At 36.5% G+C, this 139,059-nt stretch overlaps 11 protein-coding genes across 12 annotated transcripts; 5 read left to right on the top strand and 6 right to left on the bottom strand.

Annotated features, from left to right (window-relative positions):
* Window positions 1–477: 477 nt before the first annotated feature.
* LOC125229558 (probable phospholipid hydroperoxide glutathione peroxidase) lies at window positions 478–2,878 on the bottom strand. 2 transcript variants are annotated; one of them, XM_048134433.1, is made up of 5 exons: window positions 2,726–2,878; window positions 2,312–2,517; window positions 2,068–2,231; window positions 1,392–1,531; window positions 478–1,111 (listed from the first exon to the last, which is right to left on the bottom strand). In XM_048134433.1, coding segments are annotated over exons 1-5 (648 nt in total). In that variant the 5' UTR covers window positions 2,863–2,878; the 3' UTR covers window positions 478–1,110. The 2 variants fall into 2 exon arrangements, with proteins under 2 accessions (XP_047990390.1, XP_047990389.1); XM_048134432.1 differs by having other exon boundaries at window positions 478–1,531.
* Window positions 2,879–3,350: 472 nt separating this feature from the next.
* Window positions 3,351–4,478, top strand: LOC125229559 (iron-sulfur cluster assembly scaffold protein IscU). Its single transcript, XM_048134434.1, has 3 exons — window positions 3,351–3,534; window positions 3,626–3,929; window positions 4,195–4,478. The coding sequence occupies exons 1-3, from the start codon at window positions 3,433–3,435 to the stop codon at window positions 4,260–4,262; spliced, it is 474 nt and encodes a 157-aa protein (XP_047990391.1). The 5' UTR covers window positions 3,351–3,432; the 3' UTR covers window positions 4,263–4,478.
* A 3,514-nt stretch (window positions 4,479–7,992) lies between these two features.
* LOC125229836 (protein Son) lies at window positions 7,993–27,389 on the bottom strand. The gene is made up of 15 exons (XM_048134778.1): window positions 26,513–27,389; window positions 25,504–25,590; window positions 21,127–21,312; window positions 19,867–20,030; window positions 19,367–19,542; window positions 17,927–18,073; window positions 17,250–17,326; window positions 15,982–16,103; window positions 15,381–15,466; window positions 15,014–15,094; window positions 14,368–14,494; window positions 13,698–13,726; window positions 11,078–11,269; window positions 9,430–9,603; window positions 7,993–8,762 (listed from the first exon to the last, which is right to left on the bottom strand). Exons 1-15 carry the CDS (start codon window positions 27,349–27,351, stop codon window positions 8,649–8,651), a joined length of 2,601 nt encoding a protein of 866 aa, XP_047990735.1. The 5' UTR covers window positions 27,352–27,389; the 3' UTR covers window positions 7,993–8,648.
* A 233-nt stretch (window positions 27,390–27,622) lies between these two features.
* On the top strand, window positions 27,623–29,940 carry LOC125229612 (prefoldin subunit 3). The gene is made up of 4 exons (XM_048134495.1): window positions 27,623–27,862; window positions 28,130–28,372; window positions 28,680–28,834; window positions 29,274–29,940. The coding sequence occupies exons 1-4, from the start codon at window positions 27,794–27,796 to the stop codon at window positions 29,359–29,361; spliced, it is 555 nt and encodes a 184-aa protein (XP_047990452.1). The 5' UTR covers window positions 27,623–27,793; the 3' UTR covers window positions 29,362–29,940.
* A 128-nt stretch (window positions 29,941–30,068) lies between these two features.
* On the bottom strand, window positions 30,069–34,252 carry LOC125229611 (E3 UFM1-protein ligase 1 homolog). Its single transcript, XM_048134494.1, has 7 exons — window positions 34,154–34,252; window positions 33,954–34,050; window positions 32,854–33,839; window positions 32,290–32,728; window positions 31,614–32,072; window positions 30,736–30,947; window positions 30,069–30,243 (listed from the first exon to the last, which is right to left on the bottom strand). The coding sequence occupies exons 2-7, from the start codon at window positions 34,031–34,033 to the stop codon at window positions 30,125–30,127; spliced, it is 2,295 nt and encodes a 764-aa protein (XP_047990451.1). The 5' UTR covers window positions 34,034–34,050; window positions 34,154–34,252; the 3' UTR covers window positions 30,069–30,124.
* Window positions 34,253–34,532: 280 nt separating this feature from the next.
* Window positions 34,533–47,228, top strand: LOC125229766 (monocarboxylate transporter 10). The gene is made up of 3 exons (XM_048134703.1): window positions 34,533–35,122; window positions 44,041–45,165; window positions 45,250–47,228. Exons 1-3 carry the CDS (start codon window positions 34,834–34,836, stop codon window positions 45,321–45,323), a joined length of 1,488 nt encoding a protein of 495 aa, XP_047990660.1. The 5' UTR covers window positions 34,533–34,833; the 3' UTR covers window positions 45,324–47,228.
* Window positions 47,229–53,534: 6,306 nt separating this feature from the next.
* On the bottom strand, window positions 53,535–80,495 carry LOC125229835 (solute carrier family 22 member 4-like). The gene is made up of 9 exons (XM_048134777.1): window positions 80,376–80,495; window positions 67,926–68,214; window positions 67,479–67,582; window positions 67,035–67,189; window positions 66,423–66,591; window positions 65,352–65,487; window positions 64,948–65,256; window positions 64,405–64,718; window positions 53,535–53,733 (listed from the first exon to the last, which is right to left on the bottom strand). The coding sequence occupies exons 1-9, from the start codon at window positions 80,423–80,425 to the stop codon at window positions 53,535–53,537; spliced, it is 1,725 nt and encodes a 574-aa protein (XP_047990734.1). The 5' UTR covers window positions 80,426–80,495.
* Window positions 80,496–80,655: 160 nt separating this feature from the next.
* LOC125229934 (organic cation transporter protein) lies at window positions 80,656–108,463 on the top strand. The gene is made up of 3 exons (XM_048134883.1): window positions 80,656–80,917; window positions 92,479–92,590; window positions 106,946–108,463. Exons 1-3 carry the CDS (start codon window positions 80,875–80,877, stop codon window positions 108,444–108,446), a joined length of 1,656 nt encoding a protein of 551 aa, XP_047990840.1. The 5' UTR covers window positions 80,656–80,874; the 3' UTR covers window positions 108,447–108,463.
* A 6,485-nt stretch (window positions 108,464–114,948) lies between these two features.
* Window positions 114,949–116,408, bottom strand: LOC125229682 (protein sarah). The gene has a single exon (XM_048134585.1). The coding sequence runs from the start codon at window positions 116,224–116,226 to the stop codon at window positions 115,558–115,560; it is 669 nt and encodes a 222-aa protein (XP_047990542.1). The 5' UTR covers window positions 116,227–116,408; the 3' UTR covers window positions 114,949–115,557.
* Window positions 116,409–117,168: 760 nt separating this feature from the next.
* On the top strand, window positions 117,169–118,330 carry LOC125229288 (histone deacetylase complex subunit SAP18). Its single transcript, XM_048134082.1, has 2 exons — window positions 117,169–117,362; window positions 117,448–118,330. Exons 1-2 carry the CDS (start codon window positions 117,300–117,302, stop codon window positions 117,850–117,852), a joined length of 468 nt encoding a protein of 155 aa, XP_047990039.1. The 5' UTR covers window positions 117,169–117,299; the 3' UTR covers window positions 117,853–118,330.
* On the bottom strand, window positions 118,322–136,986 carry LOC125229287 (extensin). Its single transcript, XM_048134081.1, has 2 exons — window positions 136,874–136,986; window positions 118,322–119,579 (listed from the first exon to the last, which is right to left on the bottom strand). The coding sequence occupies exons 1-2, from the start codon at window positions 136,886–136,888 to the stop codon at window positions 118,524–118,526; spliced, it is 1,071 nt and encodes a 356-aa protein (XP_047990038.1). The 5' UTR covers window positions 136,889–136,986; the 3' UTR covers window positions 118,322–118,523.
* Between the last annotated feature and the right edge of the window lie 2,073 nt (window positions 136,987–139,059).

Genomic DNA, 139,059 nt, shown 5'->3' with positions numbered 1-139,059 from the left:
GTCCGTCGTGAATCGACCGCGGACGGGAATCTGGACAATGACATTAAACATAACCGTGCAAACTATCGGTCGACGGACGCGGACGTGGCCTTGAGCGCACGGACGTCCGATCGAAATCTGGCTCTCTGGATGTTTTGTTCCGTGCACACTGATAGGTCGCGGTCGCGGTCGTTTTACGACGGACGTCCGCGTAGTATGTTCCTAGCTTTATATGTAATTTCCGCCGCCGACCGCGGACGGGAATCTGGACAATGGAAAAACACATAACCGTGCAAACTATCGGTCGACGGACGTGGACGTGGCCTTGAGCGCATGGACGTCCGTTCGAAATCTGGCTCGCTGGATGTTTTGTTCCGTGCACACTGATAGGTCGCGGTCGTTTTACGACGGACGTCCGCGTAGTATGTTCCTAGCTTTATACGTGTGGCATCACAATTAGGTTAGGTACTGAAGGGATGTTACATCAAAACAATGGTCTCAACAAAAAAATATATTTAATAAAAACATTTGATTTCACAGCACTAGAAAAATATTACAAACAGTGATCTCATGGCATGCCAATCACAGACAATAAAAAATGCAAGTCATTCAAGGTGTAGTGTAGTACAACAAATCCGTAATAATATGAATAAACTAATTTCAGACAATTTTCTTTATCTGTGCCATGATAGTATCTTAGATAAAGATAATTATTGATTATACAAAATGCTAAGCCCCTTAACTCTATTTTATAAGTATACCGTGTTTATATATTATTTCACTCAAAACAAAGCATGTTTATAAGAAATTCATTGTATGGGTTGTTAGGCACTTTAATGATTACACTTTCAAGGTGAGAAGATATTGACTGATAACATTGACGGGTGAACATGTTTCACATCATGTATCAAAATGAACATGCCACTTTAACCAACATGACAAACATAAGTAGAATGATGTAGTAAGACTTAACGAGAATAATGATTTGCTCCATAATTTATTGAAAAAAAAAAAGTAGCATTTATGTTATCCTCTCATATGCTTAGGAGCAGGTGCTCTATAATATTTTCAATTATAACATGTATTTATTATGATGATTGACATATAAATGACAAATTCTTGACAGGTGCATCTGAAATGTTAAACAATCTTTAATCTTAGAGTCAAGAAGGCCCAAAATAAATAATCCTGTTCAGATTAACTTGAAACATGTCATAAAAACATCCAGTGGACATGTTGTTGAACCTTAGAACCCGATTCATCCTAGAGTTTACCTTATTTAAGACAATGGGACACATTACAGAACAAGTCCCAAAGAAAAAGTAATAAAATTCCCTCTCCTTGCTATCATTTTTATTATAAACTTTCTTATTATGGATCATTTTATCTTAGCTACATTAGTTCCAAGTTACCAGTACTTCTCCAGGGATTTCACAAGGTCAAGAGGGTCCGTGTTGGGGCCGTGGCGCTCAACGGGAATGCCATTCTTGTCAACGATGAACTTGGTGAAGTTCCATTTGATGAAGCTGCCGAGGGTGCCTCCTTGCTTATACTGAAAACAAAAGTCACTATTAGCTTTTTTAAAGCATGATTCTCAGACATTTTTGCTGAATACAAAATTGTAAAGTCACTTTATGACACTTGAAATTTAATTTAGTTTTTTCTGGATTTGACAGAGCTAATAATTATTTTGACATGTTATGGGCAGTAGGGCAGGGGTCTGCTTCTCCCTAGCGACACCAATGACATAAATATCTTCTTATTGCGGATGTAAAGTATGATTCACATCTAACATACATAGTGCTGAAAATAATAAATCAATAACAATTTTAAACTTAGTCCTACATTTCCTACCAATAAAAATAGCTTTAACTTGAACAAGGTCATGGGAAGCTATTTGATATTGATTTTTATTCAACTATGCTGACTCATACCCATTAATGGAAAAATAATTTGACTATGGGAATGTCAAGATAATTTATAGCATTATCTATTAAATATTTAATTGAAATGATAAGCAAGTATTTCTAGGTCAATTGCTATAGTATAATTATAACTATTACTTATTCAAATTAAAATAAGACTAACCTTCAGGAACTTCCACAGAGGATCGGCATTGTCACCATTGACATCAATTTTTTCGAATAAATCAAATTTTACTTTACGATCTTTAGCAAAGCACACAATAGCCTCTGGGTCTCCCGGCTCCTGGCCGGCGAACTGGTTGCAAGGGAACGCCAAAATACGCAGACCTTGAAAAAACAATTTTTGAAATCATGCTCATGTTTTTAATCTAATCCTTGTATATTCAATCGAACCAAATTGAACTTACCTTTGCTTTCCGCGTATTGTTCGTAAAGTTCGTTGAGTTGTTTGTAATTGTTAGCGGTCAAACCGCACTGCGATGCAACATTTACTATCACGCAAACATGGCCCTTGTAAACATCCAGTTTTACATCTTCCCCCTTTATGTTTTTCACCGTAAAGTCGTGAATGGAAGTTGCGCTTTTATAATCCGGATTACTAGCTGCCATTTTCCTAAAAAGAAAATGATACCGTATAGAATCAACCAAACAAATTACTTTTACAAAATCTTAATTGAGTGTCGTCACAGAATTTGACACTTTGAGCTTGAGTCACTTGACAAATTAGTTGTTTATTTTAGGAACCGGCAAAATGAGGATTTCACTTGCTGCGTATTGCGTAACACTAACATTATTTTCACTATTAAATTTTAATTACTTACACACTGCTTAATTGAGCCCTTGATAAACAAACTACGTTGCCAACAATAGGCACGACAAGCTTAGAAAATGCTCTAATTCCGAATGTCATGATATTAAGTATGTAACTCCTATATATGTATAGATAGAGCAAGAGCATAGAGCGTTTATGCCAGTTCAAGTGTTTAAAAGTTTGATAATAACTCCACTACTAACTTGCTCTGGACAAAGATAAATCTAATAATACATCATTAAACCTCATTTCAATATTGTAAACTGATATAAATATACCAGGGGAAGAATATTTATGATTTCATTGGTCGTACTCGTTACTCAGAAGACATGAGTATATATTTTTTTAAATCACACCATACTTTATAAACGCTTGCATAAAGTCATTTTGACATTAGCGAATTCCGTTCGAAAACCATATTAATTTTAATGTTCATAACATAAATGTAACACTAGTCTAATTTTTATTATTATTTAAAAATCATTCTATATATATATTTAAAATTTTAGTTTAAATATACTCTAAAAATATATTGCAATCTATTTTCAGTATCAATTATTCTGTGTTGACATATCGCTCAGCAATATTTTACGGGTTAGTTTTCGAACATCGGTTGCTAATATAAATTTAAATCGTACTGTCGACTACGTCGCACTCAGCCCAGGCAGCCCTACTCATTGGTCGCACTGCATAAAATATTCGATATTATTTGCTAAAATGGCTCACCTCGTTTCGTGTTTACGCCGCTGCGTTAGTCTTACTAATCTAAACCTGTTTAACGGTGTCCAGGCTATCCAGACAGCGTCTTATCACGAGCGGGTAAGTTTGTTATTTCTTGTGCAATGCGTAGCAATGTCAAGGTTCATCGATTTCACCGCCGTAATGTTTACCAATTTACCATTTTTTTCAGGTTATCGATCACTATGAGAATCCGCGCAACGTGGGCTCGCTAGACAAGAAGGATAAGAATGTTGGGACGGGTTTGGTGGGGGCACCAGCGTGTGGCGACGTAATGAAATTGCAGATAAGAGTTGATGATAATGGGAAGATCATTGATGCTAAGTTTAAGACCTTCGGCTGCGGCTCAGCTATCGCCTCCAGCTCTCTGGCTACCGAGTGGGTGAAAGGCAAGACTGTAGATGAGGCATTGAAACTGAAGAACACAGACATTGCTAAGGAGCTCTCTTTGCCGCCTGTCAAGCTACATTGCTCTAGTAAGTATGCATTAAGCAGGTGTAAACTAGTTAGCATCATGAAGATAGTGTTTATTGTTGCTATAATATGATAGTCTAAACAAACATATTGTTTGAAATTTGGACTTAAGTTGATTGACATTGGTTGATAAAAGTTGTGCTCAATAAACTTACAAACAAGATAATAGTTAACAGCCACTTATGAGTAATTAATTGCAAATTTTTTTGGCTTGGGTATGTAAAACTTTCAGTTTGACATCACATCTTTAAAAACTATTTTTTACAGTGCTTGCTGAAGATGCCATTAAAGCAGCTCTTTCAGACTACAGGATCAAGCAACAGGACAAAAAGTAAAGAATTTTGATGTAAGGCTCGGAACAGATCTGTGATTGTAAAAAAAAAAGTAGGCAAGAAGGATTGGACATGTCTATGATAAATTATCTTTAGTCTTAGAACATAGTCATAGTCATTTTGATTTAATAGTGTTGTCAACAGCATCGTGTATAGATATTATGTTAACAGTTAGGCTGAAGCAAGATGTTTGTTTTCAATAAAGTTTATGCTGAATTATAATGTCTTTATTTTATTCTAGTAGGTAAAGGGAAACAAGTACCATGGATACAGTTTTTATAGTAAATACACGAATTAATTAATATATTTGAATGATTCATGGTTAGTTGAGCAATTCCCGAAAAGTTTGTACATTTGGATCACGTCGCCGATTTATAAAAATTAGTAGGCTGATAAGAGTCCATGACGCTGAGCAAACTCCGCTAGGTTCTATACAAACTATCTAGGACATTTTGGATAACCTAGTAGATCTTGCTCAGCGTCATGGACTCTATCAGCCTACCAATTTTTATCAAAATCGGAGACTTGATCCAAATGTACAAACTTTTCAGGAATTGCTGAGTTTATCTAGGCTTTATTGACCCATAAGAAACTATTCTCATTCAGTAAGAAACTATTCTCGAATATAATTTCTCCTCTACTTTTAAATCTGAATGTTGGACGTCAGATAGGTCTAATGACACTAATTCTATTACATTCAACTTCTCTTCGAAAACTCTTCTTTAGCAAATTTCATAAAAATCAATAATGCCATATACACTCAGCGTCAAAAACGCAACTCAATCGGTTTCGTTCAAGCGGTTATAACCCTTATATTGTTGTTATATTATATAAGGAAAAGTATGACTTTGTGGCCTTATTTGAAAGGTAATCTAACGCTCTATTGGAAAATGCCATAAAATTAATAACATTTTTCAGAAAAAATGAAAATTTTCAGGAAAAAGGAATCAACGTGCATTCAGGTTAAAATAAAAAAAACAATAAAATCAACAAATATCGCAAAAAATGTCTTAAAACTAAACCTAAAACCTAGTGTTTCCTCCTTCTGGCCCTTCGTGTAGCTTCCAGGCAATCAGTTATGGACCTGATCAGTGTTACGATCCGTTTTTGAGGAATGTTGTCCCACTCCTCAATAACTGCGGCTTCCAGCTCGTCGAGGGTGGCTGGAGCAGGATCCCGCGACCAAACAAGCCGTTTTAACTCATCCCAGAGATGCTTGATGGGGTTCAGGTCGGGGCTCGTTGCTGGCCACTCCATCACGCTGCATTCCGACCTCATGCAGGGATTCCCGCACTGTCAAGGCAGTATGGCAACGGGCGTTAACGTGCATAAATTGGAATTCAGGTCCAACAAACTCAGCGTATGGGACCTCATGTTCTTCCAAGATCTCCATAATGTATCTGCCAGCAGTTAAGGACCCCTCAAAACGACCACAGCCAGTGCGGGAAACGCAGACGAGATCCGTTTTGCCGTCGATGGAAATGCCGCCCCAGAACATGCACGAACCCCTCCCGTAACATACTGTTTCTTCGGTGCAGACTGGCGTAAACTGCTCTCCTTGACTCCTGTACATCCTCTTACGTCTGTCGTTTGTGTAAATAAACCCCCTCGTCTCATCGGGGAACAGAACTTTCCTCCATTGCTGCAACGTCCAATCCTGGTGCACTCGGGAAAATTGCTTCTGGCAATTCGATGCTCTGGCTTTAATTGGGGGCCCCTGCCAGCTCTTCGGGATAACATTTTCTTCTCCAATCTTCTTCTGATCGTGGAGACACTCACTGCAGTTCTTCGAGTTGTTCTAAGTAGTATCTGCAGCTCAGCAGCGGTTCCGATACAATGTACCGGTCCTCTCATACGGTGGTGCAGCGTCTTCTCCCAGACCCAGGCCTCCTGATGTAGCCACTGATCTCCAGGAACCGCAGCAAGCCTCGTCGCACCCGGAAACGGCTTATGCTTAGGCGTTCAGCAACTTGCTACTGCCGTAGTTCGTTTAGGAGCAGTGCCACCACTTGAGCTGCTGGGATACGATCAAATTCAGCATAGTCGAAGTCAAATAAAACTACCAGGATAAAAGAAAACAATTTTTATATAAATCATTGCTTTATTTTCAATTGCTTCAGTAAACAAGATGTGTAAACATTTTTCTCACATGAATGTGGATTTGAATCAATGAAACAAAATAGCAGTTTAGAAGTAAACTGTCTACTACCTATCTTTTAACTAAAACTATAAAATAGTATTATTTACATGTAGATCAGATTTACTGAAACATAAATTGACGAAGGCGAAAAAAAAACATTTTTATTTTAAGCTTTATTGTAAAATGCTTTCTTTGAATTTTTAAGATAAGAATCGCGGTGTGCAAACATGTAAGCACCAAACTAATCCTATGTGTGCTTAAAGCCAAATGGCGTAAAAATAATCCTTCACTTAGTCAACCTTCCCTTTGCTCAATTCATCTTTTCATATATTTTTTTGGTGTACATTTTATACCAATTATAAAACTTGTATCTACCATGAAACAGTAGTACAGTTAGCATCGAATATATTGTGATAGCTAAAGTTCCAAATATTTCGTAACACACCTTTGTTCCCATAAAAATAAAGATTGTTTTTTATGCGACAGGAGGCAAACAAGCAAACAGGTGTCGATCACTGCCGCCCATGGACACCTGAAACACCAGAAGGGTTGGAGGTGCGTTGCCGGCACTTAAGATGGATGTACGTTCTTTTTTTGAATGTGTTCTGGGATATTTGATGCTTTGTCACAATATTTAATGCTAACTATACCATATAGTGATAATCTAAGTCGACAGCCATTTTCATAGCTCAAAACATCATAATTTCATAGAAGCTTGACACGATCATGATGATGACGATGATGGCACATAGTATAACAACTGTCTATGGGGCTGTCAACTTAGTTTGGAAATATACTCTACCCAATCAATTCATCTTCAGTTTCTGTGTGAAATCTGCGTTTATAGATATTACATTTTCCGACTGCACAGTCGCCATCCGATATATCGGAGAAGACGAAGCTCTTCTTAAAAATATCGGAAGAAGCACTCAAACGTTGACGTACCTAGGCGTGTTCCGATATCTATGATATATTTGATAGCGACTGTACTGTACCTACTACTATTTAATCATTATACATCGGTAACTCGTGGCATTTTGGTGGCACTTGACAGTTGTTAACAAACGAGAGATGTGACAATGTTTTTCCTGTATGTACGAGTCGGGAAAAAAAGCCAATTATAACCTAACAACAAAATTAAAATTTTTGAAAAAACCCCTGACCGCGACATAGTGGACCGATTTTCATGAAATATGGCTAAGAACACTCCCGACTAACTTAGCTTTCAAACAAAAAAAACTAAATCGAAATCGGTTCATCCGTTCGGGAGCTACGATGCCACAGACAGACAAACAGCAGAGACAGACACGTCAAACTTATAACACCCTGTCGTTTTTGCGTCGGGGGTTAAAAATAAGGAATGTTCAGTTCAGTTTTTAAAATTAAATGGCTTCAGTCCATTGGGACTATTTCGCCAGTGTCAAGGTGATATGAGCTAATATTAGTAATTTTTGTACGGTAAGTACGACATTGTACGGTGACTTAGCACTTGTAAATTGATAGCTAGATTTTACAAGAGCACGTGGACTACCGGCCGTTTACGACAAAAAAGAGGCTAAACGCGTTTCGAGAACAATTCTTCATCAGCTTCTCACTACACCATTAGTTTACTGCATAATACGCTATCAATATTACACTTTAAACAACATTAATGAGTAAAAGAAAAATAAATTATTCACGACACGAAACCGCTATGATGGCGTCCCAACCGGAAGTCCATAAGGAATGTTAATCATTTAATATATTATGACATTCGTCATAAATAATTAAATTGTTCTAAATGTTCACAAGTCTGCCTACGTCTTCAAATTGAGATAAACCACTTTGTGTTTAAGAAAACGATTTGTTTCAACACTTTCAACCTCCACTGACGTAATGGTAAAAAAGCTCTGAATTGAAGTTCTGAATGCTCTCTTAATGTAGTAGGGCTTGTAATTATCCGCCCAATTTTGTATCCAGATAATTCGAATACATGAAAATCGACTAAACGGATATTTCGAATATTTTTTATTTTATTTAATAAAGCCCCTTCATATAGGGAATAATTATTTATTATTTTAACTTTTCTGATAAAACACCTAGAAAACTTGTCACATCACTATTCTGTCGAGTGCCACCTAAATGCCACGAGTTACCGATGTGTTTTAATAACTAAAACTCCTTCGGATATTGTATCCAGCCAGGGTTCGTTATCTACTCCTTACGCTATCTGTGACAGTAGTTTCCATACAGTCTATGGCTTGGCAGTGCTAAGGGGTGACGATGCCTAGTTTCTGTAGCGCTAACTGTGCGGCATCTGCTTTGGCCTGTTTTTTGTTGGCACTCGCCACCGCCGGCTGATATTCCACTCCTGCTACTCTTACCTGACGACAGAACATAATATTAAAGACAAATGTAAAAGAAAAAAATCGTAGAATATCTACTGAAGAATTTTGAACGAAGTGAGAATCGTAGTGACCTCACCCTATAGCCTGAATCGTATAGAATGACTTACTACGAAATGAGCTAACAAACGAGGCACGATCACGCATTAGTAGAGAACAGACAATATTTTTAAAGTTCAGTTTCATTGGTTGATAACAGTAGTGAAACTCAAGTCTATAAGTCGGTTAAGCAGCGTGAGATGACCCCTCTTCTTTAGTACGACTAGTAAAACTCATAAACTCTACGTAGAATGACTTGTGAAACTCACAACTCGACGTACAACGACTTGTGAAACTCAGAACTCGACGTACAACGATTAGTGAAAATCATAACTCGACATACAACAACGTTAAACTCAATGACTCGGTCAATATACAGAGTGTGGTGGAGGTATAACGACTAATGAAACTCGTGTCGATTAGTTAGTATGAATGTTTTACAAGTCGCCATACCGCCAGAAACCGCACGTTGTATATCGACGGAGTTCAGGCTCAGTTTCATTGCTCTTCATGTTTATTTAACCACTTTGGTGTTAAATTTATGGCTACAATAATGTGTTTGTCGTAGTACTCGTACTCGTGGTCTATTTATAAATCTGAGCCTTACCTTAAACAAGAAGTTTTTCTTATGATCAGGTCCACATTCGAAGCACAGGTTATATTCGGGCGGGCCCAGTTTCTGTTTAGAACAGTACTCTCCGAGTAAAGATACAGGATGTTTTCCCCCTGCTACTAACGCAGGCGCTGCGCCGCCTCTCCGCGGCTGGCGTTGGACTTTCATCTAAAAAATTAGTTAAATTTATAGCCGCATATACACTGTATGAGAGTAAGATTATGGACTAATATAGCATGATATTCAGTATATTTGAAAAGCGCTAAGCACGAAAGAGGCACGAGCACGTGAAGTTTGAGAATTAGATATTAGAACGTGAATTTAACATTAGTTGCTAAAGATGAACTTACAAGATTCAATAATAAATATAAGCAATTATTTATATATATAATGTTACGTATGTATATTTATGTGTATTTGTAAGTAGGTATCTATATTATTTTAAGTATGTATATTTTTTTAATATATATAATAGTAAGCTGTACGATATATATAATCATTTATGGTTATTTAGTAGGTATTCCATTTCTCGTCATTGCGACATTTCCTGCACCTATTAAGCTCTTATAGATCTCTGTTTGGCCCAATTAGTAATGATTTTTTTTCCGAAGGTTAGCACAGATTTGGTAGAGAATGCCTTCTGGCATTAAGTTCGATCATTTCTCCGAAAATCTTGTACATTTTTTACTGTTATCCATTTGTCGTTATAAATAAAGTTTAAATAAATAAATAATTATATTTAAAACTTGTTTTGTCATAGAATTTGTATCGAAACGACGTTTTGGAGAAAATTACAATTGTGATAAGGGTTCTTGTCAAAGACTCATAAACAACGTCACTAAAATATTCTCGACGAATTCAGGCTCGTTGGGTTCGTCTTTAGCTTAGTTTGACATCACCTTCGACAAGAGGTGGTACTCAGGGTCTGATGATGGACCCAGATGGTGGTTACCAGTACCAATGAACCATATGACTAAACCACATCGTCTTTAGGCTCATTGGGATCGTCTCAATAAGACCTTTGACAAGAGGTGGTACTCAGGGTCTGAGGATGGAGCCAGATGGTGGTCACCAGTACCAGTGATCCATGTAACTAAACCATTTAACGACCGGTCTGGCGCAGTCGGTAGTGAATATAAGTCTCATCATCAGACCCTGAGTACCACCTCTTTCAAAGGTCTTGTTGAGCCGAAAATGAGCCCAAATACGAAATATGGTTCATTGGTACTGGTGACCACCATCTGGTCATAGGTTCGAAACGACAATTTGGAGTTTGTGGGGTTCTTGTCAAAGACTCATCAACGTCACTAAAATATTTCGACGAATTCATTTAGCTTAGTTTAAGACATCAGAATATAAGTCTCTTAAATAAATAAATAATTATATTTAAAACTTGTCATAGGTATCGAAACGACTTTGGAGTTTGTGGGGTTCTTGTCAAAGACTCATCAACGTCACTAAAATATTTCGACGAATTCATTTAGCTTAGTTTGACATCAGAATATAAGTCTCAATTTTTAATTTTTATAAGTTACAAATAGACCCGAATTGTTGACAAGTAAAAAAATTAAAACCAAGTTTGTATGCCATCTAATACCCAAAGGCTTACATTAAACATGCTTAAACGTAAAACGTTACTTACTCCTTTGTTGTTCCTCGTATTGACCTCTTCTTTAGCCTGCAGACCTCTTGTGTCCAGTTTGACTTCTAACAGTAACGGTTGGAGGGTCCCCGTGCCTTCTTTCCCGAGCCCTTGGCCCGGGGTCCAACCCATTTTCTGGAGGAGGTGCATGCCCATACCCCCTCCTACTGGCGCTGCCCTCATGAGTTGATCCTAAATGTTATCAATATGTTAGTTTAAAAAAATAAGAGGCGTTTATCAGACAGGTTCGTACAATTTAATATTTTGTTTTAGCTTCAAACGCCAACGTTCCAATGCACCCAAGTACATTGGAGCAACTGCCGCATTTAACGGTTGATTCAATGTAGATAATCTCATGAGGTAAACGTTTTATGTTAGCCATAAATCCTATTGTACTCTCTGTAGGTATAATGGTATGACAGTTGCGTTCGAGAAACTTAAAAATCCATGTTAGTTGAAAATTTCAAATCTTCGGAAGGATACAAATAATGCATAGAGTCTGGCTAATGAAAGTTGATCCCGAAAAAACGTGGCAATTTCAAAAAAAATTGAGCTGGCAACACATTAATAACATAGTTTCTTTTTTATTATTTCTAATTTATTTACAGCACTTACTTTACTAATTTTTATGGTGTTATTCATTATTATTTATAGATTTCGCTGTTAACTTTTACTAAAATTCGTTAAAGTGACAGTCACACTGACAATCGATGATATGACATCCAGAGTTGCTGTTTTAAAAAAATACTGGGTTCAACTTTCATTAGCCAGACTCTATTACAAGTACAATAAAGAATGCTTTCTAAAACACAACTCTCGTACTTATCACACATACCAACCATGTAATTACAAATTTAAATAAATTATATTCGACACAGTTCATAAAATAATGGTAGGTTATAAGACAGTTCTATAAAAAAGTGAGTCAATTTGATGTAAATACAGAACCACATTAATTTTCCAGTTTCCCCTGTGTAGGAAACTTACCTGGTGTGTCGCACCTATTGCTCGCTCGCTCGCTAACGCAGTGCGCGGTTCTCCTTATCACTTAAAAGCTGCAACAAATATTCGCGGATTCCCCATTTTAGCCACATTTTTCTAATGAGCCAAATATGCCAAACTCTAGTAACGAATATCGGCAAGATTAGTATCCAATTTTACGAAAGATTGTAATTTGTAAAATAAGCGACGTCGCTTTCTTCCGCTTTTATTACATGTTACAAACTTTTCAGAAAATGAGTCTATGCTTGCGATAGTGATCACATAAATTTAGATAGTTCAGTTACTTGCAATATTTTGCTAAAATGAAAATATTGCTTAGTAACAATCAAATTATGCAATCAACTCATTTTCAAAGCTCATTGAAAAATCGGCTCAAATTTTCAAGACTGACTTCTAACGTATGTTTACGTTTAGCTATTTATATGGCAACTAATAAATGCGTGAGAAATTATGTGCGTGATGAGTATTATATTATGTGTAAATCGTCCAAGATTATAAAATGTATAAATAATAAATATACGGAATCCTTTTTTGTACAAAGAACTACAAACAGCAAAATTTACAGATACTGACTTTATTAATACGAGTATAATGATTTCACTCGGGTTACAGTCCACGAATACCATTAATTAAAATTATAAATTGTAACTTTAAAAAATCGTCCCAGTCATACAGAAAAACATTCTAAGGCTCTCGAAATAAATAGAAATAAGAGCATTGACACCCAAGCGTCTCTTGTTGGCAAAATGGCAGCGAAACGGCGAAGTTGATGACGCGAAACGCTCGTGTGCCAAGGCCCTTACTTACATTTCTATTTTTGAAGCATCAGAACCTCGATACACAAAGAAATATATACGCGACACGTAAAAAATAACTAATTCTATAAAATAATCCAAAATAAGTATATACATATATACTCAAAAGTAGAAATAAAGTAAAAAATTAGAAAATAGGACAACGTTAGTGTCAGTCTTAGCAGTGGGGGAAAACTGAATATTTGTTTGCAAAATACTGGCAATGATAGTAAGCATGCCATTGGTAATGGCATAAGAACTATCATTGCGTTGGACCCAGGATTATAGTGTAAGGAGCGAACTAATCAGTTCTCTCTTTACACATGACGAAAAAATGCAATTCAAAGGTGATGGTTGCAAAAACATTTCAAGAAAGGTTTTGATTTAAGGTCAACTAAGGGTTCACTCTCGATAGGAGCAAACAGTTGTATGATCATTGTCAGTTAGGATAGATGTCGTATGCAGATAGAAGCGATTTCTAAATCTGAATGTCAGTCAGGACGACCAACCTAGACTAGAAGGCGTCAAATATGTTTGTTGTTGGGGGATTTAATTTGCAAATTAGAAAAGTTTCATGTAACCAAGGACTTAGATTATCATATTTATAATTTTAATACAATAATGATTAGTCTATGGGCATCAAAACATTTATTACTTGGCTATATCACGATAAATAGACAACTAATGGGTCTAAATGCCTCACTGAAATGGAATTTGTCGATTCTCAATAGTACTCCGAAATAAAATATTAGAGCATGTTATTGCAACCATCATGTAAACAATTTGGTCGGAAGGAATAATACACTCGTATTATAAGTTCTGACCACAGCAGCGGGCGGCGACGGCGGCGGAACTGAAAGAAGATTAGTCCTCAGGCTTAAAGTTTCAAACAAAACCGTTATACACTTATACATATTCTTACACATTTTAAGTATTTATTTATTACAATTTTTAATGGATTATTTAGGATATGTATATGAAATATAGCTCTTTTAGCCAGGTTTTGTTTGACACTTTAAAACAAAATGCTGACTGATGTAAAATGTTTAATCCCCACAAATGTTCTTAACACAATTAGGGAACCTTAAAATGTATTATTTTAAAATATAAACTTTAGAAACGGTACTAATAATGATATATATTAAACATTATGTAGGTACAAATACTATTTAAATAAAAAGGTTCTACTTGTATATATTTATGTTGTTCGTTTGATTAACTATCTATTGCTTCTCGATGATCAGATACTTAATTTTTATTTGGTAAGGCTTAGCGAATCAGGCTTAGCACAAAAGCGCCTCCGTGTCAGTAGATATCACCGCCAAAGAGACTATCTGTCTTATTCCAACTGTAGTTAATTAGAGAAAGACAGGGATAAACTGTCGGTCTGTCGGTACAAATATAAACCAAAAAAGTTCCTCCATTGTCGAACATTTGTGAAGGTTAAACCTGGAAAGTGCGGTGGGATAAGATGATTAAAATATTGGACGGTACTAGTCGTTTTTCTTGAGGCCCAGGCTTTCGTGCCGCTGGCGAGTTCCTTGGGAGTGAGGATCTGCGCGCCCGTGGATCCGGTGAACTGGCCCGCCTTGCTCGACCACCCGAACTGGTGGAGAGACGACTGTTCAAGTCGCGGAATGTTTCAATTATTAAACAAAAAATTGCAAACGAAATAGCGTTAAAAACTAAAAACAAACAAAAACTAGTTCTTCTTTAGTAAGAGGTATTTTACTTTTTTAATTGTTTATATGAATGAACTTCATTTTCGTGGCAGTAGACATAGAAATACATTTTGCATTGGTGCTTTATGAAAACCTTAACTGTTTACGCATATACCTTTTACATAAGAAAAAAAAACATATAACTATAAAATTAGTGTTGAAATAATTAATTGATCACGAAATCAAAATATGGTTTAAGTTCTAGTTTTTTTACGCGATGTTTATTTTATTAACCTTTGATCATCGTATCATCATCATTCTCTTGCCCTTATCCCATTGTATCAAGTATGACTTAATATAATTATAAACCTACAAAAACTACAAACAATTCTACAGCAATAGCATAGTGTTGCTTATAAATGCTAGGTGTTTGATTGTTACAGATTGTTGCAAGAAAATAAAATAAGAGCTGTACTTACGCCACGTGTGGTAGACAACTCGTTCTGTTCTTGCTCTTTTCTTATCATTAGCAGCTTCTGTGAGACGATCGACGCGACATCCTAAAACAATAGGTACATTAAATACTGAATCACTTTTTTTAGTATTTTTTTTAAGTCTTTGAAAGCTTTAGCTTGTCTGTTTGACTCAGTCTGTCTTTTTTGTTATTTGAGTTATTTAAGGCAGGTATACGAGTATAACTTGGCTGTCATTTTATTGTTAGTTTTTTTAAATGTTTTTGTTTGGAGGCTCACATTTAAAAAAGTGAAATTATGAAATTACCATACTAATTGTGATTTAAAAAAACAGTTTTTTTATTTGGAACTGGCAGTTTACGGTCATACTTACAATAACTTTCGGAGGTTCAATTCCTGGTGGATAGGCTTGGGGTCCGGGCGCTGGCAATGCCGGTGCAGTAGGAACTGAAGCTAGTTCTGAATTGGTAAAAAAGTGTAAATTTGAAAAAATAAGTTACAAAATAGTAAACATTACAATTTAGGTCTAAAATGCACATTAAAATTTTGTTTCGATTTATGCAAAAGAGCTAAAAAAAAAGGATATGAGAAAGAAATCACAATGTTGTTTCGATTGACCCCGTTAAAAATATAGAACATGAGAATTATATTCGACGCTAAGGGCCATTTGCACCAACGAAAATGGAGGGCTAACGCCTAATTTAAAAGGAATTCGGCAGCTGACAGCCCACTAACCCTGAGTTAAGTGGTTGGTGCAAGTGCGCCTAAAAGCTAGTTTTGGAACGACCAAGGAGGAGACAGGTCTTAAATTAAATGATCATGTAAGTATAATTATTAAGTGATCCCGGGCATTTTCAGTGTGACCTGATAGCCAAATAAATAAGCGCTATGTAGAATTCACCGCGTCGCGTACAACGACATCTGCCAGCTTATTACGTAAACTTTCAAACATAACAGGCAGTAGGTATACTCACGCGTGCCGGTGGTGAAGCCCTTCATGTAAGGCGGTGGCGCCACCACGGGCGTCGCGGGCGCGGGCGCGGGCACGGGCGCGGGCGCGGGCGTGGGCGGCGCCGGCAGCGCGAGCGGCGCCGCTCTGTACACAACACACTTGTGTTAGGGCCAGAGTGACCACCATATCCCCAATCACCGTTAATTACACTGGGTGAATCCACGTAAAAGTAACGTGAGTCACGACTACATTTGCACTCTTGTATAACAAATAACTATTATCGGCTTGATAACTTTAGTGAACGTTTATGAATAAGGGGGTTAGAACACCCACACGATAACCTTTATAGGATACCAATCTAAAAAAGACCACCCTTTAACATTATTTTTAGTAGGTACAGATGGTGCTTTTTTACACACTAGTGCGACAATTGGTTCATTTAATTCTTGTCAGGTCGAAAGTTCGGAAGGCCATCTTCTGTACTGAAAAACGTCGTACGATACACGTGTGAAAAGGAAATTCGTAACTCGCGTCGATTTAAAAGACTCCAAACAAGTCATGTTTTAATTTATCGCTACTCGTTTGAAACTTCCTCTTTTCCGCACGTGTATCGTAATGTACTATTACATCGTGTATTGTGCAACACAAAACGGTCTAAAAAAATACTTTTTGAGCCTCGCCCTGCCCCATGTCAGACATATCACACTGTATTTTTGCTTCCCTCCCTCCCCTGAATGTTTGACCCAATAAAAAATATTGGATGGTGGAGCACCAGTGTGGAGACTAAACATACTGGGTGTTATCATGTCGATTCCCACACTGGTGGCGCACTGTAGATCGCGCATCAGTACAGATGGTATTTTTTTTACGCACTAGTGCGAGAAGTGGTTCATTATAATATGTCAGGTCGAGACTTCGGAGGGCCATCTGTTCTGGAAAACGTCGTACGATACACGTCTTCTTTTCCTTCTTTCGAACTTCTTCTTTTTCGCACTTGTATCGTAATTTAGATATTTTTTTATTGTACAGAATTTTTTTGTAATGTTTGAGGACCAAAAACATAAAAATCTGAAACTTGTTGGGAATCAACGTGTCTGATTTAGGATAACTTTATTTATTATTTATTATTTTTTATTATTTAATAAGCAGGCAGGCAGTTAAAGAACTGATACAGCCTGTATCCAGTGATCATTGTGACAGTAATCATAGCCGAGTTGTAGATGTGATGTGCTTGTCTAGTCTATTTTTAAACTTTAGGTTAAATAAACGGAAATATAATAGTTGGCTTACTTAGTGGCAGTAGTTTCCGCTGGAGCGATGGCAGCAGGTTTGGAGGCCGTTGTTTTCGAGTTCAGTTTTGCAACTTGCTGTGGCACAAAATTTGCAAAAATTAATAATAAATAAAAAGTTTATAAATAGATTAAAAAGCAACATACTAAGTTTAACTCTTGGCAAAAAAAAGAAATCCAAATTGTGACATTGCAGTGACAGGTTGCCAGCCTCTCGCCTACGCCACAATCTAACCCATATCCCACAGTCGACTAAAGCAACATACTTAATTAAAAAGAAACTATAAGTGATATTCCACGGTAAAAGGTATCTTATGGCGGTTGGGTACGTCACGTATCAGTATTGAAGATCTCTATTGAAGATCTCTGACTGAAGACCGCTATTGAAGTCGCCTTTCGTTGTGGAATATCATATATTATATGTCTAAAGTTTTCCACTGATATTAAACCTAATACTACACATGTTACTTTTTAATTTTATCAAAAGATAACATACAATACAGTATACCGTCCATTGTAGTTTCATAAAACTTTGTTTAAAATAATTAACCCCATTTGTACGAATCATGCTTACAATTTACTGGACTTGGTATTTGTAAGATCTATTGTAAACCCACAAAAGCAATAAATAAATGAAATGAAATGACTGTTAGGAGTTCTATGATCTAAGAAACTTACCATATCCTTCTTAGGTGGTGAGACAGGTACCCATTCGGAAGCCTTTTCCCTGTGCTGCGACCCCGAGGACACGGGGAACTGCAGCCGCAGCTCCTCCTTGTTGGCTATCGGCAGCGGATTGGTCTTGATAGGGAGGGGCGCTCCACCCTGCATGAACAAGTGAAATATTAACTACATAATAGGGGTCCGTCGAAAATGAGCTTCAAGCGGTCGGTTTGAGCTGGAGCGAGGCTATGAAGATAGCTGAAGATAGGAAACCGTAATGCGAGCTGGTGAAGCCCTTTGCATCTCTGGCACACCTCGGACACTGGCGATGAAATATATGAAAGAAGCGCGTTCCTAGCACACAGTCTAAGCTCATGTAGGTGAACGCGTACCATGCTTGTATGAGTGAGATATGAAAGGTCGACTGCTCGCGTTTTTGACAGGCGGTAAGTGTGAGGTAACCGAGAGGGGATGGGCGGCACTTCTAGCGGGGAGCGGGAGTGGCCATACTGTACGATAGTACTCTTTTTGTACTGTGCCTCTGGGGTGCCTTAGGGCTACAACAACATAGTACAGTCATCTGCAATAATATGTTACTATTTGAAGGTCTAAAAATATTTGACACACTCTTATAGCCCTACAAACAAGATCGTGTCAGACATTTCAGTGGCCGTATTGATGAGGGCGTGTTGAGAGCGAGAGGCCGGCGTGATCCGCGCGCGCCCTGTTTGAACAGATCGCGTCGGCATCACGCGGCGCAGACGCCACGCTGCGTCGCGCCGTGTGTTTGGTCAAGCCTTTAAGGCCTATACAGAGAGTACAAGCTACTACAATTTGTATGGGATCTGCATGCCAATTGCAACGTCGTCTGCGTCCAGTTCCCATATAGGTTGCACTTGTATAGTCTCTTAGGTACCTTGAGGTAACAGCAGAGTAAAGGGCCTGGCCGGACTGCCATGGTAAAATCGCCCCTGGCTAAATATGAAATATTGATTTTTTTTTTTTTTTTTAATTAGCCTCTTTTGTGTCCCACTGCTGGGCAAAGGCCTCCCCTCGCTTTCTCCACTCGACCCTGTTGTTGGCATTTTCCCACCATTTCGGGTAGAATGCGTCCAGGTCGTCCCGCCATCTCCTTTTTGGTCTGCCTGCACCCCGGCCTGCCCCGTCTATATGCAGGATTATTCGTATTGTTATGTTATGATATATGATATGATATATGATGCAGGATTGTTCGTTTAAGAAAAAAATAAAAAACAAAATTTCTTTTTTTTAATTTTTTTCGTAAACGGAAACAGTTTGAGGCATAATATCCAGTAGTAGTACATGTAGTAACAATACGAATAATCTTGCATATCAATATTTCATATTTAGCCAGGGGCGATTTTACCATGGCAGTCCGGCCAGGCCCTTTAAAAAGTTTAAGCGTGTTTTAATTTACGTGTGCATGAGACTCACCCTAATATTCATAACAATAGGAGCCTTCTCTTTGACTAGGAACGGATGATGGAACGCGAGCGTGTCTTCATTCTCGCTCATGTCTTCGTCGTGAGATGAGACGGAAGACAGTTCTCCGAGCGCCTCTTTCTTTGATAAATGCTTGCAGAAGTCTGTTAGCTCGTCCACTGATTTACCTGTTCAACAAAATAAAATTTTGTAATAAGAATGTTTGTAATATAATTTGATATATTCCTGAATTACTAAATAGAGAGACTAGACTATTCAGCACACAATCAAAGAATTTTAGGTTGATACTAAGACTTAGCAATATTTATCGTTCTCGCTAATTCTAGAATACTACTCCTTTTGACAAATTCTATCTTAAAAAGGTGTGGTATTCTGGCCGCCCGATTTTATCACGGCAAGGTGATTGATGAAGATGATGATCTTTCTTGCTACTTCTAGAAGACACCTCTTTCCATAGTTTACTACTACAGTCTATCGTATTCTGTACTTACCGCCGGATTGTATGGCGGCCATGACTTGGTTCCTGGTGTGTGGTGGTAACGCGGCGGCGCCGGCAGGTACGGCGCCATTCTTGAGCATGTTGATCGCGTTCCTTCTCGCTACTTCTAGAAGACGCTTCTTCTCACTGTCTGCCAACTTCACCCCGGTTGGTGATCTGAAAATTATGACATGTTGAGGCATTGTTTTTGTTTACTATGAAATCTAACAGTAACCCTTTTGACTTGAGAGGTTTTGACAGTGAAATGGTTAATTTGACTAAAAGCCGGTTGCACCAAATCGCCTGTCACCGAATTTAGCGTTCGTAAATTCTTTTGCATGTGAATTTCAATAAAGTTCTTCTGCGTGACTTTGACGAGTCTGTTAACTGTGGTTGTGGTTGTTGCAACTGGCCCTAAGTCTAGGTTTTTTCAAGTAGACAACATAACTAAAACAGAAGCAGAAGAGTATAAAAGTCAGGAAATAGGTTCAGCTACTAGTTTGCTTGAAGTTGAAGGTTCTAGTTTAATAAGGAAAATGTGCCTTTACTTTGACAGCCATATTTTTGTACGATTTATTATTTTTGGAAAATGTATTACATTTAATGAAATGAAATGAATTTTGAAATGAATTTATTTGCGGAATACGGGTTACATAGGGTTGGTATAATATAATGACATGTTCTCCATATTCTACTTAAACAAGCATGCAAATTTTATGTATTTCTGGCGGATTGATGTTAATCAGTCCACCAAATACAAAGACCTAGCCTATTTACAAGTTTTAGCCAAACATGCATAATTATTATTAATAATTACATTAAAGATTTAAAAATTCATTAATGGAATAAATATTGTGATCGCATAACCAGTTATACAGAGCAGTTTTGAACTGATTGAGATGTAGATTTTTTATGTTCATAGGAAGCTTATTATATATTTTTACACACATAAAATATGGACTAAGCATTGTTTGTTTCAAGCGGGCTTTAGGTACACTCAATAGGTCTTTTTGTCTGGATATCCGGTCGTTGTAGGTTATAACCTCATAGTTTTTATTAAAATAATTTTGATTGCTGTGCACAAATACAGCTGTTTCGTATATATATAACGAAGGCAAAGACAAAAGTTTGTGATGTTCGAATATGGGTTTACAAGAGTCAAGTGGCTTAAGTGAAAATATAGCTCTGATACATTTTTTTTGTTTAACAAAAGCTTTTTGAATATCAGGGGAGTTATTATTACCACATAATAGATAAACATGATGATTATTACCTGGACCTCCTCCCCCTGTGTCTCGGCGACACATGCCTCGGCCGGTGCCTGTCCCGCTCGTGGCGGTCCCGGTCCCGGGACCGCGACCGCGAGCGGCGGCGGGACCGCTCGTGGCCGCGGGACCGCGAGCGGCGGCGGCGGCGGGACGCGGACCGAGAGCGCGAGCGGCGGGACTTGCTGACTGACCTGTGGACATTTTAATGTCAAATATAAATAAATATTGGGGACACCGTACACAGATCAACTTAGCTCCAAACTAAGCAAAGCTTGTACTATGGGTGCTAAGTGACGATATACAATTATACATACTTAAATAGATAAATACATACTTATATACATATGAGACCGTACATACTTATTAATACTTTCACTCTCTGTAATTATGTAATATTGGGTATCTTTGGTTGACAATATGTGTATGAAGGGCTAAAACAAAAATATTGTGTCATGTAATAAAATTGATAAAGTATACATGTGTGTTGAATTGTTTTCTTTGAATTTATGTAATGTATTATCAGAGTAATTAATATTTGTTGCTGTGAATATCACTGTGAGGAAACCTGATTAATGATTAATCAATATAACCTGTTTTTATTGATTATCATCAGTGATCTACACTATGGGTGCAAAACTTTAACATAACTTGTGCTATATTGATGGCGAATTGCCATGAACTCCTAACTAAGTACGAAAACCTAATACTGGGGACGCTATTGCTATGTCTTGTATGGGAACCCTGCATTTTATGATTAAGCACTGAGACTTGGCACAGTTGTTCATTGGGTGGCCCTGAGTAGATAAAGATCGGGAGGCATCGAGAGCCCCCCTTAATTTAGGAGGGAGGAGGGGGGGAAGGCTGGCGCCTCCGCGCTTCCTTTGAAACCATATTTCTCTAAAACTATACAAAATAGGGCATGCAATATATCATTTTCGGATAAATGAAGGACGAGGAATTCATTTTTGGAACAAAAAAAAATGTATTTTAGAACAAAAATACAAAATGGGAAAATCTGAAAACGAGATTTTTTTTATACATATTATTGCACATTTTATGAAAACTGTAATGGTTTTTTCTAAATAAAAAATATTATTTAATAGCTACATTTATCTAGTTTTAGAAAATGTATAATTTGTTATAGAAATATATTATAGGATGAGTGATAAAAAATAATTTACATCGCCCGATAGGGTGATTTGAATGCTCATTTCAATAAGTTTTGTCAATGATTTCAGGTATAATCACTATTTTTAACACACGAAAGCCGTAATCATTGTAGTTTATGGCTATTTTAGTGATTAATGTACTTAAAATAAAAAAAAATACAAAAATTTTAAAAAATATTAAAAATGTGATAATTTTTTTTTAACATTATCCTATTTTGTTCTTTCTACACAATATATATCTAAAATCAATAAATATCAATAAAAAGCCACATTTATACAGTTTATAAAAATATATAGTTTGTTACATAAATATATTACGAAACGCGAGATAAAAAATAATGAAAGTGACGTGGCAGGGCGATCTTGATGTACGGTACGGGTCAGCTTGTATGATTCGATAAGGTGAGGTAAAGATACTCAAAGCTCTCAAAAAGTGTAGTTATTTAGAGTACTTCAAATTAAACAACATACTCCTATATAGTCTGAATTTAACTATTTATATTACATGAAATGATCGATTGATATGATAGGTCAGATATATACATCTGATCCTAATACATACATCTTGTGAAATAGTAGTTATCTATATGATTTGCATAATTTATGGATAATTCTTACTTGACATATTTATTATTCCAGATCTGCGTCCTGTACTTTGGTTAACGAGTGCCGAAAATAGTTATTAACCAAAAAAGACCGCCAAATTAACAGCATTTCACCGACAAAAGCTGCCTTGCACCATTTTTGTAAGGGTTATAGGTATATCAAGGTGTCCATGTATGGGGTCAACTAAACCCAATTCAAAATTTGCCATTATTTTCTACTTGTGGCTGGACGAAAGTCTGTAACAATTGGGATTTGGGAGCCTACTTGCCCGCAACGTTGCCTGTTGCTGCAGAAACATGCCTCGAAATTGTCGGATGCAGCTGTAAAAACCGGCCAAGAGCGTGTCGGGCCACGCTCAGTGTAGGGTTCCGTAGTTTTCCGTATTTTTCTCAAAAACTACTGAACCTATCAAGTTCAAAACAATTTTCCTAGAAAGTATTTATAAAGTTCTACTTTTGTGATTTTTTTCATATTTTTTAAACATATGGTTCAAAAGTTAGAGGGGGGGGACGCAATTTTTTTTCCTTTAGGAGCGATTATTTCCAAAAATATTAATATTATCAAAAAACGATCTTAGTAAACCCTTATTCATTTTTTAATACCTATCCAACGATATATCACACGTTGGGGTTGGAATGAAAAAAAAAATATCAGCCCCCACTTTACATGTAGGGGGGGTGCCCTAATGAAACATTTTTTTCCACTTTTTATTTTTGCACTTTGTTGGCGTAATTGATATACATATTGGTACCAAATTTCAGCTTTCTAGTGCTTACGGTTACTGAGATTATCCGCGGACGGACGGACGGACGGACGGACGGACGGACGGACAGACAGACATGGCGAAACTATAAGGGTTCCTAGTTGACTACGGAACCCTAATAAAAAACAGTGCCGCGTAAGGTGCAACCGTAAAAAAATACTTTTTAAATTAAATGTTCGGAGCTGATGTGCTTATGCAGTGGATGTTGTGATATATACATAATTAAATTCAGACTATTCATGTTGTTTTATTTGAATAACTCAAAATACCTACACTTTTTGAGAGCCTTGAGTACTAGCCCCGATACACATGTTTTCGTCTAGTCAGACCATTTTTTGAGGTTCTCCTTTGTACAAAAGCAATGTCTTAGTTCAAAAATCATTAATGTTTAATGCTAATACGAATCTAGTTTATTTTTTATGGCACTATTGCGCAATAACTAACTATCATTGATACTGAAAGGAAGAATATGACGATTTTTATTTTATCTTTTATGGATGGGTAAAACCGATTTAAGGAGGCCCAAAGGAAGTAACTAAATTCTGCTAGTAAACTAAAAAATCTTCAAGCCTATGCATGCAGAACTGCTTTAGGAGAAAAGAACGTGATTAAGACATTTTTTTGCAATATAAGTCACATGCAATTTTATTTTACAATCAAAATAAACTATATTATAGGACTTACAATTTTCTGTACTGGGTCGTGATATACCTACATGTGTAAACGTTATTAGAATAAGTATATTTCTGTATTACTAGACGAACTCCACTGCATAGCGGGTAGTACCTTTACCTCACCTCATCGAATAATGCAACGTAAGATGTACATTAAAATTTTCATTTTCATTATTTTTTATCTCGCGTTTCGTAATATATTTATATAACAAACTATATATTTTTATAAACTGTATAAATGTGGCTTTTTATTGATATTTATTGCTTTTAGATATATATTGTGTAGAAAGAACAAAATAGGATAATGTTAAAAAAAAATATCACATTTTTAATATTTTTTAAAAATTTTGTATTTTTTTTTTAATTTTAAGTACATTAATCACTAAAATAGCCATAAACTACAATGATTACGGCTTTCGTGTGTTAAAAATAGTGATTATACCTGAAATCATTGACAAAACTTATTGAAATGAGCATTCAAATCACCCTATCGGGCGATGTAAATTATTTTTTATCACTCGTCCTATAATATATTTCTATAACAAATTATACATTTTCTAAAACTAGATAAATGTAGCTATTAAATAATATTTTTTATTTAGAAAAAACCATTACAGTTTTCATAAAATGTGCAATAATATGTATAAAAAAAAATCTCGTTTTCAGATTTTCCCATTTCATTTTGTATTTTTGTTCTAAAATACATTTTTTTTGTTCCAAAAATGAATTCCTCGTCCTTCATTTATCCGAAAATGATATATCGCATGCCCTATTTTGTATAGTTTTAGAGAAATATGGTTTCAAAGGAAGCGCGGCGGCGCCAGCCTTCCCCCCCTCTTCCCTCCTAAATTAAGGGGGGCTCTCAATGCCTCCCGATCTTTATCTACTCAGGGCCACCCAAGGAACAACCTGTGCCAAGTCTCAGTGCTTAATCATAAAATGCAGGGTGTTGTGCAATAGCGTCCCCAGTATAAGTAGTTGGGAGTTCATAGTACTTCACCGTCGATATGCTACAGCCATGGAAATATTAATATCAGAAATTTCAATAAAAAAAGGAAAATCTGAGATTTCAATATATGTAAATCCAAGTCAGTAATGTATGTATAAGGTTTAGCCCATGAGAGCCCATGAAAATGAAGTGAAGATAAGCCTAATATAAAAACTGCCTACCTTCTCCTGGATCTGCTTTTGTCCCTTCTTGAAGACTTGTGGGAGCTTTCTTTGGACCTCTTAGAATGGCTCCTATCTTCATCTGACCTGTTAGAAAAAAAAATAGTTAATCTAAAACTACCTAAAACAGAATAGTAGCCAGTACTAAAATTCAGCCTGACATTCTAACAAATGTTAATATAAAAGGGAAATATTTGAATATTGGGGGCCACCAATCAATCAAGTACTAGCTTATAATTTATTAAAAAAAAATTGTGTGTACAATTTATTTAAAAAAAAAAATGATTTATCCTCCTAAGTGTGAGCATACTTGTACAAGTACCAGGGAGCGTACTTTTCATGCCGATGACATTAATCTGACGTCACGCTTCGTATAGGGTGATCCCAAATAGTTTTATTGTAAATTATTAATCATTAGTCGTCAATCATTTTAATTGTATACAAATTACTTCAAATACAGTAGTCCATTTACATGTGGCATAAATAATACCTACTTGAAATGTGAAACGTGAATAAAATTATTTAATTTGTTTTTATAAATAAATTTAATAACAACACATTACAATAAATACGTAGAAAAGAGAATTTTTCTCTAACGTAAATCACACCATCCTTCTTGTATTCATTACCATGCAAAGAAATTCATAACTTAAAATGATTGATGACTAATGATTAATAATTAACAATAAAACAATTTGTGATCACCCTATATGGAGCGTGACGTCAAATTGATGTCATCGGCATGAAAAGTACGCTCCCTGACAAGTACAAATTAAATTCGTAGAAATAAAAGGAAGTTCCAAATTCAAAACCGCAAAGATTGGCCTGGGACTTGTTCGATGTCCTAAGGCACCCCATAGGTGCACAGGGCCTCCACAAGATCCTTCCACGCCTTTCTATCTTGAGCCACCACCTTGGCCTCGTTACAGCACAATCCATATTCCCTCAACTGATACTAGATAAATTTAATGTTACTTGGGATAAATTGTACTAAATTCAAAACACTTACACTTTAGACTCCTCTGCAGCTTGCTTCTTAAGTATACCTCCAGGATCCGAGGATTTGGGGAATTCTGCATTGGGAACTTCTGGTTTGTCACTACTGCTCGACGAATCTGTGTATTCACCTTCTTCAAACTTCTCCGCTTTCTTCCTTGCTTCTTCCTCGGCTTTCTTTACAGTCTCCTCAAAGACTGCACTGAACTTCAAATTTTTTATTTGAATTTTACTCTTGGACTTGTCTTCGGCTTCTTGTTTTTTACTGTCTAGCTTTTGACGTAAGTCTTCATGTTTAGGAGAATCTGGCATAGGAATGAGACTAGCATCGAAGTTTGAAACGTCGACGCTGTAGTTTTGCGGCTCTTCTGTTTTGATAGAAACTCTACGGTGTTGTATTTCTTTAGGTTCTGTTTTAAGTTTTATTTCGTGACGAAAATCATCACAAATGGTGCGGCCGGACTCATTTTTTATTCTTATTGCCTCTAAATCAGCCTTAATTTTAGGCGGTATATTGCTTTTACTAGGGGTGCTAGATCGCGATCTATCGCGTTTTTTCTTCGATTTGCTCTTTTTCCGTTTCTTGTGCTTATGAGAGTAGTCGCTATCATCAGAATTGCTGCTGCTACTGCTTCGACTCCGTTTCTTTTTCTCTTTCTTGTGTTTCTTTTTGCTTTTCTTTGATTTCTTCAGAGAAGCTTCATCGATTTTGGGAGGATCGGCGTTGAAGGCACTGAATAGCTCTGAAAGAATTTCACTGGAGGATTTCGAAGTTTCTTCTTTTTTCTTTCGTTCTGGTGTAGTCTTCTCCCTCTTGATTAGCAGCTCTATTTTGTCAATTAAGCTCGTCATTTTAATATAATAAACCAAACTCACATGAAAACAACCACCATCTTATCGAGTGTTGACGTTTAGATTGACATTTAATTTTTCTGATGTTGGCGACTTGAAATCACAGGGTAGGCAACATGATGAACAAGTGGCCTCTACAAACCTCATGATAATCGAATGGCGACCAAACCGGTCCGGTCCTGTTTAACAACTGTTACATTAGTGTGTAACTAACCTAAAATAAAAAATGATATTCTCTGTGGTTAAAATAAAAAAAAAAATAACTGTCAAATTCGCTCCGTTGTGTCCTCTCCTCACTTGTAGAAATTATAAATTTCCTCGGCGAATAAGAAAATGATTGCGGCATCTTGTAGTAAAAAGTGTTATATGTCTTGATTTATACCGTCGATGCTGCTGTGATCTTAACGGATAATTATTACAAAAGATAACATTTATAAACAAAATGGAAGGTGATGCAGCGGAGTCCGCAAATGCGAAATCTTATTCGGGAATTCCTGAAGCTGTATTTGTAGTAAGTGCATATTTATTATCGCTATTATTGCATAAAGTTATTGGAAACAAGTAATTGATTTTATAATTAATATACTACGATAATTCACAACATTCTTGTGAACATTTTATAGGTTAGTCTTATGAATGCCTAAGCACCTGTTACTTGAACTGAGTTTTTCAGATCTGTACTGCATTTTTATTACAAATGGAAGCTGTAGATATAATTCTAATATTAAAAACTATTTTTTGATTAAGATTGGGTAAACACTTTTTTATTTGTTAACAGGATAATGTTGATGAGTTCATGAGTTTACCAGAAAACTCTGAAGGAGTAGATAAAGTATTACGGAAACTCGACGAACAGCATGGCAAGTACAAGTTTATGGAATACACCCTAGCAACCAAAAGGAGGCGCTTGAGGCAACAAATCCCTGACCTAGCTAGATCACTTGAAATGATAGAGAAATTGAAAGCACAGAAAGAAGACATGGATACTCAATTTTTATTAAGTGACCAAGTTTTTGTTAAGGTACCATATTTTTTAATATATGTAATTTTTGAGACAGTCTTACAGACTAGTACTAATCACTCAAAAAATATTAATTAAAGCATAATTATTATATCATACTTTTGATTGAAGTTTCACTTGCATTTTTTTATTTTTTTTTAAGTCAGAACTTTTTGATTTGACTTGCAAACCTATTTAGTAGTTACACGCCTATTTCTATGAAATCTTCGTGTATGAGTTACTCTTTGTATGCTATACAATAAAACTGCCACCATTTAGTAGTTTTATTCTTCATAATTGTAAGTGATATATTTAAATATTTTTTCAGGCTAATGTACCACCAACTGAGAAGGTATATCTCTGGCTTGGAGCTAATGTGATGCTGGAGTACTCTTTAGAAGGTGCAGAGAAGTTACTCTCTTCTAACATGGCCACTGCTAAAAAGAACTTGGCTTGTGTAGAACATGATTTGGACTTCTTACGGTAAGTATCAATTATATTTTTTTTCTAGAGAATATCCCTAATATGCTGTATTTTAAGGACTTTCTTTGCAACTTTACTCTTTGTCACACAAACAATATGAAAGCTATTAGGGATTCTTTCCTGACTTTCCTTATTGAGATCACTGTTGAACAGAGAAAAAAAAATATTATACTTTTTTCTTAACATATTGGCCCACTTTCTCAAAAACTGCGCTTCTATAAAGTGAGAAGGAAGTATTGTGAAGCAAATCACGCTCAAACCTGCGAAATGGCCATGACAAGAGTGTGCTGATGAAAAGAGAGGAAGACCTGACCCTCTAGGCAGTTTCTCTGATCACTAATCCAATGCACAAACCCTCTTTAGGCTATGAATAATGAACTCTCATAATATATGAATATAAAAAAAATTTAAGCAAGAATTTTTTTTTTATCTTTTTCAGTGATCAATGGACAACTACTGAAGTGAATATGGCAAGAGTGTACAACTGGGATGTGAAAAAACGTCAGGCTGCTAAAGCTAGCTCATAAACTATACTAACCATCACTATAGCAATTATTGGAAAGAAGATAGATTTAGTCATAATATTTTATATGAACTAATGGAACAAAGTATCTTTGGCAAGTTATTATACTATGATTATTTAATATTACCATGTGTTTTCATGTCACAAGTTGCCAGAAGAGATTGCATTTAAGGGTATTTTTCTGCACTAAGTGCAATTACAGATTTTGCTAGAATATGTATTTATTCAGCTTCACATTGAATAAATAAACTTTCAAATGTTCCAGTAACTATCCAATTCTGATACAATGTTTGATGTGTTCTAAACTAACAAGTTTTGTTTTTTCCATAATGAACTATGATGATACTCTGGTGCTTTTATTAACTTACTGAATTTAGTTATACTATCCATTTTCAAATGTTTGTACTGTGTACATGATGTTTAAAGGTATGTCAACTTTTTACTCTGAGAACCCACTCCAGTTGGCCAGTTCAATAAATGTTACTAAATATTGCAAATTTGCATACATATAATTTTATTTACAATACAAATGTTGTGTTCTTTTCTGTTGTTCACAGGATTCTATAATAAATGCTTGCTTTTATATTGGAATCTTATTAATACCCTTTTATAAAATAAAAGCTAATCTAAATTATAGATATTTAACAGATGCTACTTGGAAAAAATGCAAAACAAATAGTGGTTGGATTAAATAATTAAACGAATTAAACATTTTAACTGATAAAATATATATTTCAATTAATTTGAAACTGAAAATTTAAAACAATTCATTTGTTTTTCTTTATATCATAAACAATATTTTTAATAGTCGACATTTCCTCTTTCAATTTGTCTTCAATCTCTGGTTTGTCTTCGTCATTTGAAGTCAGGTACTTAGTAACCAACTCTGTAACAAAAAAAAATAGTATTCAGAATTAATTCAGGGAAACGCAAGTTTTCAAATAGAATACGTCTTAAAGTTGAATTTACACCTGCAAGTTTTGAGACGCAAGTGACGCAACTATGTGTAAGAGTGAGTGGCAAATATCTCTTTCTTGCATTTCAAAACTTGTAGGTGTAAATTTATAAACTGCTTGGAACTTTATATTGCACCAGCAAGAGATAAATCTCGTAAGCTTGAAACATATGTGTTACTATGATATATGACTTAATTATAATTAAACTTTGTCATTTCTGACCATGAATTCTGTAAGTCTGTACCCATAGATTTATCTATTTTTAAATTTTAGGACATACTTTTGGTGCATTTCATGCACTACTATGGATGCTGACTGCACCTCTGCAGGAATTGGGTAAAGCACATTTTTACCTCAATGGTGGGATCCAATGAAATAAATTTATGGATAAGATGACTGTCAAATAATGAAAAGAAATATACCATGGTACTGTTGCAGTTCAACAAAGTGCTCCTCTTTCAACTGAGTTTTCAAAAATTCAATAATGACAGGCACCAGCCTCCCAGACGCGTGTAGCATGTTCTGTGTAAGTATTGTGAATATCGCCAATACTGCCAAATGCAGTGTCAGAGCCGGGTCATCACAATTCTCCAACTCAGATATCAGCTTTTCTCTGTGATTGGTTATCACAAGCCTGAAATAAAAATAAATGAACATTTAGTTCTGACTACAATCAGGCCTGTCCCACTCGCGCGTGTAGGTATCGAACTGTAAGTACCCCTCGCGAGGGGCAAATTAATAGGGCCTCACGGGCGAGCGGTGACGCACGCGCGAGAGGTGTTCGTCGCATACCTATGTAAGACTTGAATATAATAGTATCACATTTTATCTGAGTATTAATTCGTTTTAATCCATAGGCAACCATATCGTCCGACGCTGCGCACGTGCGGCTCGTTTCTTTGTTAGAATTTTGAACATCAAAGCAGTGGGCCCTCTGTACTTGTACTATTATATTATTCTGTGCTACAAAGGGGAAAGTCAGTTGTCAAAAGTTTGTATAGATGGTGCCAGTTAGGTTTTGCTTGTTTTTTAATCCTTTTCTATGAGATTTCCAAAGCTGCAAAAATATCTGACATTGTCTTATGTGTAGAGACATAAGAACGTGTCACATATATATTTGTGGCCTCCGAAGGCTAACATGTTATCTCTGGTGATTATACCACGCGTGCGTATGTACCATAAAAATAAACATGAAGAAGATACTTTTGATAGCGTCATTGTGAAAGGAAAAAATCTACGTAGACGACAGCTACAAAAAAAACCCTACTGTGAAATGCTTGTTAACTAAAGAAAATCATACTTGTCCTTCTTCTTATCAATCTTCTTCAAAATCATACCACATTGCGCAAGACACAAGTCAACAGCTTGATAAAACAACTCTAAATTCTGATCCGAGAGTGTGGCATTCAGAGCTTTAAACGGTTTTGTGTATTCCTCTGTCAAGTCATTAATAATCTTATTTCTCTGGTCAGGAGTTAATACATCCATTTGAACGGAAAGATTGCATTGGTTTGCTGCATATTTGCAGAATTCCGATAAAACGTCACCTCCTAAAGACTTGAGAAGGTATTTTATCAACTGTGGCTGTTTCTCAGCTTGGAATGACTTCAGACCCTTCTCGTAAAGTTTGATATCATTGATCAAAATGTTTATCTTGTCTTGTGTGGAGGAGTGGGTTTGTTTCCTGGTCTGAGTGGCGTCTTGCATCAGTTTTTCAGCTGTTTCCTTTGCTAGTGCCAAAGCTGTTTGGTTCAACCCTCTGAAAAATAAGTATTTAATATTATTATTTTTGCATAAAAACTTTTCTGTATGTTACTTGAATGACTTTTCTTGAAACTGGCTATTACTTACGTTTTCTGTAGTATTATCTAAATGAAATTTTAAAAACTTCAATAAAGAGAATGCTAGAGGAATTTGTTTTATCAGGTTATGGGCCCAGCTCTATTTGTACAGAAGTAAAAGGATTGAAAACATACCCATGCAAATATTCAGCTATTTGCGTAAAAAGGTCTTCAAGTCCCTCATTTTCAAGAACATCCTTGATGATTTTCTTAACATCTTCAATGTTTACAATTTCCAATTGGGATGAGACTTTCTTACTGACAGCAGAGGCATCATCAGAGTCAGAGTCGTGAGCGGCCTGTTTACCCCTTGGATGTTTTTTGACAGCCTTAGTTTTAGTTTCGCGGCCTTGGGTGCCTCCACCCCCTTTACCTGAAGCTGCCTTCCTCCGTCTTTCATCTCGCCTTTCAGCTTTGTGGTCAACATGACCCTGTTGTAAATCATTAGCTTTGGACAGCTGCTTCTCTAAATAAAACTGCTGATATTTGCCTGATTTGACAACTGCATCTACTTTGCTTTGCATCATTGGTGTGCAAGCCTGTTTTAGAGTGTCAATATAGTGGTTGCTGAAAACTGAAAATTATATGTCAAAAAGCGTGTATTGTACTATTAACTAGAATATATATTTAAAAAACATAACTTGGACTTGGAACTTAGGATTAATGAGTAGTATTAACCAGTATAGAAAATATGATTACCAGTGTTTTCAAAGACAATTGTAGCCTTAGAGTTATTTTTTAACAATTCATCTAGAACATTTTCAATATCTGTATCTGACAATACAGAAGGCAGCAGGGATACAACATCTAAGTAACTCTTAGATGCTATACACTCCTCTAGAGCTGTCTCAAGCTGCTGTTTAATCTGTGACCCGAGCGCACAGCTGCTGAGAAACGTAAGGTCTTCATTGGGTAGAGTCCTCTTCACATAGCCTTTGGGGTCTGAGATGCCCAAGCGAGATAATGTGTCATACTCTAGATAGTTGTTTTGTTTGTAAAAGCTCATCACCCAGTCATTCTGCGACTTAGTGTAACAAGAAGGTACATAGAGAGCTCCAGTTTGTCTCCCAGTCAGCATTCCAGGGGCATACACCTGGTCAAACAAGGACAGGAACAGCCGCTCCACAACATTACAGTGATTCACTATAACAGTTACAGGAGTCGGCTTCAAAAGGCCCATCAATGCTCCTTTGATTTTTGCTTTTGTCCTCATGATATACTCTTCAGTATAAAAAGTTCTGGGTTCTGAAGCATCTTGTTTACCAAAAATGAGTTTGCCCAAATATTTTTCTAGTACACTGTGTAGTAATAAGTCAGCTGGCAAGTCATACTGCAGGGTCAGCTCTCCAACTGATATTTGTCCTTGAAGTTGAAGTTTCTCATTGATTTCTTTTGCAATTTTTTCCAAATAGTATGAAGCTATTAAATAGCCAGACACAAGTTGTACTTCTTTTCCTTTCACAATCTCGGTGATGCTGGTATTGATCTGACTGAGGTCAACATTGAGCTCCTTAGCCAACTCAACTGTGTTAATCCTGCCACCATGTACATAGAGTTCATCTTTTATTTCCCTGATTAGTTGTTGAGTAGTTAAGTATTCCTTGCCATCAGTAGTGAATATTACATCAATCAATTTAAGTTCTATCAATTTTGTGACAATTTCAATGCAATTTCTCTCTGAAAGCCTGTAAAAAAAAACATAAATAAGAACATCTGTTTGTAACTTGGGTATAGTTGGCGTTAGTTGCCGGAATATACCTACTGTAACAGGGCCAAAGTATAAGTAACTAATAACTTACCTTTGAGCAGTAGAACTAAGCTGAGCTTTTTGGAAATCTGCTGCTAGGCGCTTTATTTCATCCCAGTCAGATGATGCCATGTTTAGGGGAACAAATTCTGAAAAGGTAAGGTAGGCAATTAATTATTCATGAAACAAGTTTAACTGGTTAGCTACATTATTTTGAGTTTAATAAACAAAAATAAAGAAATATTTCCGCACCACGTATTTTTTCACGAAATTGGACTGAGGAGCATGACAGTAAACAGCTGTGTTGTAATATTTTTGACACGTAGAACGCGTTCAGATACTCATACCACGGATAAAAGATTTTCCTGAGACACGGTTGTTTTCTTAATTTCTTTGTAATACCCTTAATCGTTAATAATTACTACGATCAGAGTTCAAAAAATAAGACTTTTCACCATCTTGCATGTTAAAGAAACTAACTATTCAAATACTGACGGAAATTTTCGTATCAAGGTCGTATCGTTTCGTTCCAGACGTTTTTGACCTGGCAATATTTCTTATCAAATGTCAAGTGTATCCTGTGAACTGTCATTGTAAATCCATTCAGTTTCAGTCACAGACTCACAGACAGTCAGTAGTTCACTATCAGCGAGGATGTGGAGAATAATTTTAAAAGAGGACTCGACCGCGTGCCTGGTTTATTCGCGTCGTAGATTATGTTAGTAAATCGAAAATGAACTATAAATTTGACGCGTGTTATGAAGTTACGATCATGGTATATTCTCTCTAAATACGTGATAAAGTTTGCTTTGTGTAACATTTTATTTTATACGTAGATAGTCAAGATCAAATTACAGTTTTAATAGAATTGATGTTCAAAAGCCTTTCATCAGATTTCTATTGTATAAGAGAATCAAACAATATTTTCGAAGATGGATTTGGAACCGAAGGAAAACTCAGAACTACTGACTAAAGTACGTAATATAGAAGTGAGAAGTGCCGAGGTCCCGAAGCCCGAAACAAATGGAAATGTGCGTGGAAATAATGACGAGTTCGCAAGAGGTCCCCCTGATGGGGGGTTTAGAGCATATTCTGTGCTGGTGGGCTCATTCCTCACAAATGGTCTTCTCTTTGGTGTGATAAATTCATATAGTGTGATATATACAGTGATGTCAGAACAATTGAAGCAACAGAATGTACCAAACTTTGAGAGCAAAGCATGTAAGTATGTTAGGTTAGTTTACCTCCTTGGCAAAATTTAGGTGATGCAATGTGTTTAAAAATTTCAAACTTGTAACAATGTTCCTTGTTTGTGTTGTCAAATGGGCACAGACGAAACTTTTATACTTACCTGTTCTGGTATTATAATAAAAATAAAATACAATATGTATTTAAAATTGCAAAAATAAAAAAAAAACTAATATGTTAGGTTGGTATCAAAGTTTCACCAAGTTCATTGTTATATTATTACATATATTCATGCAATTACTACTTTAGACTAAGTTAATCTAAAATTATACAGGTAAAATTTGATTTATGGAAACCCTTTATCCATAAATCAAATTTAGCATGGTTATTAAAAAATCACAACAGCAAAGGGGTACTTCTGTTTTATTCTTTACTCCTGAAATGTATGTTGGCATCATAGAGTATATTTAATTTAAAATAATTGATTTTTATTAAATTCTATGCCTACATCTCTTGTATCTCACTACTCACCTCACCTGTATTTCCAAAAGGGGTAGAGAGACCACATGAAACTGCTCAAATTTCAGTACCACTCTTAACAATTAAGGGATTTAAAGATAAGCACACCCATTACACATATTTATTATGTTAATCTTAGTGTATTATTGAAAACATTAAACTATACAAGTCAATAACTGAAATCAACCATTTTATTTATAAGTAAGTATGTGAGTTTTTAAGAATATTGATGTGTCTGTTTCATATAAAATAATCTCTTATTGACTTCAACCATGTCAACAATGAGAAATAAATAAATAATGAATACGAAAAAATATGGATGATTTCAGTTGTACAACTTCTACATTAAAGGTACAGTTTTATTGGGAAGTAGTTTTATCATAATTGGCGCCAAAGGCACTTGATAAATTGTTAAATAATAATCTCACGCAAATGCCAAATATACTCGTAACCCATGTTATTTTATGAATGATTTACGAAAAATAATATATCGACGTTTCGAGATTTAAGAGGCATAGTTTAATCATAATAATAAATTGTAACCGATGGTTTTCGATAAAGAATAAATAAATAATGAATAATAATAGCACGAATAATAATCATATACGAAAACGGAAAAATAAGATATCGACGTTTCGAGATTTACGACTGCTTCACAAAGACATAGTTTTATTGGTAAGAAGTTTTATCATAATTGGCGCCAGTGGTACTTGATAAGTAATTGAATAATAATAGTGCGAAAATATAACCAATGTTTCGATTTACGAAAAATTACATCCGACGTTTCGAGATGTACTATTGAGTCACAAAGGCATAGTTTTATTAGGAAGCAGTGTTTATTGGCGCCGATGGCACTCGATAAAAAATAAATAAATAGGTAATGATTAATAATAGCACGAACATATAAAAAAATTACGAATAATAATATATCGAAGTTTCGAGATTTACGACTGGTACAAAGGCATAGTTTTATTGGTAAGTAGTTTTATCATAATTGGCGCCGATGGCACTCGATACGGCGCGCGTGCCGGCGGCGTGGCGCCCTCGTTGAAGGCCACAATCGGATTCAATTTCAGACCATTGAGCTGATGAAAACAACTTTCGTTGCTCATGTTTCTACCCAGCGCGTTTCAAATTGAAATTCCGTAGGTATGGAAATGCGATGCGTGGCTGTGTTGCAGATTGCATAGTGCACGCTTAATTTATGACGCTACCGCGACGCGACGTTACTATTAACACGTTGTTGAAATGTTCATGTATGTGAACATAGATGAATGTCTATTTTCGGCAAGCTAGGGTGTCCGCAAAGGATACTTCTCTTTAAAAGCCGGCCAAGTGCGAGTTGTACTCGCGTTTAGGGATTGCAATCCGGTCTGATTACCAATCCGGCCGGATCCGGCCGGATTTCGGCCCCAATCCGGCGGATCCGGCCGGATCCGGCCGGATTGGCCTTGAGGACTAAAACTACCGAAATAGTGACTTTTTTTGCATGTTTTCACCATAATATGACAAGTACGATGGTATTTTGCATCACGAATAATAAACCAACGGTTTAAAGGCTTAGAAATCAACTTGTTTACCAGTTAACAAGTAAATTTTACTATAATAATCAGTCGCAAATCAAATTATTTCGTTCTTTTGAAACTTTGATAGGTTAAAAAAATTATTATTAGTGTAACGTTTTACAGTAATACCTATAGAGCTTTTAAGATACGATAAAGGGCGCACATTATAACATACCTACAAACATACATGCATTATGAGATCAGTATTAAAAAAAAACCTGTATTGTGTTATTTTACAGTTAACTTTACTCACATGAAAAGAAGAACAAAAAAAAGTATCCCAATCATATTATAAGCATAATTATTAAAAGTCAGCGTTAACCTTTTCTCAGTCTGTATAAAAATATCCAGTATCGGTTAAGAAAAACTACAGTAACTAAATGAAAGCCAGCAAGAGTAATTGGCCTTAGTATTATTTGCTATTGCTGAATCAACAATCTTACTGGTTAGGTACCTTAAAATGTTCATTTTTAAGCTTTGAATTTTATTATTCTCGTAGCAATATGCTCTCATACTTCTCATATTATGCTGAAAACATGTTGTTGTTCTTGAAGTCCTACGTCACCACAGAGGTGCAAAGGGCCTTCACGAGCTCGGGCCACGACTTCCTATCTTCAGCTACCCTCGTGGTCTCACTCCAGCTCGACCCGGTCGCTCATAGTCCATCCTCAACGGACCGCTTCCATGGGTTTCCAGGGCGCTCGGAGCCACGACTTGCATTTTGCGGTTTTCAGCCGAAAGCAATCGTTGCGTTATTTCCTTCCCCTATTTGAATAGTGTGCCATCCATGTTCCTTTTTGTGTCGCGGTTAGCTGCTATATACTCCATAGGTCTCGATTTCGGATAGTGTCTGGCCAGAAAACGCGAAGGATCGACCTCAAACCATGGCTCTTTGTCACTCTCCACCACTTCACATTATGCATCCCAACAAACAATCCCACAGATTTCACTACGGATTCCAAAACGGAAAGTGTAACGCGTTGCTTGAGCACATTATTTGACTTCCAAACGGCCTTCTAATGCAAAGAACATACATACTAACATATTTTTTGATTGGAAATCAGACCGGATTGCAATCACCTGTTGAGCGACGTTCAAATGTTGCCGTAAAATTATTTTTTTTTGCACTATTTTAACATATCGTGTTACATTACCGGATCCGGTACCGGATCCGGCGATTTTCACCGGATCCGGTGGCATGAAAAAAGCACCGGATCCGGCCGGATTACCGGATCCGCCGGACCGGATTACAATCCCTACTCGCGTTGCAAGAGTTCCGTACACTACAAGAAGGGCTTAAGCGCCTCTTTTTTAGTAGGAACTTAATTCATTTTTGCGAATAATCGATATTTTGAACAAAATGAAACAGAAATGAGTTTATATGTAATATTCAAACGCGCTCACACAATTTCAAAAGATTTGGTAACTCCTTGCAGCGGCAGTGAGTGAAATTCGTAATTTGAGTTTTTTCTTTTAAGTCCGATTTACGCTTTACTGTAGATTTCTAATAGGTTTTCCTATAATCTTTAGATTGAAAACTATCTCGTGTATTTTTTTGAAAATTTTACGCTTAGTAGTTTTGGAGATAAGGGGGGGATGGTAATTTTTTGCCTATTTCTTAAATTACTTTACTAACAAATATTTTTGAAATACTTATAAAATGCCTTTTCATTTGATATGTAACACAATATAGTTCTAGAAACTTTGATTTTTAATTTTCACTTTTACCACTATTTTCTTAATTTAAATTACACGTCCGCCTTTGGGTCACAGGTTTACATATGTGTGCCAAAATTCAAGTTAATCGGTTCGGTAGTTTCGGAGAAAATTGACTGTGACAACAGACAGACAGACACACGAGTGATCCTATAAGGGTTCCGTTTTCCTTTTTGAGGTACGGAACCCTAAAAAATAAAGGAAAAAATGGTAGTGGACTGGTGGGATAACAATGAGACTTGAACAATTAAACCGATTTTCATTGCGAATGATAAACAGGAGGAGTTGACTTGAAAAATAAAACTCCCTAGCGCATATGCGCGCTATATTTTCAAATTATGTATCAAACTTAAGAGCGCTTTCAAAAAATCTGCTTGCTCGCATTTCGACGCCGGCGGCGCTGGCGTGCGCCTGTGTGCAGACGCACACTATAACCAGAAGCATAACGATTGTAGCCTGCGGTACAGACATAGCGTGCGATCCTCTTCGAACCAACCTTACGTGCGGCTAGAGCGAAAGGGATAGCATTCATGGTCGGTACCGCCACGCCGTCAGTAGCGTTGCGGACTAACCATTATTGATACTTGCGTAAAAACACCACCATATATATATTACATATTTGCATACATGATTTCGTGCATAAATACTTGACCTTTTAGTTTAATTATTAAACTTATCACAGTTTTTTTATTAAAACGTGTGTAGCCTTGGAAGAAATAAATTAAAAAACTTTTATAATATAATAAATTGTGTATATAATATTGTCTTCTGTCACCGCGATAGTTACTCATGAAATAAATTTATGGAATCAGATTATATCGCGTATAATGAATATAATCCGTTTTCTTAGTTTTATTTCATTTTGTATATGATATGTTTTCTAGGTTCTTTTCGGTGAAGGAAAACATCGTGAGGAAACCGGACTTATTCCAATAAGGTCTAGTTTACCCTTTGGGTTGAAAGGTCAGATGGCAGTCGCTTTCGTAAAAACTAGTGCCTACGCCAAATCTTGGGATTAGTTGTCAAAGTGGACCGCAGGCTCCCATGAGCCGTGGCAAGTGCCGGGATAACGCAAGGAAGATGATGATGTTTTCTAGGTACATATATATAATGGAACTAAGATCGGTTTTCTTTAATTTTAAGTAGTTTTTTTTTATATTTAAAATGTGTTTTTAGGGTTTCGTAGTCAACTAGGAACCCTTATAGTTTCGCCATGTCTGTCTGTCTGTCCCTCCGTCCGTCCGTCCGTCCGCGGATAATCTCAGTGACCGTTAGAACTAGAGAGCTGAAATTTGGTACCAATATGTATATCAGTCACGCCGACAAAGTGCAAAAATAAAAAGTGGAAAAAATGTTTTATTAGGGTACCCCCTACACGTAAAGTAGGGAGTGATTTTTTTTTTCATTTCAACCCTAACGTATGATTTATTGTTGGATAGGTATTTAAAAATGAATTACTGAAATCGTTTTTTGATAATATTAATATTTTCGGGAATAATCGCTCCTAAAGGAAAAAAAAAGTGTGTCCCCCCTCTAACTTTTTAACCATATATTTAAAAAATATTTAAAAATCACAAAAGTAGAACTTTATAAACTTTCTAGGAAAACTGTTTTGAACTTGATAGGTTCTGTAGTTTTTGAAAAATATGGAAAACTACGGAAGAGCCGAGCGGCTATTTACCAACGCGGCTTTAAAAACCGGCCGAGAGCGTGTCGGGCCACGCTCAGTGTAGGCACTGAGCGTGACCTGACACGCTCTCGGCCGGTTTTTAAATATTATGTTGTTTTAATTGCATGGAGCACAGGAAGGTCCACATATAGGTATTAGTTTTTTGTAAGGAAATACAACTCTACGCTACGCCTACCTGCTTTAGTTGACTGTTGACACACTGAGACAGTGGATGCGCCAGAGTATAAAAGAGTGATTACCATCTCTTGTCAAAGATCTTGTTGAGACGAATCAAACGAGCCCAACCACAGAAGAGTTTCAAGACCTGGTTGTTGAATACTCTTGACTACCTTCCAGCTTCATCATCAGATCCTGGGTACCATCTCTTGTCAAAGATCTTGTTGAGACGAACCAAACGAGCCCAAACACGAAATGGTTTCAAGACCTGGTTGATGAGAACTCATGACTACCTTCCGGCTTCATCATCAGATCCTGGGTACCATCACCTCTTGTCAAAGATCTTGTTGAGACGAACCAAACGAGCCCAAACACGGAATGGTTTCAAGACCTGGTTGATGAATTCTCTTGACTACCTTCCAGCTTCATCATCAGATCCTGGGTACCATCTCTTGTCAAAGATCTTGTTGAGACGAACCAAACGAGCCCAAACACGAAATGGTTTCAAGACCTGGTTGATGAGAACTCATGACTACCTTCCGGCTTCATCATCAGATCCTGGGTACCATCACCTCTTGTCAAAGATCTTGTTGAGGTGAATCAAACGAGCCCAAACACGAAATGGTTTCAAGACCTGGTTGATGAGAACTCATGACTACCATCTGACTTCATCATCAGATCCTGAGTACCATCTATTGTCAAAGATTTTGTTGAGACGAGTCAGTAACCTAAAATGATAATCAATAATAAATAATACTTACTAAAAATATTAGTCAAGTTAATTAGTTAGTTACCAAAGTCGTCAACCCAAGGATCAAAGTTTTCGGTCGCAGTATACATGCAACAGTACAGCCAAACACGCACACAAGTGCGGTTTTGGACACGGCGGGTGCCGCACACAATGACAAAATAACTTCGCGATCGTCGAGCCGCGTGCGGAGCGGACTAACATACGTCCTGCCTCTACAAGCTCTGCCGCGGTACTGACATCGCAAGCGCGCGTAACCGGTAATAAGGAGGCATTTTTAAAAAATCGTCAAAAATATTAAATTGCAATTAATAGAAAACTTTTGCATAAAATCTGTTTGAGTAAGCGTTGCAGATTATTTTTATATTAAAACTACTTCAAAAACACGTAAGTTTTCGAAGAAATTGACACTTATTCTGAGGTGATTTCTGAAACAAATTGGATTCATCATATCCTCATTTACTCTATTCTAAAGCCTTATAACAAAGAAGTAGTCTCAGAAGATTGTAGTACAGGATATACATAAGTAATACAAATTTACCACTTGAAGCATTCAAAACTATCCAAATTTTACAAATTAGACGGACTAAGTCAGCACTTTTCGCGGGTTTTCCTAAACATGCACCAGAAAAAAAATCATAATTAATTAAGTGAGTTAGTTTTAAAAAATCCAGTCTCACAACATGTAAGTTAAGAAATATAATCGAATCCTGAACTTAATAAGTCTTTTAGATGACGGAAAGTGTAGCATTTTGCCGACTAAAACTATCAATTTTACATTATTACGACGTTTTCGTTGAATGCCCTCTTAAAAAACTAGCAAAGAGTCACTTTCAGAAAACAATAGCAAGGAATGTTTGACACTCGCCAAAACCATATATTAGATCTGAAAACTATAAGTCCACATTTTTCCCCCTAGATTTAACTCGAGACCTTGTTTTTTATAGTTATGTCTACGTTCGCGTCTTCATCTTCACCCAATAAATAATATAATCCGCCGAAAAAAATAACTTCTCATCGCATAATAAATACGAGCAGTTTTTCTACACAAACTGCTTTTAAATACTGTACCGTTATCGTGCCTCGCTTTTTTGCTATTTTATCTAAATTACCCGTGTAGTTAAGAATGATTAAGTAGCGAAGTTTACTTAAAGTAACGGTACACAAGAAAATATTATTTTTTTAAATCTGTATACCTACTTAATAGTTATTTGTTATACAAGGGGGCAAAGTTGTATTTTAACACACGAGAAGTAAAATATATTTGCACCCGAGTGTAACACAAAACTTTTCCCCTCACTATAGCGAGGAAAGTACAACGCAAAAAACGCGTTTATCACTGCTTCCAGTAGTTCCACAGGTGGTAAATCATCGTCATCACTAGATTCACTTCACTTTTATCAATTTTAAAGCAGAAAAAATGACTATATTCAAGGTCAAATTACTTTATCCACTAGTGGATAAAATGCGTTTTTACCCGCTGGTATTAAAGGACAAAACACGTGTTACCGAGCTAGTGAGGGGAAAAATATTACAGTAAATAAAAATAGATTTGCACACAATGTGTAGGAACCTAGTCTATCTGAATTTACCAGACTGTCTCCGTTCCGCAAACACCAGTTTAGCCTCATTCTCATTACCTATCTTCGGGCACAAGTCCTCACACTCAATTGACAGACGTAGAAAACATACATATATCTTGATGGTTTTAGGTAGATAGGTAGATAGGTACCTCCTGTCTGGTGACCCGATTAGATTACGAGACATTGTGTGGCACTTGGCAACTTAACTGAGTGCATTGCATAGGCGACAAATTTGATACTTAGGTATTCTTCTGTGTCTGGGATAGTTTCATATGGAAAATATGTAATTATATCAAAATTTATCTTGGTTTTATTTATGCTGACCATGTTCCTATTCATGTATTGACCCAATTCCATCATCATGATATGTTTTTATTTCTTTGATGAAATGTGTATTTTTTATCTGACAGCAATATGTCATGATAACATAATAAATACGCAGAAGATCAAATGGAGTTCGCTGAAATATTATTGTTTTTTATTAAGTAATAAACTTCAGATAATATGTAAAATATGATACCGTATCAATGATGTTTTGTTATTATTAAGAGAAACGGTTTGTTTTTATTTCCATCTCACGCGACAAACTTCGCCCAATCGTTATTGTATATAATGTTAGTACAGACTATAGAAACTGATAGAAGGAATAGGTTGCATCATATTGTTCTTTAGTAACCCGTGTGGTGGCTGGGTAAGAATTTAACCACCCGTTTTGGGGAGGCCCATGGGTGTTGTAGAAATCAACTGTTGGTTTAATTGTGGTGTGGCTGTGGGCGATAGGCTAGGAACTTGTCACTGCAATATCACATTTTTTGTTTTGTTTCAACCCCAAAAGGGGCACTGAAATTGACTACCCCTTTAGGGAATACAGGCGTGAGACGTATGTATACTTGAAAATGAGAAGCTTCTTGAAGCTAGAATGTATGCATCTTATGAAAACGCTTCAGTTTTTAATTAAGAATTTTTTGTTTCAGCTCTGGTGGGCAGCCTGGCGATGGGAACGACGTTCCTACTATCGCCGCTGTCGGGCGTGCTGACCGCGCTGATGGGGCTGCGCCGCACCGCCGTGCTCGGCGGCACCATCGCCACCTCTGGCCTGCTTCTGTCCTCTTTCTTCACCAACCACGTCGATATTCTATGCTTCACCTACGGTGTCTTATACGGACTGGGCGCCTCTCTTGCCTACACGCCCTCCCTCGCCATTCTCGGCCACTACTTCAAAAGATATCTCGGCCGCGTCAATGGCTTTGTTACCATAGGCAGTTCCATATTCACGGTCATGATGCCTCCTCTTATGAAACATCTTATCGAAGTCTACGGGCTCGACTGGATGTTCAGAGTTCTAGCTATATTTACATTTGGAATAGCGCTTTGTGGTCTATTATTTAAACCAATCCCTTTATTGGTTATAGAAAAACCATTAAAGGAAGATAACTGTACTTCACTAATTAAAACTATAGTGAGTGTTGAAATTTGGAGAAATAAGAAGTATAGATTGTGGGCGCTGTCGATGCCTGTGGCACTGTTCGGATATTTCGTACCTTACGTGCATATAGGCAAATTTGTTGAAACTTTCGATAAAGTATACAATAATGTACCCATACAATGCATAGCGGCCACTTCTGGGGTAGGAAGACTAGTTTTCGGATTCCTCGCGGATAAGCCTGGTATCGATCGAATTCTGTTACAGCAGATATCCTTTTATGTAATAGGAATTCTCACTATTATTTTGCCATTTGTGAATTCGTTTGCATTTATAATTGTTATTTCACTAGGAATGGGCGTGTTCGATGGCGCATTTATTGCCCTAATTGGGCCTATAGCGTTTGAGTTAGTTGGCGGTGCCCACGCGGCGCAGGCTATAGGCTGCATGCTGGGTCTAGCCGCGGTTCCTTTGTCCATCGGGCCGCCGTTCGCAGCCTATCTGCACGGTTTATATGATTCCTATACCTTGCCGTTTGTTCTCGCCGGCATTTCTCCACTGGTTGGCGCCACTCTCATGTTTACCATACGTCTTTATCGCAAGCCAGGAAATCAAAGACGCCAGAATCTAGATAAGGGCGGTAGCATTAATGGAAAATTATCTTCAAATGACATTGGTAAGTACTTTGAACAGGTGTTCCAAAAAATATGAAACTTTTTTATAAGTCAAATCGTCTAAACCAATTTCTTTTTTTTTTCAGAAAAGCTTTCCGGATCTGGCCCTCTTCAAAACGGTGATAGTATCCATGATCGATCGATCAATACTTCGTTATAACCAGACAAATTTTGGCTCTGAAGAGCCTTTAACAACGCAACTGCCGAAAACATTTCAGTAAACGCGAATGTCAGGTACATAGATGTAAGTTATATTTATATAAATCGGTATACAATACCGTATTTGTACAAACTCAAGTTTTGTGCCAGTAGTTGTAAATTATTTCAGTGATAAAAATGTGAAAGTAACAATCGTAGATAGGTTTTAAAAATGCGGGCCGTAATGGTTCAGCCGTTTGTTAAAAATATAAAAAAACGTTGTTCATTGAACTTAAGTACTTATGTCCGTATGAAACCGGCGCGGGCGCCGGCATGCCGCAACATCGCGGCCGGAGGCAGCATATTTCTGCCTCGCTTACCATACAACTATGTTTGTATATGTATACAGGTTACAACAAAAATAGTGGGGATCCGTTGAAGGATATGTCGTGATATAAACAGAAAAAAGATATGAGAAACAATTTTTTTTGCCCCGAATCTTTATGGCTTTTGTTAGGGGGGTTAGTCGGGTGTTGGCTAAGATGACCTGTCCTATAAATGAAAGAATATCAGACCTACCGAAAAACTTTTTTGCGTGTAATTTTTTCTTCTAGTTTTTTTTAATCAGAGAACATGATACCGAATACATATGCCCAGATATGCCCTGAAACCGATCCCCTCTATTTTTATTACTATGTATTAGTTCAAATGTGGTTTTGCACATACGCTATGCCGAGGCAGATTTAGCTAACACCTCACGTACTTCAATATTTTCCACTTTGTATGTTAGCATTTTAAACTATTCTTTAAACTCCTATTTTATTGTATAATAAGACTTTGTTTATTGATAATACAGTCGAGCTCATAAGTTATATTAACCTCACTTTTTTTTATTTTGTTCGTGGGTTGATGTGCATTTGTGCAATAAATTAATATTTATGAGGTCGACAGTACTTTTTTATGCATTTTATATTTTACTTTTATTGTAAAACATTTACCATTTAAACGTTCCTAGACCGATTAGTTATATTATTTTGTCATAGTTTATGTAATTAGGAATAAGATAGAACTATAGAAATAAGTTAAAGTTGACAATAACATATAGTTATTTAAAAAATTTAAGTACATTGAAATTATTTATGACAGTTAAATGACATAATAGTATAACAAAAATAGGTGATATAAGTATGTATTTTAAAATGGTACGGTTTAAAGTATAGTCAACCAATTGGAACCCTAGGCCACTGTAGAACTATGTCATAGTAACGTTATAAATTAGATTGTAAGAAATTTCTTATTGCTTGTCCTTTTGACATGGTTGTAGAGTGGCCTAGGATTCCAATTGGTTGACTGTAAATATATTTAAAAAGTTGCGATGAAGTTGTTTTTCGACGTTGAAATTGAAAAGTATATTTTATGATATTAACAAAGATTTATTTTTATAGAATCTCTAAAGTCAATGTTTTGTAAGGACTAAAATTATGTTGTAACTAGTTGTTGCTCCTGACTTCTTTCGCATAGGTTTACATTATCCAAAAAAAATACAAGTAAATCCGACAACGCGTGATAATTTAGTTGTTCGCTTGGCACAATGTATTTCTATGAAGTTTCAAATCCCTCACTCGAAGAATTATTTACATTTGATTAGGTAACTAGTCGTAATGTCGGCACAAAAATAATGGGATACAATAGGTAGGTAACACTAACTAAGACAGTTATAAATCCAAATGATAAAAGTTTCCTCATTTCGGGCTTATGTCCGTTCTTATTTGATTTTCCTGTTTTAATGTGAGTTACCACCCGGTAAGATTTATTTGTGTAAAAAGCACAAATATTTGTTTCTGAGTCATGGGTGTTTTCTATGTATTTAAGTATTTGTATAAGTAAGTATATCGTTATAAACTGAAATAGATACCATACACTAAAGAAAAAGCGATCAAGCCCACTGGTGGCGAAGCCGGAATCCACCAGTGCCACCAGTGGGCTTGATCGCTTTTTCTTTAGTGTATGGTATCTATTTCAGTTTATAATTTATATATAGTAGTGTTACTACTTAAAAAAACAAATCAAAAAATATTTCATAAAATAATTTGATTTGTTCCCTACATCGGTAAGTATATCGTTGTTGAGTACCCACAACACAAACCTTCTTGAGCTTACCGTGGGACTCAGTTAATCTGTGTAAAAAAATCCTTTTAGATTTATTTATTTACATTTATTTTTCTTTATTTACCTAATACCTATTATTTCAACGTAATATTAAATAAATATAATTATGATACCGGCTCTACTGGCAACTTGTTCAACTACTTTTTAAGATAATTTTCGAGTAATACAATATGAATTCATCTGTTAATAGATATCCTGTGAACTGTAGACCTTGCAAGCCCCTATGGATCCCATTTTAAACATTATCGATAATTATTAATTATCAAATCGGCTCACCAACTTTCATGAGAACCGGTTGATAAATGTGATTTCTAGACGAGGACACACGAAATGAAATTCCTTAGAAGGTGTAGAGTTTTTGAAGTTACGGCTTGTGGAGTTGAAGCTTGGCTCTACATGAGTTCTGATAATTTTTAACAGGAGAGCCTTATGGTCTCGTCTTGGCAAATTGTTACAAAAAAATACATCCCATTATCCAGTTTTAGTAAGACATCGAATAATAAGACAATTTCGGAAATCTCCGTCCGGTCCAAATACAGAGCTTGATCTTATTCCAATGACATAAAGCCGGCCACAATCACAACAACGACAATGACCGTGACTGTACGGCGACATAATACAGAAACTGACCATAGCAACAGGATGCCTCCATGCTAATATTAGAATAGGATGATTGAACCGTCTAGTTTAACTCGAAATTGTAACAATGAACGTATTTTTTTTCACTCGGTGAGAATAACAACTTAAATATTTCTGAGCTACATTTTTAGGATACTAATTATAAAGTTTTAATCATAAACCGAGCAGAAGTTTAGTCTGTGATATTGAATCATAATCAATTATTACAAATTTACCTACGTAGTGACAGAGTAAGTGGATTGGAATCAAATCTATTAACATCGAACCACACATTATTATGTATAAGAAATGGTTTGCTAGTATGACGCATAGGAGCCTTTTTAGGGTTCCGTAGTCAACTAGGAACCCTTATAGTTTCGCCATGTCTGTCTGTCCGTCCGTCCGTCCGTCCGTCCGTCCGTCCGTCCGCGGATAATATCAATAACCGTTAGCACTAGAAAGCTGAAATTTGGTACCAATATGTATATCAATCACGCCAACAAAGTGCAAAAATAAAAAATGGAAAAAAATGTTTTATTAGGGTACCCCCCCTACATGTAAAGTGGGGGCTGATATTGTTTTTCATTCTAACCCCAACGTGTGATATATTGTTGGATAGGTATTTAAAAATGAATAAGGGTTTACTAAGATCGTTTTTTGATAATATTAATATTTTCGGAAATAATCACTCCTAAAGGAAAAAAAAGTGCGTCCCCCCCCCTCTAACTTTTGAACCATATGTTTAAAAAATATGAAAAAAATCATAAAAGTAGAACTTTATAAAGACTTTCTAGGAAAATTGTTTTGAACTTGATAGGTTCAGTAGTTTTTGAGAAAAATACGGAAACTACGGAACCCTACACTGAGCGTGGCCCGACACGCCCTTGGCCGGTTTTAGAATTTGGGACCCCCAATTGCCGTAAGTTGTTAACAAACATTAACTAGCTGTCAGTTTTGTGACGACAATTAAGCATAAAATCTGTCTAAAAATGTACTTTTTTCACATTCTGAATGTAGATTATCGCCTAAAGTTTATGTAATTAACACAAAAACAATATTTTTATAGAAATTTCATGCTTAATTATCGTCACAAAACGGACAGTGAGTTAATTTTTGTTAACAACTTACGTTAATTGGGGGCCCAAATTCTGAAAATGCCCATAGGTACGTCTGCTTTCAGCTTACAGATGTTTGAGCGTCTTGATAGGTACTAACGAGAGAATTTCTCATATCACTCGTAGAACTGTTCGATAGTGATAGATGTAACTGCAGTCTAATGTTGCACAAATATAGTTATATGTATATGTATATATTTATTTATGAGATGTTGATTCAAACACAAAATTACCTTTTAATTTAGGTTTTTTCTTTATGCATTGCCAGAGAAAAAAGTAGTAATAAAATAGTGTTAAATATAGTCTTTTCGACTCGTATAGTTCGGTACGTGTACAATACGTACAAATCGTACAATATTATTTTTATGAAAATGTGGTGTACAATCAAATTATTTTAAGGGTCTGGTAACTAAGAAACAATCTAAATTATTTGATTTTACAATATTTTAGATAGGTACAATATTTTAGTAAACCTTTTGAAATAGATTCGTATATAATTAAATATTTTAAATTATATTTGTGTAGGAACAGGGACTTAGGAAGTCAACTACGCGCTACGTACAGTACAGTACGGAGGAATAACACATTGGGGGGAAATATAACAGTCTGTTTTTTTATCTATCTCGATAAATTCAGCCGATGCCTTTGGTAATAATTATAATTTGATAGCTATACTATCCAGAATAAAAAGTTTTTGTACAAAAATTGCAAGTATGATTTAAACAAAACTTACAGGTCCAATACATAAAATATAGACACTGCTTGAATGTAGTATTACCTAATGATACCTAAATATTATAATATATGGTATGCAAAAATAAAGCAACGTTTATTTAGCATCTCTGGTAGGGACCACAAATAATATCCCCAATGATTAACCTCCGACGCAAAAACGACGGGATGTTACAAGTTTGACGTGTCTGTTTGTCTGTGTGTGTGTGTCTGTCTGTGGCATCGCAGCTCCCGAACGGATGAACCGATTTAGATTTAGTTTTTTTTTTGTTTGAAAGCTGAGTTAGTCGGGAGTGTTCTTAGCCATGTTTCATGAAAATATGTTGTGAAAATATGTCACTATGTTGGGGGTTTTTCAAAAATTTAAATTTGTGGTTATTATTACATGGAAGCTCATGCAGCACACTTTTTATTCAGATATGTTGAATAGGTACATATTTAATGGCCCGTTAACGAAAATAGATATAATGTTATATGCCATCAGAATAGCTACATATACGTATATTACAATTACAAGTGATGTAGCGAGTTAGTTAACATATTAATTATGTTAAAAAAAATACTTGGTATCCTTAAACGTTTTTTTTTATATTTACTCCGTTCGCCAATGTATGTATATTGCTCTTATAGTCCGTCTAAATAAAAATCAAACTAGACGCATTTCGCAAATGTGAATTTACCAATTTAAAATTAAGTTCTAATTTTATAATGCAATGCCATGTATATGTATGTCATAGGACAAATAAAATAATACAAGACGCATTTCGCAAATGCGAATTTATCAATTTAAAATAAATAGTAAATTAGTAAAAGCCTTGAATGCAATTTAGCTATCGCAAAAACCATTGAATTTTACCGCGATTACGGCATGTGAAACCTATCTAATAAAATTTGTAGGTATTTCATCTGTCGTATGGATACAAAGCATTAATCATAATCAAATGCCATATGTAGGCACCAGTTACTATGTGTTAGTAATGTGAATTATAAGTTCCTATATTGCTGTAATCACAATACTGCAATCATCCATTGTTCCAGTCCATAACACCAAACTACAATAATTAAGTTAATCATATACGCCTATAAAGATTATGTTTTGGAATATTAGTGAAAATAGAATTAGGTTCCTACCTCATGAGTCATGAATGTCATGATATCTGATAAACATATATTTTTACTTAATTAATTAAGAATAATGCTGTGTGCTAAAGTGTCCTGCGCCAACAATTATTTGTCGAATGTAGGTATATGTAATTTCTCATCGTAGATGATATAACGGTATACAAAGGTTATCGTTCTCTAGCAAAACTGGGACATGTTCTCGAACATGCAATTGATGTATTGAAATAATACGGAAGATACATTTGTATGTTCGCTCTTAAAATAAGCCGCATAAATGTGTGGTGCAGAAATATTTTTTATTGAATTGTATATAATTCTATGTTAGTTTCTGAATATGGCCCCTGTCATGCTATTTATCATGTTTGACTCACCCTACATTCTACATCGTTTATAAAATTTATTGTAGTTGTTACTGTTGTTTAATGTTTATTAAGTTTGTAAACAATGGTTATAATTTTACGGATATTTTGTATACGTTTTTTTTTTAAATTAAATACATGAAATAGGCTAACTACCAAAACAATGCAAGGTTATATTTAAACATAGTTATGCAGCACGGGAAGCATGGTCGCGCGATAGACGATAAAATAGCAGGCCGTCCCTATCGCACTATTTTTAAGTGCGATAGGGACGGCCTGATATTTTATCGTCTATCGCGCGACCATGCTTCCCGTGCAGAATACATCAGACAAATACATAATATTTTGGATAACAACTAAGTGATGGAGCGTATTTTATTATTGTTAATATTATCACTACGTTAAATAAGTTAAGTAGGTAGCACAATGTGTAGTAAATTATATCGAATTGTCAATTAAACCTTATATTTTTAGAACTATCAAACGCAATAAAATATTTTCAAGAATAAAAAGGTTTTTTGATACCGCACTAGACGTGCCTGCACTTTAAAACGTTGCCCCCTCTCACACTAATCACACTATTAATTTACCACAGGGTTAGCCTTATACTTGCTTAATAAAATGAATAGGTAGTTCTGGAGATAATTCCATTTGTGTCACAGACGGACAGAGTCCGCACCATAAAGGATGCTGTTGAATCTAGTGATGGTGTCAAATATGGTTGAAGCTTATGGGCATTGTATATAGGTACATATGTATCTCTAGATACAAACTCAAAGTACGGATTATTAAGTATATAGGATTTACAATCTTCATACTAAGAATCGTACCTCGATTTTTTAGCGCTACCTATTAAATACTATCATAACTACATTGATGATGCCTACAGATTTATAAAAAATAAAAACACGCAAACTAATTTGGGAAAAATATGATTTTTACCACTTCCAGGCTGCGAGACAGCGCCATCTAGTTTTAAGCCTAAAAAGCCCATATATTTCAGGGGTACGCCTTTTTGTATAGGCTTTGTCAGTCCCTTAATTATTATGTCGTTCTCGCTCAAACCAAAGCAGACACAAGTAAGTAGGTATGTGACATAATTATGTGTCGGCCGATCGTATGACCCTTTAGATAGTTACTGCAATAAATACTACAATATTGCAGCAAGTATGTACGTACTATGTACTTGTACGTGTCCACAAAAGTGTCAGTCAGATGATGAAAATATTCAATGGAGAACGGGTTCTATAAATTCGCGAAACATAACAATGGACAGTCAGTGGACGTAACGAAAAGAGGACAGATACACCTACGTAAGTGTCCAAGAAACAGTTTACTTAAGTAGGTCGGCTAATCTACTGTTCGTTAGCTATGCTATTTTCAGTCTTCCCTAATCCATGGTATGGCGGAACTCACAAGCATTGCGAAGACAGCGAAGTATGCGCTCTACTTGAGACGAGACGTGCAAAGTGACATAGTTGACTTGTGTTGTTATATCTTAGTAGGGTAAACTAACCAATGATTGACGTTTATTAGGTGACTGGTCCCTATTTGTGTTACAATAATTGATCAATACGGGTCTAGACTTATTTATATAGGTAATTTAGCTAGAAATATTAACGTAACAGAGGACGTAAGAATGTAATAAGTACAATTCACAGTTTACTATAAAACTATTTGCTTTGGTACTACAAGCTCACAAGGAGTTGCCTTCGCGAACTTATCTATGTAAATACAATGTAACTGACATAATAATTATATATTATGTATGTGTAACATGATTACCTACATTAAAACTGATATTTAGAGTACCTAACCGAGACTAAGTGACCTGTAGGTACATATATAAACTCGCGTCGTGTCATATCATGGGCACTTATCAACACATACATACATGTGTCAAGGTTAGGTGGGTCAAATACCTTTGTCAGCAGTGTATTCGTTTGATTTGATTATTGAAATGAAAACACATCACAACATAAAGTGCGCAAAAAGAGAATAATCATTAAACTTATGGGATCATTCTACGATTCTACGACTCTGCGTGCCCTTTCCGCGCCTTATAAATAGAATTACTAATTTCGCGATGCGTAAATAAAGGATGCGGTTGTTTTTATATTATTTATTTCTACAAAACAAGCGATAGATGGCGCGCCACAGCGTCGCGCAGCCAATGGGCCGCGCAGGCGCATGCTCTGAAGTTGTGCTCGACGCGACACGGGCGCGAGTGCTGCCGAACGACAGGTTACGAAGCTCAATCTCTTCGCGAGACGGCGAGTGAGTCTTCTGCGTCGCCCAGCGCAGGGGCTTAGATAATCTGGAGGAGAAACAGGATGTGAAGTACTAAATATTGTTTTTCCCCTCACTAGCTCGTTAGCGTTTTGTCCTTTAATACCAGCGGGTGAAAACGCATTTTATCCACTAGTGGATAAAGTAATTTGACCTTGAATATAGCCAAATGTTCTGCTTTAAAATTGATAAAAGTGGATTAATCTAGTGATAATAGTTATTTGTTATACAAGGGGGCAAAATTGTATTTTAACGCCGAGTGTGGAATTGAAAAACGAGCAAGTGAAAGGATTATATAGTTGAACCACGAGCGAAGCGAGTGGTTCGAGAATAGAATCCTGAACTTGCGAGTTTTTTAACACACGAGAAGTAAAATACATTTGCACCCGAGTGTAACACAAAACTTTTCCCCTCGCTATAGCGAGGAAACTACAACGCAAAAAATGCGTTTATCACTGCTTCCAGTAGTTCCACAGGTGGTAAATCATCTTTATTACTGGATTCACCTACTTTCATCAATTTTAAAGCAAATTAACGACTTTATTCAAGGTCAAATTACTTTACCCACTAGTGGGTAAAATGCGTTTTTACCCGCTAGTATTAATGGACAAAACACGTGTTTCCGAGCTAGTGAGGGGAAAAGATGTTTTCCTACTCCCGTGTTATTCGTCATTTACAGTGTCGTGCATAGATCGTTAAAACCCTACATAAAAGATGCCCGCCCCCGCCCGGCGCCCCGCGCACCCACGCATACGATATAGCTCTTAAAGCATTGTTAGGAAGCCTTTAATGGATATAGCGTGGGTGCGCGGGGCGCCGGGGGCTGGCGACGTCGCGGGGGAGTGCGAGCGACAGGGTGAGTGCAGGAACAGAGGGGAGGCCGACGCATCAAAATACAGGAAATAGTGTGAATTTCACGAAAGTTATTCTAGAAAACTATTAAAAAGTAAGTGCATGGTCGTAGAAAAAGTATTGTATGCAACGGTGTTTAACTGAGTCAAAAAATACTCGTGGCGTCTTTATTAACATTTTTCGGCTTCGCCTCAAATTGTTACTCACGCCACTCGACTTTTTTGTCCTCACTTAAACGCCAGTTGCATAAAATACTATTTATTTACCACCTGTGGAACTACTGGAAGCAGTGATAAACGCGTTTTTTTTTGCGTTGTAATTTCCTCGCTGTAGTGTGTTACACACGGGTGTAACAAAAAACTCACCAAGTTCAGGATTGTATAGTTGAACCACTCGCTTCGCTCGTGGTTCAACTATAGAATCCTTTCACTTGCTCGTTTTTAAATTCCACACGCGGTTTTAAAATACAACTTTGCACCCTTGTATAACAATAGTTATTTGTTATACAAGGGGGCAAAGTTGTATTTTAACGCCGAGTGTGGAATTGAAAAACGAGCAAGTGAAAGGATTCTATAGTTGAACCACGAGCGAAGCGAGTGGTTCAAGAATAGAATCCTGAACTTGCGAGTTTTTTAACACACGAGAAGTAAAATACATTTGCACCCGAGTGTAACACAAAACTTTTCCTCTCACTATAGCGAGGAAACTACAACGCAAAAAATACGTTTATCACTGCTTCCAGTAGTTCCACAGGTGGTAAATACTACTACTTACTAGATTCACCTACTTTTATCCATTTTAAAACAGTTAATTTGACTTTATTCAAGGTCAAATTACTTTACCCACTAGTGGATAAAATGCGTTTTTACCCGCTGGTATTAAAGGACAAAACACGTGTTTCCGAGCTAGTGAGGGGAAAATACTTATAAAAGGGCGGGGCGCAATGTAGTTAACTGGAGCTATACATTGATGCCCGAGTAAGAGAGATCCGCAAATGAATGTTGCGTATCGAGTGTTTCAGGACTTTCAGGGCACAAATAAAAAAAAAACCGGTCAAGCGCGAGTCGGACTCGCTCACCGAGGGTTCCGTACAAACTTTCAATAGTTGAATCATCAAAATGTTATTCATAGAACTCTACAGATTTGACTAAATCCCTCAAGACTCAATTTCCCACATAACAAGTAATATTTTAATATACAATTTTATTGTTAGACAACGTCCAAATAAAATCAAGACTATTCGACTTCAATAGTTTACGACTTACGACATGTCGCAAGAACGCTCCTGAACCGACCTCATTATATCAGGAAAAACGCGATGAAGGAAATGAGCGTTCAACGTACAGCGACATCTATCGGCAAATTGAGTAAACTAATGCGCGCGAGCTAGTATGGAGGATGATTTTTATGGAATAATTGTTTATTGCGTGAACCGATTTTAACCATTTTGCCTCTATTTGAAAGCAGGTAATTTCATTGTTGTTTTGTTAAAAAATACAGGTACAATAAACACCCGCAAGGGTGTTGAAATTTAAAATGTAAATCTGAAAGGTTTTTTATAAATAAAAAAAAAAGTTTTCAAGATACGTATATGATTTTATTTTTCCTGTAATATTCATTATAATAGCCATGTTTGGTGAAAATTTCATATATTTATGTTGGTAAACTTCGGAGATAAGGGGGGGGGGGGGGGGGGGGGGGGACGGTTTTTTTTTACATTTTCCTTCTAAAAACATTTTTTTTCCACAACCAAAAAATTATAAAAAATAGTTTTGATATGTACAGTTTGAGCTCTTTCTAACGATACCCCACTTGACCTAGTTACTTGAAATTTTCAGTTTGCCCCCCTTTCATTTTGGCCATTTTCTATCATTTATATTAATTAATTAAAAAAAAATCTTTCACCTTGTACAGGTTCACAATGTTTATAACTATTCCAAATTTCATATCGATAGCATAAGTAGTTCTCGAGATATTTAAGACTCCTTATTCCTTAGAGCGCTCATCAATTTCACGAAACGGCCATCGATAGATGGCGTTGGCGCTCGGTACGCGAGCACCTGCAACTCGACGCGCGTTTCAACGCCGACACAAATAATCTTGATAGTTTTGAATTAAATTGGTAATAACATAATTTTCAATTTTATACGGGGAATTTCCTGTTCATGGTATGGTAGTAGTAAATAAGGTGTATGAATGTAGTAAAAGTATAGTAGTCTACATATACATATATAAATACAGGTTTCCTAATTGATTGATTCAACAACCAACACCGCTGAGCCGAAACTACGAAAGCTAGAAAGTCGAAATTTGTATAGATTGCATTAACAAAATTTCGAAGAGATAAGAATCGATTATGAAAATTTACACCCCTAGTAGAGGGAAAAAGGGGGTGAAAGTTTGTATCGGGATCAATTTGTTTTTTTTTATTAGGAAAATTTTAGTTAGGAACTTGAAATTAGAGAATAGTTTAATAGTGATTTCTGTTTTTTTATTGAATGTATATGCATACTGATTGGTCCCATTTTTATCAGAACCCAGTTCTGATGATGGGATCCTGGAGAAATCCAGGGAACTCCTCAAGTCTGAAAGGCATACATATAGCGATTTTTGTGTTTTTATATGAATAGCATGCATTTACGTACGGAACAATGACATTTGGTGCAGTGGAACTGTTGATGATGGTCAGACCGGAACTCCCTAAATCTAAACGGCACAGTTATAGTGACTTTCATATTTTTATAAGAACAGCATGCACTTACGTCCAGAATAGTGACATTTGGTGCAGTGGAACTGCTCATGATGTTGTGTCACTTTTTAACCATCGCCTCAAATCTCTCAAGGAAGGACGGTTCTCAATTCGTCTGTTTTTTTTTGTTTGTTCCTCGATATCTCCGTCGTTACTGGACCGATTTAAAAAATTTAATAATTAAAGCATTAAAAGCAGTTTTAAAAAATACCTACACATTTCTACATGTGCTCTGCCTACCCCTTTATGGGATACAGGCGTGATTGTATGTATGTATTTGTACATAATCCAACATTCGCAAGTAGCTTTCGTCAGAACCCAAAAGGCGGCGGTTTTTTTTTCTTAAAAATTATTAAACGTTTTTTTTATGGGATAGGAGGCAAACGAGCAGACAAGTTGCCTGATGGTAAGCGATCACTGCCGGCTATGGACACCCGAAGCACCAGAAGTGTTGGTGCGTTGCCGGCCTTTAAGATGGATGTACGTTGTTTTCTTGAAGGTTTGAAGGTCGCATCGGTCCGGAAATACCGCTGGCAACAATTCATTCCACAGTTTAACTGTGCATGACGTGAGAGTTTGCATTATCCGACGGATTTTTAATATTCGAATAATTCGGATAATACAATTTTTATTATTCGAATATTCGAATAATTCGGATAATTTCGGATAATTTATTAAATGGAACAAAATTAATGTTACAGGTGCGTATAAGCGTGGAATTGATAACGGCTGAGATAGATGAGCGCCATAATGCGAAATTTACCTACATTTTTATTTATTTTTTGCGTAAATCAGCAAACTGTAAAAAATTAAAACACACCTAGCTCTCTATCTTTACTTTTATGACTAGAATCTTGCAATCAGATAGTGAGCTGTTGATATAAGACAGTTAGTAGTAGTGATAAGTTAGGTGTTAGGTATAACGAGAAGTTTTTCTGACAACACCTTTACCTTGGAAATGGATGGTAGAAAGGATGGCTTGTGTAGAGTGGAACGTGAGACAACATCATTGGGCATGATGATGGTTATAGGGCCATACAGCGTTGTCATATTATCCGATCCGATATCGGATATAGGAAGGATGTCAAAGGCAGAAATCAAAGATTTCGAGAATGTATAGGAGTCGGTCCTCCGCTCGATCGGATCGGATACTCATCTTATCTTAAATCTACGGGGGCCCGTACGGATACACTTCGACCCATCGGGATCTTTTGTGCAATTACCCCCTTCGATTGTAAGATCCTTCAGCTATTCAGGAGCTTCTCGACTATCTCCACGTATCGGATGATGAGGCTCATGGGTAGCTCTCTGATGTCCTTTGATACTAGGTAGCCTGCTTCAAAGTTCTTCATTCTTTGTCTGGCGAGGGCGTGACATTCACACATTAGATGTCTGATGGTCTCTTCCTCTTTGCCGCACATGCGACAATCTGTGTAGTCAGCGTGTCCCATCTTGGCCAAAATTCCTTTGATCCCGTAATGGCCTGTGAACACCCCCGTTATAATTTGGAGTTGTCTTTTGCCTAGCTTTCCTAGCTTTTTGCTCCATCCAGATTCTACCCTCCGCATAAAGAGCTTTGAATGCTTCAGACCTACCAGGGCATCCTACTCTTGTTGGTGATTAGCCTTTGTATGGTATTTCATAGCCGTTTTAAAGGTTCCTTGTGACGTGGTCTTCAGACCTGGCCTTGGCAAGTTCATCAGCATTTTCATTGCCAATGAAGCCTTCGTGTCCCGGTATCTATACCAGTTGCAGCTTGTTTTGCCTTCCAAGCTTGTTAAGAGCTTGGATGCCGTTTAATACCAGTCTAGAGTCAACTCTGGGCGATGTGAAGGCTTTGAGTGCCGCCTGACTGTCGCTGAGTATATAGATATTCTTTTCTTGGGTTTGTTTAACTATATTCTTATGTACACAGGTAATTATTGCGTATGTCTCGGCTCGAAAGACAGTGGCATAATTGACCCATGCTGATACTACCACTGTAGTAATTGCCCATGCTGATACTAGTCATTTGCATAAATGCTTACGCCCGTACCAGATGCCATCTTGGTCCGGATCGGATACTTAATATAAAAAGTTGAAAACTCTTTTCGTAGGCTCTAAACAAAAGCGTCCTAGTTAGGGTCTTAGAACAGGAATGAGGAAAGATATAGGTACTCGTTCAAAACAGAATAACCAAAAAAAGAGAAGACCAATTAGTCGAAAACACTTCCTATCCAGTCCAGGTGTGGATCATTTTAGACCTTAGTTGCACAGTGGCTGGTACCAAAGTACCAATGGAAGGGGAGAGGTGATAAATAAGTGATTAAGTAAATTCTTTATTGGACCACCAACATAAAATATACAAGACATAAAATTTAAAAGAATGAAGAAGGAGGAGGTACAAAGGCGAACTTATTTAAATATTCAAATCCAAAACGCCTCAAATTGCTCGGCAGCGATTTTATGGGTTATAGTTTCCAAGCTGAGCAGTAGATCGACTAAGGTTTCAAAGTAAAAGTAGTAATTAGACCGATTTTTCTGTATGCATGTAACTAAGGACTTAAAAGGAAAATGCCTTATATTTCTTAGTGAAGTGGAGGGAATTCTGGCGTACTTAATTGCCATGGAACTGATAACAGCTAAATTCGGAGTGAGGCGCTAAATTTCAATTTCAAAAAAACAAGGGACCAGGAAATTTAGGTATAAATCTCCCTTATTAAGTACGGTTTTACAGATAACTTCACGTTAGCTATTAGTAGTAATGTAAGTAGGTTGGGGTAACGTTTTCGTTTCCCAACTGAGGGGGGACTGAAATCTTCTCGAGGCTAAGGCGTAGGGTTAGAGCCGGCGTAGCTTTATTTGACGTTCATATGCGCATTGTAATATGCCTACTTGAAAAATAAATATTTCATTTTCATTTTCATATTAAAAAATAATACTTGAACGTTTTTCTGTTTTTTTTTTAAATCATCCAATTAATAGAATATTTGATAAGAACTGAGTGCGTGGGGTGAGGCATTTTGCTTACTTCTTGTCCACGAAGGCTTTCTTTGTTTTGTAAATATTAGTTTGATTTTGAAGATAAATAGGTGTTAACTTGTTAGCAATAACATTGTCCGTATTAAGAATTGATCGAAATTGGTTTCAGTAACGTCTATCTATTAAATATATTACTTATAAATAAAAAATAATGTTTATAGAAATTATCCGTTTATCCGGATAATTTCACTTGGATTATTCGAATATTTTCGGATAAAAATATTGGCGGATATTCGAATAATTCGGATATTCGAATATCCGGATTGCAAACCCTACGTGACCTGTGCAAAACATTGCGTCTTAGAAACATTTGAAAGGGTGAAAATCAAATTATGTACATGTTCGTTCTAAAAGTAGCTGATCAAACATCGTCGATTTGGAAAGCCTGCGGTTAAATTTTTGCTCCTTCCTTACTATACATATTTTATTTAGAGGGTTTTGAGATTTAGGTAATAAAACAACGCTTCATTAGGTTTAATAGCATTATGTAAAGTATAATGTCAATGTAAGTGCAAGCAGTCTTATGAATAGAATAGCAGTTCTGTTGACCACCTCCTGACTCCATCATGAGACCTTGGACCTCATCTAGTTCGATGGTGCTCGTCGGCCCAAATCTAATGAGCCCAAACATGATGGGGTTATGATGAGGAGAATAGCAGTTCTGTTGACCACCTCCTGACTCCATCATGAGACCTTGGACTTCGTCTAGATCGATGGTGCTCGTCGGCCCAAATCTAATGAGCCCAAACATGATGTGGTTATGATGAGGAGAATAGCAGTTCTGTTGACCACCTCCTGACCCCGTCATGAGACCTTGGACCTCATCTAGTTCGATGGTGCTCGTCAGCCCAAATCTAATGAGCCCAAACATGATGGGGTTATGATGAGGAGAATAGCAGTTCTGTTGACCACCTCCTGACTCCATCATGAGACCCTGGACCTCATCTAGTTCGATGGTGCTCGTCAGCCCAAATCTAATGAGCCCAAACATGATGGGGTTATGATGAGGAGAATAGCAGTTCTGTTGACCACCTCCTGACTCCATCATGAGACCTTGGACCTCATCTAGTTCGATGGTGCTCGTCAGCCCAAATCTAATGAGCCCGAACATGATGGGGTTATGATGAGGAGAATAGCAGTTCTGTTGGCCACCTCCTGACCCCGTCATGAGACCTTGGACCTCATCTAGTTCGATGGTGCTCGTCAGCCCAAATCTAATGAGCCCAAATATGATGGGGTTATGATGAGGAGAATAGCAGTTCTGTTGACCACCTCCTGACTCCATCATGAGACCTTGGACCTCATCAGCCCAAATCTAATGAGCCCAAACATGGTGGAGTTATGATAAGTAGAATAGCAGTTCTGTTGAACATCTCCTGCCTGACTCCATCATCATGAGAACCAGAACCTCATCCTGGTCCCAAAATCCATACTAATATTATAAATGCGAAAGTAACTCTGTCTGTCTGTCTGTCTGTCTTTCTGTCTGTCTGTCTGTCTGTCTGTTACGCTTTCCCGCTTAAACCACGCAACCGATTTTGATGAAATTTGGAACAGACAATCTTTAGACCCTGAGACAGAACATAGGCTACTTTTTATTTCGAAAAAAAGGGATGAAGGGGTTGAAAAAGAGGTTGAAAGTTTGTATGGGATTTCTTAACTTTAAATGATAAAACCATGAAACTTTATATTTTAGCACTTGATAAGAAATCGTTAAACATATATTTAAAGTCACATACAGGTCGAACGCGATTAATTAACATTATTTTTACCTTTAAAATAAACATGGTGGGAAATAAACATTAACTAAAAGCGGGTAGATTATAATTATTTGTCTACCCCGAACATTTATATAAATTAATATCGGGTAGTTTTGTGTTGTTTACATCTCCGGTGACATTTTGCTGGGACGTCAGTCTTCCGCGACCACGGCCAGTGCAAACTGGCCGAAACGTTGGGAAAAAAGGTAAAAGTAATGTTAATTAATCGCGTTCGACCTGTATGTGACTTTAAATATGTGTATAGTTCGTCCGGCGGTGTAAGAGCCAAAAGCCATAAAGATAAGCTAATTATTCATCTATTGTTAACCATTGTATGCCATTGTAACAAGTTTTATGGCTTTTAGCTCTTAAACCGTCGGACAGACTATACAAAGCGCGAGAACTTAAAGTGTTATATCATTAAACATCTTGATAAGGGATAGGGATAGGGATAGGGATAGGGATAGCGATAGGGATAGCGATAGGGAAAGCGATAGGGATAGCGATAGGGATAGCGATAGGGATAGCGATAGGGATAGCGATAGCGATAGCGATAGCGATAGCGATAGCGATAGCGATACGGATACGGATACGGATAATATGGGTATCGTTAGAGGGATACGGATAATCGGTCGGCGGTCTCTTACAATCAATGTGCTCTAAGACGATCGTTGTTTGCTTGCTTGAAGATTACGTTTGCGATAAGTATAAGCAAAATGTAAAAAATTGTAAGGGATAATAGAAAAAAGTACTTTTTACCCACCGATCATAGTGTCGAAATACGGGCTATCTGGGATGTTTATAAAGGTTTCCCCAGCGTATATAGAATTACCTACGCTGTGGTCGATGTGTAATATTTCTACAATCATTGCAAGCAAAAGTATTATGTGCAATCGAAATAATCGCAGATAAATATACCTACAGAGAAACCTACGGTCCCTACGGATCCAAATGAAAATCTTAATGAATACTTTTATCACGCGGGCGAAGCCGCGGGTAAAAGCTAGTATAATAATAATTCAAACTCTCAACAAACTTCACGTATAACTTAAAATCCAAAATCATATGAAAAGCATGTCGAATGCTAAAATTGCATAAGGTGTAAAAAGGATCAAGATTTGTTTAGTCGCAGTTTACGGCACTTCTCGGAACTATCGCGCTGCTTACGAAAGCTAGGTGCGCCGGACGATCAAACGCAGGTCCGTTGTCTTCGAGCGCTCGGCGCAGACTGAGCGGGCTCGCGTTAGCACAGTGTCTTTTATTCGAATTTTAGGTGTTTTAAAAACATATCTATCGACAGAAAGGTATGTCTTATATGTATGATTTTTTTTTTATAGGTCAATAAGAAGTTCTAGTTTAGGATAATATTATTTAAGAGTTACAAAAAATGCAGGAATCGCAGGAAAAATACATAATGTAAACCTCTTTTTATCGAAAAAATGGGGAGGATACGGAAGGTTATTTATCCACCATTTCAAGTAAATCTTAAAATGTCAAAGTATTAGCTAACTCGTACAGGATATAACAAATAGGATTGTGATCATTTATTACCCCAAATAACATTTTTAACAGCACAATCACGATTCTAAACGAGCTATTCCACTACGAAATTTGAAAACGTCTTCCGAAAAAACTGATTTTTCGGAAGTATAAACATATTTTAAAGTAGTACCAATTGACTTTCTAGCTTAAGATATGTACTATCAGCAGCAAAAGTGCATGGCGAATTTATCAATGAATTCATTCATAATTTCTCCATGCACTTTTGCTGCTGATAGTACTTTTAGGAAAATTATCATTTTTTTAATAATCATTTATAGTTTCTTTATAATTTTGAATGAAAAAGGTTCTATTTTGCAAAAAACGCTCGTCTTTAGGAATAAGGCCTCTCGGACAGACAGACGGACAGAGTCGCACCATAAGGGTTCCTGTTGTACCTTTTTGGTACGGAACCCTAAAAATGAGTACAGATGATGCTTTTTGCCCGCACAAGTGGCTCATTTTTTGTCAGGTCTAAACTTCGAAGGGCCATCTGTACTGAAAAACGTGCGAAATCATCCACGTTAGGGAACACCAAGCATCTACCAGCATGGACACGGTATAGCTGCTACCTCTAGCAGGGCTAGAGTGATCTCATCTGCCAGCTTGAGGGTGGTGATGAGGTAGCCAATGATGGCACCCATCTGCCCGGCGGCGTGACAATACAGCAAAAACCTTTTAAAAACGCTAACTAGGTAAGTACCTTACGCTTTGTTTTCCTGGTCACTAACGCCATCTAGGAAGCAATATAAAAGAATAATAATGAAAATATTCATACTCTGAAAAATAATCCATGTCTTCAAGTACATCGGGCATCTCTCGGTCATCCACGTCAGGGAACACCAAGCACAGGACTAGCATAGCCACGGTAGCCGCTGCCTCTAGCAGGGCTAGAGTGATCTCATCAACTAGCTTGAGAGAAGTGATGAGATAGCCAATGATGGCACCCATTTGCCCGGCAGCGTGGCAGCAACCGAGAAGGGTCGCACGGATTTTGATGGCGAAGAGACGGGGCGTGATACTTAAAGTTATGGCGTGCGCGTTTAGACTGGTAGCTAGGGCGAATGGATATAGTATACTGCATATGGGCTCCTGAAATAAAGTGTTGATAATTTTTAAAATTAACGACTAGAGTTTTTTGTTTACCGACATTATACATTTAGACGAAATATCGAATCGAAAACTTCTTATAATGACAAGAAGGGAGCAATTCTGTCAAATTCGTCGTAAGTATGCTAGCCAAGTTTTTGTTGATATTGGAAATGTCAGCATTCAGTTTCAAGAAGTCCGACTATAATAAAAAGTATTCTGATAAACTTACACCGACTTCCTTACAAGTAAGAGCGGCCAGGCCGCTAACGCCTGCCAAGAATATATGTATCATGAGCAAATGTCGCAACGAGCACTTCAGCGACAAAACTACCGTCAGGCACCCAATTATCGCGACCAAACATAATATTTTAAGCAGGTAATAGTTGGTCTGCTCTCCACTATAATTAGTTGAGTAAATTATACTCCACGAGAAACAGTTTAGTGACCAAAATATTAAGGACACGAAGGTCAGCACTCTTGTATTATGGGTGCTTAGTATGGGGATGCAAGTCTGATCCTCGTCTAGACAAACATAAGCCTGCAAATTTAAAAAAATTGTAGGTTTGATACGGGAACATATAATAATTTATTTATTTTTAGAAATTAATGTTCTAATTAGACTTACAGACGTACTCTTTGATTGACGGGCCTTATTTTGAAATCACTGCATAGTGAAACGTGGTTTTGTTTCGCCCCTTTAAATATAGTTTTTTCTGCTTTTGTGATTTTGTTATTAAATAGCAGCCACTGCGGAGATTCTGGAGTCCATCTGAAATTTATTTTATAGTAGGCTCAGTGTACAATACAAGTGTTAGACAGGTACGTACGCAAAAGGGCTATGCCGATATAATAGTATTGCTGGCTGTATTCATATTCATATTTATTGATATTGCACATATAGATTACACGTCAGAAACATAAACATTCATTGTTATTGTTGTTGTTAGGAGCCTGCTGTGTCCCACTGCTGGGCAAAGGCCTCTCTCCTCTTTTTCCATTCGTCTCTGTTAAGTGATCAACCACTCAAAAATGAGTCGAGGTTATCCCGCCATCGCCGATGTGGTCTGCCGGATCCCCGGTTTGACTCGTGGGGCTCCCACTTCGTAGTTATCTTAGCCCACAAGTCGTCCGGCATTCGGCAGACATGACCAGCCCAGTCCCATTTCAACTTAGCAGCTTTCCGAGCTACGTCCATTATTTGAGTCTTAGAGCGCAGCGTGATGTTCCGGATCCGATCCCTTAATTTTACACCTAATATGCTGCGCTCCATAGCTCTCTGGCAAACCCCGAGTTTGGACTTCTGAGCTTTCGTCAAAGACCAGGTCTGAGCACCGTAGGTGAGAACTGGAAGTACGCACATGTCCATGAGCCTACGTTTGAGTGACATAGGTAGGTCTCCCTTCATTAGATGTTTCATTGACCAATAACTCTTCCAGGCGTTTTCAGTGCGTCTTTGGACCTCTTTGTCTTGTCGCGCCTGGAAAGAGACTATTTGGCCTAGGTAAAGGTACTCCTGGACATATGCGATGTGTTCTCCGTTTATCTCCATCCTACGTTCTGTGCTGTTCGTCATGACCTTAGTCTTTGACATATTCAATTATTCATCTTCAGTCCAACTTCGAGGTTTGCGTTGCTAAGGTCTTCTAGCATGTGAAACATTCATTAAACGAAGTAATTCTTATTACTCTAAGAATTAACTTATACCTCAAAATAACGATCAGCAGTAGATCATACAAGCAGGCGATGAAGGTGAAAGACTCCGAGTTGCTGAGGGCCCGGGCCAGCGGGACCATACACACGGCCGCGAGCAGCCGCGGCGTTGCCACTATCATACTTAGCCACGAGCGCCATTTGTTGCTCGCGATCTCGCAAACTGCAGAAACAAAAGAACTTAAATTTATACCCAATGTCATCCCACATCTTAAATGAGGATAGAAGAGTATCAGGGGGATGTATTGAGGACCACCGAAATGTTATAATCTCACGGGTTCTTTGGCTGTTAATCTCACCAATCTTACGATCATAACATACGTCGGTCTCTACTTTCGTCTCCTTATTAATTTCTGATGTGTCCACATTGGCTATTAGGCATACAGTAGATACAAAAAATAGATTAGGGAAATTCTGAGACAGGATATATTCTACCTATATCGCCAAGTCAATAAAAAACAAAAAAACTTTCGATACAACCATGGGTCATTATGGCTCTTAAATTGTAGGAGTAAATAATGATGTCGAGTTTCATGTAAAAAAAATTGTTAAAAATGAATCTTTTTACGAGCAGCACCTATAGTTATTTAAAGATTATTTACTTACTCAAAATTAGTCCCATGAAGTTATTAGCACTACCGAGTAAAGATCTTATGAAAACTAACAATCTGAACCAACTTTCAGAGTCGCAAACTATGATAGATATCCTCAATACTAAGTTCGTGTATACATCTAGTACCATTGCCTTTTTTCGCCCAAAGCTGAAAAAAAAACAGCCTTGAACTTGTATTCGGTTAACTATTATACTATAAAACATACCTAAACCACTAAGTATGTCAAAAAAACTTTTTTTGATGCCATTCGATTCCGATTCAGGATTAAAAGCATGTAATTATGGGTCGAAAAAATCCGGCTAGAATTTTCCGCCCGTAGATATTATTTATGTCCATTTGTTAACTCATAGCATGCGAATATTTCGCAGCTGACGAATGGGAAACGTAGACTTTAAACTTTTAGAGCTTTAAAAAATATTATTGTTAAGAGATTTACCTGTCTGAAATAAGGCCAAAGACAACATATCCAAACATGACTCCCAAACGACAAATCATCGCCGCCGATAGAAACTTCCAATCTTGATCGCAAGCCATTATCCACTGAATAAAACATGTAAAACTATAATTAAAGTGTTGGTGTTTATAGAACCTGTAATAATAGCAATGTATGGAAACGACTTAGGTATAAATTACAGAGAGAAAACAGTATCTCCTGCGAGTAGAATATAAGAAATCGTAGTCATTTTCATTTACAGGAAAACAGAGGAAAATGTGGATGAACTGTGTGAGAGATGATATGAAACGATAGTAATTAATTGAATGATGATGATGAGATGACGGACGATAGAGAGGTATGGATGAGGAAGACATGCCGCGCCGACCCCAAATGACTGCAATAAGGGCAAGCGAAAAATGATAAAGTCATTTTCAATTTTTCACTTACGTTTTTCTTCAGCCAAAATAATCCTAATACTTTTACATGCCACAACTGGCAGCGAATTTCTTCGCTATTATTTTTAGCAATAACATGACACTGAGAGTAGTTATTCGCATTAAAACCCTGAGGCAGCGTGCATACTATGTTTGTAGACTGCTTCAGAAGGAACATGTCTTCGTATTGGTTGAACATGTTAGAAGCCATGAGGGTGGTCGACACGATCGTCACCATCCACTGCCATGCACCGATCTGGCCCAGAACGTCGGTCGTCACATCCTCGTGTATAGACCCGATTCTAAAATTAAAGTAGAAATGTAGAGTTGAACTAGAATATTATAGCAACTTAAATATTTTAAAGATTTTACATAGACATTTGTCAATGAGGTCTCGTCCTTCCTGTGCCTACTAGATAAATAAAAATGCCAACAGTTTCAATTTGAAACATTGAATATAGCTTGTGACTATAATTTAATCATTTTAGTTATATAAGTACTAATTTATTAAAATAAGGATAATTAATTAGGGCTTGTTGTGATATGACTGTTTTGTGAGTGTTGCGATTCACGCTATCCAAATACATCGTTTCAGATTTTATACAAATAATGTTCCATCTTTTGTGACTGAAAACGTGTACACCTAGGCAATTTTAGAACACAATTGAGGTAAGCAATATTTAAATAGTAATTACAACTTTACCGAGTTGATAACAAATGATAGCATGATGATGATGGCTTTGTCGCGTCGCGTGTGATTGAAATTATTGATTTGTTGAATAATGAAATCAGATTCAGTCGCAAACTAAGCTTGTTGCCTAACCCTAAACGAAGTGGTATCAGTACCGGTTTTTTAACCGTCGCCTCATATCTCAAGAAGGACGGTTATCAAGTCGTCTGTATGTTTTTTTATTTTTTTTTTTATTTGTTTTAATGTTTGTTCCTCGATATCTCCGTCGTTACTGGACCGATTTTGAAATTTTTTTTTTAATTGAATGTATATGCATACAGATTGGTCCCATTTTTCTCAGAACCCAGTTCTGATGATGGGATCCTGGAGAAATCGAGGGAACTCCTCGAATCTGAAAGGCATACATATAGTGATTTTTGTGTTTTTAAAGGAACAGCATGCATTTAGGTACGGAACAGTGACATTTGGTGCAGTGGAACTGCTGATGATGGCCAGAATAGAACTCTTCAAATCTGAACGGCACGCTTATAGTGACTTTGGTATTTTTATAAGAACAGCATGCACTTTCATCCAGAACAGTGACATTTGGTGCAGCGGAATTGCTGATGATGGTCAGAACCGAACTCCTCAAATCTGAACGGCACGCTTATAGTGACTTTGCCATTTTTATAAGAACAGCCTGCGCTTACGTCTAGAACAGTGACATTTGGTACAGTGGAACTGCTGATGGTCAGAACCGAACTCCTCAAATCTGAACGGCACGCTTATAGTGACTTTGGTATTTTTATAAGAACAGCATGCACTTGCGTCCAGAACAGTGACATTTGGTGCAGTGGAACTGCTGATGATAGTCAGAACCGTACTCCTCAAATCTGAACGGCACACTCATAAGTGACTTTGGTATTTTTGCAAGAAAAGCATGCATTTAAGTTCAGAACAGTGACATTTATTTATTTAGTTATGTTTGTTAAGCATATTGAGTTTTCAAGTCAAAGTTTGTCAAGCTTCGATTTCTTATAATATAATATCGGATTCATGAGGAATTGAGGAAACTCCTCAAACCTTAACGTTATACGTATATTCATTTATGTTGCCATCTAATAATTAAAGCATTAAAAGCAGTTTTAAATAAAAAATACCTACACATTTCTACATAATCCAACATTCGCAAGTAACTTTCACCAGAACCCGAAAGGCGACGGTTTTTTTTTCTTAAAAATTATTTAAATTAGATATTTTCTAACCTCAAATTTTTGTGCTGAATTAATTCCTCCAAAATTAAATCTGTGTAAATGTATTGAAATAGTGTCCTTTACAATTTATAATATATTATTATATTATTGAAACGAAATAATATCACAGGCACTTTAGAAGGTATTTCGTAAGATAAGTAATACATTTAATGATCACTAGGTATCACTATTTGCTTAGAAAAAAATAAACAAAGAAAGCGAAGTCTATGTGAAGAGTAGGTATAGTGCCGGCTCACGGCTGAAGTACTTATGTGTATGACTTTTAGGAATAGTATGTACCAGTGGCGTAGCGTCAATACAACTCGATTCCCAACGGGTTCCCTAAAATTCTGCAGTGTCTGTAGAAGTCCATACAAAATAGATCCCAACAACCCCTCCGGCTTTACTAATGAAAATCTTCACGCCTCGCCACTGGTAGGTACGAAGTCTTGGTTAAAAATCTGTGCTGTTCTTACGTAGTTTTGATCCAGTACGTTATCGATAAGTATATCATTGGGTCAAGTAGGTATATGCAATAATTTGCAATATATATATCAATGGCAAATGCCTAACCTACGCCGTAGGTAATAAAATAATATGTATACAGGTAATACAGGTAACTGATTCAGTTGTTAAAGTTGCACGTTGCATTTACGAGTACATAAAATGCTAAGTGTATGGTCGTAACATAATGCAATCAATTAACTTTACCTAAAGACTAATTACAAATGCATACTTAACAGGTAACTACGTTCAATTGTTTCGCAATTCACCCAATGTGCGACGCCAAACGCCGCAGAAATGCAATCTATCTCTATCGCTGTTGCGTACTGGCACGACAAAGCCAGACCGCATTTCTGCGGCGTTTGGCGAAGCAGAAACGCCACTCGGCTACGGGGCCAGTATAGTCAAGACGTACTGACTGACTGAACTAGCATGAAAAATACGAAGGAAAACCTTTTCGCTCTACATCTGTACAAGATACGAATACAAAAATAAGAACAAGATAGTTAATAAGTAACTAAACTATGAATGTGAAAATAATTTGAGTTCATGAGTGCGCCTTAGTGGCAAGGCAACCCACACTCAGGCGACGCACGCCGTAAGTAAGGCTGAGTTTAGACCAGCAAGTTATTGCTGCAAGTTTTGAGACAGAAGTATATGCAAGAAAGGGATGCAGATATATGCCACTCACTCTTACCTATAGTTGCGTCTCAAAACTTGCAGCAATAACTTGCTGGTCTAAACTCAGCTTTATAGTGTGGACGTTTATCGACAAAAAGAGGCCAAACCTTTTTTTTCTTGACCAAAGCATGAAACTTGGCACAGTTGTTCCTTATATCAAAATAAGCCGATTAAGATCGGGAGCCTTCGGGAGCCTCCCCCCTGGGGCTCGGGAGGGGGGGTCAAAGTACCGCTTCACCCGGCTTGCTTTGAAAAATTCTAACATAGCCCGTTTAGTTCATAGGTCATGTTTGGTATCGTTTTCGAGTAAATCAATAACGTAGAATTCATTTTTGGTACTAAAATTATAATTTAATGGTAAATAAAATTAAAAAAAATTAAAAGTTTGAAATTTTCATCTATGATTTACAAATTAAAGTCATCATAAATGTCAAACTGTTTGCTTTTTCTACAAATGAAAAATATGATATGAAAGCCTATTTAATATAGATTATGAATAATATAACTTTTACCCACCTTTACTAACGTTAAGTTTCATAAAAAAAACTTTAAGCCGCGCGGCGTCGGGACGCCGCGAGCGTAATTTTAAAATACCTTTATTTTAAAAAACTCTATTAGAACCCGTTTAGCTATTAGGTCATGTTTAGTATCGTTTTCGAGTAAATTAATAACGTAGAATTTAGTTTTGGTACTAAAATGACCATTTAATGTTAAATGTAATTAAAAAAAAAAAACAATTTTCTGTGAGTTGCAAATTCAAGTTACGATAAATGTCAAACGGGTTGCTTTTTCTATAAATATAAAAATATGATATTAAAGCCTATTCACAAAGGATAGTACGCGTTCACCTACGCGAGCTTAGACTGTGTGCGGGGAACGCGCCTCTTTCATATATTTGATCGCCAGTGTCAGAGGTGTGTTAATGCATAAATAGAAAAAGATTCATTATTATTGACTCTGGTGTCGACAACGGCAACACTCGGGTCGGACCACACGATCTAAAGACCGACTGTACCTGTTATTTATTCATTGTAGTGAATCCTGAAAGAAATTTATATAATAGTATTTTATACAATCGTGATATAATACAAAACTTTTCAGTCGAGTACCATGTGTAGTACGGTACGAGAGTGAAAAGCTTAATTATATCACTATTGTATACAATACTTTTTCTACGAGTCATCATCTTCATCATCAATGGATGGAAATATGTATCACCATTCATGCAAGTTAAAATTAATGTCAATAGAGTCGTTCACCGTTGTATCAACATCGAATTACCTAGCAACCAATTGTTTGTAATAACCGTCTCTGATTGGCCGATAACGCGACAGATAAAAAAAATGTGTTTCAGATGCAGGAAAATTTGCTAGGTATCGCAAATTAGTATAGAAATTGTATGAAGTTCTATTTTTGAAATTGTTATAGTTAACTAAAGTCAATTATAATGAGCTTATTATAATTGAGTCGGAACTGCCATAGAGTATCCAACACTGAAAAGTTAGCACTTATAGTTTAGTCTGTGGTGTCCTAATTGACAGATTACTCATACTCATACTCATAGTATACATTCCCTTCACAGAAACATAGCTGGGTACATATGGAACTGCATAAAGAAGGCTCTACCCTCTTTATGCAGTTGCATCGGTTTTTGCAACCTGATTTACATTTACATCTTGTAACTTCTAAGCATATACTGGCCACTTCAGTGTTGTCTGACCAGTGTGGTACCCATTCGTCTCCTTCTTCCTTCCATCCCCAAGAAGACGGACTTGGCAAATTTTGGTGTGGCACCAACGCCTGACTCCAAACAAGAACGCCCTGAGTCCCATTTCTCAAAACTGAAAGTTACAAGTTACAAGCGGAAGTCTCTTTCCAACTTGTCATATTAGACATTGACAACCAGTTGAAAATTGTAACTTGTAGCTTCGAGAAATGGGCCCCTGGTACACTGTGCGCAGTATATGCTGATCCAAGGCAGCCTCTGAAGGAGGTATGTTCTCCAATTGTCGATCTTTTCTGGTACCTAAAGAGGTAGGTACTTCGACCACTCATTCACCGTTGCGCAACGACTTGGTCTGAAACAATATGTGCATTATCATTTTAGAGTCTACAACTATCAAATTACAACTTTTTGGTGGATCACGTAACCTTCAGTTTTACCCACTTACGTTACGTACCATAGAAAATTATTACAAACTTTAGTAGAATCTGATTTGCCTCTGATATTGCTCCATCTTGTAATAGTTTGACACCTTGAGTGGCCTGGCTAAGCTTCAAAGCCAAAAGAAAACGTTTCTAGATTAGACATAGTATGGGATAGGTACGATAAACGCAGCTTGAAACGATCAACAAGGGAGAAACATGGCCACCCAAGGCTTCAAACTATTACGAGATGGAGCAATATCATAGATAGGCTAATCAGATTCTACTAAAGTTTGTAATTATTTTGTATGATAGGTAAATGTGTAATAGTGAAGGTGATCCACCAAAATGTTGTAATTTGATAGTTGCAGAATCTGTTTAAATAAAATGACAATGCACATATTGTTTCAGATCAAGGGTCCTTACGCAACAGTGAATGAGTGCCGGAAGAACCTCTTTACTAAAAAAGATCGACACTTGGAGAACATAGGCTGCCTTACTTCATAATATACTGCCATTTGTCTAAGACTAAAGGGCTAAAGACATGCCAACCACACCCTTGCTGCCGACGCATTAGGACACCACGGACTCCACTGCCAGTCTATTGCTGGCCGAATTTTGTGACACACTGCACTTAACGATTTAATCCGCAAGGCTCTCGGCACAGCGAACATACCGACAACCCTCGAACCTGTCGGCTTGTCAGCAGCAGACGGAAAGCGGCCTGATGGTTGCTCGCTTTTGCCTTGGTTTCTGGGACGACCCTTGGCGTGGGGCGTGACCTGTGTGGATACCTTGGCTCCGTCCAACGTCTAACGCTCGGCCCAGAAACCAGGGACTGCTGCTGCAAAACGCCCAGTTTAAACGCGCAAATATGCATTTTTTAAAAACAACTACATATTTGCGGCAATTGCATTTGAAATATTTGGACCATGGTCATCAGACACCAAGCATTTCGTGAAGGAAGTTTCCACCAAACTTGTCTGGGTGTTTGGTGACATACGCATAGGCTTTTACATCATATTTTTTATTTAAAGAAAAAGCAAACGGTTGACATTTTTGTTGACTTGAATTTGCAAATTATAGATAATTTTTTTTTAATTTATTTACCATTAAATTATAATTTTAGACCCAAAAATAAATTCTTTGTTATTAACTTACTCGAAAACTATATCAAACATGACCTAATAGCTAAACCGGGTCTAATAGAGTTTTTAAAATAGAGGTATTTTAAATTTACGCTCGCGGCGTCCCGACGCCGCGCGTCTTAAAGTAATTTTTTTGTGGAACTTAACGTTTGTGAAGGTGGATAAAAGTTATATTTTTTATAATCTATATTAAATAGGCTTTCATATTATATTTTTTATTTATAGAAAAAGCAAACAGTTTGTCATTTATGATGACTTGAATTTGTAAATCATGGATGAAAATTTCAAATTTTTTAATTTTTTTTAATTTTACTTACCATTAAATTATAATTTTAGTACCAAAAATGAATTCTACGTTATTGATTTACTCGAAAACGATATCAAACATGACCTAATAGCTAAACGGGGTCTAATAGAGTTTCTAAAATAAAGGCATTTTAAAATTACGCACGCGGCGTACCGACGCCGCGCGTCTTAAAGTAATTTTTTTGTGGAACTTAACGTTAGTAAAGGTGGATAAAAATTATATTTTTTATAATCTATATTAAATAGGCTATCATGTCATATTTTTTATTTATAGAAAAAGCAAACAGTTTGTCATTTATGATGACTTCAATTTGTAAATCATGGATGAAAATTTCAAATTTTTTAATTTATTTTATTTTATTTACCATTAAATGATAATTTTAGTACTGAAAACGAATTCTACGTTATTGATTTACTCGAAAACGATACCAAACATGACCTATTAACTAAACGGGGTAAGTTAGAATTTTTCAAACCAAGCCGGGTGAAGCGGTACTTTGACCCCCTCCCGGGCCCCAGGGGGAGGCTCCCGAAGGCTCCCGATCTTAATCGGCTTATTTTGATATAAGGAACAACTGTGCCAAGTTTCATGCTTTGGTCAAAAAATTTAAGGTTTTTCAATAAACTCCCCAACTATTTAGACACGGAACGGACGTCGGCGCCTCTGTGTGTGGATAGTCCCTTATACTGACTGAACAACATCTCTGAAACCTTGAGCAGTTGGCGTTCTGAATGGTCGCTAATGACGTGAATATTTTTGTTTTATATGACGCTACAAAGTATGAGATAATATATGAACTTGCAGAGCCAAAACGTTACGGTTTAATTCCTTTCAGTCTATTCATCTTTTTAATGTTTCACTTCCGGTTTCTTTTATTATTCTCTAATAAATTGTCTTGAGCAACGATTAGGGATTATTGTTTTATTTTAATTACCTGTTGGCATTTATATGTTTATTAACGTCGAGTATATAAATAAATCTAAGCGTTTCATAAAGAAAATACGACCTTAAATTGAATATAGCAGCTTACACATCAAAATGTAGGTTTCATAAAAGATACTAGTTGACGGTGCCCTTTCGGTATAACTCCTGCCTTTGGAATTACGTATGAAATGTCAGTACGAAACAACCATTTACGCACAGATAAGGCAAAATCTTTCATAATTGTACGGTAAGTAAGTAATTTGTAGGCCTCAACATTTTTAACATAGAATTTTTTTTTATACCTGTTGATTTATTGACATTGATCTTAATCCAGTACTTAACATACTAATTAGGTAAGCCTGACCAGAAATATTAGTTATTTGTTATACAAGGGGGCAAAGTTGTATTTTAACGCCGAGTGTGGAATTGAAAAACGAGCAAGTGAAAGGATTCTATAGTTGAACCACGAGCGAAGCGAGTGGTTCGAGAATAGAATCCTGAACTTGCGAGTTTTTTAACACACGAGAAGTAAAATACATTTGCACCCGAGTGTAACACAAAACTTTTCCCCTCACTATAGCGAGGAAACTAATACAACGCAAAAAATGCGTTTATCACTGCTTCCAGTAGTTCCACAGGTGGTAAATAATCCTTATTACTAGATTTACCTACTTTTATCAATTTTAAAGCAGTTAATTTGGCTTTATTCAAGGTCAAATTACTTTACCCACTAGTGGATAAAATGCGTTTTTACCCGCTGGTATTAAAGGACAAAACACGTGTGCTAGTGAGGGGAAAAATTACTTACGACTATTATTACTCGGCGCCATGCATTGTTGCGGAATTTCATTAGAACTATTTTCTGCATACCTACTATACTTACTGAACTGTCACTGCATACTTCAGAGTGACAGCGTGGTAACAGCGCCCTTCTGAAAATAATCATATATTTCAGGCTTTAATAGGCTAATAGCAGCCCTTCGGCCCAATGACACAGTCTGACGATGTACAATTGTGATTTCGGCTTCGGTACCTAAGTATTAGAAATCCAATAAAGTAGATTGGAGAGTTTGTCATTTACTTGTTTACCAGTTTATAGTTTAAAGACCAGATTATTATACCAATATTTACATTGTTATTGTACCAAAAAATGTACATGATAAATAAATTGTGATTAAGATTAATAATAACAAATTTTAAATAAATTACAAAAAGTAGTAATTGAAAATAACTAAAACTTTACCTACCCACTTACCCCCTTATTCATAAACGGTCACTAAAGTTATCAATCCGGTAAAGTTCGTTTGTCCCTTTCTGTCACACCAATACGTTGGATAGGGACAAACGAACTTTATCGGCTTGATAACTTTAGTGAACGTTTATGAATAAGGGGGTTAGTCTTTTGATAGTTCCTTAGCCTCTCATAACCGTGTATTTATTTATATTATAAATTATAATTATTTTTAAAAACCGGGACTTAATCGCGTATAATACATATTAAACTGACCTCCAACGTTTCAAGGACGGCGTTGTCCCCGTGGTCTCGGAGAAGACTGGCTTGAAATGACATCAACACCTTCTGACAGCCGCGCGAGTTTTTCGAACTACCCGCACTTGGTTTTGATTATCAACTTGAACTGTTTGCGCACTAGGGATGTTACTCTGTCGACATACAACACTGACGATATTCGATTTAACGACTGTCGATATTATTTTCGGCTTACACTTATTAATGACAGGATTCCATGTGGATGAGATCCTAAAACCTTCGTCCCGATTGAAATTGCGATGTTTTTCTCGGGACGAAGGCTTTCTCCGAGACCACGGGGACAACGCCGTCCTTGAAACGTTGGAGGTCAGTTTAATATGTAGTTATACGCGATTAAGTCCCGGTTTTTAAAAATAATTATGTGTAATAATCGTGAAAGTTTAAATCATTATAAATTATACTCGTAATATTTAAATCGTTGGATACCCGCTATGACAGGTATCTAAGGACTACGTATTTTGTTATTCAGTATTAACCCATATTTACTATTTTACATGCATCTTGGTTGGTGTGAATGGATGCGTGACAAATTTATATACAAATATACATAATAAGCGTATATAGAGTTACGTATGTATATATGTATAATTATATCAGCGTGACTTCAGTCAACAACCATTACAATACCCTTACCTTATGTAATCATTACGAGTTCCCTTCTAATAATTATACCTAATATAATTTTCCTATAGACAGAATAATATCATGGTAGTTATTTAAGAAACTTGCATTAACAATCAGAAACGTATGCAATCGATGCCACTTGGCATATAATAAAATATAAATTAAAAATACAATACATTTGTTACTTAAGTTAATAAATAAAAAAAATATTAGTAGAAATTATTCAATACAAAAATCTCACTAAGCTTATTTAAAATTTGCCGTAAAGAAATGGTTTCATTAACTAATATTTGACAGATGCTATTAACTGACTGTTGCTTTCGCCGATTTAAAAAATTAGAGAAAAATATTTTAGTTAGTGTTTTGTCTGAATGTGACTTTATAAGACATGATTAGTTATAGCAAGAACGATAATACGGAATTGACAAAGCCCGTACAAAAAAGCGTATCCCTGAAATGTATGGGCGTAAAACTAGATGGCGCTGTTTCGCAGCCTGGAAGTGGCCAAAATCATATTTTCCCCAAATATTTTTGCGTGTTTTTATTTTTTATGATAACAAATTATATATTTCTTTATTTTAATCATCATCCTCCCTGGGGTCCGCTTTGACAACTAATCCCAAGATTTGGCGTAGGCACTAGTTTTACGAAAGCGACTGCCATCTGACCTTCCAACCGAAGGGTAACTTGGGCTATATTTCTTTATTTTAATATTATCATGATGTCAATACACATTAAAAAAAAAAGTAGGCATCATCAAGATAGAAGGCTAAAAAATTGAGGTATGATTATTAGTATGAAGATTGTAAATCCTATATAAATCATCCTTGTTTATAGGTAGTAGGTGGGTACTTATAGTGCTACAAGGTTCTTTACCAGGATCACACTGTCGTTCTACATGTATTATGGTCTTGTTATATATTAAACAAACATTATATCGAGAACACGCAGTCTTTGTTTAACACGTTAGTGAAGTTAATAAAAGCGACCTTTAAGGAAAAACCTTCGGAGGTCAAGGTTAACATTTATATTATAACCTATACCGATATTAGGCGCTAAGTGTATTACTGTTCCGTGTAAACTGAATCTTCCGTTTCGTCAGGGGCGGCTCACTCCGCGATTCTATCGCCGCGCTACAAGTAATGTCGGCGGCCGCGAGTTGGCGGCCCATTCAGTGGTGACGACCTTCGCGCGGCGCAATAAAATTTAAGACGATACCGTAGGGGTCAATTCTCCATACAAACGCTCTCGACTATTTCCTCCCTGGTTTTTGAAGATAGAGCAATGATACTTTCAGTACAGATGGTGTTTTTTTACGCACTAGTGCGAGAAGTGGTTCATTATATGCCAGATCGAAACTTCGGAGGCTCATCTGTACTGAAAAACGTCGTACGATACACGTGCGAAAAAGAAAATTCGTAACTCGTGTCGATTTAAAATACTCCCTTCGGTCGTGTTTTAATTTATCGCCACTCGTTTTGAACTTCCTTTTTTCACACTTGTATCGTAATGTACTATTTCAACACAGATTATTATTATTTTTATCTGTCGGACCGTTTTGATTTTTTTGATATTCTTATTTTTAAAGACGCTAAAGCCCATCAAAAATTTCCAAGAACGCCCTTATTGATTATGACGCAAAAAAGGTGTGGTATTCAAAATTGGTAACAATTAGCCAAAAAAACTAGACGGTCCGACACAGATTATTTCATTGTTATTCAGATTCTCAAATTTAGTTACGATTGATTAAGTTTTGAAGAAAGAAACAGTCGAGAGCGGAACTTCTTTTAACTGAGTTGTTCTTAATGGATAAATCTAGTTAATAATACTACCTCTAGTATATTAAACTAGAATTCCCAAATTGAAAGGGGGGGGGGCATCCTTTCCATTTTAGCATTTTCGGTCCTGTAGCGTCGATGAAATTAGGGACGGGGCTATCAAAACCGTAGCCAACTTATCGTGGCCTGACTCTACCTTTCTATAGTTTCTATGATGGAACACCACAAAATTTCTTGTCAAATATAGCAACAGTGAGCACATGTTCATGAAAGTATAATATAAAAAAAAACTCTTAAAATATTAAGTTAATAAAGTTTCACAGTCAGTAGCGTATATATGCTTACGTCATAATTGTGTAGAGCGCTCTACTTCCGCTTGAGCACGACCAATAGATTCCCTACTGGTTCAGAAACTTGTACTTGTATGACACACATTTTCAGCTAAGTAAACAGATAAAGCTTGGACCCGATAACGTAACTGTAACAGTGTACTTTGGAAAATTGATCGATCACTATGTGTACAATATATAGTAGGCAGACTAGGCAGGCATAAAGCCAAGAAAAATATAATTCGTGTTCTTTCAGGAGTTTCCTACTCGTATTATGTAGATATAAGGGTAAATATATTAAGCTTTTTCGCTTATTTTCCAAGAACTGTAGTAGTTTCATAGTTCGTAGGATACGTGATTGTATGTATACTGAAAAAGGTTTTACATAGTTCATTATAGAAATAGGTATACTCGTAATTAAAATAACATCCCAATGAATTCACCTAAAAACTCCTAATATGACGTATACCACTACAGTTTAATTGTACACTTACACATAATTAGCATGTTTGTTGTGTAAGATTTACATACCCGCATTTGTTTACGCTCACCTTGGAGTTGAAACGAGGCTCGAGCACGGCGCTGTAACTATCAGCCCCATCGATTACGGCATCCTTATCAGCGCATGCAACAAAATCAAAGGCGTACACAGTAGGTACAAAGAGTTGCGAGAGATTAGATACGGATGATAGTGATAGTGGTATGCAATATGCACGTGGTGAGAGCCTCTGTCGCGGGCCGCGTGGTGCAGTGCTGCGCGGCCGCCGGTGCGCGAGGTGACCACTCGTCTCGACCGGCTGGTATTGGGTTAACGGAGATAAGAGGTTGTGCATGTTTTTTTTCGCGCGAGTGCGGCTACCGAGCGGCGTCGGCGCCACGACGTAGCCATCCATCCATTCGCTCCTCGCCGGCTCGCGCGCCTGCCGGTCGCCTCACGCCGCCACGCGATTTTATAATTACCAATGCTTCTATGTGAAAATCGTTGCAGGGACCGACTACACGTACAAAATTATTCATAACTGACGGAAGAAGCGACAAGGATATTTCAAAATGGACAAGGATCACGCTTTAGAGGAGATGATGGGGAAATTGGGTAAGTACATCAAACATATGGAAATTCATTTTCATTTACCTTTTCAAACATCGGTGTGGGAAAAGTTTATCAACTTTTTAAGTGATTACGGTGATAAATAAATGTAGGCATGTGTGTAAATGTCGTGTACCGCTGTGGTCTTGTGTGAAACTGGTCATTTTGTCGTCTGTGGTCTGGGCTATTCGATGCGTGTACGCGTGTCGTAAACGGTCCATGTAAATGTATAGCTTTAGCGCTAAAGCGCAACTTCGACAAGCGCTGTTAACTCTGCTTAACGTTTAATAATTTATTGAGAAGCTTGTTTCTAAGTGGACTAAAGCTGTTTGCCATCATTATGTTACGAGAAAATTATGCTATATTTGCGTCATTCTTGTTTAATGATATTATTATTGATAACTATATTTATAAAACAACATAATCAATATTATAACGACAACTTAGCATATGTATTATCTGTAATCAAGTGTGACCTCTATCCAAAACAAAGTTCACCACGTGACATGTGTTGCTGAAAACTATTCTGAATTTATTACGGCGCGGTGATGAAACTGACGAAACATTGGGAAAGATAATTTTGTAACAGAACAAAAAGTATCTGTTCATTGAACTGGAAGATTACTAATCACGTGCTACATAACGAGTTATCACCTCGGGAATTGAGTGATTACTATAAATTATTTATGCTGCGCTTTAAATGGTTTACTGAATAAATCCCAGAGGTAACTCGGAATATTGATTTGTCACATCAGGGTTGCTTGTTCCCATAAACACCGACCTTGTTTGTTGCTTATAAGTAGGTATTAGGTATAGTAATAAAACGTTTTGTCAAGAATGTTAATTGACTTGTATCTTAACCGCTTATTCAATTAAATCATTTTTATCCCATTAAACTAATTACTCGAATACATTTCATTTGTAAGAGGGTGTAAAACAATAGTTCAGTTATTAATTACTTTAATTTTAGCGCAAATGAATTGTGAAATATTATATTACATCTTCCTGTCGGGAAATAGAAAAACCAGATTACTTAAGCATCGTTAAATAATCTTGATATGAATACACATATCCTGCTTTCAGCAGCAAATGTATGACTTGTATGAGAATGTAATAGTAGTAATTAATGATTGTTAATAATTATGATATGATATCAATTTAAAAAGATAAGGGGAAGGTTATTACGTTTAACATAAACACTGGTTAAGTATAAAATCACGTACTTACATCGTACATATTAATTATGGCTTACATGCCCCAAAAGGGCTAGTTTTTTTATCGCATGTAACCACTTGTTTCTCGTTGTCATTGCTTTCACATATTTTAGGTTGTATTGTCCATGTATGTACATGTGTATATACGAGCCTAACATAAATCTGCCTCATGAGCAATGACATTGAAATAGGACCTACACAAAGGCTCACTTTAAGCACAGTATAATAAAGAGTACTATCGTACAGTATGGCCACTCCCGCTCCCCGCTGAAATTGCCGCCCACCCCCTCTCGGTTACCTCACAGTTACCGCTTGTCAAAAACACGAACAGTCGACCTGTCATATTTCACCCATACAAGCATATAGTACGCGTTCACCTACACGAGCTAAGACTGTGTGCTAGGAATGCGCCTCTTCCTCCTTCCTCGTCCGAGGTGTGCTTTAAGGGAAATTGTAGAGCCCCCTACAGACGTTCCCAAGAAAATCACCTAATAACCGTGTTATAATAATTCAGATGTTAGTCACACACAGATATACGTACCTACCTATTTTCGTATGCTCAATAAAAATAGGTAACTAGTAAATAATAAATTGTAGCACCTATTGCAGTAGGTACATAAAAACAATAATTTCATCTAGGTCACAGGAGTGAAGACGTAAGATTGTGTGAAAACGAAAAGGTAATTTTCAAAACCGCTCCTGCAATTGAAAAGTACCAACATTCTACAACTATGGAATTGATTTGTAATAAAAGAATTTTCACTACATTTCAGTTTCCATATGTGACATTGAATAAATAGAGCGTGGCTAAACTCTAAAGTATCTTATGTAGGTTTGAACAATTTGAACTAATCACTAATTGTCTCAGTGATGCGCAAGGAATGCGTGAAAAAGAAATATGTATTTAATTTACATTTCGGATGTATATTTAGATATAACCTTGTTCGAGCTGCATATATGAATTAGCGGAGTCGATGTTTTGTGTTACCGGCCATGAAATTATGTCGTGCAGTAAAAGCTTTCTATGCGCAAAATCCTAAATGTAATGGCAATAAAATAACCAAAACGAGACTTAATTAATGTAATTCAGTTAAAGTTTATCTGATTAAAATATAGCGAATTATAAAATCCCCAAATATGGATCAACTGTTGAAAAATAGGTGATATCATTTCTTTTCTTACACTTTCCTTACATCGAAGTATGTACCTAACAATTTTTTTTCTAACACTTGGGACCATGTAGAAATGTCGCATATTCACGGATCACGGTGTACCCTTGTTTCGCCGACAAACTTTTCATCGAATATCATTTCATCGACAACAAATCATCGAAAGTTTAGTTCGAGTAAAATTGTTTCGAGTAATTTTGTTTCAACTACTATTTATTTGAAATTTTCTTAGTTATTATAAATACTATTCAATGAATATTGTTTCATCGCTGATTCGTTTCAAAGTACTTCAAATAGCAGAACTACAAAACATCGCAATTCATTTATTCGACGTATTATTACAATACTTTCTCATTTGTCCTGCTTACCGAGTAGGTTTGGGTTAGGTTAGAACTGTGACCAAACAGTTTACAAATTGTACAATTTTAGAAAGAAACATAATTGAAATAATATTATGCGTAATGAAATGAATTGTATTTAATGTAAAACAAAATGAAATGAAAAAACACGAAATGAAATACCACGATATAAAGTATACTCGGAATAAGTTATCTACGAAATAAAAGTCTACGGTTTGATTTTACTCGTGTCGATTGTTCTATGATATGAACTGTCGATGAAATGAAATTATTTGAAACGTTGTCTTTGAAATAATATTCGAACAAGTGTCTGTCGGCGATTCAAGGGTAAACCACGGATCACGCGCGCACGTTTTCTATTTTTGCTATATTTTTGTATATTTTTCTAAGTAGTTTTGGCAACTAGCAAAGTCACCTCGATATTCTGGAGGTGTGGCTCGGAGATAAGCAGAGTAAACCGATGTTACGTGTACGTTATTATTTTTAACGACAGCGTGATGATTTACGTACATTCGTAGGTTGTGGACTATTTGAATGTCACAAGATATTTTAAGTTGAGTTAGTTCTATTATTAGGTGTTTCATAATAGTAGTAACAAATAATAACTAGATTCGAAGAATAGTAATTTATAGTAATAGATATTTTTTTTGTTATGGAACTTTTTACAATAGGTATCAGAGATATATTATACAGGGTTAGTCCCAGTGGAACAACTCGTGGTTAATGGTTTTTCATCTAAATACAATAAGGCCCATGATAGTCCACATTTAGAATTTGTACTGAATAAACATATTTACAGCAAATATGTAAATGGGTCAAAACTATTTTCGTTGTCTTGTTTTGTTTCTGACCAGTCTGTCACGCGACTGTTTTTGGCAAATAAAATATTGAATGCTTTTGCATGTTTTTCTAGCTGTAAATTATAATTATCATAAAAATATCCCATACAAAAAGCTCCGCTTCGTCACATTTTTAATAGGTGCATAATTATAATAAGTAAAAAAAATACAACTAGAAAGACATGTCATGAGCATTGACCTTGTATTTAATGATAATCGTTACGAAAAAGTCCTCAAGGACTTTTACTGATGTGATGTTCATCATTCGATACTTTTATAGATACCTAGGTACATCACACTTAATGCCAGTAAATATGTACTTATTCCAGCGCCAACAATGTAACAAATCAACCAATCTTGCGCAAGTTGTTCCACTATCTGACTTTATATTCTTTTTGTTGCGAACACTTTAATCCACAGCCGATTATGAAAGATTTGGGTTTGTGCCACGTCGGGCGCCGCACCGCCGCTAATAGTATAAACGAAAGAATTTTTTTTAATAAGGTTAGGATAATAAAATCTTGATTTATGAAAAATTATAAGTATTAGCAATAAGAACCATATAATAAGGGAAAGACAAAGACCATACAAAAAAGCGTACCCCTGAAATGGGCCTGTTAGGCTTAAAAATAGATAGCGCTGTTTCGCAGCCTGAAAGTGGCCAAAATCCACACAATCCATCTATTTTCCACAAATATTTTTGCGTGTTTTTCTTTTTTATAAGAGCAAATGATATGCTCCTTTGTTTTAATATCATGATATCTCGTCAATACACATTTTGAAAAGAATAAATTTGTAGGCACCATCAATGTAGTTATGATAGTATTTAATAGGTGGCGCTAAAAATGGAGGTACGATTCTTAGTATATTAAAATACGTTATTAAATAGGACTAATTAAATTTATCCCGAATGTATTAGGTATACCTTACCAACAAAATAGACTACATTATATGTTAATAAAGACATAAAAATTCGTAAGTTTACATCAACTTAGGCGATTAATTTAGAAATTCATATTTCATTGTAGTTATCAGCATACAACGTATATTGTAGTTAGCAGCTCCGTATAAATTGCGAAAAGGAGCATAGTTATCATTTCCCATAATTGACGCATATTTCACAAATTGCACTTATGTCCCGGATATGACGAACTATGTATGATTTTCTTTGTTTGTTCTGATCATAATACTTACCCATGTTTAACTAGCTCATAATGGGGCCTTTATTCCACACCCATAACAGTCGAAATACGAATAAATTAAACATTGTTGATATTAATTATCACAAGTTAATTATAACATGTCTGAAATATTTTAAAATTATAATATAGGAACAGGAAAAATCCAATTTGTTGAAATCATAATTTAGAGAAGCGTTTAGACGTTACAAATTTAAAAAATCTGTATTGTACGAGCTCAGAAGTCAGAATATTTATTTCAAAGAGTAAGACTAAACAAAAAATTCGCCAATCTGTAATAATTTGGAAAGCCGTCGACGTATTTAACGTCGCCAAGAATGTTTGCTTGCAGTAATTTGTGGTCTGTTTAAAAGGGTAACGTTGATTAGGTAAACGACATGAGATCAACCCGCCAGGCCGGGGGGCCGGGCTTAGTAACAATTGCAGTAAATGTTCTTCATTACACTTTGGCAAAGACGATTATCCTTTAGGTTAAATGGTTTTAGGCTCTAACATTCTCGACAAAGCGTGGACCGTAGGCGTCTATCTTACTTTAAATTAGGATTGAATTGATATACATATGTATATGTAATATAAACCGATAGATAAGATAAGATAAGATAATCTTTATTGGTAACATACAGGTACACGTCAATACAGTATATTATTATTAGCATATTATCCAGCAGTATTTTTTTAAATACGAGTTAAAAATATCCTTGCCGTCTTAGTATAACTTCAAATTATAAAACGTTAAATTACGACACTATATTAACCAGATTTTCTATTATGTTTTTTTTTTGTAATTTCTAATATACCTAACCTACATATCTGTAGGTACTTTTATCTCATATTTTAATTAAGCATGCTATAAATCAAGTTGTCTAGACTAGTCAAATGCAAATTATTATTTCATATACACTTAACAAACTTGTCACTTGTTGATCTAGATTTTCGACATGTCATAAACCTGATTATGATTGATATGATATGTTGACTAATTAGATGTGAAACAAATGAACAAACTCCGTTTAATTTCCTTAATTATATTACATACTTCAACAACGTAATATTGTGTAATGTAATGTAATGCTAGCACGTAACATACGTCATTTATGTTCCATATATATGAAAGCGCGGTTTATGTACCTAATATCAATGCGTTTGAGTTAATACATTTAAAATATATTACTCCATGTCGTACTGTGTCGTTATATATATATGCTCGATTCATAGTTATAGAGTTTTGTATTAGTAAGCAGAAACATATATTAGAAATACATAAAAATGGGAAAATAATTACGTTTTTTCATGGCAATTAACTTACAATTAAATAGGTAGTGTTCTAGATTGAGTCTCGTCCGATTTTTCCACTATTAAATTTATTAAGTATAAGATGAAGAATAGAAAGAAGCTAGCCAGTGCATTGTTATAAAGGTATCAATATTTATTTAGATGACATTTGTGTCAATAGTATTTGCATGATGTCCTCGTTTTACGTGATATCGTGTACCTAGTGCTACATATTTTAACGTTAATAACACACATGAGCATTTATTATGGAAGATAAAACACACTGAAAATTACCGTTAATTAACAAATATAATTTTTAGGTAATACTTCAATAAACTTGAGTTGATTCTGCAGAAAATATACAAATGAAAATTATTTTCACAAATAAAACAAGATGGTATTATTTTTTACTAAACATTGTGCATTGGGACATTGGCATCCATACTAATATTATAAATGGGAAAGTGTGTGTGTCTGTTTGTTTGTCCGTCTTTCACGGCAAAACGGAGCGACAAATTAACGTGATTTTTTAAGTGAAGATAGTTGAAGGGACGGAGAGTGACATAGGCTACTTTTTGTCTCTTTATAACGCGAGCGAAGCCGCGGGCAAAACCTAGTTGTAAATAAATGTATCCCATGGTTGTTATGTGGCGGATAAGTTATGGGACAGATTTTTGAGTTAGTATCGTGGGCCCATATCTTCATCTCATAAGTTAAATAATACCTATTAAAATTCAAATACAGTCCATGTTTCGCTTGGCCTATATTAAGGCTGATAAAATGCCTGTTTACGCATGAGAGTAAATTTAAATGTAGTTAATTATATTATTCGAAGCATTCACCCCGATCCTTTGTCTTGTTTAGACAAAAGAACATCTTACTCAACGGACGATACATAGTTATAATTATTTACATTGTACATACATATAGGTAGGTACACTTATAGAGTACAGATACTCGCATAATATATCTACTTAACAGTAATCCAAAAATAATGGATGAAAAAATTAAGATGACGTAAAAATAATTGATAGAAAATGTAAAATGACGTGTTAGACAATGTCCCAGTAGAATGCTACTTTCAATCTTAAGCCAATGCCAATTTTTGACAATGGTCATAAATGTGACATAAGGATGTCATCTATTGGGCACTAGTGTGTCTAGCACTGATACTTTAAAGGCTAGTGCAGTGAAAATGATAAATACCTAGTTATTTTTGTGTGTGCACCTAATATTGTTTTCCCCTCACTAGCTCGGAAACACGTATTTTGTCCTTTAATACCAGCGGGTAAAAACGAATTTTATCCACTAGTGGGTAAAGTAATTTGACCTTGAATAAAGTCAAATTAACTGCTTTAAAATTGATAAAAGTAGGTGAATCTAGTAATAAAGATGATTTACCACCTGTGGAACTACTGGAAGCAGTGATAAACGCATTTTTTGCGTTGTAGTTTCCTCGCTAATAGTGAGGGGAAAAGTTTTGTGTTACACTCGGGTGCAAATGTATTTTACTTCTCATGTGTTAAAAAACTCGCAAGTTCAGGATTCTATTCTCGATCCACTCGCTTCGCTCGTGGTTCAACTATAGAATCCTTTCACTTGCTCGTTTTTAGGGTTCCGTACCAAAAAGGTACAACAGGAACCCTTATGGTGCGACTCTGTCCGTCTGTCTGTCCGTCTGTCACATTCCTAAATATCTCGAGAACTACTAATGCTATCAACTTGAAATTTGGAAAAGTTATGAACATTGTAAACCGCTACAAATAGAAAGTATAATTTTTTTAAATATATTAATTTTAATTGTAGAAAATGGCCAAAATGAAAGGGGGGCAAACTGTAAATTTCAAGTTACTAGGTCAAGGGTATCGTTGGAAAGAGCTCAAATTGAACGTAAATAAGCTATTTTTTATAATTTTTTTGTTGTGGAAAAAAAAAAGAATTTTGAAGGAAAATGTAAAAAAAAATACCGTTCCCCCCCCTTATCTCCGAAGTTTACCAACGAAAAATTATGAAAATTTTAGTAAAGATTTGTTTTATGCTAAATATTACAGGAAAAATATAATCGTGTTTATATTTTGAATACTTTTTTTTTAATTCACAAAAAACTTTTCAGATTTTTACTTTCAATTTACCCACCCTTGCGGATGTATATCGTACTTCAAATTAATACGAGATGTTACGTAAACCATCTTCTGTCCAATAAAGTAAAAACTGTTTAAATCGGTTAACATTATAAAGAATTATCCCTGAAAAACCAGGTCGCGCAAATTAGTTAGCAAATTGACCGGGAGATGGCGCTATTCACAATAATACTCATTAGTGCCTATACTTTTGTCTTCTAGTCAAGTCATTAGAGTTATATGAAAATATAAGATTATTTTTACTAGGTAGTTTGAAAGAAAGTTTGTACGGAACCCTCGGTGGGCGAGTCCGACTCGCACTTGGCCGGTTTTTTTTAATTCCACACTCGGCGTTAAAATACAACTTTGCCCCCTTGTATAACAAATAACTATTAATACATAAAGTAAATCTTTCTGCGTTATCGCTTGGTCAGCCTTAAGCTTATTAACCTCATATCTCAAGTAGTGCGAAGTGTTTATAATGAAGTTTATTAAATTCATGTTATTTTAAGTACATAGTGCATTGAGTATATCGAGGCATGACGCGCAGATTTGTGTTATCGGACATATTGCCTGACAACCGATTCTGTAAATTAAATAGTTTACAGGTAAATATTAAAATTCCCGTCGCTGATCAACTCATTATCAAAGATATATCGCGTGATATCTTGATAAACATGGCAGGGTATAATTTCCTGCAATCCCATTCAATAGTTTGAATCAATCGTACCTAACTTTATGACTACGATTTAAAATTTTATTAAGTCTTGACTCGATGGGTAAAGTAGGTACTTTATTGTTTTTATTTTTACTGGTAGAACCTATTTAAGGCTGCTTTAAAAAAAAACGTCAAAAGAATGTAAAATTGATAGTTTTAGTCGGTGAAATACTACACTTTCCGTTATCCAATAGATTCATTTAATTCAAGTTCCAGTTAGAGCATCTTATTGTCTTGATTTTTATAAGACTGGATTTTTGAAAACTAAGTACTAACTCACTAAATTAATTATGAATTTTTCTCTAATGCACGTTTAGAAAAACGCACGTATAGAGCTGAATCAGTCGATCTTATTTGTAAAATTTGGACAATTTTGAATATTAAAACGGGTAAATTTATAATTCGTATATCCTGTACCACAATCATTTCAGATTAGATTTTTGTTTTAAGTTTTTGAAAAAGAGTAAACTAGCCTAAGGCAAATTCAATTTTTTTCAGAAATTACCTAAAATTAAGTGACAATTTCTTTGAAAATCTACTTCACATCGAAGGTTTTGTACTAAATTAATCTGCAACGTTTACTTAAATTGCTGTTATACCTTAGTGATTATAAATTGCTATTATTGATTTTTGCCAATTTTTTGAAAACGAGCCTTCACCGGTACAATTATTACCACTTTTGGACATTTTCTCATATTTTGTTAGACCAAGTAGAAAAAGTCCTATAATGTGATATAATATATTTATAAACTACTCGCAAAGCCCTTTAATTTGATACCACAGACGGTATGATCGAGCGCTCGGTTGCGATTTCACTATTTTTAACACGAAAGCCCTCTTAAACCTGGTAGAATGAATCCTTAAATTAAAATATGCTCGTTGACATCATACATAATTACAAACTAACTATTTCTGTTTTTCCCAATGGTTGACTGGTAGAGAATGCCTTAAGGCGTTAAGTCCGCCATTTGTACTTTTTATTGATAATTTGTGCAATAAAGTTTAAATAAAAATAAATAAATAAATAATTATGGTAGTTGTGGTAAATACCTATCAGAGTACTTTGTCTTGGTATAATTGTGACTTTGCATGCCTAAAGGGACCGTATGCTTCAAGTGCAGGAAATTGCAGCCATTGCAGCTAAAAATTGGACCAGAAATTCTGATATAATGGTTCTTATTAACATAAGCAGCCGCCTTTAGGTGAAGAGAGCCACATTTGACTCCGACCCTCATAAAATAATTTGTAGGTAGGTACAAAGTTAAGTATGTACTAAGTATTTAAAATTGAATATAACCTGGTATTTCGAAATGGCGCACATTACGTTTCACGGCGAACATACGATTAAACGAGTTCGATCGGATGACGACATGACTTAATGATAATGAAGAGAAAAGGCGCATGCGCAGGTCGCTAAGTTAAACGGCAATGCGCTCTTGACCTTCATTAGCCGTTCTTAGTTCGTTTTCCACTATTCTCTGATGACTACCTAACCGGTCGTAGTCACGTACTAGGATGACATATGTTATTATATTTGACGTAGGTACAAGGTACCACATTTTTGCTTGCCAAATTTGATCTTATGTTTTGAAGAATACCTGTTCCTGTGTGCGTAGCCGAATGTCCAAATGCTTCACGATTTGCTCACGATTCGTTCACGATTCGTGAGCGTTTCGTTTCGTGAAGCGTTTGTGCATTCGGCTACGCACACAGAGCGTCTTATGCTCAAGCGAAAATATGGTACCTTTTGCTTGAAAACAGGACACATATTCGCCTGAAAGAGTAACGAAATTCGTCCTTTTTGTAAATGAAGCATAAGCACCTTTAAAGCTTTAAACGCGTCATATGTGTAATACAAATATGTAATGTTATAAGTATACATATTAGTCATATTACTTCTATTGTATTAACAACTAGGATAAAAAAATATTAGCTAACTGCGAAGAAATTCTTCGTATTGTAATCATGTAGTCATGTACGTGGGAAGAGGTCAATTAAGGTCATCCCTTCTATTGTTCTGTAATACAATAAACTCAATACAAACACTATCGTATTCATTGACACGATAAGTATATTCTAATAAATGAGGTATTCCTTTTAAGTCTAGTATAATAAGAAACGCGGTGATCTGAAATTCCGATAGGTATGTGAATTGAAATGGATATGATACATTCAAGACCCGGGTAAAGACGTTAGCCGCATAAGCTCTAGACCCGGGTTCGATGCCCGGCTCGGCCACCGGTGGACTTGGTCGCTTTTTCTTCAGTGTATGATATCTATTTCAGTTTATAATTTAAAAATCAAATCATAAAACATTGCATGTAATATCTCTAGATTTTTCCGATAAGTACATACTTACATAATTTCGCGATGCGCAAGAAAAGAACATTGAACAATTTGCATTTATGCACAGGTCCTTGAGAGCACGCGACACGACCGGACAGACGATAATTGCCTATTTTCTGTTCCACTTATATTCACTGAGTAGACCGATCAGCCACTTACTGAAAGAACCATAAACACAGTCTCCTGAAAATATTCTCCTTTTTTAGTTATCTGTATTTGACTTTCAGACACTTTTTCAGACTTCTAACAAAGAGAAATAAAATTGCAACTTAGCTAACCGTTAAAATCCTAATTTTATTTTAATTTTAACACGATCGCTTATAATTTCCAGGGGACTTCGGGCGGTACCAGTGCTTCCAGTTCATACTGCACATCCTGGCGGCCATGACAGCCGGCATGCACATGCTTTCGCTCGTCACCGTCGCTGCAGTGCCAGAACACAGGTAAACGAACACTAATATCTATTTCACTCCTGATTATCTTGACCCAGATGAGAGCTAAGCCTCTATATCTACTATGAGCTTTTGCGTTTCAAGTCTAGCGTCCACTAAGCGCGCCGCGTCGAGCCTCGTTAATTCGCTTACTGCATTTCTTATGAGACTGCGTCCATTACGAGGCGGAATCGAGCCGCGTCGAATCGCATTCAAAATGTAAGAGGACTCGATGCGATGCGGCTCAATTCTCCCATATATAGTGGACGCCAGGCTTTACGATACGTTGCTCAATCTCAATAGTGAAAAAATGTGACCTTTGGGACGCTGTTCACTCTCTCCATACAATGAATTGTCATTTTCAGTAACGTATAATAAATCGTCAAAAATTCATGATAGAGGCTCAGTTCATTTTATATAATTTTATGATACATTATTTTAAGTTCTAACAAAATTTAGTATATTGGAATTGCTGTAACCACGAACATAGATATTGCTATATTGTCGTTAAAATGCCAGTACATTATGAATACCTACAGTTACTATAAATATGAAAGGATGAGAATGTTAAATACTTACCTTGGAAATCTGATGTAAAAACATGATTGAGCAACACTCAAACAGTGATTAGGTAGATCAATAAACTAAAAATTAATTACAATACCTAATTATAAACAATACATAATTTTTGTGACAAGATAATGATAAAAAGTGATAATCGAATCAGAATATTTAATAGATAACTAATAAGAAATACTTTGTTTCCAAATAATCTTTTTTTATCCTATTTTAAATTAGATGCCTATTTAGCTTAAAAGATAAATGAAACTTACCTGAATACTCAATATATATTCAAAATAGTGAGTAAATAAAAATGTACTAATGTCAGACTCTTATTTTTACGCAACTGCGATAAGGTTAAAGTGGGTACCTAGTTAATAAGGCATGAGCATGAATAGATGAATTTAAATTGCAACCATTACAAACTTGAATAGAAGGCTTATGGGTATTTTATTTAATTTAGTTTATATTTTTTATCTAGCTGTAAGTAGTAAATTTAACATATTATAATTGTAAGTACCTAAGGTGACGGACCCAATCATGGACAGTTTAAGAAAAAAATTCGCCTGTTTTTGATATTTCACTGATAAATGTAAAAATTCTACGGCTAAGCGTGTTAAATCTTGAATGTCCTATCCTTCTTTTACATTTCAAGCGTATTGCAGAATAGATACTCCTATTGGTTTCTTCATAGTTAACAAATTAAAACTAGGTGTTTTTTCTCCAATTATGGACGGCAGTTCTCCAGTAATGGATCCCCCATTATGGACAGTGAAATTGATAAAGGCAGAAGCGAGCCCTGGTGGAAACGTGATGACGGCATGAAGCGAAGGCGATATGTGGTCCACTAAATAAAAACGTCTTGAGCACTCAACAAATTGTTTTATTTATTCCATATAAATAACGATACAATTTGCTTACATCCTTTAAGGATGTATCACGATTAAACTTCACATAATAGATTTAAAAATTAGACTAGAACTATAAATCGGCCATTGCAGAGCTCAGATAAAAAGGAAGTGACAAAGCCGGAAGAGAAAGCCAGTCTAGAACTGTCAAAAATATTGGTATTGCCAGTACAATTATGAAAAGGGTATATTACACGTTTTCCAATACTCCTCCTTACACTTTACATATTGTGATATCAATACTAAGTGAATATTTTTTTATATAAGCATGGCTCTACATATGGCTTACTTATAAAATACATGCTGCACGCTTAGAGTTTAAAAATAAAACAGGTACATATATTCTAAGTCATGCGGCTAAAATTATATACAATAGGAATGAATTTCAAATTTAAAAATAATAACATAATACATAAGAGAGATGAACTTTAGTTAATTTTGTAAAGATTTCACATTAAGACCTTCTCTAAATTTACAATGCTTTTCAGTGCACAAAGGTTTTGTTAATACATCAGCTATCATTTCATCAGTTCGCAAGTATTTTACATTTAAATGTCCTTTTTGGATTAGATCCTTGATAAAGTGATATCTTAGGTCTATATGTTTTGTGCGCTTATGGGAGTACTCTTTGACTAACAGTAATTTTTGTGCTGATTGGCTATCATTAAAAATGCAGGTTTCTATGGTTTTATCGAAAATTTCTGACAAGAAATTTCGTACAAAACATATATCCTTACAACAGTCACCAATAGCTACATATTCCGATTCACAGCTAGAAAGACTTATACATTGTTGCTTCCTAGCCTCCCAATTAATAACGGAGTTGCCTAATTTAATCACAAAACCAGTATAGGACTTGCGATCTGAAAGGTCATTGGCCCAACTTGCGTCAGCAAATGCTGTAAGGTTAAAAGTATTGCTCTTTGTAAAACAAAGGCCATAATCAATAGTACCTTTTAGGTATCTCAGCACTCGCTTCGCTATGCGCCAATGATTTTCATCAAAACATGTGTTAAACATACTGAGTTGGCTACATGCAAAAGATATGTCAGGTCTAGTACAGACGGATAAATACATTAAACTTCCTAATAATTGTCTGTACTGATAGACTTCATCATCTAAGTGAGTCTTGTTAGATTTTTCAAGTTTACAATTGACCGGTAACGGTGTAGAAACAGATTTAGACTCTGACATGTTATATTTAATTAGCAAACGCTTAACATATTCTTTTTGGTCTAAGGTTGTAACACCATTCTCTCTATGAACATTCATTCCTAGACAATTGTGTAATTTCCCTAAATGTCGAATTTCAAAATTGGTTTGTAAAAGTAGTAAAATACCATTCAAGCAATTATTATGAAAAATGTAAAAATCATCGACATAAAGGGCAATTATAATATACTCTTTATCATTTTTCTTAAAATAAATACATGGTTCACATTGGCTCTGTATAAAATTGTGACTAGCTAAAAAATCATGTATTTTTATATTCCACATTCGGCTTGCCTGCTTAAGGCCGTATAAGCTTTTCTTAAGCAAACAAACCTTATCACAGTTCTTAAAACCAGATGGCTGTTCCATATAAATCTTTTCATTAAGATCGCCATTTAAAAATGCGGTTGTTACATCAATATGGTCTATCTCTAGGTTCAGTTGTGTAGCTATAGAAAACAATATCCTCAAAGTGCTATGTCTTACTACAGGAGCAAATGTGTCCGTGTAGTCAATTCCCTCAATTTGACTGAAACCACGGGCAACCAATCTCGCTTTAAATTTAGCAGGCTTACCTGAAGTGTCTTGCTTCTTTTTATACACCCACTTGCACTTGACGATATTTTCATCAGCTGGTCTGTCTACCAAGATCCATACTTTGTTTTTAATTAAAGAGTCATACTCACACTGCATGGCCTTCAACCATTCTTCCTTTTCAGAGGATTGAACGGCCTCGCTATATGTGGTAGGCTCCTCTGGCGAATAGCCTTCCGCCATCAATGATAAATCATAGTCTCTGAGATGTTGTGGCACATTACCTCTTGTACTACGCATGGGACGTGGCCTCAACGCGTCGGAAATAACCGATAGCGTAGGCTCATTGTGTGTAGACTCCGGCAGAGAAGAGACAGCACCCGTTGGAGCACCCACTTCATCACCATCGTCACAACCATCAAGTGATGACTCTGGCAGAGAAGACAAGGCGCCCTTCGGGACGCCATCTTCATCACCATCGTCACTTGCACCATCATCGCCCGTGCAGTAGTGTTCAGACAGCGGCGACCACGCCGGTGGCGTTGGTGACTCAGCATCTGAAACATTTTTAAAAGAGGATGAGCACTCAGCTGATTTATCAATTATATTGTTTTGAATGACATCATTAAATTCATTATTAATAATTTGATTTAAATTAGAGTCATTATTAAAATTATTCTGAGCATCACAATTATTTTCATTATTTGGCAAATGAATATTAAGGCCATCAATTTCATAATTATAAAAATAGTTTCTACAAGTCTCTTTACAACTGTCATGTTTTCCTAAAAATTTATCCTCATTAAAAATAACAGACTTAGACTGCACAATTTTACGAGGATTATTTGGATCAATTAAACGGTATCCTTTAAAAGTTTCACCATAACCAACAAAGATGAGAGCTTTTGCTCTAGCATCAAGCTTTTGACGTTTTTGACTAGGTACATATGCATAAGCAGTACACCCAAAGACGCGTAAATGACTGATGTCAATAGGACGACCAGTCCACATGGTCTCGGAAATTCCACCCGCAAGCGCTCTGGTAGGAGATCTATTTTTAAGATAAATGGCTGTCATAACAGCCTCTCCCCAGTAGCGATTGCACAGGCCGGACTCCTGCAGCATAGCCCTAGCTTTATTAAAAATCGTTAAAAAGGCCCTTTCTGCAATGCCATTTTGAGCAGAATTGTAAGGGACAGTGGTTTGGTGTATGATACCATGGTCTTTAAGATAATTGGCCAGTTTAGAATTAGTAAACTCAAGGCCATTGTCACTGCGCAAAATTTTAATAAATAAACCAGATTGTTTTTCTATCATATTTTTAAAGTTAATAAAATGAGATCTCACCTCTGATTTATGCTTCATAAGGTATCCCCACGTTTTCCGGGTGTGGTCGTCTGTGAAGGTCAGAAGGTAACGAGCTCCACCCCAAGTTTTGACTTGCATAGGTCCGGTCACATCTGAATGGATGAGTTCCAAGGGCTGGGTAGTGCGCTTCGTGCTGACAGCAGGATACGGTGAACGCACCATCTTGCCAGTCAAGCACGGCTCGCAACTACCATTCATGACATCTTGTTTCTGTAAAAGAAAGTTCATGCATTTCTTCCCATCACCTAGAACCTTCATACCTGCTTCAGACAAGTGTCCTAATCTCCTATGGATTAAGTCCATTGGGACAGTCGAAACAACGTGAGCATTCGCTGTCTCTTGCCTAGAGTGCAAGAGCTTAGAAGACTCCTCCTCAAAGGTGTGTCGTCCTTGAGCCTTATATTTATACAAACCATTATCCTTCGAAGCGATTATGATTGGATTGCCAGTGACTTTAACATTATCAAAGACTTTACAATGATCCTTATCGAAAACAACAGTGTAACCTCTATTAGTGATTTGGCTTACAGACAAAAGATTACTTGAAAGGTCCGGCACATGGAGGACATTGGTCAAACTAACATTAGAGCAAAAAGGGACCCTACCAGTACAATTACTATGTAATTTACTACCATTAGCAATTAAAATGGTTGAATTTTTACCTATAGGATCTTCCAGTAGCTTCCTGTCAGAAACCATATGTTGAGAGGCACCACTGTCAACCACAAAATCGTGGCTGCTGTCGCCTCTGCTGCAAACCATGGCCGATGCTAGCATTGTGTGGTTTTCCCCATTCTTCAGCTCCTTCTGGCGTTTGAAGCAGCGCTTAATTGTATGTCCGCTCTTCTTGCAAAATTGACAAAACATAGGTGATGATGATTTCTTCTTCTTGTACCCGAGGTAAGCCTTCAAACCTTCCTGATCACTTGCATTCCGTCGGTGTTCTTCTTGTAGCAACCTTGTTCGCACAACTTCCACCGATAGTTTACTTGTCAGACAGGCGGTCTCCAGGCCGGATACTAGGTTGTCGAACTCCTGTGGCAAACCGCTGAGCAGGATCTCCGCAACCACTTCATCCTCTATTTTCTTGTCTATATCAGAAAGCTGTTGAACCAGCCGCATAACGGCCTCAACATAGTCAGACATGTTGCCGTATTCGTTATATTCAATTTTGTGAAGTTGCCGCAATAAGAGAACTTTCCTGTAGAGGCCCTTAGACTCAAAGGCGTCGGAAAGCTTCTTCCATGCATCCTTTGCAGACGTGGCATCTCTTACATATTGATATAGGGACGGCTTGATCGTCAAACATATCTTGGCCAAAGCGCGGCTGTCGTGGGTCTTGTCAGTGTCTGTTCCATCCACACAACCCCAAAGACCATCTAGGGTTAGTAACATCTTCATTGCAAACTTCCAGTTTGAATAATTCTGTAAGCCATCAAGCTTCTCGACGGGAATGTGCCCGCCATTATGCTCGTTCTGTGAGTTTGACATCGTGACAATTTATTTGTTGAGTGCAATTGGGTTATATGCCATGAGGGACTGACATAACCTCAAAAAGTTAATTGACGTTTGAAAGTGAACAGCGTACCTTTCTTGGTTTCTTGAATCCGCCTCGCAGCATGATCTTCTGGGCTAATAACCTGATAAAGGCAGAAGCGAGCCCTGGTGGAAACGTGATGACGGCATGAAGCGAAGGCGATATGTGGTCCACTAAATAAAAACGTCTTGAGCACTCAACAAATTGTTTTATTTATTCCATATAAATAACGATACAATTTGCTTACATCCTTTAAGGATGTATCACGATTAAACTTCACATAATAGATTTAAAAATTAGACTAGAACTATAAATCGGCCATTGCAGAGCTCAGATAAAAAGGAAGTGACAAAGCCGGAAGAGAAAGCCAGTCTAGAACTGTCAAAAATATTGGTATTGCCAGTACAATTATGAAAAGGGTATATTACACGTTTTCCAATAGAAATAAGTTTAAAATTTTACTTTTAAAGCCAACTGATACGCAATGAGTCAATTTTATACACCATAAATACAATTAGTTTGGGTTATTTTAACATAGGATTGTTTCTTGTAAATTTTGGTTTTGTAAATTGTTCCTTGTCCATCATAGGAGGTACGCAGTTTTTCGGGTCCAGTAATGGACACTCGCAAAATAACTTCATTTCTTTATATCTTTGGAGCAACAAACTAGTATGTTTTCAACCTTATCTCATGCTTAATGCAGTAAGTAAAACGTATTCAAGATTACACCGTGCGTTATTTTTTTATGATTTTAAACATGAACTCAACTCTCTTATCAACATTACTAAGAATTCGTCTTGATATTTTTTTCAGTAAACTGGTGAATTTTATCTTGTCGCCAAATCCTTCAGGTATAACCGAATTAATTGAAACTTCAAAATTAAACAGCTCTATAACTCTAGTTTATGGTACATAGCCGTCAGTTTTTAGAAACTAATTTTAGATACTTATTTTTAAGGATTTGTGTTTTTTTGTCCATAATGGCATCACCGTCCATTATGGGGTATTTTACCTTACCTAATGTATAAATCTTGATATTTGCGAACATCGTTGGTCTAAAGTATATCACAGGTTATGGTTGACTAGTGGCAGAGACTTGTACAAAGTTGTCGTGATATGAATATTAAAATATGTAAATCTTGCTGACATCGTTGGATTATGATGTTTATTGGTACGGGAATGGGCCTTTAACCATATGCTTAAAATTCAACACTATTACCTATTTAATTCTAAGTTTGGCTTGATTTCGGTATGAATTCGGTTGAGGATGGATTTGGGTATTTTTCCTTGAATTCCGGAGTGACACTATCGGTGCTGTTTTTCTCAAACTATGCAAAGTAAGTACAAACTTTGTATCATACAATTTTTCTTACATTCCCACATATTTTAATCCTTATCATCATATACTAATTTAAACATTAGGAACGGAAATGCATGAATAACTATATTAAGGATTTGGTTTAGCTTAATATATGTATGTATGCTTTTCACATTGACGCATAATAGTAATGGTGTAGAATGGTATTTTAAAGGAATTGAAAAACGAGCAAGTGGAAGGATTTAAGTTGGTTCATTGAACTTGCATAACACACGAGAAGTAAAATATTATTAACACTATTTGTTTATCACTGCTTCCAGGAATAAAATAACATTATCTTAGGGTGCTGGTCAAATTACTTTACCCACTAGTGGATAAAATGCACGTATTAATCAAGGGCATGCTATTTATAAGGGAGATAACTTTAATGAAGATAACAACGAAAAGGCAAATATTAATTTAAATGCACACAAATTATCGTTAAGCACTTGCCCAATAACAAGGTACAAAAAGTATTATTGTACCGATAAAAAGAATACCAGCACGGGTAGCATGGTCGCGCGATAGACGATAAAATATCAGGCCGTCCCTATCGCACTATTAGTAAGTGCGATAGGGACGGCCAGGTGTTTTATCATTTATCGCGCGACCATAATTGCCTGCCAGGTTATTAAAAATATAAAGCTTCATGAAATTTACCTAAAATGTATAACCGCCATCGATTTATGTAGCGCCAGCGCTAAGCACACTTAACGTTTGCACAATTGTTAATAATGAACCGAATTCATCGCACCTACTCACAATTATGCTCTAACTATTTCAGGTGTGCACTGCAAGATGGCGATACAAATTTCTTTATACCTCTGAATTCAACATCATTACTGCTGAACAATCAGACGAATAAAGCGGAATCATGCAAGATGTACGAAAACGGCACCATAGTGGAGTGCGACTCTTGGGTATACAACACAAAGTATTACACTTCGTCTCGAGGCATCGAATGGGACTTCGTTTGCAGCCGGCGATGGATGGGAGCGTCTGCGCAGACAGCTTACATGTTCGGAGTCGTCGTAGGCTCCCTAGTGCTCGGAAGGATGTGTGACAAATTCGGAAGAAAAACAGTTTTCGTGTCTGCGGGAGTCCTACAATTAGTTTTTGGTGCCGCTGTAGCGTTTACAACGGAATACTACACCTTCGTGGTTGTCAGATTCTTGTACGGTATTTTTGGATCCGGATCTTATATTGCCGGATTTGTTTTAACCATGGAGCTAGTAGGACCGTCTAAACGCACAATCTGTGGTGTAACGTTCCAAATAATGTTTGCTGTCGGCATAATGCTTCTGGCAGCGTGGGGGTACCTTATAGACAACAGATTTTATTTACAAATTGTTTACGCGCTACATGCTGCCATTTTACTCCCACATTGGTTTTTGATGGATGAATCTCCTAGGTGGCTTTGGGCCCAGGGCCGCGCTCGGGAGTCGGTAGCCATTGTAGAGAAAGCGCTTAAAATAAACAGATCTATTGAAACTGTAGACACTCCTCAGCTAGTCTCTCACTGCAAAGCGACGTGTGCTAAATACACCGACGAACACTCAGCCGGGACCTCCGACTTGTTCAAGACTCCAAACATGCTGAAAAAATCGTTAATTATTTGTGGTTGCTGGTTCGCCAACTCCGTAGTATATTATGGTCTCTCTCTTAATACGGGTAAACTGGAAGGCAATCCGTATTTTATCACGTTCTTGATGGGAGTAGTAGAGTTACCTAGTTATGTCATCATAGTGTACTTTTTGGATAGAGTCGGACATAGAGCGCTTATTAGCACTATGATGTTACTAGGCGGGATTTCGTGCCTAGTCGTAGCCGCGCTGCCTCACGGCTCTACGTCGACGACCGGTATCGTCATGGTTGGAAAACTGTTTATTTCTGGTTCATACTCCATAATTTATAAATACTCAGCTGAACTTTTTCCCACCGTGGTTCGGAGTTCCGGCGTAGGGCTAGGCAGTATGTGCGCGAGTGTGTCAGGCGCCTTAACACCGTTAATATCTTTGCTCGACACTCTAAACCCGAAGATCCCTACTATAATATTTGGGTTTTTGGCGTTGCTCTCTGGAGCTTCAACGTTCTTCCTGCCCGAAACCGTGGGGCGGAATCTGCCCAGTCGCTGGAGGACGGCGAGAAGTTCGGCGTCAGCGACACGTGTTTCACGAACTGCAGCGGCAAGCGAATGAGCGAAGCCTCCGTAGAGTTACCAGAAACTATGGTTCCCCTCGAAACGATTGAGAAGAATTAATTATTTACAGAAAATGACACTAAAAGAATACAATAACCTTGCCACAATGCTGTCTAAAAATTAGGCTTAGTTTAGATTGTAATATTTTCAATGTCTTGGTTTCTTAAAAGTTAGTATCTACTTACTAACTGTTTATTGTCTCTCCTTGTGTATTTTTTGTTACAGAGGAGTGTATTAAGTTTACATAATATTTATAAGCAACTGACAGACTTAACAGTATCAAATACTACTTATGGGTGAAGTATTTTTTTACGTTTACTTCATTGTAGTCATTTTGCATTAAAATTAGATATTATTATTATTAAATATCTAGTCAATGTTAAGATATATTCATTGCCGCTTTTCTGACAGTAACAACGATTAAATCATGTGGCAATGATATTAAATAAGTACTATAGCAGTGCATTTATTTTAATAAAATGACTGATATAAAGAAATGTTCATAGCCCAGTGTAGTTCTTTACTTTTAAATACTTTATACTATAACAGTAACCTCTGCAATTACCTAGTGCGTATGTGTAAGTACTTAGAGTTTATATACATTTTTTTAGATAGGTATAATTATAAAAGTTACAACTGTCATTATAGTTTATGTGTTCTTTTACAACAGATTCTAGATGTGAATTATAGAGTTTATTTTTATGTATGTATATGCATTCTTATAAAATTTACATCGCCAGTATAATGGATAAAAACATTATTGGTTTGAGCTCATCCTGTTGGTTGTTTTCATGGAAATAACACAGAAACCCTTAACATTGTCAACTCTGAAATACTATATAAAGTGTGCGTTAGTTTCCATGCACTTCGCTCCAACTGACATATGAGTATATTAGTGCGACGGTAAAGTAAGTTACGCAAACGTTAACGAATATGTCTGACATGTCTGTGTCAAAGTAGCCGTAATTATTACCTAGTTCAGTACCTAAATCAAATCTGTTCTGACAGATTGTGTGTGCTAATAAAACTCACAAGTACCTAAAAATAAGTAATAGGAACTACATATTGTATAATCTGTAGTAATAGTCAAAAAACTAAATGTCAGGTACATAATACAAAATATGTGATATCACATTACTGATTAGGTACCAAGTAGATATACACTAAAATTACGCAGGTAGGCAGTGCCTACTCGGTGTCTATAAGTAATCTATGAATTCGCATCCAACCGACTGCGCCATGTACGTACATCGAAATGTTCTATAAATTCGTGATAATCACGATGATCTTGTAAAATGGGTATAAAACAAGACGCCTTCACGAATGATCGTCGAATCACTATATTAGTGAGTGCAGTATAATATTCAGATTAAACAACAACCAGCACGTCTAGTTTGGTGTAAGAATTAAGGTAATAAAGAAATTAAGTTAAATTATGGATTCAAAAATGCTCATAGCATATGCAAATTAAAGTTCCATTTATGTTGTAAAGTAGTACCTTCCTAGCAACCTACTGAACCTACTTTTGAGACAAGGCGTTAAATTCGATCATCAGGTATCGGAGCTCTTTTTTTACGACTGTAGGTGTAGGAATTGTATAACGAGGATGTGCTCAATAGGGTGGATCAAAAAAACACTTTTTTGGAATTAGCAAACCTAATAGTTATCAATCAATGAACCTTAGTCTATGAAGCCTTTGTGCAAAATTTCAGATTTTTTAATCAACATCTTCAGCCCCCGCATTAGGTTTGAAATTTTGAAAATCACATACAAACCTGAAAATTCAACTTTCAGATAAAAAAAATTTTTCGGCAGTATTATGTTCAGTATACATTATTGATACATATTATTACAAGAAACTACCAAAAGTTGCGAAAATAGCGTTAAAAATTGCAAATTTTCGGTATTTTAGCGGCTATTTCGGCAAATGTACTAAAACTAGGCGAACTTTGGCGATTTTTGATGCTATTTTCGCAATTTTTGGTAGTTTCTTATATTGATATGTATCAATAACATATACTTAACATAATACAGCCGAATTTTTTTTTTAAATCTGAAAGTTGAATTTTCAGGTTTGTATGAGATTTTCAAAATTTCAAACCTAATGCGGGGGCTGAAGATGTTGATTAAAAAAGCTGAAATTTTGCACAAAGGCTTCATAGACTAAGGTTCATTGATTGATAACTATTAGGTTTGCTAATTCCAAAAAAGTTTTTTTTTGATCCACCCTAGTGCTCAATCTCCTCCTTATTATAAAATAACTAAGCCAGTAATAATCGAGCTCTATGCTCATAGAGCCTGTACTGCGATTTAATCGCATATAAATGTAAGTACAAGAACACAAGCAAACAATCATGATAATAGAGAGCTAGATATAAAATAAGTGTATTAATTAAGAATAGGTACTGCGACGTCAATTATTACACGGCCGTTAGATAAGTCGTTCGTAAGTACAGGGATCATAAAATAATCTTCTTCAAATATAAATAGGTACTTACTTAATAATTAAACATTAAAATCATTTTATAAATAGTTTAAAATATGTAATGCGAAAAGCCAGCACCCTTTCTGAAGAAGCGATTTTGCTGATTTGCTTAGAAGTTCCATGAGGCTTAGAAAAGACTGCGATTATTTCTTGTAGTTTCAGTCTATTCTTAAGGTTTCAGTCTTGCAAGTGCATGAAGTGCACGCGCTAATGAAGCATGATATTCGATACGTTATCTACACTTTTGCGGTTCTGCAACCACAAAAAAAATCGCACGTGTGTACTAAGGCTTAGTTTTTTTTTATAGTGGTAGAATATTAACGTCGTAGTAGAACTAATAGATACATATCCATATTATATGGATGGATATACAATCAAATTGTATTTAAATGTTATAATATAGGTATACTTAATATTAATATGTATAGCTAGTTAACCCTTTGTTTAAACATATCATCACTATGAAAAAATCTCGTATCTCATGCTTCTCCTCAAAGTTAAAACGCAGTAAGTCTATATGCATTATATACATACTTCCTACAATTTTCTTTTCATTGACAGAAGATACAAGTTTTTTTCAAAGTAGTGACGATATACAACTCTTCCCAGCGTGCATTCCATGTAATCAAGATATAAATATGATACTATAGGTATCAAGATCATCGTATTTTTGCTGTAACAAGTAAATAACCAATCTAATTTCAATTCAGATTCAGAGGCTTTAAAATATAATTTGTAAATGTAAAATAGATTACAATAAAGATTTTTACCGCTTACTTTTTGTTTTATTAGTTGGGAGTGTATTTGGGTAGGGAACTGTTATTTATTGCATCGTCACATGGTCAATGTGGTCACTGGTGGCGTACTCGCACATTGTACTTAAAACACAATCATAAATAAGTATATACATACTTTGTTTATTCGAATTAATTAGTCCACTTTAACACGACTTCTTACACCGAAATGGCCAGTGCTCGGCAGTCGGCATAAGCTGGGGCTCAAATCTACCTCTGGTTTGGATTGGGTACAATGCTACATGAACATGACCTCTCGATGACGACAGTTACGGTGCAGCTGAAACTCGAATTTTAATTTAGTTACTTTTTGATAGTCCCTTTAATACTGACATTACTGACAAATCAGATCCGTATCTAATAATTAAAATCTAAATACGCCTGGCAGTCTTTGAAAGCAATTGAACTCAAGCAGTGCTTATAAGTATTGTGTAAGAAAACGAATAAAAGTTTAGTAGGTACCTACATAAGTATTTTGTTCTACACTTTCAAGGGGTAGGTATATATATTAAATTGCAGGTAATATTAAAGAAATACTAACAAATAAAATTAGTTAAAACCGAAATAAATTACACATATGAAAGAAAAAGTGACCAAGTCCTCTGGTGCCTGAGGCTGGCTTTTTTTCTTTCATATGTGTAATTTATTTCGGTTTTAATTTATATACATAGTAGTGTGACTACTTTAAGACAGCACAAGTTGAAATATTTTCAATAGATTATAATTTAACTTGTGTTCATTAGAAATAAAATTAGGTATATTACTTAAATTTTTCGTGTGTGTTAAACGATAACATAATGATATGAAGTAGTTCGTTAATGACAATAATAAAATTATAGTTCTCTTTCTTGCTGAAAGACTGGTTTCCTACTTAAGTGTAAGTATTTCTTTAGAAACGGTACCTGCACGTAGTTTCACACGCACTAAAGAATAGGTTGTTACGCACAATATTACGACAGGAGCGGTATTCAGGCGTTTTCAAACACGGCGTGAAAATGTTACGGTAAGGCACTTCACGAAAAGTTTCTAAAGGAGTAACGACTATGGTAGGTATCATATTCTAGTTTATTAATGACTGGTAAACTTTTATAAGGTACAGCGGGGCAAATCTCGAATGGGGGTAACTGTAACTAGTCCATTTTTTCCATTATGATGATGAGTTCTACATGTATCCACTGAACACGCCTACCATATATAACCGGTGGACACTTTATTTAATAATGAAAACATTGTAGAATATGGAAAAATAGACTAGTTACATTTAGTATCTAGGTATGTACTACTATCTATGTATTAAGTCACGTGACTCATGTGAAGTGAAAGCACCACAAAAAATACCTTAAGAAAATGTAGGTGACCAGAATTAACGACTATGTTACCTATCTTATTCAGACCTTATTGTTCATTTCAGGTGCTGGGTTGACGGCGTAGACACAAATATCTCCACAGCATTGTGGAATTCTACAGAAGTGATGAGTGCTATTCCTTCATTTGACAACAGGCTTCATAACTGCCTAATATTTACGGATGAACTAAATAACACTGGGAAATGCAACAAATGGGTATTCGATACAAAATATAGATCCTCGTCAAGAGCGATTGAATGGGAACTGGTTTGTGACAAAAGGTGGATGGGCGCACTGGCGCAAACGGCCTACATGCTGGGAGTGTTCACTGGAGCAATCGTCCTGGGAGGCATGGCTGATAAATTTGGAAGAAAAACTATATTCTGCTGGTCTTCGGTACTGCAATTAATTCTTGGAGTTTTAGTGGCATTTATACCAGAATATTGGTCGTTCTTAGTAATCTCATATCTGTATGGAATTTTTGGTTCTGCTGGGGCTTATATAACGGGTTTCGTATTATCTATGGAGATAGTAGGGCCTAGCAAACGAACAGCATGCGGAGTAGCTTTTCAAGCTGCTTTTGCCGTGGGTATAATGTTGGTAGCAATGTGGGGTGCAATCATTGATGATCGACAAATTTTACAAGTAATTTATGGGTTGCACGGCCTTTTGCTCATACCGCACATTTGGATTATGGACGAATCTCCTAGGTGGCTTTGGGCTCAAGGTAGAGCCAAAGAAGCGGTGGATATAGTAGAAAAAGCTTTAAAGTGTAATAAATTTACTGAGAGACTAGACAAAGCTCAACTTGTGTCCAGAGGTAAAGCCGAGTCATCTAAAGGAACCGAAGTGCCAGCTGCCCGCACGATAGATCTCTTTAAGACCCCAAATTTAAGAAAGAAGACCCTAAATGTTTGTCTTTGTTGGTTTGCCAATTCTTTAGTGTACTATGGACTTTCATTGAGCTGCGGTAAATTAGAAGGCAACCCTTACCTTATTTTAGCTGTCTTGGGTTTCGTGGAATTCCCGAGTTATGGAGCAGTCATATATTTTCTTGATATTTGGGGCCGAAGGCCTTTGATCAGCTCTATGATGTTGATAGGCGGCGCTGCTTGTGTTGTGGCAACCTTTATACCGGCGGGCAGTATAATTTCTACCGTTATTGTTATAGTAGGCAAACTGTTTATAGCAGGATCTTTTGCTATTGTGTACAACTATTCAGCAGAACTATTCCCTACTGTTGTCCGCAACTCCGCTATAGGATTGGGATCTATGTGTGCTAGGCTATCTGGGGCTTTGACGCCACTGATCACTTTGCTGGATTCCTTTGACCCGAAAATTCCCGCTGTTATATTTGGAGTAATAGCTCTGATATCAGGATTCCTAACATTATTTTTACCCGAAACCATGAATCAACCCATGCCACAATCGTTAGCGGATGGGGAAAAGTTTGGTTTGGGAGACACCTGTTTCACAAGTTGTTTAGGGAAGAAACGAAGAGCTGCAGATGAAGATGATAAAGGGGGTGAATCAATGGTACCTCTCCGAGATATGAGCAAAGCGTAAAATACTTCTATTCACACGTTCTAGTCTATCATTACATAGCATAGTATCATTACAGTTATGGATGACTTAAATCTTTGATATTACAAGTCGTATCACTTTAGCTGACAGATTAAGGTCATGAGGTTTGTAATATTACATCCGCACTCCAGTTCAAGTCGGTAAAAAATTAGCTTACTGACTATATATCTGTTGCTACAATGTTCATTTGTTCAATAAACCGAACCCTAAAAAGTCGGTAGGTTGTGTTGTTTCAATTTGGTATAGGTTAGATTCCATATTTTCATGTTATTTTTTACATTTTATTGCAGCGTCATCTGCGTTAATAAGACTCAAGTAAATTTTACTGGAGACTTCCGGTTGGGACGCCATCATAGCGGTTTCGTGTCGTGAATAATTTATTTTTGTTTTACTCATTAATGTTGTTTAAAGTGTAATATTGATAGCGTATTATGCAGTAAACTAATGGTGTAGTGAGAAGCTGATGAAGAATTGTTCTCGAAACGCGTTTAGCCTCTTTTTTGTCGTAAACGGCCGGTAGTCCACGTGCTCTTGTAAAATCTAGCTATCAATTTACAAGTGCTAAGTCACCGTACAATGTCGTACTTACCGTACAAAAATTACTAATATTAGCTCATATCACCTTGACACTGGCGAAATAGTCCCAATGGACTGAAGCCATTTAATTTTAAAAACTGAACTGAAATTTTACTGATACCTACCCCGACATAATAATGAGGATTTGCTCATTAATAAGACGGAGTTCAAATTTAATGTGAATAAATAAATAAATAGATATTTTATACTTATGTTATTCAAATTATTAAATTTACGAGGTCTAAGAGGTAGAAGTAGGGACTTGGCCAACAATGTAATGTTGTCACTTCTTATACTCCATCTCCATAACAATTAATAAGTATATGTATAGTTGTTTTTCCCCTAAACGATTTTGCCATTTTATATGAAGGTCAAAATAATATCAATAATAATAATATCCAATGAGCAATTGAGTATTAGGACCCTTTTGCTACGGTAAAGCACATATGAACTATGTACGTACGGTTAACAGATAGGTAATGTGAATGTGTAAAATCGTCTTTGAAAGTTATCTTCGAAACCTGTACCTAGCCACGGTCACCATACTCTGAAGACAGTGGATTGTAATACTTGATTCTAAAATAAGTTTTAGATATTTTTTGAGGATATATTTAAAAGACTCATTTACAGTGACACATTTAGGTCAATTGACCAGTACCTAAGGGAAGAATGCGGTAGATTGTAATAAAATTGAGAATGTATAAAAATGTATCATGATAAACATTGTAAATAGTATGAAAATTGAAAATGTGTAAATTGTATATTATTGAGATCAACGTCGTTGTTATTGTATAAATTTGTTTATAATAGATAGTTATCGGAAACATTTTTGTAGTTTAATTGAAGAGGTAAATATAAGTTTATTTTCCGATTGATGTGTCCGTCTTTGATTGTTAAGAAAGTAAGTACCTATTATAGACATATAGACTACAACTAGAAAATGTAACATAGTCTCAAAATCCGTAAAATCGTTATAAGACGGGCTAACGAAATCGCTACCAACTTAGCACAGGGTGCATTGGGGTAATTTCGAAGTACAAAAATGCTCGGATAATTTCGAAAGGGGAATCTTGATATGATGGAAATAATGGTGATTTTTATGTGACTTTCGAAATTACCCCAATGCACCCTACTTAAATAATTTATTACCTATGCATATTGAATTTAATAAAAAAATAAGTACGTACCTGTACCTTAGAGTACGTGGCACTGGGAATGAGGAAGGTGGAAAAGTTTAATTTTACAATAGTTTGTACTCAAGATCCATAGTTCCCCCGAGGCTCGATTTCTGAAAAATGATTGAAACATCTATAAAAAAAATTTAACCTATCTTAATAATTTGCCTACATTCGTAAGGATGGATGGATCTCTAGATAGATAATACCTACTCCAAGGTATGTATGCCAGTGCTTGATAAGTAGGTATCTACGTAAAAAAACACAAAACAAAAGAACAGTGGTACAAGCTGTAATTAGGTCGAGCAAGCCACTGTTCCTTCTTCAACCCTACTGTAAAATGTATCTAGGTACATACTTTGCTCCAAACTGGGTAATTGTAGACCGACAATTTTATTCTTATGAAATTCAAACAGAATCACCAACTGCCCCTCTAGCACAACTTGCCTTGTCGCGCGCGAGTCCATACTTGGAGTCGCGCTTGATGTATGGACTCGCGCGCGACAAGGCAAGTTGTGCTAAAGGGTCAGATTGAAGTGTTATAACATGATAATAGTACTGAATTAAAAGTACCATAATAAATATATGTATTACACAATAATTTCAAAATTTTGACCCCCATGGATACGCGCATGTAAATGGGAAAGTGTGTGTGTCTGTTTGTTTGTCCGTCTTTCACGGCAAAACGGAGCGACGAATTGACGTGATTTTTTAAGTGGAGATCGTTGAGTCGAAGGGATGGAGAGTGACATATTTTTCTCTTTCTAACGCGAGCGAAGCCGCGGGCAAAAGCTAGTTACTAATATTAGGCAAGATACCTAAATCCTGACCAGAAATATATGACTATTGTCAAGAGGTGTGCGGTCACAGTTCAGTATAGTATGAATGAAGAAAATAATTCTCATGAAATTCCGCGTTATGGCGCGTAGTCATATACTTCTTTTATATACCAACGTAAAGGTACGCGTGAATATTAATGTTCTGTGGAAATATATAAAAAATGCAGCTTTAAAACAATACAATTTAATATTTACAACAAACAATAATATTGAAATCACAGTGAGATAAAACATCGATAGACAAAACATTGATCTGAATACAGAGAACACAGACATTTTTATAAAAAGAAGCAATAGGCTGAGACTCATAGATGTAAGTCCTCAAGACAGAACTACTTTCTATGTTAGGGGTGGGAGTGGGACACACACAGTAGGTAATATGGGACGTATTCACTGACACTCCACTTAGATCTTGCAAAACTGATGTTAGGTGTATTCGGGTAATATTCCATAGTAATAAGGGTCCCTTTTCGGAATTTACCGACGGTTTTTGACGTTAGGAATTACCCGAGTACATTTAGAATAGGTTTTGTGACGATACACTTAGACTACATTTAATAAAGAGGCTTCAATGAACATTAAGTTGACCTGTGATTAAAACAATGTATCATCATTGTCATGATATAAGGTTTTAAATCACAAAACATGTACCCAAATTTTGTCTCAGCAAATGACTTCTCAATAAAAAGAAATGCCTCAGTTTTTTAAGGAAATATGTTACAAATTGTTTAATAAACCACGTGTTGAGTCCACTTTTTTGGCATATTTATTACTGCATTGACAAATACTAACAGTAGATTTACGTAAACCACCTAAAATTCGTAAATAGATTATGTTAACATTTTGTGAAAAATAGCAAACAAACCTTATTTACACAGTTTCTGATCAAGGGTACCCATCTCATGCCAGTATTTAGTTCACAGTAGTGTAGAGCTGCAAAAACACTACAGTTAATGCTAATTGACTACAAAATTCCCTAATATTGAGGACGAAACAAAATTGAGGTCAATACATTAGGTAGGTACCTATCTATATTTAATTGGAATAACATAGCAGTTGAGCGAACCATAAGTATTAGGTACAATATTTATAACATTCAAGATGAAAATAGTATATCATTTATTTTTCCTTTTAACACTTTAAAATAAATTACCAAGAACCCGACTGTCGAAAGGTACAAGCGTTGTATTACAGTGTAGCCGATTACATGGGTTTCCCGTATGTAAGCGAAAATGTCATGTGTGTTTCCATGAGAGCCCATACGTTTCGAAAGTGTTAATATCTATTTAAAATAAATTAGGACACCAGGAGATGTAATTAAGTCTTGTAAAATCTTAATAAATAAAATTATTAATAATCAATAATTTGATAAATTATGAGAGTACTAAAGGTCTGATTTCTTTAAAGCTCTGTTTAACTAACTGTAATAAAGCAATTTGTTGGTGTCATTTTGATTCCTTATATCATTTTGCTTGTTGCAAAAATAATTTATTATTTACACATCATTTGTAATAGGGGAGGCTGGGGTCAATTGGAACGTTTTCGACAAAATCGAGTATTCTACCTTAGTTTTTTACTGAATTGGTAACTTGAGTGGTCACAGTTATAGTCAAGCTATCTAGCTATATGGTGAAATGTATTATTTGGCTTCATAAGCGACAAATAAATAGTAAGAAGATTTTTAGTAAACCTCGGAAAATGTTTCAAACGTCCCTATGCCTGGGTCAAATGAAACAAAGGTGGGGGGTAGTTGAAACATCAAGAACAATCAATGGATATATTATTATAATCTTTACTTTCAATTATTTTACATTAGAATCATATCACCCAAACACAGTCTTCGAATTTAGCATTATCGAATGCCACCTATTCACTTCATCCTCCGAAGAAAGTGCCATTTCGGTCTGATTCGTTTTTTTACCTTTGCCCTTATTTGTTTTATTGATTTTTTTATTTGTTTTCACCGTCGTTTGTTCATTTTTCTGTTTATTTTCCTTACTTATTTCTTCTTTTTTCGGCATATCCGTGTAGATGGTCAACTTTATTTTTTCCTACCCCTTTTTGGCTGTACCCTCGGTGGAGCAGGGAATGGCCTGGTCGCTTCGGGCGTAAAAATATTTAAGCGGCTTGTGGATGGCTGATTTGGATCATAAAAAGTTCCAAAAGTTAGGTTTACAGGAATGGGAGGTGTGGTAGGCATTGGCACGCAATTGCATTGGTATTGTCTCCTTCAGTTGACTCTGTACCAAACCTGCAACTTGGATATCTGTAACATTAGTTAGTGTCTCAATAGATGTCTCAGTTTTATCTGGAGTTAAGTAACTTGGTTAGTGTTGTTAGTTGGTGCCTCAGTAGATGGTGAAATAAAAAATCACGTACTAAAACTCAAAATCACCTACTAGGGTCAATTGAAACATGTTTCTAATGCCACCAAGAATTTTGTTTCTATTGCCCCATTAAGCTATTTGTAAACTTTAAATTAGATACAAAAATAACGGAACATTGTAGGCATACACAAACCACGCTAATTTCAAGTAAAATACTTACAAATTATTGTAGTTTAGTACAATCAGCATATTGCCAGTGGTTATTGACCAAGAAACAAAACAAAAACATGAAAAATACTTACTTTTACTGCCAAAAAAGTAATACGGTCACTTAAAAATGTTCGACGGGCTCGCAGCCGCGGCATGCACTACTCGACAGGTTCGGACGGGTTTGGCGGTCCTTCTACCCCTTGGACCGCCTCCGCTGTGACTATCCCTCTCGGAGTTATTTGACTTGTTTCTAATGACCCACGTTCCTATTGACCCCAGGCTCCCTATGACATCACAAATTTAAAATTTACAATATATCACAACAATCTATGAGTCTACAAATGCAATAACAATCATTTAAATTCAGAATTCCTGATAATTAAAGTAATGAAATAGGAACATGAATCCATTAGTTCAATCACTTTAATTATATTGAGAAAAACATAACAAATTGGTCTAGCTTGGCTTGGCTGATATGTGTCCTATTGCCTACATGTAACAAAGCCACATACAAAATCTATGTTTCTAAGTTAGTAACATAACCAAGTTTACATACTCAAGAAGGTAATCCCAACACTGACTGACAAATTTCAATAAAATATTTTTTATACTTAACCCTCAAAAAAAAATTCACCTTATTTCAGAAAAAAATATATAAGTAGTGTTGAACATTCTATTCAATAATTTCAAGATACAAATAGTCCATAAATAAAATACTGGGCATAAAAATTTGCTTTCAAAATAAACAATATCTACATCTACACTGGACTATTTTGTGCACACTGGTTAGATACTTTTGCTGGTTATTTAATTGTGTATTTGACAAAAATTATATGGGTCAATCCCACAGACCAACCCCTATAGACATCTATTACAAGACGACTCGCGGTCGCCAGCCTTCCTAGTATTTGCACTGATATAAGCGCGGGCGCTCGCCGTGCCCGATCAGTATCGACCAAGTAACAGATCCGAAAGCAGCGCGTGTTTTTCGCACAAAAAAATTGGAAAAGGGTATTTTGATGCCTTAAAGATGTCCACCTGTAGTGTGAAATGGTGTGGAAAGGTAACAAGAAGCTCAAATTTAAAAACAGACGGCATTACATTCCACAAATAAGTCATATTTATAATTTATTCAGAGCCGGCATAGGTCAACTTACATTGGCCACTTACGCGTCAGTAGAGGGACAGTCATACTTCTGTCATACTTTTCATCTGGCGCGACTGCCCGCCGTCCTTGAAACGGCCAATCACAGCGCGCTTAATACATTCCCCGCCCGCTCCTCGCACCCCAAACACTGGTGACTCGTATCGCGAACCAAATATACAAGACTGCCACTCTATAGGAGGTTCTCTGTGGTCAATCCGCAGCAAAAGTAACATGAGTCACAATTTTATGGCTTGCTCCATTTATTCATGATGCAATTTCAAGTCGTAATCTATCTCTAAATAAGTGCTTTCCAGATATATGCATAGATCCTTTCATTTACAGCTGTAGTTCAAATAAACACTTAATGAAGTCGTGACACACATTACTTTTACGTGGATTCACCCTACAATTGAAACTTAATCAATAAGTATATTCACAAACCTACCAAGATTACCCTCTTAAATATTGTTTAAAACATAATGATCTATATTAAGCCAACATGTACTATACAATATAAAACAATTACATAAATAAACATTGTTAAATTCCTTTTTGAATAAGAATAGCACCAATTCAACTTTTACATGTTAAATTAAATAATAAACTATATGTTAAAGCAATTAATATTATACTATTCAGCCTAACTTAATACAAGCCCACATGGCATGTCAACAATTTCGAGAGTTACATGTTGTTTACTCATAATACATTCTTTGGTGTTCCATGATACCGGTGTTGCCTGTATTGTGGTGGCGGTGTTGAATGAATAAAAAGCACTCGAACTTCTACACTAAGTAGTAATTAGATTAAAAAAATATATCAATAATTAGGACAGCGAGTGTGGGGAATCGCACAGGGGCGCGGGGGGCCCTCGGGGGCGAGCGCCGTGTGCACGACGATGGCCGGCTGCGTGGGGGTGGGCGCGTGCAGCTCGTGGCTCTCGCCCGGCGCCAGGCTCGCCAGCGCCGCCAGCAGGTCGTGGTTCACCAGCGGCTCCCCCTCCTCTCGCGGCTCCCATCCCACCGGCGGGCTCGATGGCGGAGAAATCAAATATTGCTTTACGGGAGCGGGAGGCCTCAAATTCTTAAAAGAAACGGGCGTCACCGGCTGAGCGAAGTAACAGTTTATACACGAGTTATAGAACTGATACTGGTGTAGTTGCACACGGGCGTTAGCGGCCGCCAACGGGCTGTCATAGTTCACACGCAACCGTCTAAAACTACGGAGCCACTGAAATGTTATGTTATCCGAGAAGGTTCGGAAAAGATCTTCCAACTCTGCTTTTAGTTTAGCGTTTCCGAAAACGTCACTATGAATGTTTGTGACAATAACAGACTTCGGTATGTCGTCCAAATCGTTGACTTCGTCCTGTGAGTCACTTTCATGTTCTAAATTAGCTATATTGGGATGAATATTAGGCATACCATCTTCGGGGTTGATATAAACGTCTTCATCTTGAAAAGGCTCATCTTCCTCCTTATGTGCCATATTGTAATACGAATGAACTAATGCACAACAAAACGGTCCGGCGATTTCACTAGTGCTAGCGATGCACTAAGACCATATTAAAAGTTTGTTTCTCGTATACAATATCTTCATAATAAAAAACAATTACGTGAAAAATAATCGATTACAGAACCGACAGGGCTGGGATGACACTTCAGAGCAAGTCTTGACAACTGCAAAAATAAAACAAATACTATGCCAGTTCTACACTATTGAGAAATAGGTATGTAGAGCCTATTCAGACTGAAGAAACAAAAAATTATAATAAGCAATTTCGCCAATTTCAGTTCTCGAAGGACAGCTATTATATGCATGATTGAAAACGAGAGCTTCAAATTGTACTTCAAATTGTACTGAACATACTAGGATCACAAACTACTCCAGCGAGAGAGATACGTCCACGCGCTCAAGGCCACGTCCACGTATTCGACGATAGTTTGCACGGTTATGTGTATTTCCATTGTCCAGATTCCCGTCCGCGGTCGATTCACGACGGACGTCCGCGTAGTGTGTTCCTAGCTTTACTGAGAGCCAAGTGAGCCATGGCCAATTTATGGCTTCCCACAGACAGTCTTAAAAATTCATAATCTTAAAAAAAAATTGTATGCAAATTGACACTGACAGATCTGTCAGTGTCTTGTCAGTGTCAGTTTGAACTGTCAGATTGCATACAAGTTTTTTTTAAGATTATGAATTTTTAAGACTGTCTGTGGGAAGCCTATGTCATAAGGATCAAACCAAATCAGAGTCCCGGATTGATCTTCTGTTAAGGCTTTTAGATCGATTTAAACGATTTAAACGATTTATTTGTTTGTAAACATAGGTATCGATCGATCGGACATGTGTATGGTGTGTAGTAGCCGTTTCGCTCCATTTTTATTCTATGTCTAATTGTCTATGATGTTCTCTATTCTTTGTCTGTGGAATTAGGAATTTTATTGACAGCATTGTTTATTTCCTTGAGATTTGCTTATATTTGTAAATTAAACTATACTGCTACAAAAGTTACTACTAATTATATTTAGGTAGCTACCGGTGTGTACTTCGTACATATTATGAAAATGGCTGGACTGGAGTCAATGATTGCTGAAGAGGTTAAGCCGGTTGATAGAGAGAAGGTAGGTTATTTTCTATTTTGTTAACTTATGTTTAATCACTTTAAACATTCCATTTCAAATGTTAATCTGAACATTATTGTTTTAGACGTGTCCCCTGCTTCTTCGAGTGTTTTGTTCTACTGGTCGTCACAATTCGCCAGGTGATTATGCGAGGGGCAATGTTCCTCAAAATGAATTACAAATTTACACCTGGATGGATGCTACACTGCGCGAGCTTACAGGTCTGGTGAAGGAAGTTAATCCCGAGACTCGACGTAAGGGAACATATTTCGATTTTGCCATTGTATACCCAGATATGAGATCACCAACATATAGAATGAGAGAGATAGGAGTGACATGCTCCGGTCAACGTGGTGGGGATGACAACAAAACATTGAGTAGTGTTAAATTCCAAATAGGCAGCTACTTGGACATATCAATAACACCACCAAATAGAATGCCACCTCCGATGAGGCGGCCACAGCCATACCTCAACAATCGACAATATTAAATACAAGTGGGTCATATTTTTAATCAATAGTTAGTGATAAGACCTGATGACCACTCCATACTTCAGACAGACGGGGGCATTTAAAAATAGTAGCGATTGAAAGGCACATTTATATTGGCTTAATTATTTGAGTATTTATTTAATTTGTAGCCCTATGTGCTTCATTTTACCTCTCATTTGCCTTTCCATTATTGTCAAACTCTAAACCTGTTGGTGGTTAGGTTTAGGTTATGATGACCTAAAATTAAATAATCAAATCCTAATGAAAGGATTTTTTTTATTTAGAAGGTTAGGTTCTGTCTGCTGTCTGCAGGCCAAAAGGTTTACTTCATGAAAGTCACCAAGTTTTTGAGGTGATTGTATGTCATAATTTCGGATAATTACTGTAATATTTTTGCCACTCGTGAATTAGAATGCTAAGTTTGTGGGATTGTAAGATTTTACTACACTTTACCAATAAAACAATGAAATTACAAAATGTTTTTAATTGCACACTTGTTATTTATACATTTCATTTGTCACCTTCATCACACACAAGCAATTAAAAACTAAACTTAAAATCACCTCAATGTAATGTCCTCATGCTTGTTACACTTGCTATCACAAGCTAACAAATATTTAATGTCCTTACATCAATTACATTTCACTATTAATAAATATATTCCTAAAACCTAGTGGTTTCCGGGTGACCTAAACGGCCTTTTAGATTTTTTGCCCATTTGGTTGAGATCAATTGTGATACCATTAGGTAGGACTGCTTTATTTTCTTGGTAGTCTATAAATCCTTTTTCTTCTTGCTGTTCCTTGCTTTTGTCGCATGCAATGCCAGTCTCATAATTGTACTCTCGTTTCAAACCATCAGGATCCACATAACCATACTTTCCACGGGTAATGCAATCAATGCCTATAGTTTCCTCTTTGAATGAACCATCGTCATTTTCAAATCCCCATGTAATGCTTCCGTCGGGGTTCTCATCTCTGTATTTACGAATGATTTGAGCAACAGGTTTCTTTTCCCTCGGGCCGGAGGGTTTGTAGTTCTGTTGAACGTAGGTCTTCGCCGGCGCTCTGTTGACGGGGTCCTGCGGCTGAGGTCTATGCCTGACCGGTTGGATAGGGGCTTCGTCTTCCTCTACCAAGGGCTTAGGCTCCGGTCTGAACGACGGCCGCTGAGGCCTGCTTGACAGAGGTTGGAGGCGCACCGGTTGAGGCTTGAAGGGGGCTTCGTTCCTGATGGGAGCGAACGATTGCGGCTGCAACAATGGTCTGTACTGAGTCGGTCTGATCGGTTCGGGCCTTATGATAGACGGAGTCGACGAGGGCTGGAAGGGAGGTGGGTTGAACGCTATCGGCGGCTTCGGCTGAGACGTGGTGGTGAAATCGAAGAAATCATTTTGAGGTTCTGGTGTAGTGAAAATGCTAGGGACGAAGGCGGTGGGTGTGTTGATTTCGACCTCGTCCTCGGGTTCTTCGGTGACTGGTTTCGAGGGCTCCTCGATAGACTGCAGACTGGGTCTGGGAGAAGCGTCTACGGACTTGAAGGAGGGTCTGCCCTGGCCGGGCCTCCTGAGGCGGGGCGCGCCGGCCGGGGGCCCGCTGTGCAGCCGTCCCTGGCGGAAGGCGCCGGGCGCGGGGCCCAAAGCTATGGCTCCGGGGATTTGTATCCTTCGAGGAGCGGGGGAGTTATTGTACTGACCGTACGCCGTGGCAGCGCAAAGCGCTAATATCTGAAACAAGCAGATTTTAATCATGAGTTTTTGAAACCAGGTTTTTGTTTTTTCACGCTTTTCGAGTCGCACTCCATTACTCTATAATATTTATTTGTATTGTATTATTTTTTCCTTTATTGATTTTACGTCTTACGTATTATTTCATTTTTAAGGATAATAATAATAATAAGTTTAAAAGTAGATTGATTCCTTCTTTGGAAAACCTTTTAGGAGATAGGTGCCTAATCTGACAGCATCTAGACAAAACAAAAAATTCAGTCACATGTCAAAAATTATATTGAGAAGGTGATATCATAAATTTTATATCTCTAACTATTTATGTATTAAAAAGATAGTCGCAGGTAATGGAAGTAATAAATTTGTGATAAAATCAAACCCTGTGGGATGAAAACATCATAATCTTAGTGGCCATAAATGTGTTTGTTGTGGCCATGTTGCACTGAACTGTGAAGGTGTTAACCATCATAACTCGCTGGAGACGTCAATATATTCCGGAACACATTTCATCGCAATGACACGACAAGCAACTTCGCGACATCGCAGCAACATCGGTGAGACGAAGCACTGCTTGCAGAACCCAGGAAGAGAAGAAAATTCAAGGTGAGCCTTCATCATTTTGAATTACTTCGAATTAAAACTCGTGATTAACAGTTACTCAATCCGGTCAACAACGTATGACACTTCAGACACTTGTAAGGTAAGCTAAGCACTCCTAGAGTTGCCTAAAGTCAAATTTGAAATCAGCCTTATCAATCGACTATGTGGTACCTTGTAGCTAAAAACGTCACATTCGATTAGATACCTACATATGCGAGTCCCTAAATCATAGTAAGGCCTCCGTTTGCATGGGAGTTGTAAAACTACACCAACCTCCTCCCTTAATACCTATCTAATACTACACTATTACTAAACCTCAACAAAAGTTTCGGGATAAAAATTATGCCCTTTCCTATATTAGCTTAATTAGCGTCATTCGTCAAAATTCATCGAAATTCGTTGAGTCGTTTTTAGATAAGTGAAAGAAACAAGCAATAATGAACTGCAGGTGCAGATTAATACTTCCCGCATCCAATTCTGGTGTGGGAAAGTGCATCAAGGGCGTCAAGTTCTGGGAGCTTTACAAGTTTAACAACCATACCATACATCCGGTATTTTAGTAATGAAATGAGGGAGGTATAACTTATAAATGGTATCTATAATTCTATATCGGCGTTTAGGCAGAATGTTCCTTTTTTTTGACGGAGTGGGAATTCATTTACGCACGATGTGTGGGACTCTCCGTTTCTTTCCCCTCCCCTAGCGAGCGGGGGCAAACTTGGCCCTACCCACTAAACCCACTCCGGCGTTCCATCCTCTTTGCCGTTTGTGAGGGCGCGCTGGGATCGATGTATGTCATTCACCATGGCGCCCTCCGGCATTGCCCGGGCTTACGGCCAAGGAACCCGCATGAGGAGGGGGATCAGAAAGGCAGAATGTACCTGTGTAAGATTTGATGGTAGTTCATTAGGTGGCTAGAGATGCCCGAAGATCAAACTTCCCCCTAACTTATAGACGGGTTGCCGACATTTGTAGGTTCCCACTGTAAAATAACTATCTTCCTACTACCTATGTCTTGTATTTTATATCTTCTCAATGAATGACTGCTCTCATACCTCAAACTATTCATGAACAATTTTAAACTATCTACTTTAAGTACAGCGCTGTCTAGTGTTATTAATAAATTAATTGGTGCTTAACAAACATTTTCTCTGAGCGTTCGTTGCATAGTTGAAATTTGCTATAATAAAACTCAATTTCGTCGCTGGAATGCCGGCATGCAACCCGCCACTTTCAAGTGTTGTGGAAGTGGTGGACCTTGCCGAGTGACCTACCGCAGTACACAGTACTAGAGACTTTACAAGTGAAAAGACTGCCAACTAACTGAGTCTATTGGCATGCACCGGTACTGAGACGTTAACACACAGAGGTCGTTTCGGAGATAATGCGGTATATAAAGTGCGTTTATTCTGTTATTAGATAAACATGAATAAAAAATTATATACCTAATGCAATATTTTGGTACCACTTCAAATTGCGGCATACAACATGATGCACATGATTTCGGTACTCGTATGTCAGAATTGACAGTCTTATTATGTCCTTAATATGTCTCTAACTGTGGCACTGTCCACGCCTTGCTCGGATACTGTTATGCTCGATAAAAGTACCAATGATATCATACGTACTACGCAAGATTGCACCAAGACCGGTACGAAAGCTAGACTAAATACCTCGAGACTGGCCATAACTAGAAATCTTTATGTAAACTAGTCCGACATCGACAATGTTCGAGTAATACTTGCTTTTCAGGATCGTTGTTTGTGTCAGCTTGAGTTACGTATAGCTGACAGGGTGGCCACTTTCTGGAAAACCGGGAAAACCGGGAAAAGTCAGGGAATTTCACTGGTCATGGAAAAGTCAGGGAATTGTCAGGGAAATTTAATAGAGGTCAGGGAATAAAAATTGTCTTTGTATGTACATAAAAAAATAAGCAAATTATTAATTTTATCATCTCCAAATTTATATATAATTATACTATAATAGGTAAGTAAACGTGACCACGCGGCGCACGTGCCACTGTATTACTCGGAAATCGCCGCCGGCTGGGATGTCAAAGGACGCCGACACTTAGCCGGCGCAGGTTGAAGAAGAGGACATAAGGACTATAATTATTCTGTTTCGTTTGGATGACCTCGGTAAGTGATTTGATTATTTCGTTATTTCTCGATTATTATTACGATTATAACATGTTTCTGTGATCTGATGATGGCACTGGAACGTAGGTACTGTGTAATTAATCGACACGACCCCCATCGAGTTTAAGCTCGATTGTTTCGTATTGACATGACGAGTACTTTGCGTTCCTGGATGATATACAGGGTTGTCTTCTCGGGAGAACTCCTCAATAGTAAATTGCAGTGATTCGAAACTTTGCGTGCTGTAGGTTTAATTTCTGTCATTTTCATAGAATGCCTAAGTTTTAAATATATGTTTCGATTTTATTGGTTTAAATAATAATGCACATAGGCAGCGTCCACACCCAAGAGACGCATGTCTTGCGGCCCGGAACGGACGTCTCCGCCACCGCCGCGTCTCTGCATGGCGCGCGCCGTGCCGCCTGGGGGCGCATCTTACGTCCTTCCTATACAAAATGTACTGAGGAGACGTTGTTTGAATGACATTCAGGCGGCGTGGCGGAGACGTCCGTTCCACACCGCAAGACGTGCGTCTCATGAGTGTGGACGCTGCCTAGGTTAACAACAACACGAATAACAGTCTCCTGTTACACATTTGCGTTCACCACATAAATATACACAACTTAATAGTATACCTACTATATTTTGTAAGATACCTACTTATAAGATTTCTTGGCTTTTTGTTGTGTATGTGTATTATCTTCATCATCTTCCTTGCGTTATCCCAGCATGTGTCACGGCTCATGGGAGCCTGGGGTCCGCTTTGGTGCGCGATGTATGTGTATATTATATGGCTACATTTAAAGCAATTCAACTTTATCCCTCTCTATAGGTATATTTCGAGTGGGAAAAGGTTTCCCATGACAGCACCTTTATGACATTGTCATGACAATCGGTTTGGTTTGGCCTGTGTGCAATCTTTTTTTTTTCACTTTACTTTTACATACTGACCTTAGTAGTGACCTTGCCTGCGAAGCCGATGGTTCTGGGTTCGAATCCCGGTAAGGGCATTTATTTGTGTGATGAACACAGTTGTTTGTTCCTGAGTCATGGATATTTTCTATGTATTTACGTATTTGTATACTATATTTTTGGACGACGACCAGTTTGACCTAGTTTGTAGTGACCCTACCTGCTGAGCCGATGATCCTATCTACGATGATCCTAGCTATTTGTCCCTAAGGCATGGGTGTTTTTAGGGTTCCGCAGTCAACTAGGAACCCTTATAGTTTCGCCATGTCTGTCTGTCTGTCCGTCCGTCCATCCGTCCGTCCGTCCGTCCGTCCGTCCGTCCGTCCGCGGATAATCTCAGTAACCGTTAGCACTAGAAAGCTGAAATTTGGTACCAATATGTATATCAATCACGCCAACAAGGTGCAAAAATAAAAAATGGAAAATAATGTTTTATTAGGGTAAAACATCCCCCCCCCTACATGTAAAGTGGGGGCTGATATTTTTTTTCATTCCAACCCCAACGTGTGATATATTGTCGGATAGGTATTTAAAAATGAACAAGGGTTTACTAAGATCGTTTTTTGATAATATTAATAGTTTCGGAAATAATCGCTCCTAAAGGAAAAAAAGGGCGTACCCCCCCCCCCCCCCTCTAACTTTTGAACCATATGTATAAAAAATATGACAAAAATCACAAAAGTAGAACTTTATAAAGACTTTCTAGCAAAATTGTTTTGAACTTGATAGGTTCAGTAGTTTTTGAGAAAAATACGGAAAACTACGGAACCCTACACTGAGCGTGGCCCGACACGCTCTTGGCCGGTTTTCTATGTATGTATTTACGTATTTGTATATTATACCTATACTCGTTGTCTGAGCAGGCTACACAAGCTTTCTTGAGCTTACTGCGGGACTTAGTCATTTTATCTGTGGAATGTCCTATAATAATTATTTATTTATTTGATATTTGTGCATATTAACAATATTTAAGCGGCCTCAAACTATTAAATCAATGTGTTTAAAAATAGAATAAAAATGTGCTATGATTTAATTTAATCCCCTTTGTTATTTGAGTTATTTTGTTATTTGAGTATCAAATGGGGAACGTGACGATATAACAGGAGAGCGTAATTGTCTTTACATTTCACTTATGTGTGTTATGTGTTTATACTTTTTAATTAACATAAACAATGAAAAAAGTTCGAATTTAGACTTTTCTATGAAAATGACGGGTTTGCTCAAATAATATAAAGTCACTGCGTATAGATGGATATGGCTGGTCCTTAAAATTTCACCCGGTATACTTATGTGCCAACTCATAAGTTTTAAATTGTGTATCATTTCATAGATGTCTATAGCTAGTGGAGTATATTTTAAGTAACTTACAGCTTATACGTCTCTTCAAAAATGTTTTCTTTTTACTTCCAGATGGTCACTCTACGATGTCAAAGAAAACTACTTTTAATTGTGAATGGCAATTGAACGATAAATTTAAACCGTGGCTTGAACCTGTCAAAAATGACCATTTTTCCGCCTACTGTAAATTGTGTAAAAAAAGTTTTACACTTAGTAATATGGGCGAGCAGGCTCTCTCCAGCCATATGAAGGGAAAAAAACACAATATTTTGTTATCTAATCAAAATAAAAGCATGAGCCTTAAATCATTTTACTCGGAAGATAAAAAGGAACCTGTTTCCAAAGAACCCATTACAACTACTTCCCCAGACATAGTAGTCGAGTCAGCAGGACAGGTCACGCCATCACATCACAATAATATTAAAGAAAAACGTGTTATAATGACAATGCTTATTAAGGACGAAATTACGAAGGCTGAAATCATTTGGTGTATGTACCAAGTACTAAGTCATAGCTCACAAAGGAGCGGTGGACAAGCCGTGGATCTCTTTCCTCTAATGTTTCCGGACTCTGATATCGCAAAAAAAATGCGCTTGCAAAGAACAAAAATAGCCTACACTGTTTTATACGGATTAGCGCCATATTTTTTTCGACAGTTAAAAGAAGAATGTTGCGATTGTGATGTCATTACCATTGGCTTTGACGAATCCCTTAATAAAGTTGCGCAGAAAGGGCAGATGGACATCTTTGTCCGTTATTGGGACAATGAAAAAAACCAAGTCCGAAGCAGGTATTATGGTTCAGCTTTTCTGGGGCACGCAACTGCTGATGATTTGTTGAAGGCTTTTCTTGCCACTACCGATGGCATTGATACAAAAAATATTGCAGGTTTCAATGGATGGCCCTAATGTGAATAAGAAGTTTTTGCAAGACCTAAAATCCAAACTAAAAAATGAGGGCGAAGCAGGTGACCCAATTCTGCTCAACATGGGGAGTTGTGGACTTCATAATCTCCACAATGCGTTTAAAAAATCAATGAAAGCCTCGGGGTGGAAGGTGGTAGACTTTTTACGTTCTCTATACTACCTATTCTGCTATAGCCCCGCGCGACGTGAAGACTATACAAGGTTTTCAGGCTCGAGTACATTCCCATTAAAGTTTTGTGCAGTACGTTGGCTCGAGAACTTTAGCGTTGTTGATCGCGCCACTAAAATCATACCCAACGTTGAAAAATATGTGAAGGGAATTAAAAACGAAAAAAAAGCACCTGACAGCGCAAGCTTTACAGTAGTAAATGCTGCATTGGAAGACAAATTATTAAAGGCTAAATTGGCCTTTTTTCAATCGGTGGCGGTGCAAGTGGAGCCATTTTTAACATTATTTCAATCCGACGCACCACTTGCTCCACTTTTATACGAATCACTTTTGGCCACACTGAAAAAAATCATGCAAAGAGTTGTTAAAGTGGATGTATTGGATTCTGCCACTAATATCACGTCGATTGATTTGAAAAAGGAGTCTAATCTGATAAACGCGAAAGAAATCGACTTGGGCTTCGCTGTAAAGAATGCTCTTCGAAATAGTCGCGATATCAAAGATATCGATATCTTGCGTTTCCGTCAAGACTGTAGAAAGAGTCTAATAGAATTTTGCGTGTCATTATGCCAAACATCCCCACTTTCGTATGCTTTGACTAAGGGAATATCTTGTTTCGATCCCGCAATCGCAGTCAATGCAGAATTCCGACGAGAGAGGCTCGATAAAGTGTTGGACATATTTGTCAAAAATAACCGGCTTTCAGGATATGAAGCAGATAACGCCAAAAGTGCTTTCAACGATATTTGTAAATCACCTGAATTTGAAAAATCAATGAAACATTTTTCCATTAAGGATGGTCACCGACTGGATGATGTTTGGCTCAGTTTGACGAAAAAGGAAAATAAAGACTTGCAATCTTTAATAAAAATGGTCCTGGTGTTATCCCACGGAAACGCTTATAGTGAGCGTGGCTTTTCCATCAATAAGGAAATATTGGTGGAAAATCTTTCGCAAGAATCTATAATTGCGCAAAGACGCATTTATGATGCTATATCGTACCACGGCGGTATAGAAAAAATAAATATTGGAAAAAAAATGATCCACGCGGCTCGTAATGCTCACTCCTTGTACACAGAGGAGCTACACAAAAGAAAGGAAAATTTAAGTTCTGAGGCGAAACTCAAAGCAGAAAAAAGAAAAAATGAAGAAATGGTCAGAGAACTTAAAGCCAAAAAGCAAAAACTTCTCGACGGAGCTGCCAAGGAAGCTGAGTTATTAGAAGAACAAATTGCGAAGTTTCAATAGATTTTAAAATATGTACTTATATTATAATAAACCATGCTAACTGATGACTTTGTTTCAGTTACACCCAAGCAAAAACTCAAAAATGTATTCCAATTATATATTGTATATTTATTACATTTAAGATTATGGTCAGGGAAAAACTTGAAAAAACGCCTGGAAAACCGGGAAAAGTCAGGGAATTTTGGTTGTAGTAAATAGTGGTCACCCTGGCTGAGCAATTAGGTTAAAAGATAAGAAAGCAGTAAAAAGATTAAAAAGTATGCTTGAGTGTTGTATTGTTATGATTTTCCATGAAAAGGAAAGCGTATCAACTTATCTAATTAACATGTAGGAAAATATGCATTGTGCTGATGTAACACTACTCATAATTTACCGATAACGTTAGGAAATGACTGTCTAATTTGTAAATACCCGTAATTATACCACGGAACTGCAAGTTTAAATAAGTACGATTCAGTTCAGAGGGTCGAATATATGCGAATTTATGCATCTACCTCTACAAGAGTGATTATTGGATAAATAAAAAAGGAATCATAACGTTATTATCATTTTAACACCAAGCAATTAGTTTTGAACGCTTGGTTTCTTTTTACATTTTGTAAACGCGTGTGTGTAACTGATTATTTACTGTAATGTATGACTGTGTTTATTATAGTTCAATAAAATTTTTAAACGGTTAATTCTTCATTAAATTTAATGATTACACGTGTAACTGACGATTTACTGTTAGATCAATTAAGTAAATAGGTAAGAACAATTAATAATTCATTGGGAAACCTAAGAATTAGCTTTCTGGGCAGCATTGGCTGTCGCAAGCCATGCAAACGGCTACACTTTCAGAAATCGATCTCAATGAGTACTTGTGATGCAATAGCAATTGAGCGACCTTTATCACCTCATTCACCTGTTGTGTATTTACTAGCGTTATTGACCGACTAAACGCATTATGACAATAGACAGTGTACGCGGAAGCGTAACTGATATGTACGAGTGTGTTATGTTTCAACATTAAGTAACAGTTTAACCTTGAGTTTGATTTTAAGCGAGGTTTATTTACCTACACTTAGCGTCCACATATTTTATATGATACATGTATATGATGCAATTTTATTAATCAACCTTGTCTGATATGATGATCTGATATTGATGTCTGATAAAAATAGAATGTAGTAAATAAATAGTTATATAATAGGTTAATAATCGTAGATAAAGCGTAGCTAAGATTATCATCAAATAATGTATAAAAAATAATGTCTATATCTATAGACTCGTGTGAACTACATTTGTAGGACAGTTAGAGTAGCGTCGATAATGATAAAATAAAATAATTTACACTTAAATATCCGCTATTATATTATACATAATTATATCCTAATCGTTATACTTCCTGTCCGTAATGTGTCTGGAAAGTTTAAAATCGTAGCTACGATGAGTGCGTGGCTCTAGGTTTAAATCTGATAAAAATTCGCGTATGATCGAATTTTATATCGATAGAGTACGTGGATCCAACGAGAAAACACTCTAATGTAGTTATGTCTATACTTAGGAGAAATAATACCGCTGTCAATAGTTTCTGTATAGTAGATACAGACAGAAGGCATGTCATACCGTTTTGATTTGTGTGAAATAGACAAGTCCCGAATGCTTCGCGGAATGGTCAGCGTGCCGAGCAAATTGATCGAACTGCTTCCGCCACTCAAGGTGACCAACGACACTGGTCGCCGGCTAAATATACCCGTACCTGATAATATATGGAAAGTTTGCAAAAAAACTGAAAGCATTTATCTTGAAATATTTTTATACAACCTGTTTTTATTGAATTCCGTTAACTTTAAGGGAAGGTTCTTTAGATCAAATACAATTAATTTCTCTAAGAAACTAGCGTCTTAAGTCTTACGGTTATCGAGTTATTAAAAAAATAAAAATAATTACTGAAGACGTGTGTGACAACCTTTACCAATTCCTAATGTTATTTGTTTTGACATGTGCCGTCAATCACTTGACACTAACTTGAATGTTATTCTTAAGGGTCTCTCACACTAATAAATTCATTTATTATGTATGAAAATGATGAAAAATTTTTTTTTGCGAATTTAACTAAATGTTATATACAGGGTGGTTCCTGATAATGAACCTAGCTACGTGTCGAATTTAACGGAAAACAAAACACGGTGTATTCACTGGGAAATATTTATGCTGCTTGTTCCATCAAGGACAGCTGGCAGGTTAAATAATGACAATAATTGCATTATTTTTTAAATGCGTGCAAGCATTTTCACGACTTTAATAAAGATGCAGACGGTATGCGTATTTTAATCATTAAATGCGCTTCAATGCGCAAGTGAAAATATTTTTTTATTGTTTATTGAGAGGTGTGTTTAGAAATTTTGCAACATGTTATTATGGTGTTTTCTCAATGTGTTTATAATTGGATTGTGGGTTATTCTAATGAGCGTGGCTCGTAATGAGGTATTGTTTGTGGCAGACGCGCGGGGTGTGGAGCGCTCGTTGAAGTCTTTTGCAAGGTATTACTCACTCCGGACATTCCGGTCTATCAAACTTTAGATCACTTGCCTAATATTAAATAATACCTAAGTATTTGTCGTAAACAAGTCTTTATTATCTTATCAAGTTTGGAAACGAAATCTTCAATTAATTTATCCAAACATAGCATAACCTAACCACAAAATTAAAATTTTTAAAAACCCACGACCGCGACATAGTAGACCGATTTTCATGAAACATGGCTAAGAACACTCCCGACTAACTCAGCTTTCAGACAAACAAAAAACAAAATCTAAATCGGTTCATCCGTTCGGGAGCTACGATGCCACAGACAGATACACATGCACAGACAGACAGACAGACAGACAGACACGTCAAACTTATAACACCCCGACGTCTATTGCGTCAGGGGTTAAAAACGTCTCTAAAGTAAAGTAAAGGTATATAATCAGTACAATGAAAACAGAATGAAAATCTTCCTACGTCACAAAGGTTTGTGTCAGAAGTTAAATCGCAATATTAGGCTAAATTTATTTAAAGCTGGTTTATGACATTTAACGTTGAGCGTCCAGAATTTATTTGCTATTGCTATAAAGCTCACAGGACTCTACGCTGCGCACTGCTGATAATGATAAAAAAGACGTTGTTCTGAACAATAGCATAGTGGTACCTAATGGTATAATAATCATCTGTAGATTGTCATCCTTAGCTCGGTATAATTTAGTTGTAATCATCTCATTATTACTAAGAAAAGTGATTTCCTAAAAAGCTAATACCCTCATCAGGGTCCATGAGATCCTGTAACATTATTTATAACAACTATATGAAGATTACCTATATTATTATGTGGGCACAACCTTATATTTTAACAAGCCAATTTGAGGACTCATCCAAGCTCCACCAACAATACCCGTAAGTTACGATACAATGCGAACGCTTCCGCGTGATGTTGCCGGTCATGGGTAATTAGACGAATGTAACGATATTCATAATTAGTGCGTGCCGGCTTATCCCGAACCGGGGAAACCGCTGTACTTGCTAAATACATGTAGACGTACTGGCACAGTATAATAAAGAGTACTACTACGTGCCGCCCACCCCCTCTCGGTTACCTCACAGTTACCGCCTGTCAAAAACACGAACAGTCGACCTGTCATATTTCACTCATACAAGCATAGTACGCGTTCACCTACACGAGCTTAGACGGTGTGCTAGGAACAGTAGGAACGCGCCTCTTTCATATATTTGATCGCCAGTGTCGAAGGTGTGGTACTGGCTCGAGCCTGTCTGGGGAGGTCGAGTAATTAGCTGATTGTATAACTTGTTGCATTGTTAATGTCTTTACAAATACAGCCTAGCAAAAAAGAGGCATCGTAATGTCGTCCCTTTTAAATCAATACGTGTGAGAAAGTGGGAATAATTTCTACTCTTTATTTGCCAGGTTATAGTTAAGTTAATGTGCTCGTGGACATCAGTAATCAGTATGTTTATTGCTTTCATAGGTTATACAGGTGGTACATCAAAGAAAGCTATACCGGCTATATATAAGATTTCTGGCTTCAGATGCTGGCTTAGAATTAATTTAGAAAGTGGTAAATGTCTGCCTACAAATGTATTGTAAACACAAAACCATAGTATAAAGGGAAACCTATGTATACGTATGCATATCCTTATTTAAAATTTTATACTAATTTAGTACGTTTAGCACCTAAAGGATTGAAAATCTTTCCTAAAGCACTTCTTGCACTTTGCAAAAAATGCATGCAATATATTTATCAACTTAGGTTAAACAACGTTAGGTTCGTATTTCAAAATTCAAAAATGGAATGTCTAGTTGGACACTTACATGCAATGTTAATGTTATGGCCGCTGTACACACATGGCCAACAGTTCCACCAACCCCCTTGGCCATGTGTGTAGAGGGCTACTTGGCCGTAAGTTGGCAGTTGGCGCTTGCGCTTGCCGGCCAACCGATTCGTGTCGGTTTTTTGTCCACACATCAAAGGATCTTGGCGCCAATGGCCAACTGCGTTTACACGTTGGCGCTTCATTCAGTTGGTCGTCAGCCGTCAGAGAGGACAGTAGTGATATATTTACGAAAATAATAAGTTTATCTATGCCAATAATAGTGTAGATTTTAGGAAATAAAATAACCTTGCAAATGTTTAATGTATTTCCTAAAAAAGATAAATTTTCTTATCAGAATATTCAAAAAATTGTTAATATTGCAAATAATTTAATTTTACTACGGGGTAATTATTTTTTAATATTTTTTTTCTGACAACGTCTATGACCAAGAATTTCCTAGATTTTTTCATTCCACGTCCATCTTTTGAAGAGCCAACAAGTGATTGGTTGCCAATGTGTAAGGACAAGGGGTTTATCGTTGGAACCGTTATAAGGCCATTAAAATTTTAAAACGTTGACTCGTCTAAATGTTCTAAACATGTGTATAATTTTGTATTATTATGTTCCGAGAGTATGATCTTAAGGTATTGGTAAGTACTATTTGATATAAGAAGGTCTGATATTTTTTTTATTTTAGGGACTTTATGGTACTTTCATTAAGGTCTAGCAAATAAATTTCGGACAACCCCTATCTGGCTTAATTTGAGAATATTTCAATGACTCTTTGTACGATTTCAACAAACAAAGGTTAATATGCTGCCAAAATATATTCTTTAAGAGTCTTTTTCATGGTTTTTCCAATTGGGTACTTGTAGAATAAATGCGGCGAATTTATATAATTTAAAAAAACGCAATTTTGAGCAACGTTCCGGATTGCCGTAAATTTTTGATGCTAGCAGGATGAGAGAAACAGATAAAAAAATTAGCCATAGGCCAAAGTCTAATTGACATTCATGGTGTTTGAACAGTGCTTAAACCAGATCAATATAAACAATGTATGATAGTCAAATTCGACATCAAAGTCGGAGTTAGAGTAAGCACCATGCCACATTCTCTAAATGGCCGCCATACACAGATCCTGAACTATATTTTAAAATAACAGTGGCTAGACTATGTCCAGATATTCTGCTTTGTGGATCATGTGTCGTTGAGGTTCGCACCATACAATTTTTTTTCGCAATCGTATCGTCTTTTACGCACTTTGTGAATTTTCTAGTAGCATTTGTCCGGAATCGTAATTGGTACTCGGGAGGATTAAGTCAATACTGTCTAAACCATATGCTTTACGACGAGTTTCTAGGACAAAATGTGTACCTTATTATGTGCCTTATTAAGCCCATGGCTTGTTATAAGAAAAAAATATAATAGCAAATAAATACGGCTACTCAAAGTTGTCTTCATACTTAATGATACAGTCTTTAGTGAAAATAATTCAATTAAAATGTAGGAAATATTACACAACTTTACATTCCTTAAATAATTTATTTCTAATGAAATAGCATACATGTTGACGAGCTCATAATCGCAAAGTATGCTTTGTCACGAGATCAATTGAAATATTAAATAAAGATTATAGATAGGTACCACGAGCGAAATTGTAAAAAAAAACGTTAAAGACCAAACAATAAGGTTTTTCTCTTTCAGTTGTTATAGTTAATCTTTGGTTTATCGGAAACTGAGTCTTTCTAATAGAAATTTGAGCAACTTAGTGATTCTAGTGCAGAGAAAGTAATTTAGATTAGATACAGAAAATTATGGTAATATACCTAGTATACCTACTTAGTTAAGACGTATCGACGTCTAAATATAATTATGATTAGATCTGATTAACCACTAGGGTCGTTGTGCTTGTTTCCGTCTATTATTTAGTCTTCGTTTACCTGAACGGAGTAGCAAATAATAGAGGTATCTTGTATTATTTTTACATTTATATATAGTTCAGTGTTGCATGCATGCAATTGTGTAATAAAATTGTTAACTAATTTAATTAAGACTTAATTTGCTATTTACCTGTGTGGTGACGGGTTAAGAATTTCACCACCCCCTTTCTTCCAGTGGGTGTCGTAGAAGGCGACTATGGGATATGGGTTAAATTGTGGTGTAGGCGAGAGGCTGGCAACCTGTCACTGCAATGCCACAGTTTCATTTTCTTTTAACCCCTTATTTGCCAAGAGTGGCCCTGAAGCTTTAGTAGTTTCATGTGCTCTGCCTACCCCTTTATGGGATACAGGCGTAATTGTATGTATGTATGTGTTAATTTGCTATTTCCGTTTTCTATTTTATGTAGATAAATAATAAATATATTGATTAGACAATAATTATTGCGAAATATTCAAATTCACAGTCACATCACACCAATTTTCACAAAAGGGTAAACAGGAGAATATGTAACTGCTAAAGTGTCGGTGCCACTCTTAGCGGTCAAGGGATTGAAAGAAAACGAAATTCCGGTGTCACGTCTTATGTGCCATCATCATCATTTCACCACATGAATATTTCTTGAAAATCCATAAATGTTTTACATTTTTTACCGCATTTTCGTTTATGAATGAATGAATGAATGAATGATTATTTTATTTGCATAAAACAAGCGTATATACATAGGTGTTCAAAAAGAATATCCACAGCACGATTCTTGTCGTTTTTTGTCTGTAATCATTCGCAAACCAAAACAGTTTCTAGTATTGAATTGAATGGTAATGCATATGTAGTTCCCATTCGAAGTGAGAAATTTAGCTCACACGGTTTGTGGGGCACATAAATCCGATTTTTTATTAGGTAGGTACGTAGTAACTTTCCTATTGGTACTTCTGCGTGTAAATTTAATTTACAAAGAAAAACTTAAAAAAGTCTAATGTGAGTCTTGGTTACACTCTGAATATTTTACCATTAAAATATTTTTTCCACAGCAGTGAATTTTTTAATTTAACTCAATATAGGTATAATAATGTATACAAAAATATAATTATGATAAATAGAACTCAACTGTCTTATTCTTATTAAATATTTATTCTAGGAATATTTATTTAATTAGAAACTTATTCGTAAGAGAAAAGATAAATAATACGATTGTATTATACGATTGGCGGTTTTAATAACAATGACAATGACATGTGTCTCTATAACTTTTGTTTATCTGTTGTTGTTTTTGGAACCTAAATAATTGTAGTTTGTATTATAAGTCAGGAAATCGGTAATCAGTTATCTCTACGGATTTTGTTCGCGCTGCGTAATTATAGCGATTTTGCAGCTCGGCTCGTCTGATTTATTAGGCAGAAAACGAACGTTGAAATATTTATGCGATGTTTGTTAACGTTCACAAAGTGCCGATAACACGGATAAGAGCGTTCACGCGATGTCGATGATTCGAACATTTAAATGGATACAAACATTGAAAGAAAGTGAATGAAAAATTACACTGAGCAGGCCAAATACAACGTATTTTCAACGCTACCCCAGGTCGTCTGGAAGAGATAAGCTTCTAGTGATAAGACCGACTTTTGTTTTAAGTATCTCTTTTTAAGTTGGAGTATGTTTTTTTGCATTAAGGGGTACAGTAAAAAGTATTTGCCTTGTATTGTCTCTCGTACTAAATTGTTGGTCAACGAACTTGGGTCTGCCACATATTGCTAGGAAACTATTGCAATCGTTCATGTTTCAAAACAATTACCCACTTTACATATCTGTAGTATATGAACCATATATAACAGTAATTACGTATGTGAAAAACAAGTACGTAAGAATTACGATACTTGCAAGCTCGATGTCAGGGACGGTGCTCCTTATATGCAAGGCGAACCTCGTTATTTCTGGTTCAGTGGGTGCCGAGAATCTTAGGGACAACTGGACATACACAATCACATAAGGTGATGCAATAAATTGTAACTCGATCCAGATAATATTGCGTTGTGAGACACAGATCGCTGAAGCCATCACGTCACATAGCTGTAAAGTGTGAATAGACTATTACCTATGGGGGCTATAGCAGTCAGCATACAGGAACACTTGTACAGTCACCGGCATAAAGAAGTAATGATTTCTGTACCTTGTTGCTTTTAATCGTTTGACAATTTCGTATGACATTTGAGGAGTGTCTTTTCAAAAGGACTTATTTTTATAAGTAAACAACAAGGTTTATTTCTCTAGGAAGACATAGATAAAAATAACCTCTGTTGACTTATAGAAATAAGTCCTTTTGAAAAGACACTCCTCATTTCAAACAAGACGTTAATATGACGAGGTACAGAAATCATCACTTCTTTATGCCGGTGACTGTATGTGTGTAAGTACTCGTAGACTTTAAAATACCATATATACACTGCACTTTTTAATATTCAAGATCACGCGTCCAAAAAGGTCTCTGTCGACTTGCATTGTTATAAAAATAGTTCAAGGTGCAGTGGTTTTGACACTACGGAGATAGTGGAACAAAAGCTTTGTATATGTCATTCACTAAATCTTGATATACTAAGTATTTCTTGACATGACCTAGAAATGAAAGTCTTTAATAGCGGGTTGATTTTATATCAAATGTTGTAACATTGTAGGTGATATCAGTTTATTATCTACGCCCACCGTCGAGCCTGGACTAGTAGAGCAATGGCGGTGCACGGTGGCCCAGTGTAACGTAACAAGCTTTGCCCGCTTTACGTAATTGAGTGGTTAATATGACAACGCACTTGCCAAATAATACGTTTGGAGCTCGACAATTAGTTCCGCCTTATTATTAAGGAGAGCAGCATTTTTGTTTTGCCGAAAGGTTACTTGAGATTTGTAGCACGTTTAAAGTGACCTGTCAGCTGCCTCAAGGTTGGCCGTCGGTACTTGCTGTTACTGTCACTCTGAATTCGTTAAACGATCGATTGAAACGCAATCGAGTACTTATCTTGGGGTTCGCGTATGAATAAAGAGCTGTATTGTATTTCGCAGGCCTAGTTATTTGTGACATGACGACATACTGCGGCTGTTATGATTATGAATTTGCTGGTGACTCAAGTCAGCTGCAGGGGTTTATGCTTTCTATTAGATTTCTATTGTTTATTTAACTACCTACTTATGTACAAATAGGCAATTACACAGGCATATAGAATATATCGCAATTGTTTTCCATAGATGTATGCCTATCTAATACTACAAAAATAATTTATTCAGCTGAATTGTATGTATTTTTAGTAACAGATACGTGGTAAAATTGTAACAATAAAAATAAAATAAAAAATAATCTGCGCTACTTTTATGACGCTATAAATATATTAAAAATAATATTGAAGTACAATAATTGAATATAAAATATTAAAATATACTGAAAAGTCAATTTGTCAATGTTATGTATATTGATTGATTACTTAATAACATACCTATTAATTATTCCCTAAAAATATAATGATGACAGCACGTATCAAAACCAAATATTTTTTCCCTTAATATTTTTTTTAGTAAGAAAGTTTTCTAAGACGATGGATGAGAAAAGAAATGTTAAGGGATGCTCACCAGTATCGTCCGCATAGTGTCCCGACGTCCCTCGCACGCAACGCACAACCGACAAATAAAGGAGCCGCCTCCCGCGCCGGCTATATGAGGTCGCCCACTCTCGCCCGCGTCCACCGTAAGGTGCGCCTGCGCCTGCGGACTTGCGGACTACGCTGTCCCGCACGTGTCACGCTGCCCTAAGGTATGCCCGAGAAGATAGGGCGGAGGGCAAAATTGTGTGCGCGCAATAGGGATGACGACTACGAGTATATTAAAGTTCTGTTTAGTCCGTCAGTTAGATCGTCCAAAAATACTGAACACATATTTTTCGCTTTTTCTAATTAATAAAAAAATACAAAGATATAGAGCATCAAAGTTCCTGAGTGGGGGCTTGTGACGTCACTTCTAAGTAAAAATTGTACCTAGGCGTGACGTCACGCGAAACTTCGACGCACTGTACCGTCGTCAGTTAACGTTTACGAGAAAAAAGAAAAAATACGTGTCTAAAATTCTTTGATAATCTAACTGACGGACTAAATAGTTTTTTTTAGTCGTCTCGCCTATTGGACATTTCTATGTACCAGCTTTGTACTCAATTAATAAATTCCCCTTAATAAAGCAATATCTAAAATTTTATAAAAAAGATTGGATATTTTCAAGGTGTAACCTTAATAATTTGCTTTATAGGGGATATTACTCGTAGCTTTTAGCACACTCTTAGTCAAACAGGGTTATTCGGTTTGGTGTCTGGAAAAGAAAGAAATTGAAATATACTTAGATTAGTTAGATTAATTACCTACTCCTAAATTATTTTGTTAAGAGGAATGACTTGACTAAAATTAAATTAAAGTTTGTTTTCTTGGTTTTCATTTGCATTAAACATTAGGCGGCGGTAAGAAGTCTAGTGTTTTAGCCACCACCACCTCTGGTACTGGAAGCATGGTTTTTATCCAACTTTGCTCGTATAATTCAAAGAGATGCAATAATATCTCTCATTGCTAATATTCAGGTATTAAACAGTGTAACGGTAACTACCAAATTGAGTAAGCATTAATAAAATAACAAAAGAAACTACTTATTGACTCATGGTTCATTGAAAGTAGAAATAAAGTAAGTAGATGCATTAAAAGGTGTGTCGTGTGTCAAACTGCAATACCAATAATAATGACGTAAGATCTAAATTAGTGAGAAGTACGTCACGAGTACCATGTTGGTATCACGTATGTTATCACGTATATTATCACTTATATGTATACGTATGATTTATTGATTTAATATCAACTCTCGTTAAGATCCCAAAACGTTCACAAGAGGGTGCTTAAAAGTATTCTAAAAATTAACAATGTCACGTAACTTACAACTTACTACATTGGTATCAAATATAATTTGAGTGATCTTACTCTTAGCGTAATTTCTAACAAGATAAGGTTCACTATTCTGAAAACGTCATACAAATGACACCCAATTGTCCGATATCTGCAATATCTGCTGGTACTGAATTAAATTCCATTATCATATTCATCTCCTTAAGAGACGATCTCCGGGGTAAAAATATATTTTGTGCCCTTCGAAAATAATTGCCAATACAAGTAAATTATAATTAAAAGAAATAACGTCATCGGCTGACGAAGAGGTAATAGACAGCATCTATGTCAATATGCCGGTACCGTGTACAATTAGATAGTATAAATTTATGTAGACAATAGACATATAAATTGCCCTTGTTCCAAAGCTTTGTCCTAGCAAGGACTCTCCACCACCACCACCGACGTAGTATAAAAAAAAAAAATAAAGGGCGTGATGTAACAACCGATTCGTCAGGTGAAGTTCGGCATTGTTCTTTTTCAATTTGTAATTCAATCGAAGTGCTCGCAGTATGCTATATGCCAGGTGAGGCAATACGGGGCAAAGCAGCTTTATCTACATAAGTTCGGTGTATAAAACATGATATGTTGCAAACAAAACAACAAGGTTTAACTTAAGGATCTTTATATAATAATTAATAAGGTAGCAGTGAAAATAAATCCCATAATACTCCTCTATTTCTTCCGATCGACATTGTTAATACGCTAAATCCTGGCTAGTTAGCATATATAGAAGAAATATTTGTCATACGTATGTAGAGTAGGCACAGATAAATGTCTTTACCAGGATTCGAACCTGTGGCCTCTATTTGCTTCGTAGGCATGATCAATATGGAAGTCTAT

Source organism: Leguminivora glycinivorella, chromosome 9, assembly GCF_023078275.1.
Source record: "Leguminivora glycinivorella isolate SPB_JAAS2020 chromosome 9, LegGlyc_1.1, whole genome shotgun sequence".
NCBI lineage: Eukaryota > Metazoa > Arthropoda > Insecta > Lepidoptera > Tortricidae > Leguminivora > Leguminivora glycinivorella.
Note: the sequence above shows the minus strand (reverse complement) of the source record. Positions and strands in the feature narration are given on the sequence as shown.

Bases quoted from the DNA above. Each gene is read 5' to 3' on its own strand.
- LOC125229558 (XM_048134432.1), bottom strand. From the start codon at position 2,862: ATGCTCTTGCTCTATCTATACATATATAGGAGTTACATACTTAATATC. The intron at 2,518-2,725 runs GTAAGTAATTAA...TTTTCTTTTTAG, and splicing joins AGGGCTCAATTAAGCAGTGT to GAAAATGGCAGCTAGTAATC. The intron at 1,532-2,067 runs GTTAGTCTTATT...TTTTGTTTTCAG, and splicing joins CTCTGTGGAAGTTCCTGAAG to TATAAGCAAGGAGGCACCCT.
- LOC125229559 (XM_048134434.1), top strand. From the start codon at position 3,433: ATGGCTCACCTCGTTTCGTGTTTACGCCGCTGCGTTAGTCTTACTAAT. The intron at 3,535-3,625 runs GTAAGTTTGTTA...CATTTTTTTCAG, and splicing joins CAGCGTCTTATCACGAGCGG to GTTATCGATCACTATGAGAA. The intron at 3,930-4,194 runs GTAAGTATGCAT...TATTTTTTACAG, and splicing joins TGTCAAGCTACATTGCTCTA to TGCTTGCTGAAGATGCCATT.
- LOC125229836 (XM_048134778.1), bottom strand. From the start codon at position 27,351: ATGACGAGCTTAATTGACAAAATAGAGCTGCTAATCAAGAGGGAGAAG. The intron at 25,591-26,512 runs GTAAGTGTTTTG...TTTTTCTAACAG, and splicing joins GCTGCAGAGGAGTCTAAAGT to GTCAGATGAAGATAGGAGCC. The intron at 11,270-13,697 runs GTCAGAACTTAT...GATAACATTTAG, and splicing joins CGTCGCCGCCCGCTGCTGTG to GATCAACTCATGAGGGCAGC.
- LOC125229612 (XM_048134495.1), top strand. From the start codon at position 27,794: ATGGAAGGTGATGCAGCGGAGTCCGCAAATGCGAAATCTTATTCGGGA. The intron at 28,373-28,679 runs GTACCATATTTT...ATATTTTTTCAG, and splicing joins GTGACCAAGTTTTTGTTAAG to GCTAATGTACCACCAACTGA. The intron at 28,835-29,273 runs GTAAGTATCAAT...TATCTTTTTCAG, and splicing joins CATGATTTGGACTTCTTACG to TGATCAATGGACAACTACTG.
- LOC125229611 (XM_048134494.1), bottom strand. From the start codon at position 34,033: ATGGCATCATCTGACTGGGATGAAATAAAGCGCCTAGCAGCAGATTTC. The intron at 33,840-33,953 runs GTAAGTTATTAG...TTTTTTTTACAG, and splicing joins CTTAGTTCTACTGCTCAAAG to GCTTTCAGAGAGAAATTGCA. The intron at 32,729-32,853 runs GTAATCATATTT...TATAATTTTCAG, and splicing joins AATTGTCTTTGAAAACACTG to TTTTCAGCAACCACTATATT.
- LOC125229766 (XM_048134703.1), top strand. From the start codon at position 34,834: ATGGATTTGGAACCGAAGGAAAACTCAGAACTACTGACTAAAGTACGT. The intron at 35,123-44,040 runs GTAAGTATGTTA...TTTTTGTTTCAG, and splicing joins AAACTTTGAGAGCAAAGCAT to CTCTGGTGGGCAGCCTGGCG. The intron at 45,166-45,249 runs GTAAGTACTTTG...TTTTTTTTTCAG, and splicing joins ATTATCTTCAAATGACATTG to AAAAGCTTTCCGGATCTGGC.
- LOC125229835 (XM_048134777.1), bottom strand. From the start codon at position 80,425: ATGGGGCTGATAGTTACAGCGCCGTGCTCGAGCCTCGTTTCAACTCCA. The intron at 67,583-67,925 runs GTAAGTGAAAAA...TGTTTTATTCAG, and splicing joins TATTTTGGCTGAAGAAAAAC to TGGATAATGGCTTGCGATCA. The intron at 65,257-65,351 runs GTACGTCTGTAA...TTAAATTTGCAG, and splicing joins TAAGGCCCGTCAATCAAAGA to GCTTATGTTTGTCTAGACGA.
- LOC125229934 (XM_048134883.1), top strand. From the start codon at position 80,875: ATGGACAAGGATCACGCTTTAGAGGAGATGATGGGGAAATTGG. The intron at 80,918-92,478 runs GTAAGTACATCA...TATAATTTCCAG, and splicing joins GGAGATGATGGGGAAATTGG to GGGACTTCGGGCGGTACCAG. The intron at 92,591-106,945 runs GTAAACGAACAC...TGTTCATTTCAG, and splicing joins GCTGCAGTGCCAGAACACAG to GTGCTGGGTTGACGGCGTAG.
- LOC125229682 (XM_048134585.1), bottom strand. From the start codon at position 116,226: ATGGCACATAAGGAGGAAGATGAGCCTTTTCAAGATGAAGACGTTTAT.
- LOC125229288 (XM_048134082.1), top strand. From the start codon at position 117,300: ATGAAAATGGCTGGACTGGAGTCAATGATTGCTGAAGAGGTTAAGCCG. The intron at 117,363-117,447 runs GTAGGTTATTTT...TTATTGTTTTAG, and splicing joins AGCCGGTTGATAGAGAGAAG to ACGTGTCCCCTGCTTCTTCG.